This window comes from Camelina sativa, chromosome 13 (genome assembly GCF_030686135.1).
Source record: "Camelina sativa cultivar CO46 ecotype springtype chromosome 13, ASM3068613v1".
NCBI lineage: Eukaryota > Viridiplantae > Streptophyta > Magnoliopsida > Brassicales > Brassicaceae > Camelina > Camelina sativa.
In genome coordinates, this window is record NC_141892.1 from 11,030,737 (window position 1) to 11,158,045 (window position 127,309).

A 127,309-nucleotide genomic window follows, 5' to 3' on the forward strand; every position below is an offset into this window, starting at 1 on the left:
AAGCACACATCTGGGAGAAATCACTGCCCAAGGAATCCATCACCACTTGGGAAGCGTGCAAGAAGGCATTCCTGGCCAAATTCTTCTCCAACTCCAGAACTGCAATGCTGCGAAATGACATTTCCAGCTTTGTTCAGAAGAACAATGAAACGTTCAATGAAGCTTGGTAACGTTTCAAGGGATACACTACCAGATGTCCTCATCACGGTTTCAGCAATGCTTCATTGCTGAGTACACTTTACAGAGGAGTGGTTCTCAAGATACGGATGTTGCTGGACACCGCAAGCAATGGTAACTTCCTCAACAAGGATGTTGATGAAGGTTGGGACCTAGTGGTGAACTTGGCTCAATCTGATGGCCATTACAATGAGGAATATGATCGCTCTGTGCGATCTACGGGAGAGGAAGATGCCAAGTACAAGAGGGACATGAAAGCTCTCAATGACAAGCTCGACAAGCTCCTCAACCAGCATCAGTATGTTCATGCAATATCAGAGGAAGAGCAGTTTTTACAACAAGATGGGGAGACTGTACAGATAGAGGATGTTCACTACATCAACAATCAGGTAGGTTACAAAAAAGGGTACAACAACTACAAGCCCAATCCGAATCTGTCTTATCGGAACCCAAATGTTGCCAATCCTCAGGACCAAACTTACCCATCTGCGGTTCAAGGGAACCAGGTACAACAAAAGACTTTCGTCTAGTACAATCAAGGCTATGTACCTAAGCAGCAGTACTCTGGCACCTACAACCAACCACCTGGATTCCAACAACCTCAAGGTCCGCAAAACCAATCACAAGAAGCTGAGTTACGCAGCCTACTTCAGCAAATGATTCAGAATCAGGCTTCAGCATCTATGGACATCGCAAAACAGTTCGAAGAGATGAGCAACAAGATCGACTCAAGATACAATGATTTGAACGCAAAGTACGAATCGCTCAATACTAAGGTTAGATACCTAGAAAGCCACCACAACAACCAACCGGCTCTAAAGATCAACCAACTCCCAGGAAAAGCAGTTCAAAACCCTAAGGATTACGCCACTGCCCAAGCCATCTTCGTTGATGATGACTATTAGGATTACCTCACTGAGGACAGTGATGTTCAATATGGGGAGGATAGGGATCACTCAATGATAAATGAGGCCAAGTACTACATATCCGAGTATGAACCCGAGCCTTCACTCGAGGAGACTGATCGAGTTGATGATCGAGCACTGGTTGGGGGATCACAAATCGAAGAACCACCCGAAGCAGAACCCGATGACCTACCCGATGAGGGTGATCGGATGATTCGTCGAGTAGATGTTGAAACGAGAGGTCAGCCTCAACCACCTGTAGCAGCAGAAGGGGAACTAAAGGATAGGTTCAATGCTGCACTTGACATCCAACTGGAGGCGCTTGCAGAGCGTATGGCCAAGCGTAGAACTCCACCTCCTAAGCTTCTGCCACCACACGAACTTTGGGAGGCAGCTCGGCTGGAGAATGAGGTTAGGGAGGCTGTCAAGGAGATTGGGTTTGAAATTCTTAGGAGTGGAGTGTCCTTAGATCCTGAGCTGCGAATCAAGGAAAAATTAGAGGATCCTGGCTCCTTTACTTTGCCATGCTCGATAGGACTCCGAATTTTCAAGAATTGCTTGTGCGACCTTGGAGCTTCAGTTAGCATTATGCCACTGTCAGTTGCCAACAAGATGGGATTCACCAGTTTTAAACCAAGTAGTCTGTATTTGGTTCTAGCTGATAGAATAGTCAGACATCCTATTGGGATCCTAGAAGACTTGCCACTCAGGATTGGAAGGGTGGAAGTTCCTACTGATTTCATGATCCTTGATATGGACAAGGAACCAGACGATCCACTAGTTCTAGGAAGCCCATTCTTGGCAACAGTAGGCGCTGTGATTGAGGTGAAGCAAGGAAAGATTAGAATTGAGCATGGTGAGCACTTCAAGATGGAGTTTGATATGAAGAAGGGGATTAAGAGGCCAACCATTGATGGTCAAGCTTTTTCCACTAAGACAAAGCAGAGAAAAGTCAAACATCTTGAGGAAGTCAACACCGCATTTGCCTTGGAACCTGGACAAAACCTGGAGAATCAGTTCAACCAGCCTGCTACAGTGGAGAGGACTCCAGAACCTCTCCCTGAAAGACCCATGCTTAAGGAGCGTGAAGAGTCAAGCTTAGTGACTTGAAACAAGCTCACTTAGGAGAAAGTCCCAAATGTATCTTTTAATTCTAGTTTATTTGTTTTATTTATTTTTCTCTTTTTGCAAATTTAAAACAAAAAAAAAATGGAAAAGTTATAAAGAGAAATTGAGGAACCCGAGGGTCAACCCGACACCGTACTCGACGCGCATGATCGTGTCCCTGCTCGGATGGCGAGTGGAGTCCGAATTCCACAAGCAAGCCCACTCTCGGCGAAGCCCAACCACCAACCCTAGCTTATTTAAGGGTTACGAAACCCTTCTCTCTCATTATCACCGATAAGTCTTCTCTCAACCCTAAATCTTTAAGTTTCCATAGTTTCTACTCTCTCTCGATCTCAAGTCTCATTCGATTTCTTTGGGAACTAACCCTATTAACCTCGAGGCTTAGCTTTTTCTTCTCAAGGATTCAAACATGGAGTCAAACGCGAAAACCTACCAAAGGAAGGGGAGAAGATCAACCTCTGCCGCTGCTACAACCAGAGTTGATACCGCTGAACCTCGAGAGTCCCAAGGGAGAGGAAACGTTCCACATTCCCAACTGCAGGCTGGACGTTTTGCTTTCCCAACCCGATGCTCAACCCAATCCGTCACCCGATCCGGTGCTCGAGCAACCGATCGAGTAGACCACTGAGTTCGCTCACCGAGTCTAATGGGGAGTGCTGTTCGCCAATCTCCTCGGCGTAGGGACCTGTCTACGTCCGAAAGAACCCTTACCGACCCCAAGGAGGTCGATTCTGATGCTGGTGGAGAAGAGCAAGGGGAGATCCAAACCTCTCGTTCAAGGAGTAGAGCTGCAGTTGCAAGAGGGAAGAGACCGGCTTCAGAGAAGGCTGAGAAAGTAGCTGAGAGAGCAGCTGAGGAAGAGGATCAACAAGAAGAGGAGGAGAACCGAGAGAGAGAAGAGGAGCAGAGAGAGAGAACACGCCAAGCCTCGCGGAGGCTGAAGCAAAAGGAGGTGGAGACTCCGGCAAGACTCTTCAAAGTCTTCCGGAAGATGAGCTTCGTTGGTACCCGATACCCTCATCGTGAGACCATGAAGCAGTTGGGGATCACTAGATATGTTGAGTTCTTGTTTGACATGTGCCACCTGGGCCAAATGATGCGATCCCACCTTGAAGCCTATGAGGAGGAGACGGTCCACTTTCTCTCCACTTTGAAGCTGCACTACTTTGAGGACCACCCGACCCTGCTACCCGATGGGGGTATCGGGTTCATCACCTTCTCCGTGAGAAACAAGGAGTACCGGCTCACTTTCAAGGAGATGGAGAAACTGTATGGTTTCAACGCTTGTAATGGAGAAGGAATGGAGGTTAGCAAGGAGGAAATAAGGTCCCTATGGCTTACAATAGGAGACAAGCTCCCCTACAAGTCCACAAGCTCCAAATCCGCTCAAATAAGGAGCCCTGTCTTGAGGTATTTTCGCAAGTCCCTCACATGCACTCTTTTTTCTAGAAAGGAGACTGGGAATGTGAATGACCACGAGCTCCAGCTGCTGGATGTTGCATTGTGTGGAGTTTTGGACAATGCTAGGGATGGTACACCGCTAGTTGGAGATGTTGCGGATACTAGCATGGTTTTTGTGCTGCTCGATCAGTTCCTCTACCTCAAGTCATGGGCCGTTAAGAGATAAGAAGGAGGCGGAGAGATATTCATTGGAGGATTGGTCACACCGATCTTGGTGGCATGCGATGTGCCCTTGAAAGGAGTGGTACACAATCCGAGATGGTTGGACGTAGACTACCTTGTGCTGGCGAGAATTTTGGCCTATGAGAGGCCTAACGACATGACGCTCTTCAAATTCGTCCACCAAACCGCCGGAGCCGCCCAAATGATCCTACCCAATGTAATATGCACCAAGGTTTGGCTAGGAGACAACATCGACTTTGCACCGCCTTTGGAGGAGTTGTACAACCCGGAGGAGGAGTCCGAAGCTGAGAAGAGAGAGGAAATTGGTCAAAGACAGGGAGATAGCTCGGAATATTTCGATTTTGAGGAGCATGTGTGCTCTCAAAAGCAACCAGTTGGGGTGAGGGAATCTCACAAGAGAATCGGATGGCTGAAGAGGATGAACAAGTATTTCGTGAGAAAGGTGAAGGATCTCACCGGTTCGGTGAAGACTATGGGAGGTCAGATCAAGGAGCTGCAAGACAAGGCAAGCTGTGACTCAGCTCCTAACTCGGCATACGCACCAACTTGGATAGGGAGGAGCGGACAACTAGGAGGAACTCGAGGACTGCCACCTCCAGAGCCCTACCGAGCATCATCATACGAACCCCAAGCAGAGGGAGATGTCACCAGACAAGAACGCATCGCGGAAAAGCCATTTAGACGCCTATCCGGCGCCTAACCCGATGGGATACACGATGCACTACCCGATGCATCCATCGAGCACACAATCGGGTGATCACTCAGGATTTTTCCCTCCGCCTTACCAGATGCCATACACGATGCCTTATACGATGCACCCTGCGAGTGGCTATACGGGTGATCATTCTCTACCTCTTCCGCCATACCCATCATACTATTTGATGCCCTACGCGATGAGCTACGCGGTACCCCCCTTGATCAACCCCTCGGATGCTGGTTCGAGTAAGTCGTTCGTGCATATCACCGAGCTCTCTGACGAGCAAACACCGGCACCTGCTGAAGCCGGAGACGACCCTGGCTACACGTTGGCGAGTATGGAGGCTGCTGCAACCTCCTTCTTCACCAACCCATGAGGTGTCCAATTCATCCGATCTTTGTAAATAACATTGCATTTAGTTTCTTTCATTTTGTGTGATTTTTGGATTCTCTTTCCAACTTTTATTTACACAGAGACTGTGTAATTTAAGTTTGGGGGAGAGTCCTAGAATATTTTTAACATTATATTTTATTTTCTTAATTTTCTTATTTCAAATTTTTGTATGCTAGTTTTATTCATTTGAGTCTGCATCTATGTGCATCGAAAAACCCAAAAAAAAAAAAGTGTTCATGTAGTTGCATTTACGTATTAGGATTGAGTCTAGTTTGCTTCATATAGGATTGTTGCATATGCATCTTAGGGGACAATGATTAAAATTACCTTGTTTAAAATCAAACCTTAGGATTGAAGCTATAGCCTTTAATCACAGTTCATTGTTGCTAGATCAATCTTTGAAAACAAATGAAAAATCTTTGCTTAGAACCTTGTGTCTTTTGAATGCTTCCTCCACTTGTTTGAACTGTGGAACATCTCTATATTATTGGATTTAATTTGAACTTTAATTGTCTTGTTTATGGAACTTGAATACTTGCTCATGGTAACTCTAAATTCGGGTTAGCACTCCATTTTACCAATCTTTTTCGTTTAACCCGATTTATTTGTCATACCCATGAACCCAAACCTTTCTTTCAAACCTTGTTGTGATGTTGAGTGAGCCATTTTTCATTGTGTTATAGGTTGTGAAACCTTTTGAGTATTGAGAACAACGAAGAACTGCCTCTTGATTTAGCTAAGTTAGAATTTTAACTAGCTAATAGATTCGGTTTTGAAAGATAGGTGGTTAGTATGTTTATTTGGGGTTGGGTTGAGGAATATATATATAAAAAAAAGAGAAGTCCCTAAGGTTAGAATCAATTAGCTCTAAGTCTCTAAGTAAAAAAAACAATACAATAAGAGAAAAAGTGTTTGCTATAGTCTCCTAGAAAGAAAGAAAAAAAAACATATATACATATTAGGAGTTTAGCAAAGGAAGAAAAGAAAAAAAAAAGGGAGAGAGAGAAGAGAGCTAGAAGTTTAAAATTTAAACGTTAGGGAGTAAAAAAAAAAGAAGAGTTAAAATCAAGGATGTGGGTAGTATAATTCTAGGGGTTTGATAAAAAAAAAAAAGAGAAAGAAAGTGAATGAGAAAATGGTAGACTATCTAAGATTGAATGTGAAAGAGATGTTCTTTACTTTTAGATGGAGGTTGAACTAGATCGATGCATGGTAATAAGCATAGAAAAATATTTGTAAGTATGTTGATTGATCTTAGCACCATTAAACTATCTTCAATGACTATAGCTTGAATCCTTCGCTTAGCATATAAAGGTTATGAGTCCCCATTTCAAACCGCACCCTCCTACTTCCTTGCTAGAGGACTAGCAAGATTTAAGTTTGGGGTCTGATAACTCTCTAATTTACATGTTTTTAGCATCTTTTTTTGTCCATATTTTGCATTGTTCATACCCTTAACTTAGCATTTTTAGGTCATTAACTGTAGGAATTCACTTTTAGGCCATTTAGGGTGTGGCATTTTTGCATTTGCATATTTTGGATGAAAACAGGTGCTTAAGAGCCTCCAATGGGAAAAAACAAGGACAAACCCGAGCATGTACCCGAAGGAGCCATCGAGCTGGAAGAAAAAGTCCGAACCCCAACATGATCGAGGAGGATCCAAGAGCATAAAGAACAACCCGAGGATCTACCCGAGGACGAACTCGACCACATCCTCGTGTACCACATTGTGTAGACCCTCTGGCATGACTGGGAAGCTAGGTAAAAGGGGTTTCCATTTATAAACCCCTCCTCCTCTTCCTCGCAAAGGAGCACGCCGCAGACCCTCAAACCAGAGAGCGAGAGCTTCTGTGAGAGAACTGAGAGACTCAAACACTTTTCCCTTTTATTTTGGATTTTATTTCATAACTTTTAATCATTTTCTTTACATTTATTTCATGTACTCTTATCCTTCTACTTTATCGTTTAATATAATGCAATTTTCCTTCATATTTGTTGTTTTGTTTCTTGCTATGATTTCTGAGTAGTGAAGTAAAGTTTCTAGGGATGGGATAGATGATTTTGTGTTCTTAATCGGTTAGTATGTCTTAGTTGATTGAATATGTTTAATACATTTCCTTCTAGATTGGTGTTCTTAATGCTGTCAACAGACCGAGAGGGTGAGATTAGATCTAAGGTGTTTTACCACCGAGAGGTGTAGATGAGATGCTTGAATCAACCAATGCTAGAGGTTTACTCACTTAGCTTAAGAGATTAGATGAGTAAGGGGTTTACTGACAATAATGAATCGGATCTTAATGTCTGCTTGGTCATGTTTCTCCAACGACAGTTGGGTAGGGGAGTGATCAAGGTTGATTGTTTCTATCACGAGAGTGTTTTAACAAAATTTTAGAGATTCATTGTCTAGGAAATATTTGCTTGAGGCATGTAAGGCATTTGTACTGGTTAGGAGCACTTAGGATTCGATTACCCCATCCTTAGAAGCTTTCGTATTTTAATTGCTTGCATTTTTATTCATCACTTGATCCCTTACCCGATCAGGTACACGATACCCTGCATCGAGTAACCCCTCGAGTTGTTCATATTTCATTTTCTTACTGGATCACCGCCACCCGATCATGTACTCGAATGCTTGCATCGAGTGCTTAGGTCGTGTGGTTCTTTGTTTATACTCTTTTCTTTTATTATTTTAAAATTGTTAGATAAAAATCATAATTGCTTGGCTTGACTTGCATTGTTCTGATTGCATCCTTCCTGCTAGCATAAACAACCATTTGGATTGATAACCCTTTATGCTACAACTGCATAGGGAATTGATACCCTGGGTGAAAAACCTACTATCAAGCTTCCAAGGAACAAGATATCCACATAGGAAAACCATGGAGAATCTGGGTATTGCTGAAGATGTTGAGTTTCTCTTTGAGAAATGCAATCTAAGCAAATTCATGGGATTGTGCATGGAGGGGGTAAAGAGAAGAGAGCTGTGAATTTCTAGCCACTATCAAGCTGCATCTCTTCACAAGTATGGACCAAGACATGGGAGCTGGTTACATTGATTTCACCATCAAAGGCAAGAAGTATGAGCTGTCACTCAATCAGCTAGCTACACTCTATGGATTTGAAGTTGGAAGTGAAGAGAACATGGTTATACCAAAGGAAGAACTCTTTGCTGTTTGGGAAACAATTGGAGATAACAAGCTCTACTCTTCCTCCAAGACCAAGAGTTCAAAGATAAGGAGTCCAGTCCTAAGGTACTTACACAAGTCCTTAGCAAACACTTTCTTTGCTAGGAAGGAAACTGGAAACTTGAATGAGGGAGAGCTTAAGAGGATTGATGTAGCACTCTACGGCATCATCACACAAGCAATTTATGGGACCATATCCTTGGGAGTAGTGTGGAAACAGATTTGGCTAGCGTCCTCATTGACCAATTTATCTATTATAAAAGTTGGATGAGCAAGCTACACAAGAGGAACTCAACTCGAGTTCTAACCATTGGAGGCATAATCACTCCAATCCTAGTAGCAGACAATGTCCCAATTCATGGAGAGAAGGCCAAACCAAGATGGATAGACACCTAATATCTCACTTCCACCCTCATTCTAGCCAAAGAGTTGCACCATGGGAAGCACATTTTCAACTTTGAGCATCCTACAGTGGGGAAGACTCAGCTTGTTCTACCCAATCAACCACTCACCACCATAAGGGAAGGGCTAAACATTGACTTTTGGCCAACTGCTAAGTTTTTGATTGATGGTACAGCCCAAGTAAGAGAAGATCAAGCTAGAGATGTGGAGATGGCTGATGGGGAAGAACAGTTTTATTTTGAAGATTATGAACCAAGTCCAAGAGATAGTAGAGGAGTTAGGGATACAAGCAAAAGGGTGACACTTTTACAGAAGTGGAACAAGTGGCATGACAAGACTGTGGATAAATTGAAGAAAAAGATGGGGAAGATGGCTAAGTCCATCAAGGGTTTAAAGAAGGAAATTTTTGAGCTAAAAAGTGGAGATTCATCACCAGCACCATATAGCCCTTTGAGGAGGATTAGCTCAACTAAAGCATTGTCTAGAGCTGAAAACCCGGTGATACCAGCTAGAGCCTCGCTGCATGAGCCGATTCAGAGGGAGAGAAGTCCAGTTCGCACAGAACAGCAGTTTCTGAGGCATTCGACCAGTGCACTCGAGCACCCACTCGACCGAGCACCTCCAATGTACTCGACCGAGTACCTGTCCAGACCTCCTTATGGCTTTCCAGCTCCTACAGGTTATCCACCCTATCCCTATGGTCAAACTTACCCACCCTTTCCACCACAGTACTTCATGGACCCAGCCCTTTTGCAACAATACTATGGGCAGCAAGGTCAGCCATTCTACCCACAACAGGCCACTCGACCAGCCAGCTCGACCGACCACTCGACAGAGCACTCGATCGAGTCCCAACCGATGGCCATAGTCGAGTACCCTGCTTCACCATCTCCAAGCCAGAATCAAGACCCCAACTACACCTATGACAACATGAGTGATGCTGTAGACAACTTCTTCCACAACCCATGAGGTACCACAATCACCATTTCGTTATAAATATTATTGCATTTCTTGTTTTGTTTTATTTAAAGACTTAAATCCCCCTTCAAATTTCTCTTACACAGTGGACTGTGTAATTTAAGTTTGGGGGAAGGGTTTGAGATAGCATTTGACATTTTTTTCTATTTTCTTAGTACTTGCATTTCATTTATGGCATAGAAAAAACAAAAAAAAATGAATTTTTTTTTACAAAAATCTTAAAAAGACAGTGTTCATGTAGTTTGCATTGCATATTAGGATCTTGTTAAGCATGTTTCATATAGGATTGTTTCATATTTGCATTAGGGATCTATGATGAGTTTAACCTTGTTAACTTGTTTAAATTCACTAAACTAGGATCAATGCCCAAGTTAATAGTACTTTGATGCTAGTTGAGTGGTTAGAAACATAAGATTGAACCAAGTCTAGAATTCTTAAATTGTATTCTGTCTAAACTGAAGCATGTTGTGATTTGAAATCATTTCCTATTTATAAGAACCTAATATTGACTTTTAAATATCAGTTTGTGCATTGCTTAAACTCATGGATACTATATACATATTTGGATCATCTTTCCCATTTTTACCACTCTGGTTGATCCAAGTAGCTGATTTCATCATTGAATCAGTTTTTCCCCACCCATAACCAACCTTTCTTTCAAGCCATGTTATATCTTGTGTGTGTGAGGCCTATTTTGGGATTGAGCTTGGTAGAAAGTGTTAGGTTTGAACTGACAAGAATAAAACCTTTTGTCATTCTAGTTTGCATTTTTCAAACTAGATAGGACTAGGTGGTTTAAATTCTGGGTTTGGGACTTGGTTTGTTCAAAAAAGAAAGAATAGAGGGAAAAAATAAAGAAAAGGGTAAAGTCTTTAGGAGAGAAGTGTTTTAAAGAAAATTCAAGCTCTAAGTGAAAGAATGGGAATAGTAAAAGTTTCAAATAAGGTTCTAGTGAAAATCTTTATGACTTGGGAAACAAGTAAGAGTAAGAACCTTAGCAAATAAGAGAGAAAACCCCATTCCACAAGTAAGAACCTTAGCAAGTAAGAGTAAGAACCTTAGCATATATTTTACCTTGTTTTACTTTAGTTTATTTACACATTTTGCATGATTTACTAGCTTGTTTGGTAATCATTGAGTAGTTTTAGGAATGTTTATGCATTAAGATAGATTTGCATTGCATTGCATTGTTTCTTGCATAAACAGGTGATTTAGGACTCAATGGAGCATAGAGAAGTGCTAAAGGAGAGTGGAGCATTCAAAAGAAGCAGACAAAGGAGCTAGAGCAGAAGAGAACCAAGGTCTGGAAGTCCACTCGACCAGACACTTGACCGTGTGAGGAGAGGGACTCGGCCGACTGAAAGAAAAAGGAGAAGACCTGACTCGACCATGCACTCGACCGAGCACATGGTCGAGTTGACCGAGCCGTCTCTCTATTTTGTCTTGTAGCCATTTTAGAGCTTCCCTTTCTTCCTATATAAACTATTGTACTATATGGCCGTTGACAAGCCACTTTAGGGGAGAAAAATATCAGAAAAACCTAGTTTTTACCCTTTTGGGAATATTAGCTTTTTGTTTACATCATCTACCTTTATGTACTTTCCTTAGATTTTCTTACCTTGTTTCTTCTGTAACTTTTTGGGTATTGAGAATCTGATTTTACTTCGTTGTTCAATATTGTAGATCTCTGTCTTATATTTCTAATCATGCAAGTTTCATTGATTTTTGGGTTTATGATTTTGTTCATCATGTTTAGTGATTCTGAGTATTGTGTTAGGATCTTAGGGATGGATTAGGCTGGATGAGAGTTATGGTAGCTTAGACTGATCAAGCTTGATTGTTTAAATATCTCTTCTAGATTAGGTATGCTATATGTTGTTCTTCTATCTGAGAGGGTAAGAACAGATCCTAAGCTTCTTATCATCATACCAACGTTTAAGTTGTTAGATAAAGCTAATGCTAGAGATTACTGTGCCTATCCCAAGAGATTGGTTGTATAGGGTGGTTTTTGACAAATGATGATCTGGATCTTTAATGACTGCTTTTATATGTAATAGCTAGTGAGAACTAGATCTAGGAGTATCTAAGCTTGATTGTTATTTTCATGAGAATGGATTAACAAGTATTAGAGAATCATTGTTTAGAGATAGCTCTTTGTTGATTGAGGTTTGTTGATCAGTTTAGGAAATTATAACTCAAGTCCAGCCCATGAATCCATCCCTAGGACCTTCTGTGTTTATTGATTTTTCTATTTGATCAATGTTATTCGCTTTCTGTTTGATTTACTTTCATCCTGCTTTGTTTAGATTATTTAATTTGGTTATGTTCTTTGTAGCATTCCACTCGACCTGTCACTCGATCGAGCATATGATCGAGTGCCTGCTCGAGCTCCTTTCCAGAGTTCTTGTTTATGTTATGCATCTTTTTAGTTTCATTCCTGTTTAATCCTGTTGCATTACTGTCTTGCATTAGTATAATTCTAGCCCTTGTTAGGATCATTTCTGTTTTATTTACACTGTTCACCTTGCATTTAGTCTTTGATCTTAGTAGTTTCACATTGTACATTTCATCATTATCACTAGGTTGTTAGAACAAAACATCTTTTATATTTGGCTTAACTTAGATAAGTGTTCACATCCTGATTGCTTGCATCTTACTCATTATGGATTGACATCTCTTATATTGCAACTGCATAAGAGTAATTGAAACCTCTTGCATTCCACCTGATCATTCATCTTCATCTTAGCTTATGTCTGTTGTTTGATTGCATATTCATAGGTTAAGAACCACAAAAAGATATCTTTCAACGACTGACTTAGAGCATAACTCAACCAAGCGTTACAGCTGACTTAATGAAATCTGGCTGAGTTATTATATAATTCAGCCGTCCTTACGGCTGAGTTTTCACCCGATGGTTGAGTTGTCAAAATTTTGGCTGAGTTACACTATGACACGGCTGAATTAACTTTTTCCATCTGGCAGAGTTATGAACAACAGTTGACTTATGAGATATCGTTACGGCTGAGTTATGGTTAAGCACTATAACTCAGGCGTCATAAGCTGACTTATAAGACAAATCGGCCATTTTACGACTGACTTAATAGCAAAAGATTAATTACTAAAATATCATTTAGTTACGGCTGACTTATTAAACGATACAGCTGAGTTACAAATTTTCAGTTGAGTTATGACATTAAGCGGTTGAATTTGATGGCTGATTTAATTAGGCTGATTTACATGTTCGCTTGATGGCTGACTTGCCACTTCGGACGCATCATCCATGTCAGTATTCCATGTCATCTTCTTCTCCGGAAATATGAAACTTTGTTCCTTCGACTCTTGTTCTTCAACTGGTTAAAAAGTGTTCTTCACCTTGTTCTTCCCCTTTTTTTCTCCTCCTTCTTAAATTTTTAATTACACTCATTCTTATTAATTTTCTCATGAATCTTCATTTTATTTCATGGATCGAGTTCCGGTAATTGTTGTTTCTGGTAATTGGGTAAAAAACACAAATATGTATTTAAGCAACACCCATGTTCGCGATGTAAACATGTTGCGCACAATGTGAAAACTTGTCGAATGTATTTTTGTTGTAATACATTTGTTTTATTTTTTTTAATAACTCATTCGTCAAGTAATATAACTCAGCTGTCATATTAATCAACGAGACCTTTCGTTTTCCGCTTTCAGATTATTTCTGTTGATAACTTAGCCACAAAGAATTATAACTCAGCCGTCATATAAATCGACGAGACCTTTCGTTTTTCCATAAGTACTATAACTCAGTCGTCACATACCGGAAGTCGAAACCGAGGGCGCCTTAGACAGAAACGAACAAGACAGTGATGATAAAGAGAGAGAGAGAGAGAGGATATCGAGCGAGGATGGCGAGAGATGACGGCGAGAGAGTATAGAAAGACATAGTATCGCTGGCGGAATTCGGGTTTGACGCCGAGCGAGAGAGAGAGTTTTTTTTCCGGGTTGTGAACAGGAAAATCCTTTCAGTTTCTCTCTCTTTTGATATAAAGAAGAAACTGTCAATTCTAGAAAGAAAAAAAAAACTGTCTAGTGACGTGGATTATGGAAGATGATGTTTATTGTAATTTGATGATATGTATTTTTTTTCCTATATTTCTAATCAAATTCGAAAAAATAAATCCAAGGGGTAAATTGTAATTACACCCAGGACACTAAAAATCTGAGAAATTTTTAGAAAATGTATACATATCAGGAATAAACCAACTGTTGGATAACATCTGAGTAATTCTTTATATTCTAAAAACTAGTTTCAGAAAAGCTCTCATTAGTACACTGCCTAAGGTAGGTAAAGAATTTTGAATCTTGTATCTTGTACACAACTCTCTGGGTTCAACTAATGTTGCTTCGACTTAAAACAAATTGACTATGCCAGCTTTGGTTTTTCCCTATTTCCGTATTGAATCGCAACACAGTCAACAAGTCCTCTGCTTCGTCCTCTGATGGAAGCTCTATGTTGGTCTGCAGAAGCGGCTGAGCCATGGGCGGAGCTAGGGTAGAAGCATGTGGGTCAATTGACCCTGGTGAAATTTTAAATTTAGTTGAATTTTTAGGAAAAAAATCAAATTGACCCTGATAAAATAGCAGAATTGACCCCTATAAAAAAATTAATAACACAATTGACCTCTTAAATTATATTTTGACCCTGATGAATTGAATTCCTAGCTCCGCCACTGGGCTGAGCTGAAGGATTGTTCCATCTGAATTGCTTCCTATGATGCGAACAACTTTGCCGCTACAATCTGTATGTATTACACTCTCCAAACCAGTTTCCCTTTCGATATTCCATAAGTATTGCTGTCCTGACCGCTTCTTCCCATGAGTAAGGCCTGAGAGGTTGTTCCCTGGTCGGAGGTCTGGGAAGGCGAAGCCTATGTCTTTGGGATCTTATGTTATGAATTCTGCTTTGATTTCTGATACTTTGTGCGGTTTTTCGATAAACCTCAAAAATACTAGCCGTTGGTCTGGCCACAAGTCCAGTAATCCCCATATGCCATAGCCACTCCTGAACAACTCCTAATTACTTGAGATGACGCCTAGAAGACCATGTTTCACAGGGACCAGTAAGTCCCTGTGATTAACATGACGACAGACTCTTTTTAAGCAAAGTATAAATTAACAATGATAGGCAGAAATGATCATCTCATCTATAACCAATTAAAGAAAATTTGCAAGAAACAATGTAGTGTTCACTTTTCAGCTGTTGTTTTTTTTTCAGCATAAGCTAACTTAATTCTTCTTGCAAGTTCAAACTTCAAAGACATGGCGAGATATCTGACAGAAGTTACTTTCAAGACTAAGTGAACACCAAGTTCGAATATCCATTATACTTCCAATGGAAGTGCAAAAAACTTGTTTTGATTTAGTTTTTTATTGAGGTAAGTGAACACCAAATTAGATATCTGGGCACGTTTCTTTCTTTCTCCTTCCCCTTTTTGTTTTGATTTATTATTCAGAAGTAAAATTAACACAAAAACAAACCTGACCAAAAACGGTTTTGGAAAGAAACATTATTTATTAAAATCAACAAACACACCTTCAAAGTAGAGAACATTACATGATCCCAAAGCATGGACCTTATTTTACACAAACAAAACCAAAGTTGAAATGCTTACTCAAGTGACATATTATCCAAAAAGATAAACATTTTGAGAAAAAATAAAACTTGAGAGTAAGTATTTTATTGGTGATAATAGATAGACACGACGTGGAATTCGATCTGATGAACCCAATAAACAGTCTTGTAACCTTCCTCCTTAATTTCCTCCAGCTCCAAAGTAAACTCCAATGGCATCAATTGCCTGACCTGAGCGTCCGTGGAACCCAAGAAGATTTTTTCCATATTTACCCTCAAAGATGAATTCTTTTCCAACTGGCTTTCCATTGGAATCCGTCTCCCCGAATGTTGGGGAAGTTCTTCCATAAGAAGTTTTGAAGATTAGCGATTTGATCAACACCGTGTTATAGCGGATAACATGATCATAGCTTCCACCAACAGATGTGATACATTCATTCGGATAATCCACATCAAACTGAATTTCATTTGACATTAGAAACAAAAAATTTATAAATATTTAAACAGTGGATAAGAACCGACTAAAAAACAAAGTCACTATATTTTTATTACCTCTTTCAGTTCCCCGCGAATCGTCCCATGCTCAAAGGTTTCAAATTCTCCATCCTTTTCGTATTCGATTTTGATATAAGACACACAGTCAATATCTTTTCCAACAGTTATTTTCTTCACACCATCGAAAACACCATCATCGAAGACAACTCCCCCGTTTCCTCCCACTGCTTCAATCTTTTGGGGTGCGGGAATTGACCAAAAGTATGCACCAATGGCATCAATAGCCTGACCAGAGCGTCCATGGAATCCAATAAGTTTTCCTCCATTTGTCCCCTCTAACAGGAATTCTGTCCCACTTGGACTTGCACCGAATATTGGAGAAGTTCTTCCAAAAGAAGTTTTGAAGAACAACGATTTGATCAAAATTGTCTTATAGCGATTAACATAATCGTAGCTTCCACCAACAGATATGATGTTTTCATTTGGATAATCCACATCAAACTAGATTTCATTTTCCATCAAAAACAAAAACATTGCAACTTTTAAAAGAGATGGTAAAAAACATAATGAAAAATATAATAACAAATTCACATTATTTATATTACCTCTTCTAGTTCTCCGCGAATCGTCCCATGTTCACGGGTTTCAAATTCTCCGTCTTTTTCATATTCGATCTTGATATAAGACACACAGTCAATGTCTTTTCCCACAGTTATTTTCTTGACACCGTGGAAAACACCATCGTCAAATGCATCTCCATTGATACCACCCACTTCTTCAATCTTTTCTGATGCAGGTGCAGGAATTGACCAAAAGTATGCACCAACGGCATCAATAGCCTGACCAGAGCGTCCATGGAATCCAAGAAGCTTTCCTCCATTTGTCCCTTCTAACATAAATTCTGTCCCACTTGGACTTGCACCGAATATTGGAGAAGTTCTTCCAAAGGAAGTTTTGAAGAACAACGATTGGATCAGAATTGTCTTATAGCGATTAACATAATCGTAACTTCCACCAACAGCTATGATGTTTTCATTTGGATAGTCCACATCAAACTAGATTTCATTTTCCATCAAAAACAAAAACATTGCAATTTTTAAAAGAGATGGTAAAAAACATAATGAAAAATATAATAACAAATTCACATTATTTATATTACCTCTTCTAGTTCTCCGCGAATCGTCCCATGTTCACGGGTTTCAAATTCTCCGTCTTTTTCGTATTCGATCTTGATATAAGACACACAGTCAATATCTTTTCCCACAGTTATTTTCTTGACACCGTGGAAAACACCATCGTCAAATGCATCTCCATTGATACCACCCACTTCTTCAATCTTTTCTGATGCAGGTGCAGGGATTGACCAAAAGTATGCACCAATGGCATCAATAGCCTGACCAGAGCGTCCATGGAATCCAAGAAGCTTTCCTCCATTTGTCCCTTCTAACATAAATTCTGTCCCACTTGGACTTGCACCGAATATTGGAGAAGTTCTTCCAAAGGAAGTTTTGAAGAACAACGATTGGATCAGAATTGTCTCATAGCGATTAACATAATCGTAGCTTCCACCAACAGCTATGATGTTTTCATTTGGATAGTCCACATCAAACTAGATTTCATTTTCCATCAAAAACAAAAACATTGCAACTTTTAAAAGAGATGGTAAAAAACACAATGAAAAATATAATAACAAATTCACATTATTTATATTACCTCTTCTAGTTCTCCGCGAATCGTCCCATGTTCACAGGTTTCAAATTCCCCGTCTTTTTCGTATTCGATCTTGATATAAGACACACAGTCAATGTCTTTTCCCACAGTTATTTTCTTGACACCGTGGAAAACACCATCGTCAAATGCATCTCCATTGTTACCACCCACTACAACTGTCTTTTCGGGTTCAGGAACTAGCGAAAAGTATGCACCAATCGCATCAATAGCCTGACCAGAGCGTCCGTAGAATCCAATAAGTTTTCCTCCATTTTTACCCTTGAGCATGAATTCTTCCCCATATGAGTAACCGAACATTGGAGAAGTTCTTCCAAAAGAAGTTTTGAAGATTAGCGATGTGATCAGCACTGTGTTATAGCGGCTAACATAATCGTAGCTTCCACCAACGGATGTGATAGATTCTTTCGGGTAATCAACAGCAAACTGGATTTCATTTCCATTAGAAACAAACAATTTATAAAATTTGAAAAGGTAGATATATAAGAACTGACCAAATTAAAACAATGTTAGGATGTTTATATAGATTACCTCGTTCAACTCCCCGTGAATCGTCCCATGTTCAATAGTTACAAATTCTCCATCCTTTTCGTATTCGATCTTGATATAAGACACACAGTCAATATCATTTCCAACAGTTATTTTCTTCACACCATCGAAGACACCATCATCGAATGCAACTCCATTGTTACCACCAACGGGTCCAATCTTCTCAGACATTGTTTCGATCTCTTATCTTCAATGAAAAACCTGAACAACCTGAACAATTCAGATTCCTATTTTAGTAACACACTAAGATAGAAGGAACAACGTAATGGTTACTTGGTATATAAAGCAAACATTGGAAGAAGAAGTAACCCAAACTCTATTTTTTATGCAGCATTAATGAAGAACATAAGTTGACATCTCCACTTCTACTATGAGAATATTATTGTATTCTATATCTTTCAAGGAGTACACTGAATTTATTTTCTCACGTACTTAAGTTACGTACATGAACATATTGGCATTGGTGATAACGTATAACTACAATAAGTTGAAACAACAATGGATGCATGGCAAAACGAAGTGAAATACGAAAGCAAGGATGAAGTCATATCGGACTATCATAACGTGTGAATAGAAAATGTTGACAAAAAATGTGAATAAAGAGAGAGAGAGAGAGAGAGAGAGAGAGAGAGAGAGAGAGAGAGAGAGAGAGAGAGAGAGAGATGGAGAGATGGAGAGAGAGAGAGAGACCTCACGCTTGTGCTATTAGATTGGAGAAGAGATGTGAGATGTGGAGTAATGCTACTCCCTATTTATTGACACTCCTTTTTACATTTTACTATTTACATTTTCACATTTTTAACCATCTTGCTAAGTTAAGATTTGTATGTGGGGGATGTGAAGACGTGGAAGAACGTTGTTATAATGAATTTCACGTGTGGAATATTATTAGAAAAAGAAAAAAGAAAAAAACGACAGACAATTGTATGAAGATTTGTAAGTGAGAAGATGTGAAGTCGAAAAAAGTTGTTGACTAAATTTTAGCTTATTTTAAATGGAATTTTTTTAATATTAAAAATTTGTAATATTATATTAGTTTTAAACTATCTCGACATACAATTTTGACATTTTATATTTAATCTGTTGTCAGAAGATCATAGTTCATTCTTCATACAATTCATTATATTTAAGTCATATTATCTTATAACTTTTTAAAATATATTTATTAAAATTATCCAAATTTAACTATTTTTGTTGTTGGTTATGATAAATATTTCTCTTATTAAAAAAAGTATCAAACTAAACTATTTTAAAATAGTTTTTATTATATAGATGTATGATGAATGATTTGTTTTATAAAAATATAATTATACAAAGATATGACATTAAATATAATGGTTAATGGCAAATTGACATGGTTAGTTAGATATCAAATCGTATATGTTTATTTTGATTGAATATTCATTTTTAAAAATCAATAATGCATTTTCTTTTTTGAAGTAATTAAATTGAATAAATTAGTTATTGACATTTTTACTCTTAATAAATAATATTAGCTTATTCTTTGAAATCTATATTTATAATGACATTTTGATGTAATTATTTACACATTTTGAGTAAATAAGGTATTGATTTTATTTGTTTATACTTATTAACATTAAGTATATTCTCAGTTTTATATATATTAAATGTAAATTTTAAATGGCATTGTATATTATAACATCCGTGGTATACTAGTAAGTAGTAAGTGCTTAGAAATGTATTTATGTTTGATTTGACTTATTTATTTATTTATTTAACAATTAAGTGACAAAATAATAAGATGTGAATTTTCCAATGAGTATTCGATTGTTTTAACAAAAGACTTGACATTTTTTTAATTTAATTTGGAGTAATATAAGATTAAATCATGTAACTTTTGTCTAACAAATTTAAAGTTTAATTTTTAGTTCAACATGGTATATTAACCAAATACAAACCTTAGTTGTTTTACATGTTATAATTTTTAATTAGTTTTACATGTTATAATTTTTCATATAATAATGTATTTAAGAGATTATAAATATATATGCTGATGTATATGTTGTCTAGGAAACAATGTTAAAATCCGGTAATCTATTTAAGAGTACCCCTAATGATGCTTTATATTTTAATCTAAACTTAATTGGTAATTTGATGTAATATTTAACAAAAGCATGTCATGTTACAAAATGTAACTTCCGAATTAATATAATAGGTATAAACAGCACAGTAAAAAGTTATATATTTGTGCAATAGATAAAAAATTAACAATATTTCGTGATTTTAAATCGTTTAAAATAATGTAACTAATTAGCTGTATTCAGTATACACTCACTAGCTAATCCTCAATATATTAATATAGACGTGTTGTGCTAGAGAGATCCAAACATCTTTTAACAATTCACCTCATTTGGTAATATGATTTACAAAAACATGTTATTATATATTTAATTCAATTATAAGATTTTTTTTTGTTAACGTGTAGTTTTAAAAACATTTTATAATAATTTTAAAGTGTAATTTTTTTTTTCAAACCAAATATTAATTAAAACAGAACTCCAACATTGGTACCCCAAACCAAAAGAAAAGTGTTTACAAAAGAAATTTATAAGATTAATAATCTGAACAACCAAGTGAGACAATTCCTCTTTAGATTCGAATAGCATGAAATCTTAAACAAGGTCAAGAGTGGAAAAAAAGCCTGGAACAGGTGTAAATCCTCTAGAAGGTTAGAAAACGCCGGCCAATCTTTAGAGACTTGGACCATCGCGACTAGATTTGCACAATCCGTCTCAAAACTCTTACAAACAACTCCTCCAGAAAGGATATTATCCATAGCTGATAACAATGCTTCTAACTCTGAATGGAGGGGGAAAGGACTTCGTCTAAGATATTTTGCTCCCAACAGTATAAGTCTGATCATCATCGTTACAACGCCATGATCCTAAGCCTGAACTGAAGTCTGATACTAACCAAAGAATCTGAGGAATCTGAAGTACCCAACTAAACCTCTGGATGTGATTGCGTCTACTCCCATAATAATTTTTCCATTTAAAGCCTGATTAATAATTCGTTTGGCTCTAACTGCGTGCCTTGAAAACCTTTTTTATTCATATCTTTCTATAGCGACTATAAGATCTAGGATAACTGTTGATGATTATCTTGTTATCCTGATTAAGGTAACCCCCTCCAAAAGATAAAATCCAAATTCGAATACACAGACTCAGAGGAAAAACCCCCTTGTAAAACCATAACAAGAGACAACTACCAAATTTAACGCGAAAGTTGACACTCAAAGAAGCCACGGTTGATTGTCTCAACTGCGGAAACACTTCTTTTACACCAGGTTTCACACTGAAAACCTCGGTGAGCTTGTAACATCCGTGAACTGGAATCCCGAAATTGGCTGTGCATCGATCGATGCAGGTGTTGCATTGGTCGATGCAAGGCCGGTTTGGTCGCAAAGCGAGTAAGTTAAACATTGTGTTTTGGGTTAGGTGTAAAAGCGAACCAAAACTCTGCGTTTTGGGGGTGGGTATCGAACAACACCAAGGGTGGTGTCGGTCGACAACAATGTTTTCTGGTTCGACCAGATTGATTTAATGATCGATTTGGTTTGGTTTGGTTTAAGGAAACCATTGAACCGAGTATTAAAGGAAACAAATTGACCTAAGCCGTGTTTTTGGTTGTTTATGCCGCTTGAGAGAGGGAGAAAGAGGAGAAAATAGTTCTTAAGGTTTTGGTGAGTTTCGAAGGCGGTTTTGGTGAGATCTTGTTGTGGGAGTAAAGATCCAGGGCTAGGAACGAGTTAGAAGCTTGCAAGGAAGGTAGGATTTGTTGTGGTTGGTCAGAAACTTCCTGCAAAAAGGTGAGTGCATGACCATGGCTGATCTAAGCCTGTGATTCCTTGTTCTTGCTTGTTTGTTGTTGTTTTTGTGTGTTTTTCTTGCTGGGATGGATTGCTACAGGTTCCTACGGACGTATAAGGCTTGGGTTTCGAGTATTGGATGATTTGGTGGAATTTGGGAGCGAGATTCAACTCTCGGCTTCGTGCGGATCGCGGTTACAGAGGTAGTGTTGATCGACACCAGTGAAGCGACATCGATCGACACTGTGGGGTAGTTTCGGTCGAAACCAAGAGCCAGTGTCGGTCGACACTTGGCTGGTGTCAGTCGACACCTCCCTTCCAGCGAGATGATGTTTGTTTTCCTGGTTTGTATGCTTTGTTGGTTGATTGATTGGAACATTGGTATAACAGTAGATGGGAGGATTGCCTCAGTGAGTGTTTATCAAATACTCATGCATCTCAATTTGTGTTTGTGGTACAGATAAAGGCAAAGTGTGATCATAGAATCAAGACAATGAAGAGGAGGATGTTCTAGGGACTCGATTGGTTGTTGTCTAGCATTGCTAGATTATTAGAGTTAGGTCATTAGAACGTTGTTAGGTTGCTGGTTCTATGTTTTCTGTTGTTTGGTTATTGGAATTGTTATACTTTGATTATTGGTTATTTAATTATTGGATAATGATTGGTTTATTGTTATGGTTTATGTTATCTGCGGTTGTGTATTGTGGTTAGATGGCTAGTGGGTAAGGGACTAGTTGTAGAGTATTTATTATTATTATTATTATTATTATTATTATTATTATTATTATTATTATTATTATTATTATTATTATTATTATTATTATTATTATTATTATTATTATTATTATGATTATTATGATTATGATTATTATTATTATTATTATTATTATTATTATTATTATTGTTATTATTATCATTATTATTATTATTATTATTTATTTAAAAAAAACGGGTTTGGTCTCGTATTTAAAGAGAAGTTCATGGTTTTAGCCGAGTTTAGCCGTTTTTAGAGAGAAAAGAAAGAGTGAAGGTGTTCTTGAGGTGTTGGTGAGTGAATGACCATGGCTTATCGTAGTCGGAGCTTGCAACGAGTGTAGATCTGTCGTTTTATAGTCAGAATCTTCTTTGGAAAAGGTGAGTGCATATAACCATGGCTTATCTAAGCTTGAGATTTCTTTGATTTTGCTTGTTTATGTGTTATGTGGTTGATCCCTTGGCTTGTTAGAACGTTATTGGGTCTCTTTAGGCTTTGAGAGGGTTCTTTGTGGCATTGGATTGTCTTTTGGTGTTTTAAGGACGGAGATCCGGCGAGGAGTTTCGGGAAGATGATGCTCCGCATGTTTGTCGAACGATGCACTTTGTTCATCGGTCGATGCAATGCAAAGACGGTGCGATTTGACCTAGGAGCATTGGTCGATGCATTGTTGGTGTCAGTTGATGTTGGTAATCTTATGTTGGTCGATGCAGGCTTGCGGCGGTCGATGCAACCCCAGTTGGTGTCGGTTGATGCATAGGTTGGTGTCGATCGATGTAGTTGTCCTGGTTTGTTGATTGTTGTTTGATGGTTATAGATATATCAATTGCTTGTGTGTATAGCCCAATAGATGGGAGGATTGCCTCACTAAGTGTTTATAAAATACTCACGCATCTCATATGTGTTATGGTGCACGTAAAGGCAAAGTGTGATCGTGGAATCAAGACGATGTAGAGGAGGACATTCTAGTCACTCGTTGATGTGTTGTCTGGCTTTTATTATGTTGCTAGAGTTGAGTCATAGAATGTTGCTAGGATGCTGATTGTTGGTTTATGATTATGCTGGTTTAAGTTATTGAATTGTTGGTTTATTATTTTTTGGTTATTGGTTTAATGGTATATGTTGGTTATTTCCGCTGTTTGGTTTGACTGTGGTTAGGCGGATAGTGTGTATAGGAACAATAGTTGAATTAGTATTATTAAATTAAACAAAAAAATTGGTAGGGTCGTTTCAGAATGGTATCAGAGCCCTTACGGTTCTAGGTTCCGGTTGACTAGGCTTCTATAGTTGATTTTTAGGGTTGCATGCCTTTGATTAAATATGTGAATTAGTCGATTGTGTGTGGCATGGAGTCCATCATCATCGAGTTTAAAGTGTGATTCCACGGTGAGTTACATTTTGTGTATGGTTGGATTTGCTTGTTTTGCTCTCTTAATGGTAGTGCAAATGGCTAGAGAGGCTGTTGTTGCTGGTCGTGGTTGTAGACGCGGACGTGGTCGTAGACGTGGACGTGGTCATAGACGCGGACGTGGTCATAGACGCGGACGTGGTCGTAGACGCGGACATGGTCGTAGATGCGGACGTCGTAATGGTAGGAGCAGAGGCCCAACGGTTAGTGATATAGTTGACCAGACTGTGACAGCTGAGTGCGTCGGCGAGTCGCAGTGTTTCCAGGAGTGGTCCATGATTGTGGCTGGATGGGGTACCGATATGGATGTATGCGCTGAAAGCGTCGGTGTGGGCGATGATAGGGTTCTGGGTGCGGGAGTCCCAGCAGGTTGAGCCCCTTTGAGAGGTGTTGATCATGCGGACTTGTTGGCGCGGGTGCTGGAGAGGTTGCCAGCAGTGGTACCAGCCAGTCTTTGGTGGTGTTGGTTGTGGTGGCGGATGTGCAGCAGTCAGTGGCTGCGGGTGCAGAAACTCATTCCCTGTATGTGACCATGGTGAGGGAGATGGGTAACATCGGAACATAACGGTTTTTACGGGTTGTTTTGACCCTACAAATGCAGATGTGTGGAGGGTGAGAGTAGAACGTGACTTCCAGTCTCTCAGATATCCTGAGGAGTTTTGGGTGGACATAGGGGTCCACAACCTGATTGGTGATGCTTACTTGTGGTGGAGATCAGTGTCTGCCAAGAGTGTTCAGAGAGAGATGACTTGGGTTGACTTTGTGGAGGAGTTCACTAGACCGGTTGGAGGTGCAGTTCTTACAGTTATCCCAGGGCACTTGGTCGGTGCAGGAGTCGGACGTAGAGTTCAGTCGACTTCTGATGTATGGGGGTTGGGCGATGGAGTTTGAGGAGGCTTAGATCAGGAGGTTTATGAGGGCCCTTTGTGAGGATTTGAGGGTCCACTGTAGAGTGCGGAGTTATGTTACGCGTTCAGAGCTAGTTGAAACTGCGACAGAGATTGAAGAGGACATCATGGCACATTCAGTGACGGTTAGTCTAGCGGTTCAGCCTACGAAGGCTCAACATCGTGGAGGTTCTGGCACGGGCGGCAAACCTGGAGAGGGAACCAAGATGAAGTGCGAGGCTACACAGAGGCCGAGTGGTGTAGGGTGCTACGGGGACGGTAGCATGGAGCACATGATACCTAGCTTTCCCCAGAGGACTGCCACTCTGGCAACTCAAACAGCAGTTCGTGTTTGCAATCACTGTAGGGAGCCTGGGCATATCAAGCCCAAGTGTCCCAAGCTAAAGCAGATGGCGGCAGTAGTGGTGCAGTTTGGAGTGTAGCAGGTGGCACGGATTGAGCAGGCACCGCGAGTTTCATGGAGAATGGTGGAACCATTGCCGAGGCGGTCACATGTATAATTTCTGGTAACCAGACTTTGTGAATTTCAGTAGGTTCAGATTTTATGTTTTGCCTGTGATAAAGTATTAGGTTCCCAACACATGAGGTTTGTATAGGAACCTTGTTGGTGGGCGGGTTTAGGTCCCACGTTATGTTTTATTCTGGAGCTACCTAGAGCTTTATTACTCCAGAGTGTACAGAGAGCGCTAACATTAGAGGAGGGGAGTTGATATTCAGATCGCAGGGGAGTTGTGACCAGCGGATTTGCTTATCAGTTCGGTAGAGTTGTATTATGTTATCCTGGGGATGGATTGGTTACATCGTCATATGGTTCATCTTGATTGTCATGAGTGTCGTGCTAAGGCGAATTATGGCTTAGGGCGGGTAAGTTAAATGTGGCTTTTATTATTAGAAATATCAAAATAAAAAAATATATTGTTTTAAAGACAACAACGATGAAAGAAAAAAAATTCTAAACCACAATTTTTCTATCATTTTTTCCTAAAAAAATCATTCACTAAACTCACATAATCAAGCTCTCGAACCAATTTTCTATCTATAGATATGTTAGCTAAAGAAAGTGAAGCAAAAAACTTTATAAGACGAGTAGCCAACACAGACACAATGAATAATGATGAGCAAAATAGGTTATCAATTGTTCACGATTCTTAAACCCTACAAGTAGTTTCCTTTATTCTTAATTATCTTCCATTAGTATTATTGTTATTAGATTTAGAGTATAAAACATGTGTAGAAATTTCTTTATATATTAGATTTATTAATATTAGGGAAAATGCCCTTTCCTCTTGCCTGTAAGCACGACACTGATTTGTCATCGGGGTAGAGTAGAGTTTGAGCATACAGGAGGGAAGTTGGTATTTGAGGGAGTGAGACCGACTTCGAGGAGTCTTGTGATCTCGGCCATGTAGGCTCGGAAGATGATCGACAAGGGACGTGAGGCTTACCTGGTTACGATATCGATGTTGGAGTTAGTGGGGCAGTCTATGGATAGCGGTATTCAGGTTGTTGAGGATTTTGATGATGTGCTCCAGTCGTGGCAGGATTACCACCTTCTCAGTCAGACCCTTTCACGTTTGAGCTGGTACCGGGGACGACATCCGTTGACCTAAGAGCATCGGTCGATGTCATGTGGAGGCGTCGATCGATGCAATTAGGGATTTCATGCATTATCGAGCAAGTATCGTTTGATGTAGTGTTGGTGTTGGTCGATGCAGGTAATCTTGTGTCGGTCGATGCAGGTAATCTTGTGTCGGTCGATGCAACCCAGCTGGTGTCGGTCGATGTATGAGTTGGTGTCGGTCGATGTAGTTGTCATGGTATGTTGTTTGTTTGTTGATTGATGTTTGATGGTTAGAGATATCTCAATTGCTTGTGTGTATAGCCCAATAGATAGGAGGTTTGCCTCAATGAGTGTTTATAAATTACTCATACATCTCATATGTGTTGTAGTGTAGGTATAGGCGAAATGTAATCGTGGAATCAAGGCGATGAAGAGGAAAATGTTCTAGTGGCTCGTTGATGTGTTATCTGCCTTCTGTTAGGTTGCTAGAGTTGATTTATAGAATGTTGTTAGGATGTTGATTGTTGGTTTATAATTCTGCTGGTTTGAGTTATTGAGTTATTGGTTATTGGTTTAATGGTATATGTTGATTATTTTCGCTGTTTCGTTTAATTGTGGTTAGGCGGCTAGTGAGTATGGGACTACTAGTTATATTAGTTATTATTTTTTTTTAAAATGGGTCGGATCGTTTCAAAGCTAAACGATTTGTTATAGGAAAAATACCAGATGCAGTTTGCCATAAGAAATGCTTAATTTTATGTGCAACGCAAAGTTTCCATGTATTAACTCTTAAAGCTGTACAAGTTGTGACACATTCTACTTCGTTAACGTGTAATTTTATTAGTAAAAATATTTATTAATCAAATAATATACCAAAATTTTTTCCAAACACTTTAAAAAAAAGGAACAAATAAATCAGCAAATAAAAAATAAAAATTGTTTTCATTAATAATTAAAGTAAAAAGTAATCAATAGTAGTAATATAAATTCATTAAAAATATAATTCTTTTTCGCAGCAGAATGTATACATATTAAATCATTTTTATTAACTGGTGTATAATTTATATAAAAATCTAAATTTTGGAATTTTGAATATGTGTAGTATGCATTCACATAATTTTTTAAAAAGTAGAAGTACTAATAAGTTCAATATTATTTAAAATGCTATTTCTTTGTTACATTCAAATATTTTTTTTTAGATTTGAAAATACATAATTCACGTTACATTTTTAACATATTAATTTAATGTGAATATCAAACTGCATATTACATAAATATTAAAACAAGTGTGACTATTTTTAAACATTGTTTCGATTCAGTGGTCATGGCGCTGCGGTAAACATTGCAACCTGCATCTAATATTTTTAAACATTGTTTGATTCAGTAGTCAAAAACGTAGATGCAGCCACTGCCTTTGCTGTAGTTGAGCCGTCTGCGTCAATCAAACGAATAAACCTATTTGTATCAATCAAACGAATAAACCTATTTTACAATTGTGCCACTGTAATGGGAACTTAAATATTGTATTGGTAATTTTTCCGTAAAAAAAAAAACGACCCTATATATGTAAATGACAATGTAACGTATGTCAACAATTAAAAATTACGAACTCAAATTAAAAACATGAAAACATTTATAGTTATGTTTACTCCCTAGTGAATGATTAAATATTATACACTTGAGGTGAGCTGTTTCATGATGATCGAGACTTGCGCGAAGACCTTGTATGCGCCATGAGGAAGCATTGAATTGTTCAGATTATGGGGTTTTATAAAATTCATAAAATCTGTTTAATTTGCACGTCGTATGATAAATAAAGACTCACCTGTTTTAAATAATAAAGTAGTCTTTTAATAACACCGAGAATATATTTTAGAATAAAATAATCACTTCTTATGACAACATTTGTGTACTCTTTTAATATCATACTAGATTATGACCCGCAGTACACCGTGGGATAATTTTATTATTTATTAATATATTATTTTAATATTAATTTTGTTAATATACTTTTTTTTTAATTTTAGTGATTTAATATATAAACCGTGGTATACCACACAATAATTTTTCTTTACTACAATCTTAATTAAATCAGTTTAATTCGACATATTTTATATTGGTGTTGTTAAAACATTAAAATGAGAATTTAACCCGTATTGAAATATCATATTACTGATAGTTTATTTTTTAGTATTATTAATTCAATCCTGTAATTTCATATACCCCGTCATGTAATATAACTCGTTTGTGTAATTTTGAAAATTTAATATGTTTAAATATTTATAATTTTAAACTTTTTATTAAGTTTAGATATATTAATTAGAAATTATAAACTTCTTAAATTTTATAATTTACTATATATGTATGTTGAACACACACTTTTTATATTAATTGAGTAATATATGTTTGTTTAAAAAAATTCAAATCACAATATATGCATGAAAAATACACCTTTTATTAACTTTATGTATTATATGATAATTCACTACATTTAAATTTTAAAATCAAAAAGAGATGATAGGAGAATAATTTTTTTTTAATTTAGAATACATCTTCTAAATATCTATATTAATTATAGAACATTATAGATATGAATATTTAAAATATTTTAATTGTGTTTGGTTATAAGAACAGTAGAAAAAAGTTAACTAAACTGTTTGGATATGAATATAAGCATTAAATAGCATTCAATATAAAAACTTTCCGAAAAATATTTTTGAGCAAAAACTGTTGCAAAAATACTAGTATAGATATTTTTTAAAAAACAAATTTGTAGTCTTAATATTTTTCAATCATAAAATTATGTACTAAATATGATACTTTTAGCACTTTTTGTACTGCTACTTTTTTTTTTTGGTATTATTTGATAATTAGGCTCTGAAGCTTTTTGTTCATCTCCTCTTTTCAACCAATCAGAATTTTATATACATTATTTTATTTAAAAATAAATCAAATTAAATTAAAAAGCAAAACAAATTAAATAAACAAATTTTGTATACTTTTAACTATGGAAATTTAAATATTGGCTTTATTTAAATTTTACAATTAGAACAAAATTATCTATCGATTTGGGTTTATAAAGAAGGTGATTAGAGTTTATATTTTCCAATTAAAAAGAAATTATATTTCAGTTTGGGTTTACAAATTAAGTGGTTAGGATTTAGATTTTTCAATTAAAAATAAATTAGATGTTTGTTTGGGTTTACAAATAAGATGGTTGGGATTTCGATTTTACAATTAAAAATGAAATTATATGTCGGTTTGAGTTATGAATGAGACGATTAGAGTTTAGATTTTTTTAATTAGAATGAAATGATATGTCGGTTTAGGTTTACAAATGATATGGCTATAGTTTAAATTTTCTAATTAGAATAAAATTATATATCATTTTGGGATTATAAAAAAGTGATTTAAGTTTTAATTTTATAATAATATATTGTTCTGATTATTATGTCAAAAAAACGCATAGAATTATATATCAGATACATATATATTTTACCAAATTCGCTTAACAAGACCACGATAGAAAATGTTAGATAAAGTATATGAATATATATTTATTCCTAAGAATTTATTTTGGTATTTTAAAATTTTAAATCTACTAAAAAAAAATATGAGATAATATGTATTAAAAATAAATCTTTTACAATGATATGAAATTATTATTATTTTTAATCATTTAGTTGGGAAGACTTTTGAATGCAACACACTAAAATATGAAAATCTTGACATGACTCATCACCATTATCCATTTCGTGTATTGATAGGCACGTCGCATGTAATGAAAACAAAAGATAATCATTTCTTGATTACTTCCAAGTTTCATATTAAATATAGTTTGAACCAATATGCAACATCTTCGCACCATTGCGCACCGAAAGCTTGCAATGCTTACATTATGATTTCTAGCTGAACTTTGCACGACTTTTTTGACCAACTCGTTTTAAATTATGAAAGTGTTTTACTAACTCTGCAGCGACCTTCTTCGATATCTTAACAACAAATAATTGAAAAAAAAAAAGAAAAAAACTAAAAAAAAATAAAAAATATCTTTTTTTATATATCATTTATTAGGTTAGTACCCGCGGTAATGTTTTAATATGTTTTTTTATAATTTTTGTTTTGTATTTTTAAAAATCATAATTCATAGAGTAATTATGGTAAAACATGTTTTTATAGTTTTGTTTCTCTAGAAAAAACCGCATTATGCCGCATAATATAGATTTCAAATCTCAAGAGTCTTATACACCAATGTTCTATCTTCTTTTAAATCCAAATCTGTAAAACTTCTTAACTCTTTTAGCCTAATCATCAAATACTTCAATTTTATCTTAAACACAGTATTTTCCACGGTTGACTTACTCGAACTACTACCACTATATTCCTGATTCGATCCCGCCACGATCCCACCAGCACCAGGTTTCATAATAACAACGGTTCAGAGTTTTATGATGGCTACAAGAATCATATCTCGTCTAATGAGTCTGAACACACACTTTGTTGGTGGACTATGAGGCTAAATTGGATCGTCGTTGACTCGTTGGATTTGTTGGGAGTTTCCTCTGATCTGAATCTTCCTTTGAGTTTTAGAGCTAAGGAAAGACTAGAAATTTCTATACAAAAAAAAAGTATAATATTAAGGTTCAATTTGGCAGCCAAATCTGAAAAATAGCATCAAGTATAGGAGACTCATAGTATTCGCTTGCTTCAATAATGGTTTGAAACTATTGTTTTTTTCTTTGGATGATCTCCTATTAGGATTTCGATGGCCTATTTCTTTCCTCTAGTGTTGAGTGTGCGTTGCTCGTCACCTTCCTCGGTTTTCATACATACTTTAATTTGGATTCTTTTATTGTTCTTCTTGGACACCATTGTAATTGGGTTGGGTCCGTAACAAAAAGCAGAAGAAATGATGTGGAATGGAGAAAGATTATTAGTGGACAAAAATATTAAAATGTTTTAATCCTTATAATTTGATTGGCTAACTGTTTTAACTAAAATAATTTCTTGACTACATTTCCTTTTTCTTTTACATTATTTTAATTTTTAATTTTTTAATAGATTGTGCCACTATTACTTTTTTTTTGGCTCACAAATCCATTTTTGTAGGACTATGGTTTAAAGCTTGATTCTTTCCGCTCATCAGAACTAGTCGATTCAGTACAGTTCAACATGTGGAAGTATCCTTTTCTTTTTCATTCTTATTATATGTTCATAATTATTTTTATAATCTTTTAAAGATTTTTCAAAACAAATAGTATCTTATTATATTATTAAATTGTGTCCAAAATTATATTGATCCAATTTAGAACCGAGAAATATATTAATTTACATTAATTTACTAAATATTAATTTATATTTTATATAGTTTATACTCTATGTAATTGGCAATACTGATATAATCATGAAAACAAAATATTTGTAGGGTATAATATGTATATGTCAACAATTAAAAATTGCAAACTCAAGTTAAAAAAATAAATATACTTATGTTTACTCTCGTGTTTGAGGCTCCTGCACGTTTTTTATACACTTGAGGTTAGCTGTTATATGATTTCTAGCTGAACTTTGCACGATTTTTTTGACTGGTTAAATAAAAGATCAACCCGTTTTAATTATTAAAGTCTTTTACTAACTCTCCGCAGCGACCTCCTTCGATTTGAAAAAATAATTATTTATTTTGTATCATTTATGATTTTCAAAAATTAAGACCGAAACTTATATTGGTTGGAGGCCCTATTTTAGAAATTGCTAGGCATTAGTTGAGCGGTCGGGGTGGGCCTAGCGCCTAGCGAGAAAATCAAAGATTAAACGGAGATTAATCGGAGACTAGTTTTTAGGTTATTTTATAAAATTAATAGTAAATTAAAAATATATAGTACAAAATATATGTATATTTATGTTTATGTGAAAAGAAAAATATCAAATAAAATATAAAGCTATAGTATTGTCTTTAAAATTACGGTAAAAATATAAAAACGTAATCTTAGGAAAAAAAATTATGATTTTAATTAAAAGTTTGTACATTAGTTATTGTAAAACATCATAAACTCTTAATTTAAATGTCTAAATAACAAAAATATATATATTTGATTTATATTTGGCTCCAAAAATAATCGGTATATACAAAATTATGCGGGAATTAATAGTATTAACATTAGGTTTTTTCTTATTTTATTACTATTTTTTTTTTCATAAAACATTCATTACTTTAGTTATTTTTTAAGGTTTAATACCCCGGATAAAATTTATTGCTAGATCGGCCACTCAGTTTGCTGTCTTTACTTGATTAAATATTCCACACGTGAAAATCATTATAACGTCCTACGAGACATTATATTCTCACTGCACCGTCTTTATTTGTCTTGTTCGGGACGATAGTTTCTGCGAGTGGGTTCACGGTAGAGATATTGCTGCATGGTCGGGCTTACCGGAGACGGCTGTTCTGGCTAGTCGGTTTGATCTTTGGTGGTGACCACTGCACACATCTATCTTTTAGCCGACAACTATATATTGGCTCATTAGTGAAGAGTGGAGATTCTTTAAAAGAGCAAACAAAAAAATCATATATAAAAAAAAAGAACAAAACTAACAAACAAAAAATAATTACGATGTCGTGTTGTCTATCTAGTTAGCTACGTTAACAGTTTAACCAACGACATTTGTAGATTTCTTGGTTTTTGCCATATTTTAAAAGTTTATGTAGTAGATTCAAATTAAAAGTTACTTGATGTAGTTATAAGCGCCTTTAAATCTTTTGTACGAATGAATAGATAAAATAACTTAGTTCTGGTCGGGGAATTAGCCATTTTCCCTGCTACCTACCCTTAGATTGGAGAAGAGCTATGGCCTATGGGGTGTGGCGTAATGCTACTACCAATTTACTGACACTTCTTTTTTTTTTTTTTTTACTACATATGGGAAAACGAAATCCGAAAACTATGATATCAAGCTAAATAAAGCTCGAATTTTAACTTTGATCTATATATCCACCAAAAAAAGTTCTACATATATTTCTTCCTGAAACAAAAATTTTATATTTAAATCTCCTAAAATCTGGTTACATTGGTTAACCCAAATTAAACCAAATAATGTAACCAAGATTTAGGGAGATTTAAATATAGAACTTTTGTTTTTGGGGAAAAATATGTGTAGAACTTTTCGTTGGTATATATATAGATGGGGTTAAAGTTTAAGGATATATCTATCTTGATACGATAGTTTTTGGGAGGAAATATCTCATCTCCCAATTGCACCAAGCCCGATCCAGGAACACACAAGAGTCTCATAAAGCCACAAGAACCACGAAATCACCCAAACAAACAAAGGAATCAACCACACAAACACATAAACATAAAAATCATAGAATCTCAAGCTTAAATAAGATATAGTTATGCACTCATTTTTCCAACAGAAGATTCCGACCTTAAACTCACATAAACAGCCTCCCAAAAAGTTTCTACCATGTTCCTAGCCTCATATCTCCACTAACAAAGAAAGAGCTCTCAAGAACAGCTAGAAATCTCCAAAACCTTATGGGAGACTTTTCTCTCTTTCTAAACTCTTTGAAATCAATAAATGAGCGGCCACAAAACCCTCAACCTCGACTTCCAGCATAAATACATCGGTTTAGGGTTTCCAAACCTAACTAATTCAATTCGATGATTTAAAAGTAAACCGGTCAAACTGAAAAATAATAGTGTCGACGGACACCCTTCTTGGTGTCAATCGACACTCATCCCAGAACTCAAAAAATTGGTTCACGGATGTTACATTTTACTATATACACTTTGTACATTTTACTATTTATTTTACTTTTTACTATATATTGTACATTTTTAACCTACTTGCTAAGTTACTCACCAACGCCTATCGACCATAACTTATAATATTTGTATGTGGCGATGTGAAGACGTCGAAGGAAGTTGTTATATCAACAAATTTCACATGTGGAATATTATCAGGAAAAAAAAAAAAAAAAGCAAAACCGAAATTAAGATGGACTATATGTACAATGGTTTAATGGCAGGACTTCAAATCTTGTACGTACCTTTTGTTTTGTTATTTTTTCTGAAAATGTTTTGCTGTCAAATTGATTGTAATACCGATCCCTTCCAATGTGAAATTCATTGTAATATCCCTTCGAGACTCACCGTTATAAATTAGTTAAACATAATTGATCAGTTTATAAGACACACGAGAAATTCATTGTAACACTAACATCCCTTCGAGACACACTTTATTCACTACAGTCTCCAACTAAATTTATCTATTGTAAAATTGTGCTAAAATCTCTAGTATTTGAAAATAATATTAATATCAAAACAAGTTTGATGTTTAGGAAATTTGTTTAATTTAAATTAAGGAATTCATGACTAACTTTAGAACTGGTTTTAAATCATTTGCTTGTAATCTTTCCTAGATTCCATAATGTTCCATAATGTTCTTTTTTTTTTTTTTTTTTTTTTTTGCTTTAGGATAGTTTACATGTCCCAAACCTTAGCTTAAAGCCACCGAGGCGAGAGTCTTGTTTTACTGATGTTAAAATTGCACTCTGTACCTCTAGGCAAGATAATATCCAGCTTCAACTTTTCACTTTGTTGCACCGTTAAGGTTAGGCTTTGAAATGATTGAGGTTTTTGGAGTATTTTCGGCTTTATAGTTTGTTGCAACAATGTAATTTGTGGTTCATGATTTTTTAAAAATATAAGTTTCTGTAAGACACTGGGAATCTAGTGTTTTCCCTGATCAAAATTGATAGATTACAATTTTTCTTTTTATTGCAAAGAAAAATTTAATTTATCTAACATAAAACCGAAAAAAATAAAGAGATTATTGGCATTTTAGTACATTTTCTAAACTTAATTAGAAATGTAGTACATGAACTATTCATAATTAGAGAAATAGTCATTATCCCACTTGTGAGATAGAATGTTTGTGAGATAAAATTGTGAGAGAGAAAGAGAAATGAGATGGTGTGTGTGCAGGAGAGAGAAATAGGGAAAATATATATATATATATATATATATATATATATATATATATATATATATATATATATATATATATATATTGTCATCACCCCACATCATATCTATTTATTCAAATATTTTGGTAATATGATTTTTCAAAAAAAAAAATTAGATATATAAAAATTTATATTTTTCTTTATAATTTGATATATATTTTGTTTGATGATTTTATATGATAATGTTAAATATTTTTTACAAATTTTGTATCCGTACACATTATTAAGTGTACGGATGTCTGTACACCTTATTAAATATACAGATATCTGCACACCTTATTAAATGTAGAGATGTCTCTACACATTACTAAGTGTACACATTATATCTATACACTTAATAATGTATAGAGATTTCTGTACACTTTATAAGCTGTGCACATTTCTGTACTTTTTAATAAGGTGTACAGACATCCGTACATTTAATAATGTGTACAGACATTCGTACACTTAATAAAGTGTACGGATACAAAAAATGTATATAATATGTTTAAAAATTATTAAACAAAATGCATATCAAATTATAAAGATTTTGTATTTGAAATTTTTTCTAAAAAAAGTTATAAACTATTTAAATAATTATCATAATATTACAATCTCACAAATGGGTCCTAGATAACTCTCATATCTCACACACAAACACTCTCTCACCTAATTTGCCAGTTATAAATAGTGTTTGTACTAAAACACTAATTAAGTTTCCAAAATGTACTATAATGCCAATATACCCAAAAATAAATTACAAACTACCATTCAAGTTTTTTATGAAACTAAAGTCTACACCAAATATCAAAAAAAGAAAAAGAAAAAAAAATCATTTTTAAAAGTACAAACATTCATGGTTTTATGTATACTTGTATCTGTTTGTGGTTAAAGATCGTCAACTAGACTATCAGATTAATCACTTTGAACTCGAGTTTTTTTCTTTCTCTTTGGCCTTTGAAAGGCAAACGCTCCCACCTCTCTCTTAAAAAAAAAGAAACCCTACCACCAGAGTAGATCTGAGGAGGTTACGCTGAACTCTCCATTTACAGTTCCGGCGACGAGGTTGTTCTTCTCCCTCCCCCCTTATATATAAATTCCTTTGGTCCTCATGTTCAGTGGTCGAGATTAATTCAAGGGATATCCAAGAGTGAGCATGTTCTGCTTTGCTGTCAGCGGTGGCGGGGTTCTCCTTCTGTCAATGTAGTTGTGGTTCCAATCTGACGAAAGAGGAGCTTCGTAGACGAGATCTGGTTTGAAGATGTCAGAGAGTATCATCAGAGTTTCTCACGGCTCGCTTGTCAATCTGGATTTCGTGGCTACGGCGGAAGTCGGCAAAGGAGAGGTGGGGAAGCGATGTTCGTCTTGGTGGTTAACGGTAGGTTTTTAAGATCTTAGAAGGTTGTTGCTGGTTTTGGTTGCAGAGGGTTTGAGTGAGCCATCTACCGCTGTAACTGCCGTGATTTTGTGTTCATCGGACCAGTTTTCTCAGTTCATGCTCAGGAGAGATCGGAGAAGCTAAGATCTTGGAGAGAAGGGATAGATCTGAGCTTGTCAGATTGCTAGGTCGGGATCTGACAATGCGAGCCGGCTGTCGGAGAGTCGGGCATTCTGGGAGGTCTGTAGTGGGTTGGTGGCTCATCGGAAAAGGACCATGGACGGAAACCGGATTCTTCCGTCTTTTGTTTCTGATCCCTTCATGTCGCTGCAAAGTCGTGGACCTTGAATCCGCCAGAATTAATGCTCTGGACTCTCTACTTCCGGTCAAATAATTTTTTAGATAAAACGTCTGAACTGTTTCAGTAGGATCCAAGCTTTTCTCTTTTTTCCGGCAACTTTTCCGATTAACCTGTTTTGTAACTGGATCAAAATTGTATTTCTCAGCCCAGCCCATTTGTCAGTTAGCTACATACATCATCTCAATTTATATTAGCTAGCTAGTTTTAGAAGGGGTTGATTAAAATTAGAGATTATTGGCATTTTAGTACATTTTCTAAACTTAATTAGAAATGTAGTACATGTACTATTCATAATTAGAAAAATAGTCATGGTCCCACTTGTAAGATAGAATGTTTGTGAGATAAAATTGTGAGAGAGAGAGAAATGAGATGGTGTGTGGGGAAAATATATATAGATATATATATTTTTATATATATATACCCTTAAAATTACCAACCTCTCCAAAACCTAGAAATGTACTGATGTCTGATGTAATAAATAACTAATAAATTATAAAAATTCTATAATTTTAACGGGATGGAGAAACAAAAAAGCCAAAACTAAAACAAAATTGGTTGGACCATATGTAAGTTTGCTGTCTTTTTACTTGATTAAATATTCCACACGTAAAAATCATTATAACATCTTACGAGACATCCTTGATTTCTTGTTCGGAAATCGGAATGTTGATTTCTACGAGTGGGTTGACGGGTTAAGCTGAGGTTTGGTTTGCCTTTTTCTATGGTAGAGATATTTCTGCATAGTCGGGAATGCTGCCAATCTTCAGCTAGCTTATTGGAGACGGCTGTCTTGGCTAGTCGGTTTGATCTTTGGTGGTGATCACTACACAAATCTTTCTTGCAGCCGCCAACTATATATTGCCGTCCAAATCAACGATTTCCCTATCCTGCTGCGAAGTCCGTGCCTAATCTGCTTCCTTTTCTCATTAGTGAGGAGTGAAGACTCTTTAAAAGACAAACAAACAAATTATCAAAAAAAAAAAAAGAACAAAAATAAATCAACAAACAAACAAAAAACTCAGACATGTAAATGGGTTGCCTTGCCATGCATCGTTCATGCATTGCCATTCCCATTTAGCAAAATTCACTTTAAGAAGAAAGTTAACCTCATGCGATTCCACTAAGAGTTTTGAAAATCTCAATAAGTTTGTAATTTCTAGATATGGTTTTAAGGGGTAAACAAAAATTAGAAATCAATTAGCAAACTATGTATGGTAAGCGTTTTTGTACGATCAGATGACAAAATTAATAAAATAAAGATAGTGGTTGTGTTGTGTTCTATATATATATTTTTAAAGAATTTATCTATGTTTTAAAATTAACAAGTACTACTAATAGACAGAGATGAATGTGTAAAACGTAATACATAACTATTATAAAGTTTCAATGGTTTTACGGTATGGAGAAAGGCAGAAAACCAAAACCGAAGGTTGGACCATATTTTTTTAGTTTTTTTAGTTAAATTATAACATCTAAACCTAAATGACTCTTTTTATAAACCCAAATTAATATACAATTTTCTTTAATTGTAAAATCTAAACCCACACTACTATTTTATAAACCCAAACCGACATACAATTTTGTTTAATTGTAAAATCTAAACCCTAACCACTCTTTTGTAAACTCAAACCGACATATAATTTCGTTTAATTGTAAAATCTAAACTCTAAACTCTAACCATTCTTTTATAAGTCCAAACCGACATATAATTTAATTTAATTGTAAAAACTAAACCCTAACCACTTTTTTTGTAAATTCAAACCGACATATGATTTAGTTTAATTGTAAAATCTAAACTCTAATGATTATTTTATAAACCTAAACCAACAAAATTTCCTTAATAAAAACTATACAAAATTGGTTTCCTTAACTTGTTTTGTCTTTTATTTTAATTTTGATTTATTTTATAAATATGACATGACAGTTTGTTGTATTTTGATTGGTTAATTGATTGGTTCACACGATAATTTTTCAATTCATTGTAACATCCCTTCGAGACACTATTAATTTTTAGTTCTAACCGTCCTTATTGGTCGATCAAGTTTATAAGACAGCTAACCATATACTGTATGTATGTTAATTATTCATTTAAACGTTAAAGGATGTGTTAACGATTAGTATTTTCTTTTTTCAAGTGACGGTGTTAAGGATTACAACATGTGTTATCTCAAGTATAATCTGTTTTAACTCATAAAAATGTAACTTTTAATCTTGGTTTTACTAGTCAAAAACATTTCAAGATTGCATTAAAGGTTTGAGGCTAAACAGTGAGCCACAAAAAAAAAAACACAACTCCTTCAAAGCTTAGAAAATAGAGTTGAGGTGGGAGCAGATTGGAGCTCAGAGAGCTCGAGAAGGCCCAGTGAGAGACCATGGATATATACATCCCAGCTTGCCAGAAGCCCGTGTCAAGGTCAAGATGCATGTTATAATTGCTCAATGGGAAACGATGTTTTTTTTTCCTACACCAAGAAATGTACCCACATGTATAATTCATCTACTTATTATATAATCAATAACATATCAGCCACATATTCTAAAACTAGTTTCAAAAAACCCTTCATTAGTAACACTGCATAAGAAAGGTAAAGAATTTTGAATCTTGTATCCTACACACAACTCTCTGGGTTCAACTAATGTTACTTCGACTTAAAACAAATCGACTGTGCCAGCTTCGGTTTTTCCCTATTTCCATAGTCGATAGCAACACAGTCAACAAGTCCTCTGCTTCGTCCTCCGATGGAAGCTCTACGTTGGTCTGTAGAAGCGGCTGAGCTGAAGGATTGTTCCATCGTTTTCTTGTCGGGCTGCTCTTCTTTTGCTGGTCCTGTCTCCAGTTCCATACACCATCTGAATTGCTTCCTATGACGCGGACAACTCCACCGCTGCAATCTGTATGTATTACACTCTCCAAACCGATTTCCCTTTCGATATTCCATACCAAATCAATTGGAACTCCGAGAAATCCCGGTTTTCTGAAACCTACTAAGCTTGGGCTGCTTATAACCAATACCAGTCTCCCTGTGATTACAACGAACGCTCCTTCTTGCTTCAGGGCCTTGCACTTCACCAATTTCTCTCCTTTGAACTTCAGGGAATCTCCAACCTCCATAAGTACTGCTGTCCCGACCGCTTCTTCCCATGAATAAGGCCTGAGAGGTTGTTCCCTGCTCAAAGGCCTGGGAAGGCGAAGCCTATGTCTTTGGGATCTTATGTTATGAATTCTGCTTCGGTTTCTGATACTTTGTGCGGTTTTTCCAGTTACCTCAAGGATACTAGCCGTTGGTCTGGCCACAAGTCCAGTAATCCCCATAGCCACTCCTGAACCATATAGTCACCCAGTTAACACATGCATAAAATTACAAAGCCAGAAACAAATGACAGCGTGTACACTAACATCGAATGTTTGGAATATTTATAAATGCTTGAGCAATGGTTCTCGCCTAATTACCTGAGATGACGCCTGGAAGACCATGTTTCTCAGCTCCTCGTATTGGTGATTGAAGGAGACCAGTAAGTCCCTGTGATTAACATGGCGACGGACTACTTTTAAGAAAAGTATAAATCAACAATGATGGCAGAAATTTTCATCTCATCTATAACCAATTAAAGAAAATTTGCAAGAAACAATGCAGTGTTCACTTTTCAGCTGTTGTTTTTTTTTGAGCACAAGCAAACTTAATTCTTCTTACAAGTTCAAACTTCAAAGACATGGCGAGATATCTGACAGAAGTTACTTTCAAGACTAAGTGAACACCAAATTAGAATATAAATCGTACTTCCAATGAAAGTGCAAACAATATACCTCAAACACTTCACCTATAACTCCTTTGCTACGCGACCCTTCACCCAATTGCTGCTTCTCCATCCTTGCAACATCATGGTCATTGAATGTAAATGCAACAATACCCTGCAACAAATTGGAAATTCTGTGAATATTTTCTTGAAGGTAGCATCTGCACCATAGAGTTTTAAGCAAAGAGAGGCATCGTACCTTGTGTGCAGCTTTACTAAATTGAGTGGCAGCATCACTTAAAGCATAAACAGTGCTACTCAAGAGACTTGTGGTTCCGTGAGCCATTCCTTGAATAATTCCTGCGGGGCTCTGTTCAAGTAATCCAGTTTTACATATATGTATAAAGTAACTAAACCAGACACATTACAGGAAAAACATTAAGCAACAAGAAATTATTTTATTCATAACCTTTGAGATACTCCTGCCGGGAGCTGACAGGAAATCTGTAATTCCAAATGCAACATTCCTCGCAAATCCCATGGGATTTCCAATAACACCAGCAGAGCCGAACACCTGTGTGTTATAATCAAGGGAAACTGGTGTTAGATTGCAGAAATACGTCCAGCGGGTATATAGGTATCTATTAGAGTAGGATGATGCTCTTGTGAATAGTATGACTGCTACGGGAAATGAAAACAATAAGTGAAAAAAATATTTTCTTAGTTCTTACCTTGTAAATCTCATGAAGAATTTGCCGGGTATAGTGCCCAACAAGGATCTCCTGAAATGATTCCCAACTAGTAATCTGATGAGCAATTGTCAATTGCTTGAGATGTATTCGAGCACCCTCAACATCGGCAAGAGCCATAAGACCTCTCTGAGATCAAATCATAATGATTTAGTTAGTTATAATATATGCAACATCCTTCAATTTAGGATTAATACGGCGCTCTAAGATGCAATAATGAATCAATAATATATTATAATCCTTACAACCGGGTCCAAGGAGAGAAGAAATTACAAAGTAAAAATGAGAAGTAAGATCATAACTCTCTTCATTTCTCAAGAAAAGATGAAGACGAAAAATAGTACTCGAGTATCAATAACCAAAGCAAAACCAGAAAACGATTTGCTTTGGAGTCTCTAATCACTCCCAAATTCATAAAAGCTCCTAACTAAAGCATTGGTCAAAGTCATAATCTGTTCTCCTGTCAGGTAATCTTAGTGTTGAAACAAAGAAAATATGGGAAAAATATGCTAAAACCTTGCGTCACAAATCATTTACGCCTTGAATTTAAACTAATATAAAATTATGCAATATATCTAAGGAATGTTGCAAGGAAAGTGAAGGTACATACATGGATAAGGGACTCTCCTGAAGTAAGAATGCCATTCCTAAGCATCCAGGGAGCACTGCAGAAGCTGTCAATATTGTGACACACAAAGGACCCATGTGAATCTACATGTAGATAGGTTACAAAAAGTATACTTATCCTGAAAAGAAAAGTTCTAGCTCACCTTAACGTAAACTGAATAGGGGCCAAGTCGAATGTTTCAACATAAATTTTTCTGTGTCTTCTAGCCAACAAGTGAATATGCTGCCAAGGAGCTCCTACTGGAACCACTATAGGTAGAGCTACAACGCTTCTCTGGATTTTGTTAAATACAGGGATGTTTCTTGCATGTGGAGTATCTTCCAAACTTATATCCTTCAAACCAGTGTCATAAATCAGAGGACGTAGTGTGGGATCTGAGAGCGGCAAGAGTCTAGCCTGAGAATTAGGAAGCACTGCTTTTACGAACTCCAACAAGGATAATAGTGTTTGTAGCTCGAGCTCAAGTTCAAATTCACAAATCCTGCAGTTGTTTAAAGAATACTGAGAGTTGGGAACAGAATGTATATAACTATAATACAATGCTGTGTAAAATACTAAGGAGAATGTTGACCATTCATTATACCTGATGTTTATGTATTCAAAAGAAACTAATGAAACATCTTTCTTCCGCCACTTTGATAGGCCAACGTAGACAGCATCACGGGTGTTACCCCTATCCTGCTGGAGAATTTCACTTAAAAGTATTGCTTTGTTATTCTTAATGGCCCAATCAGGAGGAATGCCTCTGTGGTCATGATTGAATGACAATATGACAGGATACGAAGAATTGCGAAGTGGGTTGTCTATCTGTAATGAAGAGATCTGAAAGGAAAGCTTCTGCTGATCTACACTCTGACTTAAATCTAACACAACATTTGACGCACTAGCATAAACCAATTCCTGTGAGGAAGATTAAAGCGTTATAAAAATATTGGGATGTAATATAGACATACCTAATATTTTCAGATGGTTACCTGTGGATGAGAATTAACCAAAGATATACCAATGCTTGGCAGGACAAGCAAGAACTTTTCTGTGTAACGGATGATATTTTCAGTCTGAAGCTTTTGCTTTCCCTTCTCATGGAATCTGGAGTCAAACGTTTCCTTTATATCTTTCATGGTGTGAAAACCTGAATCTACAACACTGAAAACCTGGAAAGGGGAAAGAAAAAAATGAACAAGTCACATCCGCAACATAGAGAAAAGTAGTTGTGTACTCAGAAAGTTAGCTAAGTTAAAGAAATTGGTATCGGAGAAATTATACCTTTGTAGCTCCTTCAGCACAGATTGATAGCAACAGTGTCCTTTCAGGTTTCTGAAACAGGTCAATTAAAACAATTAAGAAGATAGGAATACCTGAGACTCACTGATACAGTGGCTACACACAACTGATATAAGGACAAATCTCTTCCTCCAAGCGCACTTAGCATTTATTATATTGAACTCATAAGAAAGTATAAAAAGAAGGGAGAAGTGAATGAAATTGGTTGGTCTTATCAATGATATGCTTTATTTCATGTGATTAGCTCACAGCTGTTTTATTTTATTTTGTTAGTCATTAGTTCAGTATAGTGTAACTTTCAGTCTCACCACTCGTTCATTGCCTGAGCCAAATTTACAAGGTCTAGCAACAGAAGATATTTACTTAGCCAGGACAATGACACTGACTTGAATTTTTTCATATGTACAAATAGAAAAAGCATACATTCATATCATCCAGAGCTGCATGCAACTAGATATTATAAAGATCAATCCACTCCACCTCATCATTCCCAGAAAGTCTATGCTGATCGAGTCCAGACTTAATTTGCAAAGGAAATTTTGGGGATACTCTACCTTAGGCTAAAAAAGATGACGATCTGACTCACTCAAATTTCATGCGAATATCTTTCCCAATTTAGTCTAATGTGAAATTGGCTAGTATATCTTCTGTTCATAAGTAATGCTCATAAAAGCATGCTGGTGAAAAATTCCAAGGTAATGTATAGTATAGATGCGTCTAGCATGTAGGAACCACTCAACAAAAGCCATAATAACCAAAAATAAATACATAACAAAGTTGTTTGTGATATATACCTCAGAGGTGGAGCGCAAGTGCACTGCAATTGGTTGTTTTGTTATCTCAAATGCATAAGAGCCTATAACACGATCTCCAGGCACCTACATTCCTCAATAAGAAATAAAACCGTAAGAAAGGGAAAAGAAGAGCACAGCAGCAAAGAGAAACGCCAACAGAGATACAATGCGATGGTTTGTTTTAAGCAGAAAATCACCATACCTCAATGGTCAAACGATGTGGATAACAGGGTTCATCCCAAGCATATGGGCAGGATGTGTAAGGATGAACAATGGTATCAAAAGTTTCACATTTTTGTTGATAAACCCTCAGTCTCTATCATCCACAGAAAAAAAAAAAACCCCATATTCAGTTCCTTGTAGGAGAGTAACTAGGGGTTTTAGAAAGTAAGTTCTTCAAGGGATAACTCTGGCATTTAGCCATGGTACCCCTTCCCTGAATATCTTTCTTTTTTCCTTGGGTCCCAAAATTATATGCTACAGTAAAGACACAGCAAGCATAACTCACACAATGGGTGATGCCAAAGAAAATTAAGTACAATTTACTCTGATAGATATTCATATTACTCAATTTAATGGTCTGAATGCTTTGAAGTGTTCAGAAAATGCTACTAGATTGTAGAGTTGAACGACCTACAAACTGACTGGAAGTATAACTAAAAAGTCTTTAGCTGGATTTACAGAACCATCAATTATAACAATACTGACCTCATTCGAGAAATTATCAATCCTGTAAGGCATATAGCCCATGTCGTCATCTGATAATAGAATAAAGTTTGTCCCGACATTTCCATGAACACTCCCTACAATCTTTTCATCTCCGCTTGACATATTGGCATTCTGAACTTCCACCCGCACCATGTTAAATGCTTTATTAACATAGTTCCAAATCTTCAGTTGAGTATCACCTAACTGATCTGGCAAGAAGCTGCCTGACCATTGCCATCCAGGCTCATTTAAACGGATTGAAACTAGCAACTCCCTGTTTATATGGAATAGTAAGTGGCATACTTTTATAAGTTTTTTAAATGCAACTTTCTCAATAAGTAAGATAAATATAGCGACAGCGTCGGTTTCCAAATAGAAAGTGAATTATTCAATGGGATCAATCACAGGAACAAGGGGAACCAGTTTCATTTTCAGACAACTTAACGGGGAAGTTGGCCCAAAAAAAAACAGAGAACTTTGGGAAACCAACAAAATTCAAGCGTAATCAGCTACTTAATACAAAAAATGGGTTGTATAGGATCATAAAAAGAAAACCACTTCTTAATACAAAGAATGTGTTGTATACGACGTATATAGTAATGAACGAACCTCGTAGTATCTGTCCATTGAAGCTGAGAGTGCTGCCCAACAGCAAGATGGGAAACTAAATTAGTTCCCTTCTGCTTGTAACACAGGTTATGGCTGCATGAATTACAGATGATATATCTGCAACATAGGAATTTGTTAAGTGGATACAAAGGGATAATGGTTTAGGAGAATATAGAGCATTTAGTGAAACTATATATCACCTAGGTTGGAAAGTAATTGCTTGCGTTCTCCCTGCTAATGCACCACCAAGAATGGAACATGTAACAGATAATAAAGATGATTCACCAGGCGATAGTTGTGGGACAACTAAATTTGTTGAACCACTGGGTGGAACAAGAGGAAATGGAGCAGACCACAGAGGGTATAGGCTACTTGAATTATCTGACCCTGGTAGGTCCCTTTTGACTCGGATCATGGTGTCACTGGCCCTAGAAACAGGGCAAGGTGAATAAATGCATGCCTTTACTTTACCAGATTCATTACCTTGGAAGCACACCTCTCTTAAACTTTTTGAAGAAAGACTCCTCTTGCGAATAATTGCTGAGTCTTTTGGATGCGCTGCAAAGGGGACTTGCCAAGTTGATTGAGTAGCATGCTTATCAAACAATCTCTCAGTACCGGAAGCAGTAATGCTGCACTCCGATGAGGAAGGACTGGAAGGGGTATCCGCCATTGGAACTTTATCTAGCAAATTTTTCTCCGAGGTCAAAATGCCAAGACCAACTTTTCGAGTTTGAACAAAATGCTGCTCAATCAGGTTGTAGCAGGATGGAATTGTGCTGTAAGTCCCTTTAGGTTCCTTGGTGCAGTCCGAAACAATCAGAGGAGTTCCAGTGCAGTTATACAATAGAAATGGGACAAAGATGAATACTTCTCGAGCCCCACAAGTTACATCCATCGTTTTCTCACACGATACATGAACAGAACCTATAAGATAATCAATATTAAAATTGTCTCAATAAGAATAGCTAATTTTAAACATAAAAAAATTAACCTTACCACCACCGAGGTGTGAATCAAAGGAAATAGTTTCTATCTGAGAGAATTTCCCTCCACTGAACTTGGCCACGGTACTAAAACTTTCTGAGCGTGGAAACTTTAACGATGATGATCTATAGCCATCTAGTTTGAACTCAAGGACCAGATCATGTGAAGGATCAATATGCTGGAATGGCGTCTCCCCCTAAAACAATACATTTTTATGCCATATAAATAACAACATATTATAATATGATTCAACTCTATCTTCCACAAGGAAATTGTACGGAAATATCTCTCAGACCTCATAAAGGGATGCAGTCTGAGCGATGCCACCACTTTCGATAGAAAGTGATATTGGTTCTGGAAGACAATTGCTCACAACAAATGGAGTGCTTAAAGTCACTTGATGAATGAATCCCTCTCTTGATTGGTCAAGATCGTGCAACTGCTGACCAAAATTTCCATCTGGCGAATCATTAAGATAAAATGATGCCGGCAAGCTAGTGCTCTGAACAGATATGCAACAACGAAATGGTTCATGGCTAGGGTGACATGGATAACAAGCAAAAGATCGGCGAAATCCTATCCTGCTATCTTGAGAAAGAACTTTGGAGATGCTATGAGCTTCACTCCATAAATAAGAATCTCCGAGGGGACGCCACCGTAGCCGGCCAGACTTAGCCAAGTGTAGAGGCAGTGGAAATTCTTGACCAGGAAAAATAGGATCTAGGATCTGAAGTAGAACGACATAAGAATAAAAAAAAATGGTGTTAAGAGCGACCAGGTAAGGAAACTAGAAAAGAAAAGAAAAATCTTAGTTTCCTTAAGTAGCACAGAAACATGTGTCTGGTACGGATAGAACAAACTGGCATATTAGAATTCAATAACCTTTGGGGAGATGCCAAACGGAATATCAAAGCGAAGTTCCAGTGGCATGGATGTGGAGTTCAAAATTATAACCTGAAAAGGAAAAGGTATATGCAGACTCAACAGTTATAAGAATTAACACATGAACACATATATATTGTAATGACATGATACATACAGTTGAGTATACTCGTATTAACTTGCTCTGCTGCTGCAATGAAACCTCGTACACAACAGGAACAACAAAGCTGCTTCCAGAACCAGATTTACTTCCTTTCTCAACATTATCACTGGAGTTTGATGTTTTGGAAAAATCAACCTCAAAATAGGAAAGGCCAATTCGATCCATTGAATGAGGAGGAGAAGCAAAAGATGTTCCATCAAGTTGAATCTTCATATAATGTTGTGTGGCATCACCAGATTCGCTGCTGAAACAACCAAATTGACTTCGGCGTCTATCAGGAACAAGTAGTGTGTCATTATTATCAACATAGATGGGAACAGAGGAACCAGGTTGCACAAAGTCCTGAGCCACTGGAGCTGACATATTTAGTATATTTGAATCATGTCCTTGGAAAACTTGGTACCCCAAAGGAAGAGAAGTTAAATTTTGAAGTACATATGGGGAATATCGTTCTGTCTTGGCACTTTTGGTGCAGTAAACTGACAATCCCTTATCGTCAGGAATGGCATCTGTTTCCATCAATTCCAAAGTGTTCGACATCTCAATTATCCTGAAAATACACTTCAACAGGGAAAGGACAAAATGAACATATATGGAACTGAGGGTTTACAGATAATGAGTTTACAAAGCATTTTCGGATGATGATTGATAAGGAGTGAGCCAAACCAAGCCCACAAAGACGCTTGGGTAGAACTCAAAACAAAAGCTAGTTTTAGGGTTTTGGTGCCCTGAAGATTTTTAAAGTACTGATATAGTTCCCTCCCATCCAATGTGGGATTATTTGAATACCCAGAGTCTTATCAATAATACAACTACACAGAAAGTTGGAAGCTACTCATCCTATCTAAAAACTAGCAAGAAATAATCCATAAGCTGAGTGAAACTAACCAGTCCCTGCCAATATTAATAATAACGAAAAAATTATATCTCATCGTACCTCAAAGAGAGATTCTGTTAAGTTCACATTGAGCTGATTTGATGATGCAACAATTACTTCAGTGAGACCAGCATTGTTCAGCAAAGAATTAGCCTCAAATTTTCGGGATAATTTGAGATCAAAATTCCAGGGCTCAATAAAAGGCTCCCACAAGACCTACAACATATATCCACAGGTGGTTATAAGCATACTACCAAAACAAAGAAAAAATGACAGCAGGATTATGTTTCTGCCTCGTACCTTGTGCATATTATTATAATTCACTTCAAGATCGCATGATACCAAACTCTCCATATTCTTTTCGGTCAGATTAGCTTGCAGGAGAAAGTTTCTCATAAGAACTTCAAGAAGCAGACCGCTACATCCCCACTGCATGAGATTAAAGGGACAAGAGAAGTCATCAGCAAAGTAGCTCAAAAATTTCAAGCTGACCTGTGGCATATACAGTGCAAAAGCTAATGATAGGTAACGAGCTCACAGACAATTATGAACCAAAACATGTTCTAGACAACAGAACGCAGACCAATATTTAAACCACCCAAAACCCACTCATCAAACTAAGCTTGTCACTGAAGAAAAATTAAACTCGCCATCTCAAGCACTAACTACAAAGAAGTGCCATTAGATTTATAGGTAGACATGACTGATCACGGCACAACAAAAGTGGCAGCACAATAACAGTAATACACACATACACAGCAAAAATAAATACCTGTGAGGTCACTTCTGTGTGAAATAACATCGACAGAGATTATATCAGTATATAAAGCACAAGCATACCTTTCCATCTGAAATAAGAAGAGACACATCTCTTATCTGGACTTTTATACTCATGTTTCCTTGCGAATTTCGTGAAGATGGTGTCCCAGGTGAATCAAACGTAATTCCATGCCAGAAAGATAATACTTGATGAGATGCATGCATCTCCACATTGTCAGACAGTATCCCTACATCAATGTTCATGATCTTGTTCTGATCCATCTGAATATTTGTTTCTACAAGTAGTTGTGACGCCCCAAACAGCGAGCAAGACCGTACAGTATTAACACCAGATATTGCAAGAATCCCACTGAGCTTTTCAACCTTGTTGCTGACTTTGATGTCTCTCCCACGAATAGAGAGTTCGCCGCTCCTACTACATGCTGTAAGCGTAACATATTTACAGTATCTCCCTTTAAAATAATTTGCGTGCTCTTCCTCAGATGTCTCATGAATATCAGTTGCCATGAACCCTGGAAATTCTGTGTCGCTTGTGCAAAGAGGAAAATGGATTGTGACACCAATAATCTCTGATCTTGCGGTAAATGCCATAACATCACTAGAGTTCTCTGAAACCCCATTTTGAAGAACATTCAAAGCCCGATCAGTATTGTCACAAATATTCCTAACCACTTCAATAGGTTCATCAATATCCAAGTCTGAACCTTTTGACAAAATAGGGTCTTGACTACTGTCTTCCAGTTTCTGGGAATAAGATTTCAGAAGTTCAGTAACTTCAATCCAATCAAAAGAGTGTAACCAGATGTCCAGGGATGGAAGAGAAAAACAGAGACTATATTCATTTTCAGCCTGTTCCGTAAATCTAACTTTCAGTGCAGAAGGATCCCCATATGCATTGATGCATCTAGCTAACATGACTGAGCTCAGCAATGAATAAAGCCCAATTTCGAAAAATTGAACATCCAAGCTCATAGGGAAATTATTTTTAAGTTCTCCAGAGCAAATAAATTTCATATCAGCTTGGAGCACTGGTTCGGATAGCAGTGTTCCAGGATCTATCCTTAATCGATGCAGTTTTGTCGTCAAAAGATTGACAAAAAATCTGAATTGTATTAAGCTTGTGGAAGGTTCAAGGGGTGCAACTAAAAGATCTTGCTTTAGACGCATCTTCGTATGAAGGAACTGAGGAACATCAGACACGAAAAGTTTTGATTCCTCAGCAACTAAAGAAAGCTGATCAACCACAACAAGAAATGCCTTGAACCCATCCAAAGCATCTGAATCTGCAAAGAAAATAGAAAAAAGATAACACATATAAGCATCACTTAAAATAAATAATCACTATACAAAAAGATGAGCGCTGAGGAGCAAAAGTTAACACGAAGGGTAACACCACCTACCATCCACAACAATTTCACAAACTTCAACTCTTGACATAACACATGCCAAATCACTTAACGGATTAAGATCACAAGGTAATCTAATCCAAGCATCAACAATAATGCTAGCAGCTAGCGTGATACTTCTGCACACGGCCTCCTTCTTGAATGTTGATATGCCATTTTCAGAAAGCAGCAATGATAGTGATAAGCCCCGCCCAAATATGTTTAAACAGTCGGCTCGCCCTTCTACTTGATTAAGCGGAATAACACATTCCTGTGGTATGTGCTGCACCACATTGCTCAAAGAACACTCTAAAATAAAGCTAATATATAACTGCCCAATTTCAGCTTTCAGTTGCTGGTGGTCATCATTCTCCACAGGAAGAATCAAACAGGAGTCCAGTATCTCAATTTTATAGGTAATGGCCAACTCAGAATGAACCTTGGTTAACTCAGTAGCTTGTGGCAACGACTGCAGGCCAGACTTTGAAGTCCAATCAGGAAGAGAGAAGTAACCAATTATAATGGCCAGATATTCCGGTAGTAAAATGCAGCATGTGTGTTGAATACCTATGCTCACTTCAAGTTCAGAAATAGAAGGCTCCAAATCCCTCTTCCTGACGCGTAGGTTCAAGACGGGTGAGACATTTGTTAACGAATGTTTCCAAAGAAATCCGCCAGAATAGTTGGTGAACAAAGATGACTCCAGCATCAAGTCTTCAGCAGAGGCAACCAAATCGAAATGATCATCTGAAATGGTAAGCAAGTATCTGGATACCGGTAGTATAATAGTTCCAAAAACACTTGAAGTATCATGAAAATGCACATTGGCGTCGAAGACATGCACATCAACTGTAAAGTGATTGGTCTGACCAAGACCCCTGGAGGACGTAAGCTCATCCAGAGGACAATCATGTATTGGTTGAAAAGTACAGCTGTTACATTCGCAGTTCAAACCTATTTCAGCCCCATCATTTCTATTCCTTACAATAAATAACTTCCTCCAGTCAGAAGTCGAATAACAAAGAGAACTTTCTAGACTACCAAGAGAACCCGAATTCTTAATGGTTACAAATGGATATGTGTCCAGAGGAATGCAGCCACGTGATCTACTTTCAATAAAGTTTGATAACCCAAACCTTTGAAAATCAAACTGAGGGCCTTCTGTTGGAGCACTGGTATCTGTAGCAAGGCTAGGTGGATTTGTATCAGCAGACGAGATCTTATAGGAGGCTATCTTATCCACAAAATTTGTCAGCAAACCAAATATGTATGGGTAGCAATGGAGTTCAGCGCCCCTCCAATAGATTGTATACTTCTGAAAAACAAAATTTTTACTTTGAGAAACCTTGCAATTTAAGCTGATAGCAGCCTCAGGAGTTGTTCCGTTGTCAATAATGTTGGTTTGATCGCTACTATGAGCATCCATCCCATGTCTATGGGAAGCATACGATTTGAGTAGATTCCCTGATGAACATATAATATGACTGTCAGCTGCATCTTTAGAGGAGCAAGCTGTCATTTCCAATTTTTTCGCACAGACTGACCACTCTTCAAATTTGGTACGTGAATACCTGAAAAATGACGGTTGTACAAGGGAACTTGTCAGGAACCCCCCGTGCTACAATATTTAACAATTAAGAACCAAGAGAAAAACAAATAATTAGATGGGCGTGGTTTTGAAAATGGCATCAGGAGATAAGTTATAGGCAGTGATGGTACAACCAAATATGTATTATAAGAAGCATGTGAACATATCAACTGCTTGGTAAAACAAGCAGACATCAACGTGGTAGATAGAAATATACAACAACAAAAACGCTGCATTCATGCTTGTTTAATAGTTGAAGGTTAACTTTCCACTGATACTGTCAAAGAGAACACAAAATGAGCTCTTTTTACCGTAGTAACAATTACCTACCAGAGATCCAGCTGCTGTATAGAAAGAACAAGCACTGTGCTGTTTTCTCCTTCATTTTCAAGATTGACGTGCAACCTGAAAAGTGCCAAGTTGGTTTTTGTGAAGAAGCGAAAGATGGGGGGAGGTGGGGCATTTCGAGCTCCATGATCCTGAATATCAAGATATTCAATCACAGACATGACTCCTTTAAATATCGACGGAGAGAAATGGACATTGAACATAGGCAGAGTAGCTTCAACCTGAAAAGATATGGAATAGCAAACAATCAATTACAATATGTGGTCAATGCCTATATAAAAGTACAAGCATTGGTACCATTGAACAAGGGAGTTATTCATATATTCAGCTAAACTAGACACAGCTATTTCGGAACCTGAGATTAAATTCTAATACCTCCAACTGCTTCAAAATTGACTCCTCCGGAATTATACAAGACGCAAACTTGATAAGTAAAGATGATTTCTCCACAAGAGGAAGTTCTTGGAAAGGATGAATCTTCATGAGCTTCATCTGCACAAGATGCACATGTAAGAACATATATGATCGCTTAAACAACTTCAATCCAAAACAAAAAACTTATAAACATATCTTACCTCAATGTCGGTGATATTGATATCAATATGGTCATAGAGATCGTTGACTTGGAAAGCATCTAAGGCTGCAATGGAACTTTGTAAAGCATCCATCACATCAGACTGCAATTTTGGACTTGGGCTAAGAGAATATGTGCTACTAGATGTGATAGAAAGAGATTCCAACACCAAAACCTGTACAAGGGAATGCATAGGAAGATAAAATAAATACCGCGAAAGATAAATATAACAGAATAAGAAAACACAGACAACCAAATATTTATATAAGCAAAATACCAGATTATAGCTTTCTGATTCACCCAATCGTCCAGGGAAACTTAAAGTAAGATCTTTTATGTCCAGGTCCCACTTAACTTTATTTCGGCTAGATAAGAGGTATCTACGAATCAAACCAAGACACACATAAGTATCACATTTAATTAGGATATAAATCTATGCAGAACACTATGATAGAGGAAACACTTACTCAGCTTTCGCCGCCAATCGCGTTTCACTTTCAAGGCCATTGAGTGATGATAAAACCTGAGCCACAAAAGCGAATTGGTACATGTTTTCCCGTGTGAGGTGAAAGAAAAAAAAATCTTGAACCTTCTTTCAGGAAATATCTCTTGAAACCATTTCTATGAAAATGCCACAAAATCAAATATGTGATCATTGTACAGGCAAATAAACAATGATTGCAGTGCTTTAGAGGAATCTAGTTCCCAGCAATGGATAGCAGAATCTGATAGACAAGTATGAGACACCAACAAGTATAGGCAAAAAATTGAACATTTTCAGATTCAGGTATTCTACTCGAGAGCTACCAGAATCTAATAATGTTAGCAGTGTACTGAAATAAGAGCTCACCCTTTCGTGTTGGAGTTTGAAGTATCTTGAACCCGAGAAAAAATTACTGACAGCTAGAAAGAAGTCTACATCATAAACAGCTTTAAGTGGTTGAAGGGTGACCTACAGAAACAAGATGCAAAAATCTATAACAAAGTCAATCCTAATAGTCAGCTACGAACAAAAGACCAAGACTCCTGAGAGGAGCAAACGTTGAGTTTGTCCAAAAAATGCTAATACAAGGTGCAGTTAGTTCACCTTTAATGACAATGCAACATCATGATCCTTGAACAACTCCAACCGTGCTCCACATGAAGGTTTCATTTCTAGTGTATCACTCTGAGAACAGACCTGCATGAAACAATTAAATTATTTTTTTCCTGAAACAAATGGAGGCGCACACAAGTTGATTTTTATAAAAGAGACTATGGAGCATAAGCTACACCTAGATGGTTCATATCAACTAATTAAACAAGAGTAGTCTGATAATGTTCATGATTTCAGATATATTAACAATATGGCAAAGGTGTAACAGCATATTGGGACACAAACCCCTTTCATGGTTAGAATTTCTTTCCCATTGTGAGGATAGACCAGCCTTCCAGAAATAACAGATACAATCATGGCTGTAGAATCTTTCCAAGACTTGCATTCAACAATCGCCCCCAAGATATCCAACTCTGTAATAACTTGAGAAGAACTCCTGTGGAATAATTAAGGTAATAAGGAATGAAAAGACAAACTAGTTAGGGCAGAGGCCATGGTGAAGTAACTGAAATTTTTTTTACTTACCCACTTATATGTTGCAACGTAGCAGAAATTTTGCGTGCGTCGAGTCGAACGGAGCATGTACAGATCTTACCAGTTGCACTTGTATTTTTAGAAGACAAAGAAAGAGGGTGAAACTTTGTTGCCTTGTGTATATCCTGCAGTTAATGAACAGTTATTAGAATGTTTTGACGAATTTTGACCTTGCACTGCCATTAAATGGTACTTAAACTACCTTGACAACTTCATCAGAAACAACACCAGAAAACTGACTAGAATCCTCTGTGCCTCCGGCACCAAGCATTCCCCGTGACAACCAGTTCAACCATCCACGCGACTTATTTGATATAGGATCATCACTCTGTTCCTTTTCAGAGGCACTCTGTTCCTTTTCGGAGGCAGTGGCAGCAGTTGCTCCCATGTTCACTATCAATTCTGAACAAGCTTCCTGTATAATAAGATCGAAGGTAAAAGGACAGATAAAAAAATTACCATTGCTAGGACATCAACTTATGATAGATATCTAAACAGCACTTGGTATCAGCCAAAATTAAAAATGCTACATCAGCAACCTAATTTACCATACCTGCATCTCACCTTCCGCTGCAGACCTATAACTTAAGATATCATCAATATCAGACTTCTTCTCCACTTCTTCCAAACCCAAAAGGATAGACTCATCGATTGACTGTATCCAGAGGCATAAAGCACAGCCATATTAGTAGAGGAGCAACTTGACAAGAAAAAATTCTGGTTTGAAAATGCTACAGAAGAAACAGGCATATTACAGCAACTCATCTTCAAGTTACGAAGGTTATGCGTTAGTTGGAAAAATATGTCCAGCGTAAAGCATCTTAGCAACATATGATGCAGACGAAGGCAAGGCAACGAGAAGTTAAGGGAAAAGAACAAATGTATTTCTTTCAATCAGCAATTTCAGAACTACTACATTGTTACGATGATAAGCTCGGATAGAGTATTTTATTGATGTTAGAAGAAAATAAAATGTTTCTTCAATTTCTTTTCTTTGAAATGTATGATGAGGCTTATGATGTGAAATGTGCTGCTAAAAATCACCTTACCACTACCCTTTTATATACATGTTGCGATAATTAGAGGACAAAACACATCGAAATGAAAAACCACCTCCCTAATTATGTAAAATCACCTAACAGATAATGAGGCTTTCTATGTCACATTGAATCCAACAGGCTGTGTTAGGCAATTTCATGAAGTTAAACAAATAGGAGGACAAAGCAACATAATGAACAAACCCTGACACTTCTAATCAGATAAGGAGGAAAACAAAATCCTTGCCTGCTCTCTGCGAAGAAAATCTAGCTTTATCTTGTAAAAGTTAATATACCTCCTGCGCATTCTCCTGTATTTTTCCCAAAACAAAAAAAAAGTAAGCAGACCGGTTGAATATATTCCGGAATTTTTGTCTACTTATGCCATGAAACAGCAAGTTATTTGCGTGGAAATAAAGTAAGCAGAAATTTTAAGAGAACAAATAGTGTAATAGCTATGTAATTCAGCATCATCTAAATAAATTAAAGAAATGATGTGGAAAACGTAAACTTACATTCGCTGTTCAACAAATCTCCATGAAGTTTTCCACAGTTTCTTCCGAACATCAGATAAAACTGATTTTTGGACGTAGTGCCACCAAAGTTTCTGCCATCCTGGTGGTTTTCTCAATAAGGAAGTGGAGCAAGGACGATACCGCCCATACCTAAACCATTTCATATATTCTTAAAATCATTAGTTCTTCGAAACGTTCTGTAGTGACAACTAATGGAGCTAAATCTCAGGAGAGAAAAAAAAAGATTGAATGGAGGAAAAATTATGGCTACCCTAATGAAAGGCTTACCTCTCACGCAATTGGCTAGTTTGCAAGTAATCTAACAGAATAAGAATCTGCTTCAACTGAAATTCATTCAGAGTCATGACCTGAAACGCTCAAGTGGAAGTTAGACTGAGTCATGAAATAGTAAATAAATATTAGCTCTGAACCCAGTTTAGCATTTCTGAGGACTAACCACATCAGTCAACTCACAGCTGATGGAATACTGAGGTAGATCGTCATAAAGCTCTCCAGATCGATTGACCTATGCAAAGAAGTGTATCAGGAAAAATGGAGAATGCCAATTTAAATACAGCACAAAAAAATGCACCCAAACAATAGCTGATGTATACAACAATGTTCTTTCCGTATATATAGTGTATCAATGATCATCTAGCTGTAAAAATCTTTTACCAAATACAATGTCTATATGGAGCTGATGGTGACAAATAAACGAATTCGCAAAAATGCAATGCAAAATTATTTCTTGTAACATTGATTGATAAAAATGTCACCAAAATTCCATCGGAGATGTGGGTAAATCAAGAAAGAGACTTGGTATATGAGATATACCATACCACTTTGAGCATCTCATTTTTAACACTACCCTAAAGCTAAAGCAAGTATGCAGTGCTTTGAAGCAGCAACAAAGATTAGATGATAACGAAAGATGTTAAAAGACAGCAAACCAATGACACTTTTTTAGATTCATTACCAATAACGTTGCGCAAACACAGACTGGCTTCAGTAAATAACCAAATCTATTACTTTGCAATCTCGACTGGCACCAGTTGTCAAAAACTCTTTTTTCATCAACACTTGGAAAGTCCATGTTTCCCTCATACATGTCGCAATATATTTCCAAACCTTCAATCTCCACAAGTTTATTCACTTGCCCCCCTCTCACCCTACCAACAGATGGCCTGGTATTCAACACAGACATCATATCAAGATATTTCAGGGTGCACATATATTCACCACAGGTCTTGTCTTAGCAACAATAGTTTAGCTTATGAAAGAAATAGGTATTAAGGAAATTTAGCAGAAAGAAGAGACGAAGTTGGGAGAAAGTTAGAGTGGGGTATACTCTTTGCTGTCTCACAATATAATTTAAAACACATGACCTTACCATAGAGTGAAGCATAGCTACAAGGAATCAAATACGAAAGTAGAATACATGTTTCAAGTGACATAGAAGAAACAAGGCAACTGGAAAGAATTTAAAGTGGGTATGCTTTCTGCTGTCTAATAATGTAATTCAAAGCACAGCTAGGAATCAAACACAGCGTAGAATAGATTTTTAAAATGCCAGAAAAGGTGCATAAAGAGATTACCCAACTGAGTTTTGGTTAGTAACTGTCAAGCTTGAAAATCGCAATCCTAATACAACTTGAACCTGCGACAGCAGTTTAGTAGTAAAACATATGAAAGTGGGAAAGTAGACAACACCAAATGATCATTCATATTATACTCTAGCAAATCGCAAGAAAGACAGATAGTAATTTAGTATCACCATGCTCAAATACTTGAATTAATCTAGATTCATATCCTTCATGATAAATGCTATGCTCTCACGAATAAACAAATAATATAGTAAGATTAACGATGTATATAAGTTCCCACAATTGCAATGGGAGAATAATAAAATACAAGCCTATATTCTAGAAAACTAATTAAAAAGAACAAGCAGGAAACTTACTGGTTCAGGTTGTGCATCGGAGTATAAGATGTGAAAATTTCTGATGGACACTTGAATGCTATCAAGAATCTACGCCAATAAAGACGGAAAGTTAACATAGTAGAAGAAAACAAGGACAAAATTGATAACCTGAATACAGGACATCCTCAAAAATTAAAATTCAGAACAAACATAACATGAAAAAAAAAATATATTAGATGCTAAAACTAAATGTAAGAAAAGGAGGCCTGCGGAACATAATTTCACCTTGGCAGCAATGTACGACATATAAGGATTCCCTGCTGGACTGTCTGGGAAAAAACAAAAATTGAAGGGTTGAACAAATGTTGTATAGGAACAATCTTAAAGATAAACTATGTAGGACATGAAGTATATTCGCTCACCGAAGACGCGCCTGGACAACTTTGCCAGTTCTGCAGCAGCAAGCTTAGCTTTCTTACCAGCAAACTCTCTTTTCTCAACCACATCTGAGCTCCACTGCAATTACATACATATATATATATATATATATATGGGTTTAGAGGCAAAGACTTGTCCTGTATATAAAAAAAAAGGGCTGCTAGAATAAGGAAATCACCTCCTGATCATTACGTTGTGATGCACAGACAAAGACATCTTCAAGCATAATAATGATAGGTTCCCTACCAAGCTTCTTCCATGGAATTTTAATGCTCAATTTCCCAACACGACCTAATTAAACAATAAAATATTTGATCCGAAGAAAACGAAATTTGTAACTTCAATCAACTAACTAACTATATAATCACCTTGCTTGAGAGCAATTGGAAGCTGCAGATACTCAAACGCCTCAAGAATCAGTTCCACGTTCTCCAATAGAACTTCCTCTGCAGTTAAAAACCACGAAAATTGTAACCAATACAGTGAGATTGTGGTTGTTCGTTGATATGGAAACTTAGAAAAAGGATGGAACGAGTGAAGAAGTATACCATTCCATAGTGTGATCTTGAGCTGGTCTTTCTGAATGTCTTTGATGTAGCGACCTAAGTAACCTAACAAAAGCTTTTGCACAAGTCCTTCAAACATCTTTCTCTATTTCATTATCTAACGATTCGAAACCCCGATATCGAATTTTATTGTTCTCCGCCGGGAGAAGAAGAAGAAGAAGAGAAAAGAGACGGTGGTCGGAGAAGAGTAAAGGAGTCGATGAAATCGTAGGGTTTTTCGTCGAGAGAGAGAGAGAGAGAGACTTGTCTTCTCCAAATCCCAAACAAACGAGTTTTTTTTATTTCGGTTTCGTCCTTCTCGTACCGAACCGGACCAGACCAAATGTTTATACATTTCGATTACGCTAACCGGCTAATATCTGATTTGGTTTATTTTCAACTTTTTTGTCAAGTTATTGCCTTATTGGATTGAAGAGATATGAAGTGTTTTTTTTTCTTTTTCTTTTTTTTTTGACATGCAGGAGATATGAAGAAATTTAAAATCTTTAGGCTGTAAATGATAACATAAAATTGTGGAATAAATAACAAGTTACATCATTTAAGTTTGTGGAATTGTTGTGGAATTTTTGATGATTTACCATAGTGGTTCTATTAAATTCTTTAAAATGTTATTGAATTCTTTAAAATCGATTACTAAAGTTCTTTAAAATGATTTAAGTTTTCAATTTTTTTTGTCAAGATTGGCTCCAATGATGAGAACATCAAGGAAGCTGCACAAGTGGTAGCAAAAGCCATATTCAACGAAGTGTTTTTTTTTTTTCCATTATTTTTTGGCATGATAAACATGTAGAAACTAGGAAGCACAAAATGTTTCGTGGGAGAAAGTTAACGTCTTACAATTTTTGATCCAATGTACATCAAATGAAGCACAAATAGTAGAAAGAGAAAGTTAAGACGTTATTTTAAGGTTGGTGGCGAAGAAAGAATCAGTATGCATTGATCAACCATCACTTTGACATAAGGTTTTACGTTGTTCTATCTATGACTATGCTCATCCAAATCCAAATATATTCAGTTGCTAGTTGCTACCCGAAACTTCACACACCTCTTCTCTTAGCACTCTCACAGCTTCTGTGACTCCATCCTGAAATTATTATTTTTGGATACCCTAAAACTATCAGTTGCCAAAATTACTCAAACTACAAAAAAGAAGACTTCCCGAAATGATTCATTGATTTTGAGCTATAAATCAGTTGGAGAATTACCTCAAGAGATAATAGTTCCGCGATTTCCATGGCACGAGCCCTAGTTTTTGCTGACAGTGCATCGTATATGGCTTCTGCTACCACTTGTGCAGCTTCCTTGATGTTCTCATCATTTGTTTCCTCCAGAAGCAGGTGGTTTCTTTTTAATGGCTGAGGAGCAACCCCAAGCCAAGACATTTTTTCTGCCCAATAGAACTGATCCAGCATAAATGGGCATATGATCTGTAGAAACACATATACAGACAATTATGTGGTCACTTTTTGGCATTACAACTTCAGACTGATTCAAAGAAACACCAATACTAGTCTGTCAACTTATGCGAGACAAAATATAGCTTTAAGAACATTAATCATGTTTTGTAACCAAGCAGTGCACAAGACTTTGGTTTATGGTCAAGTACTAGTAACGAGTACAGCAGCGTAACCATAGAGAAGTGATTGAACGATCATCACATGTTCTTCTGACCAATACAGAATTCATCAACTGTACATCTAAGTTTCCAACTGATCCTTGTAGATAAATAATTAGCTTTACCATTAATATCAAAGATTTTTAAAGTCACATTCAAACACGTTCAAAGATTATGTAAGATTGTGAAGCAAAAACAAACCTGCGGGAGACCAGCCTGTAATGCTGCAGCAACAGAACCACTGATTTCCACAGTCCACATAATCATATAAAAAGACAACAAAAATAAATCAGTTAACGTCTATTTATGTGTCCATATTCACCAGGAAAGGGCATCCAGCTGACATTCTCACCTGCCACCATGATGAATAGCAGCAGCGCATCTTCGAAACAGCCAATTGTATGGCACCATACTAATTCAGGAAGACAAAGAAATAAGTAGGTTATAGGGCCACAGGGTAAATTAGGTTTTGCTATGTCCAGTTAAATATTTGGAAAATTGGTTGGCTCACCCAGAGAAGCAGAAAAGTTTTCCGTCGAAAATAGAGATTCCCGCATGTAAAGATTGTTTCTCACTTGTATCTGATCCATTAGCAATGGTCCAAATTGCTGCATCTAAAGGTCCATAACCCGCTGTGAAAATGATAAATCTGTAACCAGTTATCTGGATAACAGATTGAAGAACTCGAAGAAAGGCTAGGGGATCCCTTACAAAACCCATGCTGCAAAAGCAAAGACAACAATTACTGCCCTACACTAATTTAACATGGGTTAAATATCTGACAGAATGAGTCTCAGTTTTCATCTGACACAAAAAAAGTATCGAAAACACAAAAGCATTGAACTCAGAAACGATCAGAGGGATCAAATTTAATTTAGACCTTCCAATAGAGCTTAGCCCTACAAAGATAGGTAGAGCTGGCTCAAAAGACGATATAAAAGTATACAACTCAGTGTGGTTTGAGCATTTATGAGAATCGTCTGTTTCCAGGCGCCCTGCAGAAGGATTGTCTCCACACTTATTGCATGAAAATTGCCATTCATTGGGCAGAAACCAAAAACCACAGACTCGAACGCTCAACGGCCAGTAATCTGTCATAGGATGAAATGATTTGTAGTGAATCCAAAGGAAAAAGCTTTGCCAAATCAACGACGATTGCTCTGAGATTTTATAATGTGTTCTCAGCGCAGAAATACAACTACATGTTTAAGCAGAGTCATCTTTAACTATGGTCACTCAACTCAATTCTTTCAAGGTCAATTTTTAACCTTTTTCTCAAGATATCATGAGCGGTAGGACTATAGCTGCCAACGTACCCAAGAGAAAGAACAATGAAACTACAGAAGCACGCTTTTCTGATATTATAAAGAAGATGCTAGCAATATGCACAGAAATTTTCGTTAAAAGCAGCAAACATCCTACATACCAGGCCATTCAACGATTTCTTTGCTGAAACCATACCTGTCACAAAGAAAATAAGTAACAGGTCACCGACAGGCTTAAGCAATCTCATCTGGTTAAACTTTAATATCAGTAATATTACAACTAAATTACTAATAGTCTCGAAGTTCTAAATATTTAGTTAATAATCAGCCAGTGTTGGATATATAAGATAAGAAAGTACATTAATTAGGCCAAGTAAGCAGAAAATACTTGGTATATGAAGATAAAACCGTGATGGCAAGATAGATTGCACAGTGATCAGATGTTACCACCAAGAGAATTCACAACTCACAAGACCAAGGGAGATGGCGGCCGGTAATGCCAAATTGGAAGGTCTGTTACTGGATCCTGCACCGATGAGGAAATCGGGTGACAGTTCACGATATCAATTTACAAATCCAATGTATCCATCTAGGTATCTATGTCTAAAAAATACCTACTGCAAAAGGATAACAACTTAGGTTGAGTTCCTCGTATCGCCATGATCCCCATTCTTCAGTAAAAAGAGGCCACATCCAATGAGTTACATCACTCCAGCTAACCTGGGAAAGCATCTAAATTAGAAAAGTACAGGAGAAAATAACATCAACAACATGTTTCGTACCACAATCATATTGGATTACCTTGCCAATGGGGGCTTCTTTCAAGTACTTGTACAAATCTGGGAGTTCCTTTCTAAACTGTCTTTCAAAGCCTGTTGGTGGACTGTACAAAAGAAGAATTGCAAGCGATCATCTTCCATTTCCAGGATGTCAAATTCTACTTTAAATCTACAAAGTTACCTATACGGAACAACATAAGGAGCAGCCACCACACAACGAATCTGAAAAAGTTCTGCTAGGCTCCATCCTTCCTAAATGTACAATTAGAAGAACCACAGTTAGTCTTTCCTATCACATGATTGTAACCATCCCTCAGAATAAAGCAGACACCATCAATCCAGGTAAAAAGGAGAGTATTAAGCAGATGTACCAATGCAAAGAAATTGATGACAACGAAATCACCCTCCATACAAGGACCCTTTCCAAAAATGCTTCGGAATGCAGAGAGACACTCTTGTCTGTGTTCCCTTTTTATCCTTTCTTTCTCCTCCAAAAAGATTGTCCTCAGCGAGTCTGATTAAAACCAAAAATTGATGAACGGTCAAAGTCAAGTAAGAAGAAAACCAGAACTGAAGACGAAGTTAACATCATGAGTAATTGACCTGTGGCGTTTTGAGTACCCAGAGAGTCACTAGACAGAGCAGGAGGAGAAGTGATAGGAAAGAATGAAACTTTCGCTTTGATAAGGTGGGAGCTTAAGTTCTGCAACAAGTCCAACCTCTTTAAACTTTGATTCGAGAACGTAGTTTCTGCAAATTCGAGAACTTTCAGAGAAGAAACAACCAACCTCATGAGCCGAATGTGACATCAAAACCACAGAGTAATGTTGCTGATTACGAGCGAAAGCTGCGGCAATGGCCTGCAAAAAAAAAAAAAAACACACACACACACACACCTTTTTGGTTTCGTTTCCTAAGAGAACCCCAAAATCCGAATCGAGATTCTGAGAGTAGAGACAGAGAGAGATTACAGCGAGAGGGTAGACATCGCCTTTGGTACCGAAAGCTATGAAGAGAGCGATGGCTTTCCTACTCTTTGCTTCCTCCTCCATGGTACTCTTGCTTCGATGAACTGTTCACCGCAGCCTAAATACACATCATCCAGTGAAGTGCGTTTGAAACCTTCAATCGCGTTTTAGAGACATTCAGTAAACGCATTTCAAATACGGGCACAAGAGTCAAATTCAATCTACTCGAACCGGTAATTTTAGAGTTCAGATGAAATTTTTTAAGTTTGACTATTTTGATCTGCAAAAAGTTTCGTTTTTTTTGTAAATGTGAATACTTGAAACACTAGTATCAAGTTGAGTAGATAAAGTCTGCATCTTTAAGATCGATGTCCTTGGTTCTAATCACTCAATTGCTTTAATCATATGGTAAACGAGTCTCACTGCTATACAAAACAGATAAAACATCAATTTTGTTTAATACAACCAGAGAAGTGAATCGATCTTCTCAGCTGTTGAACGTACAGTACAGATCCCTCTTGAAACTGTACATGTGTTCTCGAGAAGGCATTAGTTTGGCATGTGAAGAACACAACGCAGACACTTTCCTTCTCTCATAAGATCAAAAGCTTTGTTGATATCATCAAATGCCAGGTTATGTGTTACCAATTCATCGATCATAATCTCCTGCGCCACAAAAAAACGAGTGAGCACTTAAACAAACTGTTCAATAGACTAAAAGTGATTTTGCTAATGATATATATTACCTTGTTCATGTACTTTTCAACGAGTGAAGGAATATCAGATTTAGGCTTCCAACCACCAAAAAGAGTGCCTTTTAAAGATTTCCCAGCAAGGAAGAGTCCGTAATGAGCTGAAACTTCAGGCTTCACTTTCGGTACACCTAGAGTAACGGTCATGCCCCATCCCTGAGATATCCACATTGAAAATATTTTGTAAGGTATTTGTATACAATATAGTGAGCCAAATTGAAACAAGGTGAGAGCAAAATAGAAAACAAAACATTACATCCGAGCATGATTGTAAAGCAGTTGTAGCTATTCTCGTATCACCAACACATTCAAATGAGACATCCGCACCTCCTCCTGTCATTCTTTTGATTACCTGAATTCCCAACACATTGGTTCAAATTTTTACACCAACATGGGAACAAAGTTTTCTCTAAATCAATTACCTGAGATATAGGTTCAGAGTGGTCATTTGAATTAATGAAATCCGTGACGCCAAATGTCTTTGCTGTAACAAATAAGAAACATTCAAAACTAGTCCAGAAAAATGGTAAGGTCTAATATATCTTAAAGCTATGATATACCTTGTCCAGCCTTAGCTGGATTTATATCAACCCCAATTATTTGAGCTGCTCCTCTGAGTTTGGCACCCTGAGCAACCTACTCATAAGAGAGATTAATCCCACATCAAACTCCATTAAAGCAGAAGCATCAACATTTCTGTATTTATACTTACTGAAAGACCGACGGTTCCAAGACCAAATATCACAACACTTGAACCTTTTTGTACATCAGCAACATTCCATGCTGCACCAAGACCTGAAATTACCCCCTAGATTCTCAGTTATGATTGCAAATAACTGTTTGAATTTCATAGTTTTTAATAACTTTTTTTGTCTACCTGCAGCTACTCCACAGCTAAGCAGACAAATTTTGTCAAGAGGTGCCACAGGATCGACTTTGACAGCACAACCAGAGTGAACCACAGTGTACTCGCTGAAACTTGAAACCGCACAGTAATGGTAAACAGGCTTTCCTTTGATGGAGAAGCGTGACTTCTGATCACTATGCATCAAACCTTTCCTCTCCATTCCAAGAACCTGACACATGTTACTTTTCCCAGAGAGGCAATGCCGACATGAACCACATTCACCAGTGAATACAGCGAGCACGTGATCTCCTTTCTCAAACTCAGTTACGCCTTCCCCTATGCTCTCCACTATACTGCAGACAACATCCATGGACACAATGCTAGTAATCAAACTGGTAAACTATTCTCTAACACTCGACCAATGCCTATACCAAGACCCTAGACAAATTCAAAATGCCCCAAACGCATTCTCCTCACCCTCCTTTAAACCTTCACCTCTCAACTAACTGATGCTAGGTCTGTTCCTGAGCTGGCAAAGCTAGTTATACTTGTTCAATGCTAATTGCTAAACACCGGAACAATGTTGCTAAATCACACTAAGAACGACAACAGAACACTCAATACCACATCAAATTCTACATATTCGATACTAAAGTTAGTTTTCTTAACTTGTTCCTATGCTTGCATAATCTGAAAAAAAAATGTGGTTATCAAAAGAAGTAACTTACCCTGCAGCTTCATGGCCAAATATTCGTGGCAAAAGAGCCTGTTCCAATGGACTCCATCAGAGACTCGTACAAGCCAAATTCAACACAAGGTTTGTTGTAAAAAGAGAGAAACTGTAAACCTGAGATTCCCAAGCAGAGAGATCACTACGACAGAGAGATGTACAAACAACTTTAATTCTGATCTCAAGAGGTTGAGGTGGACTCACTTCAACTTCCTCCATAACCAATGGCTCACCAGCACGCCATGCCACCGCCGCTACAAGAATTACTCAATCAAAAAATCAAATCTTTCATAAACGAGGACCGAAAACAAAAGCCCTATTTTGTTTACCTTTACAGGTTATGACTCGAGGTTGTTCCAAGGAGGAAGAAGAAGAAGAAGACGACATTGTTATCCCAAATTTGATTGCTTCAAGCACAAAATGAACTAAACAACCCTGAAGAAGTAGAAGAGCAAGAAACAGAGCTTCTTCATTCACCTAACACCGAACTCACCAACCACCATTGAGCTTAAGTGATCCAACGACATTTAAAAATGATGACTTTACAGCTTTAGAGGTCCCACGTTTTAGATGCAATGCAAGTGATTCCCGCTACCAACCCTTTTCTTCGTCAACTAATCCGAAATTTCATATTTTTTAATCTTGCAATGGTCCGATTCATATGGTTCCAAATTCGAAACACAGTGTCGAATGGAGTAATGTTCGAGTCTCAGAATCAGATTTACTGGTCTTGTGGTTTCTTCTGCGCTCGACATTTCTAGTAGAGTTTGTCACGCCGTTGTACAAGAAAATTAAAAAAGAAAACAAATCTTATTTGGGTTTGTTAAAGAAGAGATAGGTAGAAGAATACTATTGGGCTTATAGTGGGTTCGATAAAAATCACAAAAGCCATATTATGAAATACACATATGAATGTTCTCACCATGTAAAAAAAATTATGCTCTCATATCTAAAGTTCATTAGTTTACAAAGTAAGAAAAATATATAAAACAATGTGTGCTATACATAATTTTTGGAAAATAAGTTATATGTAACATACACATATATTCAAGTCATGTAGTAAGAAATTATATAAAAAGTGAATTTGACGATAGTTTTTCTAATCTTATTATATAAAGTTGGGTTTTGAAAGTTAGTCATTAACAAGATTTTGAAATGTGTCAAGTTATCAATCTGAGATTTTGACATGTGTAAATATTTAATAGGAAGAATTTGATTACAACAAAAAGAAAATATTTTGTTTTAAAAAAATATTAATAAAGTAAAAAGATAATTATAAAAATTTCAGAATTTAGAAAAAAAACAAAGTTTTTTAAAATAATTATAAGGAGATTATATATATATATATATTTCATAAAATTCGAAATTATAATATTATTTACTTATTTTTAATTTTAAGTGATTAATTAAAAAAATAGAAAAAAATATTAAGGAAAATATACTTTTAATTATTAATTCTAAATTTTGTATTCACTTCTATATAATCAAAGATCACCTCATATTTAAATAATTTATTCAAAAACATTGCTTTCAACTCTGTTTAATTGGGAATATATTTTAATGGAAAGGTAAAGTTTTCTTATTTTCTTAAACCAAAATTTTCTACTACTTTCTCCTTTTTCGGTTGGGAATAGTTTAGATTAATATGTTGACCAAAAAAAAAATTAATATATGAGTCTTATTTTTCTAATACTGTATTTCAAATTTTATTGTAGTATTTTTAGATGTTTTAATTTATATTTTAATCTTTGAATGATTTGGGTTTCATATATTACCATATTTATAATTTTCTATTGTTTCTTTAATTATGTCAAATTAATTTTCTTTCAATTTCTCAACTTTGATTGGTTGGTCATAAACCCTTTTTTTTTTTTTTTTGCAAACATAATTGTTACCATTATTCATTCAATCCCAAAGGGAGATAACGAATAGAAGCTCATCAACCTAATGAATTGATAAAATAAGCTAATCAAACACAAGCGTACGATAAACATAGATAGATAGATTGGAAAAAATAAATCGTTGTTGATAGATCCATAAGAGCTCAAAGACTCTGACACCTTGGTTTGCGGAAATGTTAAAAAGAATTGATTTAGCCACATATGTCACCAAAATGCACTTATTTTTTAAGTCAAGGGTCCTGAGAGAACTTCATGATGGGTGACCTTTCTGAAAGTGATTGTCGAAACTGTGCGAGGGAGGACAAAACACAAGAAAATATGATTTGTTGATTTTAAAGTCGGTAATCAAGTTTTTAAAGACTCCCAGACATAACAAACCGGCCATCAAATATGGGTTGGTCCACAAGCCGAGAATAGATGTAGAGCCCACTTGGGAAGGTGGGCCCATGGACTGAGAGTAGGCATGGGCTCACTAAACAATGTGGTGGTTGAAGCGTTACAGAGACAGAGGCTACATCATGGTGTGTCAAAGACACTTCCACTAATACATTGAGAAATTTAGCATTATTTACTATCAAAAGATTTTGTGACGATTGAAAAAGGTTTTGACGTTTATTGGTCGTCGGAGCAAGCTATTTTAAGATAGCAAACAGACGTGAACATTTTCTCTCCACACAGGATGAGGGCAGAGCCGAGGTTCTCTCTATGGTGGAGAAGGTTGGACACAAGGTTATCTACCCAACAGAGGAAGGTGGAGGAGGTTGGACGCAAGATTATCTCTCCAAGGGAGGAAGGCGGAGCCAAGGTTCTCTCCATGATGGAGGAAGTTGGACGCAATGTTCTCTCCATAAGGGATGAGGGCGGAGCCGAGGTTTTTTCCATCGCGGTCATACATTATTGTGATGATACATCATTGATTAGTATATCATGTTATCTATAAACACATTAAGCCAACTATTTTACTTTCACTTTGGCATAGTTACTATCACGAATACATTGGGAAATTTAACATTAGTTACTATCAAAAAAAAAAATTTGTGACGTTAGAAAATTGTTTTTACTTTCATTGGTTGTCGGAACAAGCCATTTTGAGATAGCAAAAAGACGTGAACATATTTTCTCCACATAGGAGGAGGGCAGAGCCGAGGTTCTCTCTATGGTAGAGAAGGTTGGACACAAAGTTATCTCCGCAAGGGAAGAAGGTGGAGGAGATTGGACGCAAGGTTATCTCTCCAAGGGAGAAAGGCGGAGCCAAACTTCTCTCTATGATGGAGGAGGTTGGACGCAAGGTTCTCTCCATAAGGGATGAAAGCGGAGCCGATGTTTTCTCCATGGTGGTCATACATTATTATGATGATGCATCATTGATTAATATATTTTTTATTCAAAATGTTTTTTGAGCCAACTATTTTAGTAATTAAAAAACTATGCAGAAGTGAAAGTAATATATTTGGCTTAATGTGTTTATATAGACAATATCTAGATAGTGATAAAAAATATTTTTGTAACATACAAGAGTATATTTAGGTGTAAAAAATATACTTTTAATATTAACATACATAAAATATTTGTAAATGGATACAAATCAGTATATTATAACAAAAATAAAATTTATATATAACATACAACAAATTTTAATAAATTTAGTTTCATTTATAAAACTTTAAATCCGCACATCGACCAGATCCTCATCTAGTTAATTATACTTGATAACAGATTATTTAAATCTTTTACTTAAATAAAAAAGCTTACAATATTTTTTATCTTTTAAAAATCTCAAATACCTTAGACGATCTTTAATGGTTATCTTAATTTTCTTTTTCTTTATAATGAAATAACACTAAATCAAGTATGAATTTTCTAAGTGGTCGTGCTAATCTTTTCCTTCACAGAAAACATTGAAAGTATATTTTCTTCATCACTTCTTATTATTATTTTTTAAGATTCTTTATTTTTTAGTGCTCCACATCTTGAGGACAAATAGTAAAAATGAACAAGAAAATTATCTTTTAGCTTTACATTATTTTGAAGAAAAAAGAGTGATGAATAGTATTCTTCGAATATGGTACAATATTACTTATTAAGTTTATTTTTCTTAAATAATGGAATAGGATTTATCTCATTTTCTTATGTTTTCCCTTAAAATAAAGGACCACTAGAGATGGTTTTAGTTGTTCGATCTTCCAAACCACAGATTTTATTATCTCCTAGGCTCTTATTCCTAGCTACTTAAACAAAATTTGTACTTGTATCATTAATCATGACTCATGGCCATTTTTTAGAGTCATTATTGGCCCATCGCATTGCTAGTACATCGAACAATAATGATATGAATTATTGTTTTTTTTTTTTACTAAATAATGGAAAAAAAAATTAAAATCTCATTTTATTTATGTTGTCCCCTGAAAATAAAGGACTAGGCATTAGAGATGGTTTTAATTGTTAGATCTTCTAAACCACAAGATTTGTTATCTCTCCTAGCTAGGCTTCTAGAGGCTTGAACAAATTGTTGCATGATTAATTTTCATGACTCATGGCCATGATTTGAGTCATTGGCCCATCGCATTGCTAGTACATCGGACGATAATGATATGATAGAAGGCATCTCACGTTTTATTACGCAGAGAATGGACACCGATCAATCAATTGAAATAGAGAGACATGCACTCTTTATCGTACCATGTTATGAATATATTACACCTAACACTATCGTATACGTGTTTGTTTTTGTTCGCGTCTAGGTTCAACGTATCTGACCACCATAATATGATACTAATAAAGTAATAAGTAATACCACCAAAACAATTTAACTAATCCCCTATATATCAAAAGATAAACATTCTTGACAAAAAACTGATGTGTCGTTGCCACAGAGCTCCGTACCTAATTTATTGTTGACCTTTAGTATTCCATAAAATTACATTAAACTGTCACTGCCATATATATATTTTGTCAACTGTCACTGCTGTTCAATTTATTTATATACACAATATTTGTCTCCTATAAATTCTAAAATTGGCAAATATTATTCAAAAATTGAGAAATATTATCCCCTACATATTTTCAAAATTAAATTAATTTCACTATGTATTGTAATAATAATATAACTATATTATGAGATGTAAAAATATATCTATTTAATATCATATCTTCAGAAATATAAATAATGTTACCTTTCTAATAATTTTATAAAGCTCTAATGGTGAAAGAATCGAAGATCATTTGAAACTTGCTCAATGTTTATTCTTTTACTAAAAATAATAACTATATTTGCCCAAAAAACATATAATCGTTAATTAAAATAACATGAATATATACTTTAATTTGGATAACTATGTAGTGAAACATTATATATAAATATGTAGTTATAGAGTTTTTCCAGAAATCTTAAAATTTAGAAAATCCAGTCCAATAAAAATGAAAACAAGTAATAATATTATATCAATAGCTGAGATATATAGGGATCTAATGACCAATTAAAATTTATAAAATCCAGTGATATAATACCATAACTAAGACCAATTATATAAGGGATCTAATGACCAATTCTATCTCATTTTATTATTTTCCCTTCTCTTACTATATTATTTACATTAAATTGTGATTAGTATAACTAAAGAATATTTCATTCAATAATTAAAGGAAATCTATACTATTAATTGGGGAATACACTTAAGGGTTAAAAAAAATCATATCTAAATATCCATGTTGCCAAACTGACCCGATTTACATATTAAGAAGAAAAACAAGACTAAACAACAGATTTATTATATTTTAGGAAATCGTTCAAATTAGTTCCATAGTAATCATGTTATGAGAATTTTGTGTGGGTATATTCATGTATGACAAAATACGGGACGAAAATTTTGGGAACAAGAATTCAAGTAAAACATATGCGGACATACTATTTAATCATATGAATTACAAGGAATGGGGTTTTCTCGGGTCAAAAAAAATAAATGTTGCAATCATACATATTAGACAGGTTTGATCGCTTGACAATTATATTTTTTTTAAAATTATGCAAAAATAACTTTGCACGTACGTGCGGGTCCGAACCTAGTACTAGTAATTTGCAAAATGATCTTATATCTTTTAGTTTATTTTTTTTGGTAAAAGTCTTATATATTTTAGTTGGTTTGTAAATCAGTATTTTGTTTTCCTAAAAATCAGGAATGGTCAAATATTAGACAACATAAAGATTTTAACTAGTATTAATAAATCATTAAACTAAACAAATAATAGTATAATACTAATCAAGGTTACATATGATTTTGATTGAATATTTTGAATCAATTAAATTACCCTCTTAACTTAAAGCTATATATATATAGATATATATATATATATATATATATATGAAATGGTGTAAAACGGATAAATATGTCGCTTAGGAGTTAGATATAGATGAAGAACTATCAACCAGTAATTTACAAATGATAACTATACTGTACATCGTCCAATATAAAATTTGCAATGGTCCATGGCTCTTATTTTTCACTCTTTCGCTTTTGATCCTGATTTGAATAATTATTCATATGGTAGCACATAAATTTTTTCACTTACTAGGTATATAAAGTAGACTTTGATTTATGTAGAAGGAATGCTTACTCTGATTTTATATATAGACCTCAATTTTTTTATAGAAATCCACTGAAAAATCATATATCATAATCTTTATCAAAATAGCATAATCATAAAATGTTATGTTAATTATGTATGTACATATATATATATATTCTATTTTCACTTACTGAAAATACATATTTCTACTTAATATTTTATCATATACATTTTTTTGGGGGGAAAAAACTGTATATGACATTTTAATATTTTATCATATACATATAACATAATTTTGTGAACAATTTACTGATTTTATGACATCTTATATTTGGTGTCGCTACATGCATGTTGTGTTTTTATGTATAGGTGTAAAATTATTCTTACATAAACATATTTTCGTTTTTGTTGGTAAATTTTTATGTATTGCTTATAATTGTTTTCTTAAAGAAAAAAGATATTTATTTAATATATATTTTTATTAGTAATTAATAATTTAAATATATAGTATAGTAATGCTAAAAATAAACAAAACATTTGGAAATGAAAAATTCCCTTTATAATTGACATTGAAACTTTATTTACAAATCATATAAATTAAACAAATTACCATTCAAGTTTTCTATAAACTGATTACTACTTCTTCTTTTTTCATTAACTGATTACTACTTTAGAAACGAGAAACCAAAGCCAAGAATGCAAATATGTTTCTCTTTTTCAACCTCAAAAATGGAGAAAAGAAGAAAAGTTCCGAAAAACAAATGCATATATGTTTCATGATCATACGATGGGCAACAAGTAGACAAATGTACGTGTGATGCGAATGCCTGATGGTCCCATTCTTTTTATTATCAAACGAGATATTTCACTTTACACCACTCGTTTTTGGAACACGTTGTGACTCAGTTACTGTGTCAATTTATTTTGTTTTAGTAGGGTTCATGAGTTGAAATTGACACTATGAGCAATGAGGAGATAAGTACACGTATGGCTTTGAGTGATGCAAATGCTTGCTGGCCCCATTATGTTTAGGGTCAATTGAAGAATTGGACAGTTTACGAATCATGACCGACGAGATACATTTCACTTAAACCACCAAGCTTTTATGCTTCTGAATTTTAAGTCATAGTTTTCAGTTTACATTATTGTGAAGTTGTTTCACGTTACGAGAAAACTGTTTGTGCGATGACTTTTGTTTGCGGAAATAATTAGCAAACATAACAATGAAAAGCTGATTTTTTTTTTTTGGTAGAAACAATGAAAAACTGAATTAAGTAGTAGTTTATATACTTTTAAGTGAGTTTACCTTTTACTTAATTAGTTAATTGTCGTTAAATCGATGATTTTTCCTTGTAGCATGGTATCTTTTATGTGAACTTTAGAAAATTAAATATAGAGTAGAGTTATATTTTTTTTGTTAGGTCATCATGTGGTAAATTAGGCATTTACGTATTAAAAAAAAATAGTATGTGTCCAAAAGTATAATATGTTCTACAAAATAATTATGTATGATCCGAAAATTAAATAATAATCAAAGTTGGGTTTAATTACAATAATTTACAACATTGATATTTTCTCAATTTCATATTGTTTTGGTACGTTTTGTAATTGCCACAATCACTTTAATTTCTAAACATTATTTACATTTTTATCAGATTAATTATTTATCGTTTGCTGATAACCAAATGCTTTACATTTTTATCAGATTAAATAATTCTCGTGTGGTGATAACCAAATGTTCCAAATGTTTCTACAATAATAAAGTATCTCAGCAATGACACATAGCAAACCTACATATATGTTGATATTTTAAGTCCAGGGGTTTATTTATTTTTTACTTTTACTAAACTTATTAACTAAGCTAAGTTAGTTTCTGATTCATATTTATATTTTCATTTAATTTTGTTAAATTTAAAATGTGAAATCACAGCTTTAGATACTACTCTAAGTTGCATATATGTAAAAAAAAAACAGGTTTTTTGGGTTAAATAAAATTAACATTAATTAAAAAAAAAGGTGAAATCATTTCATAATCGTACTTATAAAGAACTAGTACTATGTATTGAGTTGTGATAGGATAGGATGGAGACATTTTATTTTAGCAGCGGCAAACGGCTACAAACATAAACGAAAAGACAGAGATACGAAGTAGGTGCATGGGGACAAATACTGAAAGACATGTACATAGATGCTTAAGAAGGCACGTAGTAGAGTGGGTTAGGGAGCTTGAAAGTCCTCCCAGGGGTATCCTCAACCAAATCAGCCCATTGGTCTCCAATATTGCCAACAATGTTGTATCCTTTCTTCACAAGGCTATTCCTCACCTTTGACTTGTACACCACTTGCCTCAACTTCGAATTGTTTGGCCTGCGTTTCGAAATATACTCCTCGATTAATTAAGTCATATATGATACTTATAGTTACTGTATATAATTAAAGCTAATATATTGATTCTTACTTGAATATGAGATGCTTCCAGTTGCTCACGCCAGCAGCCTTGAGATTCGCGAGAGTGACGTTTGACCACAACTTCCATCGGTCACTGAGGATGATGGGTTCAATCCCGAGTTCTATGATGTTTTGGTAAAGATGTAAGGTCTCTGGGAGTCCGGGAGTTGATGCTCCCGTGCCTAACCACGTCCAGTAATCCCCTCCATTTACCTTCTCAGTCCTAAGAATCCAAAAAAAAAAAAAAAAATTGTACTTTAACATCAAAAAAATGGGAAAAAAGCCTAAAAATACCTCATTTATTTTTTATTTGAAAGTTTAATATATTATCTTTTTAAATTGGAGGAAAAATACCTCATCTAATTTTCATTGGTTTAAAAATACTTAGTCTTTAAATTTTTAGTAAATTCCAACCCGTGACTTAACCGTCGTTAACGGACGTTACAGATCATTTAACGGGTGTTACAGTCAAACCACACAAACTTTTATAGATATATACAACACGGTAAAGTTAATTAGATGATTTATTGTCCTAGTGTAGTGGTTACGAGTGAGTTGGGTACATCTAGACACTAGTGTTCGGGTTCGAGAGACATCAAACCGCTGAGGTTTTTTTTTCTTTTAATATCTTTTTTCTCTTTCTCCTTCAGAAAAATATGTTGGATCTGTGAAAAAAATTGTTTGGATTTTGTGGAATAGTCTTCTTCTTCTTTGTCTATCAATACTGGCCAACAACAACTCTCTGATCTCTTTTGAGATATTCCGTAATCAGATCTGACGAATCCGAACAGATTTTCAATTTTTTTATCTGGAATCTGAAGTATCAGACGAACTCTCCCCAATCATCATCCTTACCATTGTTTGTAGTGAATACATCGGCGGTTGGCTAAGGGAGAAGAAGAAATTGATGTCGTTAGATCGGGAAAACCATTGTAATAGATGGATTTGAAAACTTCAGTTTTAGTCGGCCACCAACAATGTCGTTAGGGTTGCGATTAGTAAAGAAGATGACTTAATAATTACGATTTTACCATTCTGTAAAAAAATATTTTTAAAAAATCAAAAGATGTAGGAGAGTGGCTTCGAACATTGTTCTAAAGTATTTGCAAAACACATTACACGACCATACCATACCAATATATTCGTAACAAATAGTATCCAAAATATATATATATATATATACACATGTGGTTAGACTTTAACGCCCGTTGAATGAATGATCGGTAACGTTTGTTGACGACGGTTAAGTCACGGGTTAGAATCTATCAAAAATTTAAAGACTAAGTATTTATAAACCAATGAAAATTAGATGAGGTATTTTCCTTCTAATTTAAAAAAACAAGGTATTAAACTTCCAAATAAAAAATAAATGGAGTATTTTTAGGCTTTTTTCCTGAAAAAAGATAGATATGAAAACCAAAAAAAAAAACATTTAGGTCATTCAAATTATTTAGAGTTGTGAAATTAATTAAATACAATAAAACCTAAATGTGTGTTTCCATATATTGACATCTAAAGTCTAAACATTTTTTAAGAATATGAAGAGAATATTGTTAATGCAATGGAGGTAGTACGTAGAACTCTTCTTAATCATTATTATAATGTGTATACCCGTATCCATGTTGGGCGTAGTAGGGGATACTAGAGAGGAGGGTGTCGTCTAGGTCAAAGATCCAAACATTGACGGTGTCGTTCTTTAGGGCAAGTCCTTTGGCGTAGAAGTAAGCCTCTTTGCAAACAGTTTTGGAGTCGTATTGGTACTGTTTGGAAGTAATCAAGTAGTCTTTAACGTACTCTTTGCAATTTTTGGGCACCGTGTCGAAGTTTATGATGTTAGAGGTCTCAACACCAAGATGCCAGCTTCTGCAGTTGTGGTAGTTGATGGAAAGCTGCTCTTTTTCTAAGATCTCGGCTTCGTTCGCAAAGATGGTTTCCGATTTGAGGAGCTCGATGATCCCTGGAAAGGATGCCGAAGACCGGACCTGGGAGACCGTAACGGCCAAGAGAAAGAGAAGTGAAAGCGAGAGAATCTTCATGTCTTCTTTTGTATGGTTTAGTGTTTGGTTTGTGATGTTTTTGTGTGATACAAAGGGTGGTATTTATAATGAGGTAGGGGTAGTTTACGGTATGGTTACTTATGACGAAGGATGGGGAATCAGGAGATAAGTAGTGTACGTGTACAGTTTTGACTGGTGCAACAAATGCTACAGGCTACTTCATGTTTTTTTATCGACGAGGTTTTTCGCCCACACCACTCGTTTTTTTAGAGCACGTTTTGTAAGTGTGCTAAATTAGAATTTGACGCTTTGTTGTTGTTGTTGTTCTTGCTTTTTAATAATTAGGCTTTAATTGATGATTGTAAAGTAATTGAATTAGAGTGTCGGTTTACACTTTATAAAATACGAGTATTGTTATTGTGAATTGTTCCACATTACTAGAAAAATATAGGTGATGATGGCTTGCGTAGAACTTGTGTTTGTGGGAATAATTTATAGAGTAAGTGGCAAAAGCAATAATGAAAAAAACATGATATTCTAGCAAAGAGTATTAGGGTGACCTACATTGAGTGAATGATTTTACTTTTCATTATACTGTTACTATGGACATACCAATTTTTCCGTATAACTAACGTTAGTTTATTTCGTACGTAATGTTAATTTGTATTTTATAATGAGAAAGTGTAACACATGTGACATGTTAATTAGTTTGTAACGTCTTAAAGCGAAAAAGTAATTAGTTGGTACATCAATAATAATCCAATATAGCAATTCAGGTAATCAATTTAGCTCGACCATTTATTCAGGTAATCAGGTAATCAGTTTAGCAATTCATGTACTGATATTTGTAATGCTAATACTCTTTTAATTTGGGTATAAAAATATTTTGATTTAAAACCTATGATCACCATTATGAGTACTCTAGAATCAAAATTAAATTTATACATTTTTCCACAACAAAATCCCGATGGCAAATAAAATACTAACTCACCTTTCCCCTTCATCGTAAAGAAGCTTTAGTGGAGTTTCAAACATCGTACTAAATCCTTTGCAAATTATCCACCAATTATAGTATTATTTATACATAATGAAGAAAGTTCAATACCTTTGTTGTCAACTAAGCTTTATATATACTGTAGGCAAGAAACAACTTTGCAACAAAACCAATAGATACTGTCACCTTCCCTTTTTTTTTTTTTTTTACTTCATACCATGATGATCTGCAATGAGGGAAGCGAGATGGATATAAGCTGAATTATCAGAGATAGAACAAGTTGATAAGATGAAAAAGAATAAGAGGTCCGAAAATGCAAGTTAACTAAATAATAAATAAAATCGTAATAGTAAATAATTTAGTAATAATTGTAAAATAGCTACTATCACTATTTATCGATACAAATTTGAATAGTAACAATTTACATCGGGCCCGACATCAGGAACAATATCTTTGTCATAGAGCTTTTCCACAAAATTAGTTGTATCTTGATGATAGCTACGGTTTCAATGCTGATTCTACCTTCTTCATACAATGCAATTATTCTCTCTAAATACATTTCATCTCGTGATGAAACGTTTAGGTTAGTTTAATATTTTTTTTTAATATATCAAATATATGAAACCAAAGTAGTACAACGATAATAAGTTGTGTTTTTGTTTCTAAACTATGATTCATCAATATCTTTCGATATAGATAGAATCTGAGTCAATCCACTTATTTTGTTCAAGCGATATATATATTCATGGGTTTTTGAGTAATATTCATGTTTCTTATATACTAGTTAAGTTAAGTCACTTCTCATCTTCACCATGTAGGATCTATTTGCACGAGTTCCTTAGAGGTTATGATTATTTCAACATTAATCTCTATATAATTCATACGTTTTTTTTTTTTTGAAATAATGATTTTTCAGCTATTATCTCGACGAAACTGAATATTTTGTCGACCATCAATTAGCAACTACATTTTTATTAGTAGAATGATGGTTTATGATTTACGGTTTAGGAAACTACATTCTAATCAAATTAGCATGTATTTATAACATGATACTATGTTAAGTTTTATGGATTTCAAAAATTAATTGATAATAAACAGATTAGTGCACATGTCCCTTATACAGTATACCAGTCAACTCTTTTTTTTCCACACAAATTTATAACAAAGAACATAGAATAACAGATTGGCCAAAACAGAAGGTTGCAATTTATATAAACTAGTGAATTTGCTGTTATGTTTTCACTTTGATTATAATAAAGTATTTGGGCCCAAGTTAATAAGTTATTGATTCAGGTCAGCGCAGCCCAGGTCCAAAGATTAATTTAACATAGTTTTATTGTTTTTGAAAAGGATTATTCAATCCGGATAAATCGAAACCATACAATTTAACTCAACTGAGCTAATATCAATAATTTAATATAGTTTCAATGTAATATTTTTTTCTAAAACCAAACCAAAGAAAAAAGTTTATTCATAAAATTAAAATTTTAAAATCTAAATAAGTCCGCTCGTAATTTTCATGCCCATTACACTTTATATAATAGGAAGTTCTTTTCTTATTGAGTTTTTATAATATTAAAGTTTTATTTTAGAAGTTGCACTAGCAAGTAGCACTGTAGCAACCACGGGGATACATAGATAAACAAAAAAAACATACACGGTTGATGCATGATCTTTATTAGATCTTGTAGTAGAGTGGATTAGGGAGCTTAAAAGTCCTTCTCCCAGGGCTGTCCTTAGCCAAATCAGCCCATTGGTCTCCAATATTTCCAATGATAGTGTGGCCATTCCTTTCCAAGTTCTTCCTCTCCTTTGACTTGAAGTTCGCTATCTTCTTGCTCGAGCCTGTTGGCCTACGTTTCCCCGCATATACATATATCGATGTAATCTTATGTTATATATATTTAAGTACTGTATATATGGTTAAAGTTACTTTAAACTATTCTTACTTGAAAACGACATGCCTCCAGTAGGGGAAGCCAGCAGCTTTGAGATTCTTTAGAGTGACTTCCTCCAAATCTTGGAATCGTTCAGTGAGTAAGACGGGGCTAATCCCTAGTTCAAGGATGTTTTGGTAAAGATGCAAGGTCTCTGGGAGGACGGGAGCTTCTCCGGCCTCCAACCACTTCCTGAACGTCTCCGGTTCATGCTTCTCTGTTCTAAGAAACCAAACGAACAAAACGTATTGCTCTACTATATGTTGACATCTAAGAATTAATAGAATATATGGACATGATGAGTACAACTACAAGAAATTTAACTAAAATAGTCTATGGTGGTGGTAGGACTAATACTAGTAATATGTATGTACCCGTATCCATGTTTGGCGTAAAAGGGAACATTAGAGAGGAGGGTCTCGTCTAAGTCAAAGATCCAAACATTGTAGGTGTCATTCTTTAGCCCGCCGTGTGTTGATAAACAAATTCCACAGCAACACCAGGGAGGAACTCAGATTATCTTGTAGAATATTGATTATGTGTGAGACTAAAATAGTTGATTATGTCTTAGACTATGCTGATACAACGAACATACATGTATCCATATGTCACTCAGAGTAGAAAATACGTACTTTTTGTATATATGTCATGTGTCGACCGACTATACTAAAAATTTATAAAACTACAAAAAAAATCATGTGTTTTTGCTATGATATAAGAGCCATACCATATAGATAATATAAGGTGAAGATAAAACAATCGGTGGTGATGTATACACTTGTGAAGACGATTTTCTTCACGTGTTTATTTTCAGACCAAAATGATCCATTCAAAAAGTTTTCATGAAAACTGTTTCACAAAACAAAGGTCAAAGGTGGTGTCATTCGTTTTGAATAGGATAAATACAACAAACGTTAATTACACGTTCATCTCGGACTCTGACAAATAATTTTAAAAAAAACAAAACCTAACAATAAAGAAAGCAAAAAAAACTGGATCGACTGATGATTAGATTTTGAGCCACAACAAACTTTCCACGTTGCAAAGTGTGGCTAAGTGGCTTAGTTCATAGATTAGGATTTGGCTGCATGTTTCAGAAATCACATGGATTAATAAGAAATTAAGCCCAGATTTAGCCCACTAATAAGCTTAAAGGCGTTAAAATTAAATTTCAGACTATAAGAATGATATCTACTTTGGAGTTTGGACCCACGATTTTACCCTCATTTTTTCCTCTATAAATAAGAAGCCCTGATGTTTACTAGGTATAGAACCGCCGTCTCAGTCGTAAACAGCGAGATCGCCACTTAGGGTTTCTTTTTGTTCAATATTAACTTGCCTGAAATCGTGTGCTGAGATCAATCTCATAGTCTTGTTTCCTTCAAGTTAGTTTTGCTTATTTTTTTTTAACTGATTACGTACGGGATCGGAGTAGTGATTCAGGCAGCCTCCTTGTCAAGTTTAAAACAATGACATGTAAGAGGTGTTTAATTACTCCTACATTGAACTCTTGCTTATGCTCTTCAGATTTCCTGAGATTTGCTTATGGTCTAGTAGTCTTAAGCACATTCTTTCTTTAGATTTGTTAGAAATCATCAAATCTTCAATCTTGCTGCTGCAATAACCGAGTGTTATGTTGTTTTAATATGTATTTTATGGAATTATGGTACTGACTTCATGTTAAGGTTGATTTAGAAAGGGATAATTCAATTGATAAATCCATGCTAACCAACCAATATTGAGGAATATTGAAATTTCACAATAATTTTAATTGATAATTTCGATTTACAACTTTATACGTAAACATGATAAGAATCATTATTAGCTTCCCGGTTTAATCGGCTTATTTGATTTGGTTTTTATTCATTTTTTGGTTTTGAAAATATTTCTGAATTCAACCAATTAAAATTTGTTCGGTTCAATTTGGAACTCGATTTTTTATTTGGTTATAGAGTTTTAATTTTGTTCCAAAAATATATATATATTTCGAAAAGAAGTGAGACACATATATATGTTTTTGTCTGAGTAAAATACCCGATGGATGCACAGATCGTCCATGCATGCACAGTTTTTTTTTTTTTTTTTTGAATGCATGCACAGTTTTGCAAAACTTAATATTCGATTATAATTCTCCTTTTCTATTATAACTTGTTTTTTTGGTTCGATCTGCATAAAGCCAGTTTCTTGCGTTCTCAACGGTATCACTCAATGTACACATGAGTTGTTTTATGCAAGACACATCACACATGCTAATATCTACACTAGCTACTATATATGTACCACAACACAACAAATTTTTACCGAACTGTTTAGTTTTAGGACTTATCTAGTCCCATAATTCCTCATGCTAGACTTGCAGAAAACTTCTTTCTGGAGAAATCGTCACCTCTTGCTAGCTAATTAATACTAAATGAGTAGAACAGCGAACAATGTATAGATAACAGACGATCTTCAAAAGAAGATGAAGATTGTGACACAGATCTAGATTGTTGGGAGACCATGTGAAACGTATATACTGTATTGTCTGTATAATTAACACAGGACAAATGTTCATTGATACTATGTTAGGTTGGATAGTTGAATTAGTGAACTCATGGCGGAGTCATTTAAATGCTAGGGCTGGGCAAAATAACCGATAACCAAATAACCGACCGAAACCGAACCGAAAAAAACCAAACCGAATCGAACCGAAATTCTTCAAATACCCGAATGGTTAGTAAAAATCTATATCCAAACTAACCGAAACCGAACAGAACCGAACCGACAATTAAATGGTTAACCGAAATATCCGAAAACCTAGAAGATATCAAATATTATATACTTAATATTATGCAAACTATAAAATAAACTTAAAATATAAATTATTTCTAGATTCAAAACAATTAAATATTTTAAATAATCAATATATGTAAATGTTATTATTTTGAATTTACAAAGTTAAATACTATTTTGTAAAATTGAATCAATATTTTTCCCTTTTTTGTATTTTTGTTATTATATATTTGGTTAATTTTGGTTATATTCGGTTAGTTTTGGTTATATTTGGTTTATTTGGTTAATGTTAATATAATTTATGTTAGTTATGGTTATTTATTTAAATAACCAAACCGAAACCGAACCGAAAGAAACCGAACCGAACCGAACCGAAATTTTAAAAATATCCAAATGGTTATTATATTACTATATCCAAAATAACCGAAACCGAATACAACCGAACCGAAACCGAATGGTTAACCGAATGCCCAGACCTATTAAATGCATAAGTTTTCGTAAACTTATCATAAAGCATTAAAAAGTTGTTTTTATTTATCAACATTTTGTTTCTTTTAGTTGCATAAACGTGAAAAAATTATGAATTCTCAAAACAGTAAAAGAAAAATTAATGAAATCACGTTATAAATTAATACTTGCAGACGTGAAAGAGTGGTAAATGACTTTTTAATGAGTTGCGTATTTATCAATTAACACTAAAAAACCTAAGCGAATATTGAGTTGCGTAAGTACTCAATTATTAAATATACAGCTACTTATACACACACATACACACGATTAAAGTGACTCGAAAGAAAAATGCATGCATATTGCATGTCGCCTTCCAAAGTTAATGTTGATTTCTATAATAACACACATTGCTTCATCACACACGATTTATTCTTTTTCTGTAACTAATTATAGCTTTCTAAACGAAGAAAAAGAGGTTTAGCTTACTTATTAGTGCGCCCTCCCTATTAATACCTTACTAATTACTTTTGTTAGGTTCTTATATGTACTCGATAGGAATCTTTTAATGGTTGTTATCTAGTGTACTAATTTTATATATTATATAAATTACCTCTAGTGATTTTATTTTTTACTAAACGTACGGGCTAACCGCCTAAGCATTAAACTCCGATTTATTGATCTAAAAAATCTATTAGTCAACCAAGTTTATTATTGTTCCCTAGCTAGTATCGACTGTGCTTGTTGGCAGAGGTGGAGAATGGAGATGCAGATTTTTCCATGTATTTGATTGCATATGACCCTTTAGAAGAGATTTAATATGTATACTTAATGTAACGTCGTTCATAGAGGATACATTTTTCACATTAACCTTATTGCTCATGGCAAGAGGGTTGCTGGACTTTGAGGTGTTGACAAACGGTGGTCGAATCAATGGATGAAGAATATAAGATGGATATGATACCATATGACCATGTAAAAGGTTGAAATGTTGAAAGGTTTATTGTATTGCTTAAGATACGAAAACGTACACATAAATTTAAAATTTTTATATGATAATGGAAATAAACTAGGAAGTATTCCATAGTAGGACTGACGTTTCTTCAGAGAATTATAATATAATAATAAAATTATATTTTGCTCAGGTCATCCTTCCACTACTTCACTATTACTAGGATCCCACATGCCTTAAATATCTACTTCATTCTTCTAAATCTTTAGTTTCAAAAATTTCTTTTGTAAACTCTTACCCTCCAATTGGGGTAACCAATCTTGGGGTAAGCAATTTTGGGGTTATCTTTAGATTAAATGTTTAGTTGACAAAAAAAAAAATTATAATTGTATATATTTTAATATTTATTTTGTTTTAGACCGTGTTTAAATTCAATATTGCAGTTATTTGGTAAATCTATATACAGTAAACCTCTATAAATTAATAATTTTGGGACTTCTAAATTTTATTAATTTTAAAGAGCTTTTAATTTATCGATAAATTAACAAAATATTAAATAATAAATTTTTTGTCTATTCATATTTTCAAAAAATATATATTTTAAATATAAGTTTTTGTTCCAATTCATATGTTTTTTAAGAATTTTCTTTAATTATTTATAGTATTTATGCTTTTACAAAATTTACAGAATTTTTTTTATAGTTCTTTACATGTGTTGAGATAAGTTTTATCAAGAATAAAGAGTAAACAAACAACACCACTAAAATTATGTTATTTATATTTTATTATTTTATCGAATTATGTTATTTTTACACTGTCTGAACTCGAAACCAGAAAATTTTTATTAATTTATAGTGATTATTAATTTATCGAATATTAGTTTAGTATTAATTTATAGAAGTTTTACTGTACATATTTTGAATTTGACATGCTTGGATGTCTGATCCACATTCAAGTATGTATTTGCTTTTGTATAAATAACCTCCTAAGAACAAATGTATAAAACAAGAAATACGTATTAAGTAGTATAGAAATGCCAAGAATGGATAGAAGATATAGTATATCTTATTACATTAAACGGTTATTACTTAGTAGTGTAAATTTGATTTTTAATCCATATTAATAGAGTTTAATTTTGGATATAGCCAAACAATTGTATGTCTATACTTATGCACCTATTAGTTCATATTTATGTAGAACTATACATGAACAATCATATAACGATCTCATTCTACAAATCTTAACAAAAAATTCCAAATACAATAACTAAAAATAGATAATAAGATGTAATTGGAATAATGATAAGTTAACAATTTTTAAAAATTAATTACTATTTTTGGTCTATAATTAATGTGAGAGAGAGAGTTAGTTTTTTTCAGAAAAATGTATTAATTTTAAATCTTAACTTATATTTTTACTCTTAAAGATTTTGAGAGGCATTTTGATGTCAATACTTACATAAACAAATATAAAAACTTATGAGTATTTCTCCTTTAATAGTATAGATGTAAACAAGGAATATATCTCATAACAAATCTACATGTCTATCATTTTTTTTTGTCAACAAATCTACATCTATGTACACAACATTTAAATTAATACATTTTGATTACATATGTATATGAAATGATATTAATTATAATAATTAAGCTTCTATTTAAATTTTATGGGGAAATATGTATATATTAATTGATATGGGACAATTTAATTGATTATATTTAGAATTTATACTGAAAATCAATTTAATTTTTTCATCTAACTTTTTCATATATATAAATGAAGACAAAAGAAATCGTTAATATCGAAGAGGTTGGAAAGAAAAAGAAAAGAAAAAAGAGCTAGGAAGAGAGATAGAGGCGCAAATGGAGTGGAAGAAATGGTACTTGGATGCTATTCTTGTGCCCTTAGCTCTTGTGATGATGCTTTGTTACCACATCTACTTGTGCTTCATGGTTCGAACCCATCCCTTCTCCACCCTCCTCGGCATTAACTCTCGCGGCCACCGGATCTGGATTTGTTCTATGATCAAGGTTTATATACATCTCCATTTTCTTCTTACCCAAAATATAAAATCATGGTATAATTTAGTCATTGTCAACGTATTGATAAGAGCTTTGGTATGATGATTAATTAGTATAGATGGTATAAAAATTAGTCTTGGTTCTGGTCTGAAATCCTCTCGTAGATATATCTACAAATGAAGTTAGAAAAATATTTATAATTGGAGAAATAAATAAGGATTTTATTATTGTTTATTTTTTAACATTTCAGGAGAACCAAAAGATGAACATATTGACCGTACAAACACTGCGTAACATAATAATGGGAGCTACACTGATGGCCACGACATGCGTGCTCCTCTGCGCCGGTCTAGCCGCGGTGTTAAGCAGCACCTACAGCATCAAGAAGCCACTAAACGACGCCGTTTTTCTTGGAGCTCATGGAGATTTTGTCATATCTATCAAATACCTAACAATTCTCACCATTTTCATCTTCTCCTTCTTCTTCCACTCCCTCTCCATCCGTTTCTTAAACCAAGTCGCCATTCTCGTTAACATCCCTAATTTAGACCCTAATCTTTCCGGTTGCTTATTCCTCACGTCTGAGCACGTCAGCGAGATGTTCGAGAAGGGTATCTTTCTCAACACGGTAGGGAACAGGTTGTTCTACGCCGGGTTTTCACTGATGCTGTGGATCTTTGGTCCCATCCTCGTGTTCTTGAGCGTTTTGGGGATGGTTCTTGTTCTTTATAACCTCGATTTCGTGTCGGCCAACGATAAGAAAGAGAAACAACGTGTAGTTGATTGCCGTCGCGCCTCTGATCTTCTAAATGATGGTGATGACTGATGATGACGCTATATAATTTTTCTTTTGTTTAAGGATGATGCATGAAGTATTTAAAGACGGTGATGATGTCATATCGTCCGGATTGTTAAATAAATGCACGTGGAAGAGTTTCTCTATAACCTCTAGCTTTCAGTCTCTCATTAGTCGTTACCAAATAGACGTCATGAGTTCTACTGGTTGGAATAATATTATATATTCCGTTTTGTAAACAGAAAGAAGATTCTAAACAAAATTACTACACTAAATATTATAATATTGAAAATAATTGATTTTTTTTTCTTTAAAGAACATTCATTTGGTCCCTTAAAACTAGAACTAAAGATACTTGTGTTGTTTATTTGTTATTTCGTCAGTTTCATAGGTCACGAGAAATCTTGTTATTGTCTTGAGTTTCAAATGATATTTTTGGTCCTACAATTATATTTATGCACCTATGACCACAAAAGAGACAAATATGTATAACACAGCTCTATGATTTGGAATAAGTAAATTTCAGAAAACTTAAATCACTCCTACAAATACTACTACTCTAGTGGCTAAACATAGAACAACGTCTTCTTTTTTCCTTCTTTTTATATATATTTTTTCTTTCCTTTTCTTTTCTTTAATTGGCTTTAAGTTATAAAACAACGAAACATCATATGGAGATTACAGTACTAAAAGGTTTTAGAAAGAGAGAAATTATAACGAGAGGTAATAGGAGCTTTATGCCTTTATATACATACTCGAATGAGAGAAATTATTATAATTGGAAGAACACCAATATAATTATCGATTTAAAGGTGGAGAAGTAGAGAAATGAATATAGCCAAACCATATCGGAAGGAAGGTGAGACCGAAGTGAGAAGATGAAGCTGTTGCCGCTCTCGATGGAGAAGGACATGCGTAAGGCTTGCAAGCCTTCTGTGAATTAGTTGAAGTATCCCTTTGACTATAAGGTCGAGAGGGTGTTCCATATGGAGCCTAAAGTTCCTGGCTTTCCAAAGTTCATAAATTGTGGTATGTAGGATAAGCTTGCAGATTACACTCAACTTCGGAAAAGTGGATGCATATTATTTACCCGTGAGAGAACAACGTCTTAAACTTAACTACGTTCATAAATTTTATTTATTTTCTTACTAATGTCCCAAGAATTAGAGTGGTACAAATGCCATAATATCTAGGAACTGATACAATATTTTTCTAAAAAAGATCTTGAAAAAAATACTATAATACTTTATATACATGAAGAGCTACTTGATAGAACTGAAGTGAAAAATATTCATATTACTAAAACCTTTCACTAGAATAACAATATATCTACTAAATATAGTGATCATAAATAAGTAGTGATGTTGTTCTATCATGGGTTTAGGCGTTTAGCCTATACTTTCGTGGCCTTTTTTTTTTTTTTTTGGATTTGAATGAGTCAAAGCATAATCAATTGTGAATTGTATAATGGGTTCGAATCAAATGAGAACTTAAGGTCCCCAATCTCCAGTGGTTGTTTAAAAACATCACTACTTAGTTATTATTCCTCATGCAAAGGGTTAACCTGTAGTGTAGTCGGTAGATCGTAAACTTTGTAGTCCACTAAGTTCGAATGTTCTAATTGATGAAAATATATAATACAGAAAAAGCTTTTCTAAAATGCTTTTGGATTCTTAATTCGAATCTAAATAACTTTTGATTTTATAAAGACACATCATTTCCTAGTTTGTTTCTTTTGCTGTGAAATATTATAACTTTTTAAAGGAAGTAGTGCAGATCAAAAGAAAGAAAAGTTGGTTTTACGCAGAAAAGCTAAAATAACATTAGAGAGAAAAAGAAAAGAAAAAAAAGCATTTCTGGTACTGGATAAAAGAAACGTCTTTAGATCTGCTTTCCAAAAGCATATGACGACGATAAAAGTAAGAGAAAACAAAGAAGGGAGAAGCATATTGTGTTCTTAGTGTGACCAGAAATATTATTAATTTTAACTTTTTACATTTCGATTTCTTCATATTATTAACCATTTTTTCCTAAATATTTTAGGATCCTTTTGATGAATATAATCTCTTTATATGCCTTTAAAATCATAAAAACACAAGGTTTGATATATTGAAAGAGTCTCTGACTAACCTTAGATATATAGTCACCTCTAGCTGGTTAAAGGTTATCATTATCATATAATTGGTAGCATAATCTTCTATAAAAATAAAACTATTTGACATATATAAAGCGAGGTTAAGGGAGAAAAATACAGAGCCTAAGATCTCTCTCTCTCTCTCTCTGTGGCTTTGCTTTTCAGTTCTCTTTGTTATTTGTTGTCATTAAAGAAAAAAAGTTGAAAATGAAGACGTTGCATTGACAAAGCAAATTCAATTTTGCTTAGCCATTAAGAAGCTTTTTACAACTTTAGTAAAGAAGAGACGGTTATATAAAGAAGATGTCTGTCATAACTTACTCTCCCCCCCTCCCGTCTTTTCCCACCAATTCTCTTCTTCTTGTGTGTTCGCATACCAAAAAAAAAAAAATGAATGGTCACACAGCCAAAGACATGGGTATGAAGAGAAGTGCTTCTGAGTTGGCTCTACAAGAGTATCTCACTAAGGTCTTGTCTTCTTCTGCTTTATCCAGACAAGAATCTATTCTTGACACAAGCCCTCTAGACCCTTCTTTCGATCTCATCAATCGGGTTAGTCTTTGGTTTCTTCCTTCTGTTGCATCTCCTGTTCGTATGGTTGTTGCTTGTGTCTAGATCAAGATCCAGAGATTGTAGTAAGATTTCTTGGTTCTTTGGTTGCAGGATTACACCAGTGAGTTAAGAGATAGTCTTTTGTGGTCAGAGGGCTTGATTCCGACGGGATGTTTTCGCGATGCACAGTCCTCAATCTCCGGTATGTGCATGTCTCTTTGATTTGACTCCATGTAACAACAAGGTGTTGTTGTAGTTAGTATTAATATTCACTTGTATTGCTCTTATCTGGACAGAGAATCTGTCAGCTGATAGTCCAGTGTCAGCCAATAAACCTGAGGCAAGAGGAGGAGCTCGGAGAACCACGAGTGCATCTTCTCATGATCACTCTGATGAAGAAGATGCAGAGACAGAAGCTGGTCAATCTGAAATGACAAATGATCCTAATGATTTAAAACGTATTAGAAGGTGTGTTGGATACTGTGAAAATTTGTAAAACACTGAGAGATAGGAAAAGACACATAGAAGGTGATCACTCTTCTTTTTTTTTTTTGTGATGTGAACTCAGGATGTATTCAAACAGGGAATCAGCAAGGCGGTCGAGGAGAAGGAAGCAAGAGTACTTGGTAGATCTTGAATCTCAGGTAAGGTTAACACAAATAGCTGGTTTGATGATTTGATTCAGGAGTAATGTTTTGATAGTGACCGTTGTGTTTTCGTCAAGGTTGACTCTTTGAAAGGAGAGAACTCGACACTGTACAAACAGCTCATAGACGCAACACAACAATTTCGTAGCGCTGGAACAAATAACAGAGTTCTCAAATCAGATGTTGAAACTCTGAGAGTCAAGGTATCATCGATCACTTGCTCTCTCAATTTGTGAAAAGTAAAAATTGGATTGTGCTAATTTAAGTAACTTACAGGTGAAACTAGCAGAAGATTTGGTAGCTAGAGGTTCCCTCACTAGCAGCTTGAATCAACTTCTACAAACTCATCTAAGTCCACCACCACACTCCATCAACAGCCTGCACTACACAGGACATACCTCACCTGCCATGACAGTCCACAGTGACCAATCTTTGTTCCCTGGAATGACACTTTCTGGACAGACCTCAAGCCCTGGACTTGGTAATGTATCCAGTGAAGCTGTTAGCTGTGTCTCAGACATCTGGCCATGACTCTCTTTCTTCACAACATGTAATGATCACTCAGCTAATTTCCTGTATGTGTTTCACTATAGAACGAGAAACATAATGAAAGCCGACGTGTTCGTTAAATGATCTCTAGTTTCGTTAACTAAACTCACAGTTCCAGGAACCTTAACTTCGAAGAATGGAAAATAAAAACAAAAACTATTTCAAGTTTGTGTCTAACATATACTTTATTGCTCGAAATACTGCAAATGGTATAGGCGATACATTACATTCTCACAAGGGAATTGCTCGAATTAGTTCCTTGAGTATACAGAAACAAAAAAAACTGATCATTACACTTTACTTTCCAGCAATGTCTATTTAGCTATTTAAGGAGACCGCTATGTATGTTGAAACGTAAGCAAGCAAAACTTATGTAGAAATCCAACCTTAGTTGATTAGAGGCGTAGCCATCTCTGAATCTGGACCGATAGCACTTGAAAGGGAGAAGTCCTTAGGCAAGGGAATATTTAACTCTGAGCAAACCAGCTGCATAATATTAGCCGTAACACCTCCCATAGACATCTTGTTTAGTGTAACTGCAATGGAAAATCTGTTTTTGATGTCACAGAAGCCTGTTGATCCTCCCATCCCCGAATGTCCAAATCCAGCCAGAGACCCATCTTGTGAAATGACACGCTTAAAACCAAGCCCAAACTTCCCATCAGGTACCACTAAGTTACTGTAATCTCCAGCACCCATGAAAGCATCAAGGATCATCGGGTTGCTAAACATATTGTGAATATCATCTTGATGATCATCTCTACTGATCTCAGTTTCACCTGCAGAACTGCTGGTATCAACTAGTCTAGCTAAACTTTCTGTATTTGACTCTCTGCTGCTACTAGCACTAATAAACTGCTTCTCATCATAAAGCCTCTTCTCTTGATGATCTTTTGGTTTAAGCTTTTCTGTAGCTGCTATCTCCTTACCCTTTCTCTTTTTTGTTGTGTCTTTCAACGATGTGAATTTCGGAACATGGGTGTGGCTACCTAGTGGTGGCTGGGATAAAGAGGAATGTGGAGGTGGCACTAGGCCTCCATCTGCTAGGGTTGCATAGTACCGTGCAAGTGCTCGAGCAGATAAATGTCCATTAGCCGCAGGAATTATGGCTCTGCGCACATTCAATGTGTTAAATAAGACTGGCAAGCTGGTTGCCAGTTGTAAGATCTTGTCAGGCTGAAATGTGGAAGGAAGCTCAGGCTGACTGGCAAGGGACGAAAGCTTGCTCAATTCATCGGTGTCCAACGTCAAAGTGGCAAGCCTAGATTCAACACCTATAATAAGATCAAGATGTTAGATAATTCCAAGTAAAGCTCGTAACGTAACTCAATATCTGTTACTATTTTACCTGGGGGGATTCCAATGTACAGTTCTCCATCAATCTTTAAGGGTTTAATAATGGCCTCTTCCAGGATCTCCTGGAATTTCTTTCCAGAAGCATACTGTTCAAGATTGGTGAAAGCAAGATTGAAATCAACATGGTAGAGGTAAGAGATACAAACTGAGAATTGTATCAGTTCTAATGCTTAAACAATGAATGATCTGATCATTTTACCTCGAGGATTCCACCACATAGCCATCCAAACGTGAGATAGTGATAAAACTGCTGAGTGCCAGGCTCTGTTTCAGGTGATGAATTAGCAATACGTTTCAAACATTCATCCCAGTCGCAAATAAGCAGAGGATTTTCTCCTACGGGGTCAAAGGCACTGTGCATCCCAGATGTATGGTTAAGCACATGATGGACCTGAAACATAAAACCGAGGTATTAAAATGAAAAGCAATATCTCACAACAGATTGCAAAATGGGTTATGTGACAGTGTAGCTCCGTATACCTTAATGGTATCTTTTCCATTTGATCCGAATCCTGGCCATATATTTGCCACAGTCTGGTCGAGCTGGAGTTTTCTGTATCATTAAAATACTAAACATTACGAAAGTATGACTAAGCATGAGTTCTGCAAACGAGATCATGGAATTTACAATGAGACCAATATGTACGACTTGAAGCCGATTCGGAATGTTAGGGTGTGTGAAATAAATACATGAAAAAGTTTGAAAGCTTATAATGTTGTTACTCACCTTTTGTCGACAAGCCAATGTATCATTCCGGCAGTGACACCCTTTGTCACAGAGAAAACAGGAAATAAACTATCGGGTTGAACTGGACGTGGGTCATATCTTCCAAGCACTCCAGCAGCAGTGTCAATAATGACTTTCCCATCTTTATATGCACATACCTAAACAATCATGGGTGAATTAAACCAAAGGTAAAATAAAAAGGAAGCCTCTTACACACCGACAGTAATAGAGCGTAGCTCACCTGAATTCCAAGAATTTTCTGGATACTCCCAAGTTCAGTGAGCAGCCTCCTCAGTTTGACCTCTACACCAGAATGGATTGGCGAGTCATGTATCCAGTGAGCATCTACAGTTGGTCCTCGACTGATACTCCTGCAAAGTCACATTATCATCGTACGAGATATCTTCCAAGAAAATGATGAAATGAACTGCAAAATGCCAAGGGGGCTTACCCCAACAGAACAGATTCGGCGAATGGTCTCATGATGTCCAGATAAACGATCCGAACATTCATAGTGGATGAAAGTCCTAAATAGCCGACAAAATAAATAAGTAAATAAATAGCAAAGGAATATAATTAATCCAACCCTTTGATGCAATGAGGTAAAATAGTATGATTCACACATCATACCTCTGAGTAAATTAATGACCCTTGCAAAAATAACAATATCACCAGGAAATGCATCTATCTGCATCAAATGTTTTCATTTAGATATTGATGGTCACTAAAGCATATACTTGACAGAAATTAATGCTTACCGGATTGAAGCGTTTAACTTCTTTCTGGCTGAGCTGCATCTTCTCCTGTATAACTTTCATATTTTGCGTTCTTTGATCGTTCAGGGTTTTTAGCGTTTTCTATTAAGAGAGGAATCTGTAAGAGCGGATTCGCTAAAGTTACCCCAATAGAGAAAGCAAGGTTATGGAAGAAAGAAGTAAATTTACTTACCAGAGCTTCGTTTGAAGGAGTTGAAGATCGGAAGAAGAGACCTGCCACGCTCATTGCCTGATCTGGCAGATCTAACCGCAGCTTAAGTCCCATTTCTGAAAAGGCAGACAAAAGCGCCACTTGATCTCCCTGTGACAAAAAATATTCACATGACCAGAGTGCAGTTGGCTCAGTGTTTTTTTTCTTTTACTTTATTTTGCAGTTTGTTCAACTGTTTAAATGTTAAAACATTTAAATTCTGTTAACGAACAAACTCATCACTCTAACACCCTACAAAATGATCAAACTAATGGGTTGGGTAAGACAAACAGGTAGAAAAGAGAGATATATTGCATAATCTTTCACAAACCTCTGCTGATGCTAGAAACATTTTGGCTAAGGCTTGTTTCAAGGAGTGTGAGATTTTCTTTGTAAGCCCAAAATCAAGTAATATAGGACGGTGTGGTGGTTCTTTACTAACAAGAAAATTTCCTGCAAAACATAGTATAGATATTATTCTATCAGACGAAGACCTGTCTAAGCAAACTTGGTGTTACAAGACAGAAACCAATTGGCGAAGTCCAAAAAAAAAATCATGAGGACCATACCTGGATGAGGGTCGCCATTGAAAAATCCATCAACATATATCTGATGGGCATATGCACGAGTGATCTCTTCAACGATCTTTTGTTTATCTACACCAAAAGCATCTAGAGATTCCACATCGTTCAAACGAATTCCATCCATATACTCAAGAATGAGTACACTCTCAGAAGACTGTCATTTAGAGCAACAGAGGAGGTGTAAGGCATAAGTAGCAGGAATTCGGAAAAGGATTGAACGGCTTTCAGCATCTAAATTCATTCAATCTAGTGCTCAGTTTAAGTGTACACTGAATACCTGGGACAATCTGTGTTACACATTAGCTACATTGATCCACTACTTATCCTAGCGCATTTTCTAAGAAATAAAAAAATATAGACAACATGCAGCATCAGAGATACCATGATACAGAATTACCATCCGTAAAATGACTGGTCCATCGATATACATAATTCTTTTAGTATTTGGATGTCTTTTGTGTTTTCACTAAGGGTATTGATGCTTCCATCCTAGACATGAAATTTTGTATGTATGTATGCTTTAGAGTAGGACAGATATGAACCTGAATTATATCCGGAATTAAGACATCAACCCGATTGTCACTTCTAACTTCATCATTTGTCTTCTTGCATCCGAGATTCCTGGATACGGCTCGAGTATTTTCTACATATTGAGAAACAAAACGAAAATGGGGAAAAACTCAGTTCAGAGTTACGTGAAAGCATTAAAAAATGCTGAATCTATGAAAGGAATTTAAAGACACAGAATATTTGCCTATTTTTACCATGTTATATCGATCATAGCCATGTTTGAGAGTTAAAAATGAACATCTGATTAGAATGGTAAGACATGCATAATTTAAACTTGATATTTTCCAACCACATCCTAAGAACTTGATCATGGATGGCAATCACAAGCTTTGATGCAAGTATAATTTTCTCATAGGATGAAAATTAAGACTACTCATTATTTATGCAAGTGAAGCATACCGGCTTCAATATTGAAGTCTAGTTCTCTTGGAGCTTCCTTGCACCATTCATCTATCATGGGGTTAAAATCGTACTGTGGTTCTGCCCACGCAATCCAGTCAACAATAGACTTCGCATTCTTCAAGTCCTGTTAAGAAATGAAATGAGAAAAGAAGTTAAAAAGGAGTGTCAACAGTCGTATAATATCTATAGCTCCCATTGTTCATCTCAAAAGCTTCGAAACGAAGACAATACCTCCAAAATAATAGCTCTAATGCCATCATGCTGAACTTTAACAACCACATCCTGGCCATTAGCTAGAGTTGCACGATGAACCTGTGCTATCTACAAAACAGAGAGCTCACTATAAAACAAAGCATACGAGTTTCTAGCCATTTAGTAGCTTAGAAGCACTTTGCTTCTATTAACAGATCTCAGAATTTTACCGAAGCAGTTGCCAAAGGCTCGTCAGCAAAATCGGTGAACAGAACATTCATGGAATGCCCTAGTTCTCTTTCAATAGTTCGACAAACCTGAGAGAAGAAGGTACATATAGAGCTTAGTATTATAAAGAACGAGCACTCACATAATAGAGAACTTCAAAATCATACTACATTGACATAATATCACAAATAAAAACTTAAGCTTTTCTCTGTATATCCTCTAGTGCTAACATAAAAGTAGAAAGACAACCTCCTGCAACGGACGAGGAGGTAGGGAGTCCTGCAACTGCCTGAGAAGAGATATATAAGCCTGAGGTAAAACATCAGCACGAGTAGATAGATACTGCCCCATTTTCACCCAAAGTCCTTCCAATTCCACAATCAAATTCAAAACCCGCTTAGCATTACGATCATGAGCTTTTTCCCACAAAGCAGGAACTTTAGACTTCTTAATCCACTTCTCCTTTTGCTGAACACCCTTCACTCACATATACAAATACAAAAAAAAAAAAAAAAAAACAGTACTTTAACTATAAAAAAAGCACTACAACAACACAAAACAGAACAAGAGGAGAAAGAAACAGATTCAAAAGCTTTACCTTGTAATCGAGGTAAATGAGTATAGCTACTGAGAAGACTTTCACACGTCTCCTATAAATGTTTCCCCAACCCATTGATGCAAACTTGTGAAAGAGTCTCTTAAAACTTGCTGAGAGTCTGATAAAAAACGAAACGATGCAATCCAACACTAGTGACCACCACCGTTTATTCTACAACAAAATCAGATCATAAAAGAGAGATTTTTTCAGTTACCCAAGTCATCGAATCAATAGAAAACAGAGAACCCAGATCGTAAAAGGAGAAATTGGAAGATAAGAGAACAAAACAAGAAAAACAGAGAACCCAGATCGTAAAAATGAGATTTTTATATACCTGGAATGAGCCAGAATTGATTCCACGAAATCGCGAACTCCGCATCAATATAAATATAAATAAATTCGTGAATTAGAAAATTCTACGTTCTGAATAATCAATAAAGAAAAAGAAAAAGCTCAAAGCTTTTTTTTTGTTGTTGTTGTGTTAGGTGAGGTGAGAGAGCTCAACGTAAGATATTGAAAGAAGAAGAAGACAAAGAAAGATCTACACGAAGAAGAAAAAACGCGTCATGCGTTTTGTGTAATGAAACGAAAACAAAAACAAAAACAAAAACAAAACCCCCGCGAAGAAATGAATCTATACCGTAGATTCTTGTGAGACCCACGCATCTCTCTTTTGTCTGATTCTTTTGGGCTTTTACGCCCAGAAGCCCAAGTTCTTATGATCCTAAATGGGCCACGTCACCTAGTATATGTGCCTCTATCACGGTAGATGCGTTTTGTAACCAACCCACCCCACCTACATTTATAATAAACCCACACATGCCACATGATTTATGATTTTCGAGAATTTTAATTTTTCAGAAAAACTAACATAACAAAACATTAATTAAATTAACATTTATAATATCATGCAAGGTGAAACACTGATTAGAAAATGATTAGTTTCATGATAACTACTTAAGATAATTCATTTACAATTCGCATATAATGTCTACGTTGTTGCATGGAAACTCTTTCTTTTAGTTTGGTTTCATGTTTCCGGAACAATTCACAAACAATTATATGCTACATATTTCATATAAAAGGTAGCTAACAATTTAGAATGTTATAGAAGCATATTAAACTAAACGAAAACTCTTGTCCAAATATGGTTTCATCAAATCCACTCTTTCTTATTCTTCTTCTTCTTCTCCTCATTGTATTAACTCATTGCTCTAGCCTTGATGATGATCTCTCGAACGATCAACCAAACGGCTTCTTTTTACCTTTCGAATCAAATCTTTACGTTGAGATCACCATCGGAACCCCAACGCGAACTTTCAACCTCAAACTAGACTCTTCTACACATCTCACATGTCTCGATAATGATGATGACCACCAGTGCTCACTCTCAGACAAATCTTCCAACACTTTCTCTACAATCTCTTGCAACAGCTCTTCTCTTTGTCCTCATGTCTCAACCAATTCAACTGACCATTACAACGCAACAACAACGAAAACAACGTCTCTCTCTCTTCTCTGCACGCCTTCAGATTTTTGCCGTTACGAAGCCTCTCCCTCTAGCTCCGGCTACCTTGTTTCCGACACACTTCAGTTGACATCCTCGATCACTGACCAAGAAAACTCTCTCTCCATAGTTAGAGGATTTGTCTTTGGCTGCGGGACTAGTAACCGTGCTTCGCCGGAGGAAGACGGAGGTGGCGTCGACGGGAGAGTGAGTCTAACTACTCATCGTTTCTCACTCCTCTCTCAGCTTCGACTCACAAGATTTTCACACTGTCTATGGCCTTCCACCTCGGGGTCGCGTAACTACATCCGTCTTGGATCAGTGGCTGCGTACGGCGGCGATATGATATTGGTTCCGATGTTAAACACGACGGGGACGGAAGCTTACTCGTATCATGTTTCTCTCTTCGGGATCAGTCTTGGCCAACAGAGGTATATAAATATATCTTTTACTGATATTTTGATTATACTTTTGGATTAGTCCATTTTAGACCTAGTTAACATGGTTACGTAAAATGAAACAATCTGATATAATATACGATTCCACAGGCTCAACCTCTTGAGAGAACTAAATACTTAAACAGCAAGTTAATTAATCACAGTGAATGTAATTGTATTTCCCCATTCACATGAATTACATTATATTTACCAATCACACATCTTTAAGCAATTGCTATATATATATATTGATGAACAAAACTTATATTCTTATGCGATTTCTTAGTTAAATAAGTTTTTCATAAGAAAAAAAAATTATTCAGTCATTAAACTCATTTTATTGATTAACTGGTGTTGCTATTTAAAGATCCTAATGGAGACTTATATGGTTTTGCTTATCATGAAAGAACCATCAACAGTATGAGATCTTCTTTCATTAGAGCAAAACCATATTAGTCGTCTTATAGAAAATTTATCTGATGTACCTAGCCATTATATTTGGGTCTCGATTGTTTGTTTGCTTAAAAAATTGGTGTCTATTTTTTTTTTTTTTTTAAAGATACAACGTACAACGTTTAACAAGTTAAACAGCAGTTTTAATTATTCGCAAATTGTAAAAGGAATAATAATATTTTATATCTAAGAAATTTATATTTTATCATCTTCACATAAAAATGCAAATGAGGGAGCAGCGTTTGAAACAAACATGTTTTTTTTTCTTTGTTTAAATGTTAATCCATTATATATGTTTCTCACAAACTTTGTTTTTCATCAGAATAAGCAATGAGAGTAGTGGAATAGCAATAGATATCGGGACGTACTATACAAGTCTAGACCCATTACTCTACGAGGAGGTGAAGGAAGAGCTAATGACGCAGATTGGACCAACGACCGTGTACAAAGTGAACGAACTAATGTGTTTCACAACCGAGGTTGGCTTCGACATAGATTCATTACCCAAACTCACTCTCCATTTCCAAGGTTTCGATTACACAATCTCAAACAAAGGACTTTATCTCCGAGACAGCCCATCTTCTCTCTGCACGGCTTTGGTCAGATCGTCCATGGAAAATGAGGAAAGGGTTAATGTGCTTGGAGCGTCGGCTCTTGTTGATCATGCAGTTGGGTATGACACTTCACAGAGGATGCTTGCCTTTCAACAAAGGGATTGTTTGGCCGATTTCGTAGATGGTACGTAGGTGATGAGTACTTTTAATTATTAGTCTTTGATAATCTAAAATCTAAATATTTGTAGACATAATCATTACAAAAGCAATGTTTGTGACTGTTTTAATAAACACAACTTCCGACGCAGAGGATTGCACATGACTTATAAATTAGGACAAAATGCTCAGTAGGAAATTTTCATGTATTTCTAAAGTTGACACTTGTGAAAAAAAATTACCAAAACAGACAACGGAGTCATGTGTAATTACTATTTAGGGATCTCGAGTCGAAAGTAAAATGGACTGTTTTAAAAATATGGCCCGTTAGCTACTATAGTTTAGTAAAACTAATTGTGTTTATAAGAAATAATCAACTAATTATCATATTAATGAATATGTTTTTCTTTTTGACATTAGAAAGAAAAGCTTATCGATTAGTAGTAGATAACATTTCTAGAAGATATGTTGCGGAGATGCCATAAAGATGACTAATGCTACTAAATCAATAAATGATAAATCAAAACAACAAATCATATCCCTAACAAATGATGAAAAAGTTGATTCAAAAACATTATCTTAGCTTTGAGGCTTAGATACTTACATGTACCGACCAACATATATGGCAAGGACATAGGGGCGGTGCAGTTGTTGGCGGCCGCCACACCTTTTTTACTTCCGATCCATTTCTGTTATTTTTTTAGCTATATCTATATCTATTTATATAAAACAACTTAGCGTCCATCCATCTATTGCAGTGAATCTGTGATTAGTAGTAGTTCTCAAAAGAAGAAAAAATGTTCTAAAATGTAGAAGTCGTTTAATGCCTAGTTAAGACCATACTAACACCACCCTACAACAATACTGGTTTTATTAATTGTTACCTAGACAAGTATATATTTAGGTAGTCGAATCTTCTTAAATTAATTTAAAATCGATTTTGAGATCTATAACTAAACATCATGGACTAGTTAACCAAATCGAATCCACTACAACTAAAAACACCAGTTTATGCTATATTCTTAGGCCTTCTTTCAAATATATATATTATTAGAGAACAATTTTTTTGAACTCTCTGAACGTGATCGGTTGTGTACGAGTTAAGAAGTAGGACTCTAAAGTACTCGTATATTGGTGGTTATATGATTGACGGTAAATATAATTGACCATCCCATTTACATATTGCAAATTTCAAACAAACATGAATACATAAATTTACTGTTTGTATAAATCTGTCAAATAAAAGTATATCTCTCATCTCTGTAATGTTTCTTTTATTAATATTCTCCTTTTGGTTTTTCTTGATTCTTATTTAGCATCGAGGCCAATCACCACTAATGCAATAATTCCTTTGACTTCAATATATTTGTAAACAAGTAAAACATATATTTGGTTCAAAGTAGTGGACCAAAGCGCGCACCACCTAATTATATATTCCGCTCCCTTTCCATGCGGTTCCTTTCGGAAACATTAAACATCAATTATATCGAATATTTGTTTATGTGTCGATACTAATTTGTTTACAACTTTGTAAACAAATTTCACATATGAGATGATTAAATAAACTTGTTCGAATTCTTTTATTACCAATAAATTTGATCCACGTAATGTAAAGATTTTTAGAAGTGTACAAGATTTTATGAGTGGGTAGTGGAAAGGCCGTGCAGTGAGAAAGGCCGAGTCTTTTGACATTATAACATAATTTACCTTTATGTTGAGCACTACAGCCACTTGCTATAGGAATCTCCAGCTGATGGTCGAATATTTATATCACCAAATATGTAAATGTATATAATATTGGAACGGAGTATAGAACTTAATTATATGTCTCTCTTATAAATACTTCCTCTCCTCCACTCCCTAAACCACCACAAAACCACACACTCATATTGATGTACTTGAAAATTTTGATGGACATGTGAGCCCAACGGAGTAGAATTACATGACGTGGAGTAGAGTATAATGCAGCCAAGGATGACTTGCCGGAACATTGTTAATCATGCATATATGGTGATAAACATATTTCTGGCAAGTTGTCCTTCGGCTACATTTTGCTCTCTTCTTCTCATGCAAACTCTCCTTGGGATATTCTACATTTTCTTTCTTTCAAATCAACGATGTCAAACGTATTAACAAGATGTTGGTATTGATCAGAACTCCATCAACGGTATGAGACTATATACAATCATGTATACTTATTTTTCGATGAAATGGTCCAACACATGTTCGAAGCGAGCTTAAGAAGAGCTAAGGTACATATACATATTTATATATATATGCATGCATACATATACATCATGATGAAGTATATTATACTGATATTAAAACTACTAGAGTGAATCCAATCTGAAAAAACAGATTTGATCTTTATATTTTTAAAAATTGTAACGCGTTTTATCGAATTAAAATCTGTGGGCAAAAGGGTTGGTGGATCTAGTTTGCATAAATCGTTTCACATGTTTGAAATTTTCTTCTAAAGTAGTCAGAATAGGATTGTCCTGAAGGTTTTGGGGACCAAAAACAAAACCCTTAGGCTTGCAATAGGATATATGATTCTAACCTCTGAAGGAACGAGCCGGCTAGTATTGACGGTCCTAACATAAACGTAATTTCCCAAGGGTTACAACACACGTACCAGAGCGGATGAAACATACAAAAAAGATTTTGGCATGCTCCACCTATAAACCACTCGCAGGTTGTTTTCTTGGTGATCAGCTCAGATGTAATCTTACGTAAGAATCAAGGAAAATATATAAAAGCGATGAAAAAAAGAGAAAAGAAGAAGGAAAAGAAGCCGAAATTTGTGGAATATGTTGAAATGTGCGTTGTCGGTTTTGGGAATCTAAGGTACTGTGAGCCGACAAAAGTAGAGATGTAATAAAGATTTTTGGTCAGGCAATCATAAATCCAAATCTTTGTGCATTTTAACAATGACACTCATCATCACTTTCCTCTTTTAATATGTATCAGCTTTGTAGTTACGTGCGTTATCATCATGTTCCTATATCGTATTCGTATCCTCTCTCTTATACGATCTGCGGGGCATATAAATAAAACCGGATAGGACAAGAACAAAACGTCACCGTCTCATGGGAAAGCAAAGCCACTCAGTTTTGATTGTTTTATATGAATGGTATCACAAGGCGCATCTATTCATTCACACTAAATTTAGTTTGCAAGCTAATTAAGGTTTAAGTTAAGATTGCCGTAGGGACTTTTGGCTTCACAAGGTTATTTATCTTAGGTTCATACATATTGGATCCGTTGAACCAATATCAGAAAGAAAAAGGTTAAATATTTCTAACCTTGAAACTTCTAAAACTAATTAATATGTTAATATCTTAACCTGAAAAATTAACTCTAGAAATTTCCTAAGATATAACTGTGGCATGCATCTACTTACTGAGACATAAGTAAAACTCTTTATAAGTTTAATAAAAGTAGAGAAGAGGAAAAATGCATCTCACATAGTCATGCTATACGCCTATACGTACTACTAATGTACTTTCGTCTCTACTAATGTCTACTAATAAGTTCATTCACACTGACTCATCCATGTAGTCGTACGTAAGCTACCACACTCTTTATTCATTTCAGTCGACAATTATTTCCTCTTTTTTAATTTGCGTGTAAATTGAGTTTTCCAAAAATGATACGCCCCAATTTTGACATTTTAATTTGTATGATTATATACATCTTTACGCGTCGATCGATATGGATTTACGTTTACGTATTTTTCTTAGTGGGGACGAATGAATGACACTCGAGATTCAAGTTGATAATGATCGAGACTAGGCATGTACAAAGAGAGATGCAATTGGCACTAAAAAAATTATCTTAATACTGATGTATTTGTCGGAAATATCATGGTCTCCATTAAGTAGGAATATATATAGTATCATATAATATTCATGAAAATAGAAGTGGTCCGGTCGATATAAATCCAAAGATTTGATTTAGGAAAGTGGGAAATTGAGGAAAGATATGAGAACGAGAAGGTGGCGGTCTTACCCAAAATGGATAAGGCCATTAAAAGGATTCGAGCCTATGAAGAATATATACATATGAATGTGTAAGTCTCTCTGTATAATGGATATTAACAATTTTTTAATATTAAGAAAAGTTGTGAGCCATTGATTCCCCCAGCTCGCGCTACCTTTTGTTTTTGCAAGTTGACTAGTTGACATACACACTGACACATAAGTAAATCTGTTAATATACAACTAAATTATGTTAGGTCGGTCATATATGTATAATGTACATATATATATATATATATATATATATATGCATGCACTCATCATATGATGTCTATTCTCACATAACCTTTTTTAGCCATAGATAAATAGATGCTCTTGCTTTGATTTCAACTTGTCAGGTTTATGAGTTAATTTTCAGATTTTGTGAGTTGTGAATTTCAAATGTCGACCTTAACGGGCAATTTTGAGAGGAACAATTTTGACATTATAAGGAAGATTGGATGTATATTATAATTATTACACGATTTCCAATTTATCTTCTTTTGAGAAAAAAAAAAACATAAAAGTGAAATGAACGAGGGCATAATTGATGAAACTAAAGCCCGTCTCAAAATTACTAATGGGCTACTACGGCCCATTAAAAGCAAGAACCCTAATTTTCGTCAAACGTGCCCAGAACCAAGGAGAGAGCTTACCTTAGCATCTTCTGATTCCCATTTTTCGCAATCTGGATCAGGTATGCAAATTCTGATGATTCAATCTCCATTGGTCGTGAATTTCATGTCCTCAGGGCTTATGTTGTGATATCTCTAAGACCATGATCTATGTTTCAGCTTCAATATCATGAAGCCATTTTGCGTAATGAATCGTCTCTGTTCAGGCATGTTTAGAGTATAGCGGAAATGTATCTTCTTTAATTCCACTGGAGAAGAGCTTTATTCAAAGTGCTGTAACTGGCTTTGTTGTTCCACTGCTTATCTGATTAACCCATGGCTGTAAGTTTGCAGCTTTTTTCCTCTTCACACAGCTCTGTTTTGTTTTGGTTGGTTGGGTTATACGAAAGTTTTGATTTTTATGCTTCAGCTCACTTCGTTTTGTGTTTTAAATTTGGAATGCAGCTTTTCATTTCTTGTGGGGAAGTTTCATCTTCTCAGGTCACTGTACTTCGCTTACTCAACCAAAGCCTTGATTTTGTTAGTGACAATGTTGCTAGGATCTTTGCTCCTATTTTCACCAACCTGAGGTTAGTCTAGTTTGATTCATCTTTTGTTCTTTTATTGTTTTCCTGACTAATCTGTTTGCTGAGTCTCTTCTTTATGGATTTTGCAGGGACTTTGAAATGCGTCTTTCTTGTATTGAACATCCTCAATCCACTCCTGTCAATCATCCTCACTCGTGCACTGAGAATTGGTTTTCTGATAAAAAGGATTATGACCAAAAGGGTGACCCGGAAGCTGTTTTTAATGTATTGGATTCGATTTTGAAAAGCAGTTTGGATCGTCTGACTTCTTTGAGGTTTGTATTTTCACAACTAACTTATGGTTTGTTTTGTATCTCTAGCAGATTAATAAAAGCCTACACTTTGCTTATCTTGTAGGGAGAGTGTATGTCGGACGAAGAGCTTTGATTATGATGATTCTTTGTCTATCCACTCGTCTATAATGAGGGATCTCTGTTTACAAGGGAAGTTGGATGCTGCTCTCTGGCTACGGAAAAAAATGATGCAGAGTGGATTTATTCCAGGTTTGATCACGCACAATCATCTTATAAACGGGTTGTGTAAGTTAGGTTGTATCGACAAGGCAGATGGGCTTGTTAGAGAGATGAGGGAGATAGGTCCTTCTCCCAACTGTGTTTCGTATAACACCTTAATGAAGGGTCTTTGCAGTGTTAACAATGTAGATAAAGCTCTGTATCTCTTCAGTACTATGAGTAAATATGGTATTAAGCCAAATAGAGTGACTTGCAACATAATCGTGCATGCACTTTGCCAGAAAGGTGTTATAGGAAACAACAACACAAAACTCCTTGAAGAGATCTTAGATAGTAGCCAGGCGAACGCACCCTTAGATTTAGTCACCTGTACCATTCTGATGGATAGTTATTTTAAGAGTGGACATGTGGTTCAAGCCCTTGAGATTTGGAAGGAGATGTCACAGAAAAATGTATCTGCTAATTCAGTTGTGTACAATGTCATTATTCGTGGGTTATGTTCGAGTGGAAACATGGTAGCTGCTTATGGGTTCATGTGTGACATGGTAAAGAGGGGAGTAAACCCTGATCTTTTCACTTACAACACTCTCATAAGCGCCTTGTGCAAAGAGGGAAAGTTTGATGAGGCGTGTGATCTGCATGGTACCATGCAAAATGTCGGTGTTGCTCCTGATCAGATCTCATACAAAGTTATCATTCAAGGTCTATGTATACAAGGAGATGTGGACAGGGCCAACGAGTTCCTTCTAAGCATGCTAAAAAGTTCTTTGCTTCCAGAGGTTCTGCTATGGAATGTTGTTATTGATGGTTATGGAAGATGTGGGGATACTAGCAGTGCTTTATCTGTCCTAAATCTAATGCTTTCTTACGGTGTTAAACCAAATATTTACACCAACAATGCGTTGATTCATGGGTATGTGAAAGGCAAAAGGTTCTTTGACGCATGGCGGTTCAAGAATCAAATGCGATCTACCGAAATCCACCCAGATACTACCACCTATAATCTGCTAGTAGGTGCTGCTTGTACATGGGGTCGCTTGGGGTTGGCGTTTCAGTTGTGTGATGAAATGCTGAAATGGGGATGTCAACCTGATATCATTACTTATACTGAGCTGGTTAGAGGGCTCTGTTGGAAGGGTAGATTGAAGGAGGCCGAAAGCCTTTTGTCGAGAATGCAAGTAACTGCTGGTATTACAATGGATCATGTTCCTTTTTTGATACTAGTAAAGAAATATACCAGATTGCAGCGACCAGAGGAGGCGCATTTAGTTTACAAAAAGTGGTTAGTGACGAGAAACGGAGGAGTTTCATGTCCAAGCATCCTAAAGCACATGCATACAGAAGAACAGTAATGCGTTGGTTCAATCGATAAAGAGAGCAAGTTTATCCTTCCTGAAAGGCCCTTGATTAATAGTTTGATGGACATCTGAGTTAAGTTCAGTTTCTTTTGAAAACATAGAAGATCTGACATGAGGAACAACAGAACCCGGTTCCAGATTAAACCAACACATTACATGAGGAACAACAGAATCTTGGTGGAGTCACAAGAAGTCGCTTTGTTACATGCGAGGAATCCTCAAATGGTATCCCTCTGTTCCTTGTTTTGGGGAACATTTAAAATGTTTTCTTCGCATCTCTCACAAACTATAGTTACGCTCAGGTTTTGATGGATGATTTGGGAGTTCGGCACTCACAGGGCTGTTTCTTCAATAACTCCCAATGTACTTTATTGTCTGAAACATCCTTTCATTACAATTTACTTGAAAAATGTGAATACGTCCCTTGCAAGCATGATTTTTGGGTCGAGTACAAGTGTTGTATTATGCTTATTGCAATACAACTTTATTATACTGGTATAGTTGACACTCAGTTGACGCGTCATGTGAAAGTTTATCATGTACAAGATACTACTAACATAAATCTCCATCCTTTTGTCTTCATTGAACCATAACTTCTTAATATCTATATAAACACTATCCTAAAATTTTCAAATTAAGAAAGAGGCTTTTGTTACAACAATAAAATTACTGGGGAATGGTTGGAAAGAAAAGAACTAACCCAGCTTTACTAGTCAAACATGTATTATTTGTGGAGGTTAACGTAAATATCAAAAATACATATAGTATAATAAAGAGTTTTTTAACGAATGAGCCCCATTCTCAAACCAAAGTTGTGGGTTCTACCACATTCACTTCGTCCTTTTGCGATTTACTACATTATAAATTTGAAAAGACCCATATAATATAATTTTGAAGTTGTGTCGGTTTTCCCAAAAAAAATAAATAATTTGAATTTAGAATATGGAAACCGTGTATGTCCTATCTTTTCAACTTCTCGTCTGATTAATGGTTTTAATTAGTTTTTTTTTTCTTTTTTTTTACTACTCGACCTCTTCGTCTCTCCCACTTAATACCCAACCCGAGAGATAGTCATACAAGTTTACTGCTAATTTCGTCGGAGCTTCTCACAGTCGCCGGTGTTTCTATGTTTAACCATAATTGCGCACGGTGGAACTTGTATGTTTAACCATCTATTCTGCAATTATCACATAATTGCAGATTCGTTTATTGCTGATTCTGTTTTTATCCTATCATATTGAACTGCAACTTGAACGGTGCCCCCCCTGCGGAAATGGAAACTAAAGGTGACGTCGGTCAGCACACCGTAGATCCTTCAGCAGTGGGCATGACCCCCAATTTAACTTTATTCAGAAGAAAGTACTATTGGAGATGTTGTCGATTCTGCTGACCCAGTTTTGTCGTAAGTTGTAACGGAACTTTATAAAACTTTATTATCTATTGCTTCTTGTAGACCATCTTATTAAAGTCGATATCGTTTTGTCTACACAGAGGTACCCCCGCAGTTGAGAACAACGCAGATCCTCCAGCTGTGGTCCCTTCCCCCAACTTTGTCCTTATTCCCGAAAGTACATTTGTGGAAGCTCTCGAATATGCTGACCCAATTGTGGAGGATCTCGAATCTTCTTCTCAAATTATGGGGTAAGTGATAAATGGACATATATTCTCTTATTTTGTCTGTGGACAACCATGTTTTTATTTTTGGATGATTTTGTCTACACAGAGATCTTGGAGATTCTCATCAGCCTACCTCAGACCATGTTGAAACCAACGATGGACATCTTCCTGTGGGGTAAGTGATAAATGGACATATATTCTCTCATTTTATCCGTGGACAAAATTGTTTTTAATTGTGGGTGATTTTGTCTACACAGAGATCTTGGATATTCTCATAAGCCTACTTCAGATCGTGTTGAAACCAACGATGGACATCCGAACGTTCATAACCAGAAGATGATACCACTGCTATTATTGCATTGTTTATTGGGATGCCGCTTTGGTTTCCCGCTTACACAACAACATCCTCATTCTCGTCCTCCTCTACGTTCGTCCTCACCATGTTAGGATCCCAATCCTGAGGATACTCCATGTTAATTCTTTCAGTCCACTCATCGTAATTATACTCCAGACTGTTGTCCCCTTCCATAAAATTGTCCACAACTGGTTCTAAAGTGGACAATGGTTCTACAGTAGACAATGGATCAACAACATTACCACAAGTGGGTACTATGTCTACGTTAATCAGATTGTCCCCCATTTCTCTCAGCTCGGTCACCGGTACATCACAAAGGCTTCCCCATTGCCCACTTCCTCAGCATGGTCAACAACCAATAAATTGTTGACCACAAGGTCAACCACCATTATATTGTCCCCCGATTCTACTTCAGTAACCACATTGACTTCATACAGACCATCTCTAACATTGTTGTCCATTTCCCCATTGTCCACCAAAAGAGCTTTTGTGGACAACACCTGAATATCATTGTCTACTTTAGAAAACTTATCCAAATTTCCAGAGTTGTCCACAACTTTTGTCATCTTAGCCTTATGACTTGCTTCTATCTGCTCCACAAACGCCACCAAAACTTCATCATCAAGCCCATCGTCTTCTTCTTCCACATCCATACCAACGCACTCGTTTCCAATTTCGTCACTCTTTTCTATAACAGCTGCCGACCCATTAAAATTCACATAGAGATATAGTCCACCATAATTGGCCATCAACCCCTTGAACTGATTCCAATCAATTTCTGAGTTTAACGCAACCGGAGGCATTTTTCCTTGACTCATAACCCCCGCATCCCCTCTAAAGCAAAAGCTCAGGTTTATGGTGGTCTCCAATACTCGGACCCTGAACACTTGGCTGATTATCTCTTTCAACTCTACCAATGACGTCCCGCTGTTATACCCTACACACCTAGACAATTCTCCCACGCGAGGAACAAATTTCCAAATCCCGCTGGGTGCACAAGTCCACTCACCAACTAAAACACATACACTCTCTTCCATATCTTAAAAATTTCACGCCTAGTTATTTGAGATAAATTTTCAAAAAATAAATCTTTTATACTACAATAAGATGGACAATAAATGCAACAAACTGAATACCAGCTCAAAAAAAAAAAAAAAAAAAAATCACACAATAAATACTAACCTACCTGCGAATTCGTCCACCATAAAAACCTCAATATCTTCATCTTCTACGCTTAAACGGTGAGAGACAATTCCTTATCTTTAATTTAGGGATAATTCTCTTTATTTTATGCTTCATTTTCTTCATGCTTCCTTTTACCCAGCAGCTCCCCCTTTTTCCACATTAAATGCCAATTCAACTTGTCGATATTATTAATGTCCCTGAGTCCACCGAACATGAAGTATATTTCGCAGCAAGAGATGTACCACATGGTAGAAGCGTCATTTGATATCTCTCCTTTTGGTACATTGAAAAAGGTTTCTGAAATGTGGTATAATTGAAAACTTCTATATCCAATGTGGTACATTGGACTAAATTCCCTATAATAAAATCATACAATGTTCTTTAGTTTAGTCTTCTAATTTTTTTTTTATCCACATCAATTTCTCTAATGTTTTAGAAAAACTTGGAAGATGAGATCAAATCAAAAGAGGAGGATCATACATATTTTTATTTTACCTGTAAAAAATTAAAGAAAATTTATCAAAGATGTTAGATATTTTTAAAATCAAATCAGAGAGAAAAAAGCACACATAGAAAAACTAAAAAAAAGAAAGTAGAAAAACAAAGCATATATAATGCGGACAGTAGTAACAAAAACAAAATTTCACCTTATAAATATAAGATTTTTAAAAGAAAATTTTTCATTATTCTACTTACCCTCCAAAAAAAAGAAAGAATATATATGTTACACTTTAAAAGAAAATTGTTATAAACTTAAAATTTTGGGAGAAATAACATTGATTTGATGAAATATTAATTTTATCTTACTTTTTACGAATCTATTTTTCTGAAATTAAGTCCTTAAAACAAAAGAAAAATCTATGAAAATGAAAAGATTTTTTGGAAAATAAAAGATTTAATTTCCTTATCTTTAAAAAACTCATATGATGAATATTTTGAAGACCAAAATATGGTGATGTATTCTATATCTCACATCAGCATAGAGAGATTCTCCAATTCAGCTTTTCAAATATCTCGGTCCAACAATCAATAACATAAAAAAATAAGAAAAATCAGTTATTTAGAAGGGAAAAAAACTAAACACAAAAAATAAAACAAAATATGAGAAATTTTGATATATATAAAAAAAGATGATGTTCATGAAAGAAAATTACTCAAAAGTTTATTATCACCATGATGTTCATGACCAAGATGATAGTCTTTTTCGTTTAGGGTGAAAAAATCTGTAGCATAATTAAAAAAAATAACAGGTAGGATTAGCAAAAATTAGATCTAAAATTCTTTATTTATAATGCATATAAAACCAAATTTGGCCATGAAAAAAAAAACAAAAAAAAACATACCTTATGATCCTATTTTATTGTCATGATTACAATTGAGCTGCATAAAAAACAATACAAAATATATAATAGTGATGCAGATTGTGAAGAAATCTATTATTTTTTAGCATAGAAGAATTGAAAAAAAAAAACACTACTGACAAAGTAGTACGAATGAGTTTATTTGGTAGATTGACGTTTGGATAGGTTATTTATAGTGTTAGGTACAATATCAAATCAAATAAATATTGGTGAGCAAGTAAAGAGATATTTTAAATATAATGATTATTACGAAAAAATTCATAAGATTTACAATTTATTTAGATATATATATATATATATTTGATAAAATTATTTTATTTTTTCCAAAAAAAGGATCTTTTAACCGTTATCCTTCTTTGTCGACGAACCTGAGAGGTTCCTCCACTTAAATTTTCTTGCAAATTCTCAAAGAGATCTGTGAGCTCTCTACTCTACGAGCGCCGATTTCTTGCCTTATACATTGTTCATCATGAATTCTTCTTTTTTATTATGCTCTCCTTTTCCCTTCATTTTCTCAACCTGTTTTCTTAACCAAATCAAATCTCTCTCAGAAACAACAATAAAAAATGGGAATGAGCTCTAGATGTCCACAGGTGATTTTACTGTAGTAGCTCACCACAAATCAATTAGAGTCAAAACAATAATCAAATCATATATATTTTGAGCATGTTCCAATCATTAAACAACTATAATTTCATTGAGCATGTTCCAATCATTAAACAACTATAACTTCATTGGGCACAGGAGATGACATAAAGTTTTTTATTTTATTTTTAAACTAAAATTTGCTCCACAATATACTTAATAAATATGTCTAGTTAAAATATTAATTACAACATAAAACGAAGTTTGTCAACAAAAATTGAAAAAATTAAACATGGTTCACTGTATAAGATTTAATTTGTCCAACAACACTTAAAATTTCATTCACAATATAAACTAAAGATAATAAGAAATCTTTTAATAGTAGTCATTTTATTAATATTTGTTTAAATGAATATATTTTACTCTACAAAATAAAATAAAAAGAAATAACTTAAGTATTGGGAAATGTAGAGAATAAAAATCGATTATTTTCTTATAATTGGTGATTTAAGCAATGATTTTTTTTTATTTTTTTTTCAATTTTAATGGGTACTATTTTGTACTGATAAGAAATACGTTACCGAACTGAAATGCCTGATAACAGAACCAAACATTTATTTCGGATAACTTCAGTAGGATTTTTGTAGATAAACCTTGTTTTTGTCACTGAGAGATTTTTGTTTCTTCTATAGAGAATCAGTTAAATATAAACAATGATAATGTATATACTTATGAAGTACGCATTCACAAATCTATCTTCATATATGATACGAAAATTTTCAATAATCAAACAATTCATAGATTAAACTCATTATATATGTATCTCCTACACTTTGGGTTCTGATTTTATAATCACACCATTTGTATCACAACTACCACCTAGAGAAGAAGAAGAAGACCTCTGATACGTCGCATTTGATCTTCTAACAGAGGCCAGGGGCTGATCCGTTAACATCATCAAGCCGCTTCATCATCCAGTCGATGATATCACGACCGACATCCTCACGCTTAGGTTCAAAGAGAAGGTCGTGTAAGAAACCATGATAGAGTTTGATCTCTTTGAAAACTGATGGTGCCTAATTATACAAATCTTGTGAAGCTAGTGGATCAGTGACTTTGTCCGCTGTACCATGGAGAACAAAGAAAGGTATTGTAATATACTTGAAATTTCGGGTCAAGTAAGCTGTTATGCGAAGAATCTCATGGCCTGTTCGGACTCTTATTGGACCCGTGTAGACTAACGGATCGGAGTACTTGGCTAAGAGAGCTTCAGGGTCTCTTGCCTCTCTTGTTTGCTCCTTTGAATTGGAACCTTGGGGCGACCAATGAGAAGATTGGAGCTATTGCCTACAAAGAAACATATGATCTAACGATCACCCACAAAATTCTCCAGCCGAGTATGACAAAGCATCTAACTTGAATACAGCAAAGGAGACTGACTTACCCCGACAATGGGATGAGCGGGTATGACACGAAGTGCAGGTGATGTTAGGATAATGCCAGCTAACTTATCTTCAATAGAGGCAGATGAAGCTGCCTATATGAACAAAAGGTAAACCCATAAGTCAGGACATTTGTAAACAATAAAATCTTGAAGGGAGCTTCAAATGTACCAGATAATGTACCTTCAAAACCACAACACCAGTAGAGTGACCAAAGAGGAAACACTGAACCCACAGGTTCTCAGACCTAATGTTTTCCGAAAAAAAGCTTTCTGTATATTTCAAATTAAGACACCAAATCCCAAACCAACAACTTCAAATATATAACAAACATTCCTCTAGTTTCATCACAAAAAAAAAACAAAACAATTGATATTTGTAAAATCGTGAATTTACAGTGTCGGCAACAACTCCAACAATTTTCAAAGTTGACTTTCTATGTTTCATTTTTTTAAAAAGATTAGAGAAATCAATTTTCAAAGTTGACTTTCTCAGAATATTTTTAAAATTTTGTGATAATTTCATATATATTTTTTAAGATTAGTTGACCGTAGTGTATTTATAATAGTTAAAGATGTTTTTGTTCTTATTTATGGCTATTTAGTAATAAATAATATAAACAGATTTTAAACGTTTACTTTTTCCATGTGGCTCCATCAGAGCCTTTTTATCTAGGCATTGGTCCACTTAGATTTTATTCTTAAAGATAAACACTTTAATGTTATGTCAACAAGTTATTTACTTAAAAAGTTAAGTGACCAATAAAGAGATAGAATTCACAATAGGCAAATTTAACCACAGAGTCCCCTATGAAGATACCAGAATTTAGTCACTGATCTCGTATTAGCCCATCGAGGATCTGAGAATCCTTTGATCTAAAAATCTGAACCTGCAGCATAAAGCAAACCCTTGTCCAGTGCTTCCTTTTGAGATAATGTAAAACCTTCACTAAATTATCCTTTGATGTGAAATTATGAATCTGCAGCATCAAACAACCCTTATCCAGTGGTTCCTTTAAATTGTAAAACCTTCAATGTATTCTGCATATGTGGATGGCGAGGTGTTGATGACTAATGGCATAAACTGTTCACAGCAAATGACAGATCAGGTCTAATGATAGTGGTCTTTACACTAAACTCCTATAATATCTGCATCCATCAAGAAGTTCTCCACTATCTGCTGACAATTTTACAGCAGACTCCATAGGAACTGTATCTTAACCTGATTCACCCGGGATTTGAAGCTGATCCTTGTGCTGACAGATAGTGGTCGTAACACCCTAAACCCAGTGTCGGCCGACACCATCTGAACCTGATGACACGCAGGATTAGCTAGTTAAAACCTAATGTGCACTCAACCACGATCTAGTTGTATCGTCGTAACACTTCAGGATCGAATCCACAGAGACCAAATAATGCACTATGAAATTATGAAGATTAAATATAGTTAAGACAAAAGAGGAAGTTTTGTGAAACAAGCAATCTAAATAAAAAAGGAAATCAAATAAGCTGTTTTAAATCAAAAAGGAAATATTGGATGGTTAGATGGGGATGCGTTAAACACCGTTCTAGAACTCAAATCACGGTTGTAAAGCTAACCTACTTCCGCAGAGTTAACTATCTATGCAATGTATTCACTAAACCCTAAACCGTCGTTTGGACCTAGCAAACCAAGCAAGCAATAACAAGTTCAAGTTTGATAAGTTCACAAGGTGCCACAACTTCAACTTCCGTTGGCTAAGGTCCATCTTGCTCACCTATGTTCTTTTCTAGCAACTCAACAACACTTTCGGTGCCCCGATGAATTTAACCTATGATCATAAACTACGTAGCTAATCTAGTTTAGGTTTTAAGAACAACAATAGATGAAAAACAAAATAGATCAACCCCAAATCTAGATCACCATCATTAGAGAATCATAAACCTCTTTGAAACCTGAAACCCAATAGAGAAACTACTCAAACATGGAGAAACAGAAACAACAAATCAAAGATGAAGAAAGCATAATTGAATTGCAAAAGAATAGAAAATAGGGTTTAGAAATCTTCTCCAAAGTGTTAAAGGATTAGAGATCTTCTCCCAAAGTTACAAGTGCTCAAAAGCTGCGTAAAATAAAAGTTGTCTTTCTAGAGGTCGTGCCTCATGCTTAAATAGTAAAATAAAACCCTAAAAGTCTGCTTAAAACGAAAACGGAAAAGTTGCTTCGGGTACGGGATCGGTCGATCCAAAATGTGGATCAGCCGATCCAGGATGCTTTTTCTGTGTTTGCTCCATCTGCTTGCTAGTCCGATCAGTCTTCACCAAAATGGCTCCAGATGCTTGTTTTCATCCCCAAAACACTCAGTTTCCTTCAAAATCAACCTAGAACATGTACAAACTCATAAAAGACTAAAAAGATTCTAAAAGCACACTTTGACTCAATAAAAACTCAAAACAAACCTAAAAACTATGGTTAAAACCTATAAAATACAGACACATCAATGCCCATTAGCTACTGTAACCGCTTTCATTTATATGTATAGTAGTAGACATTTTTTATGAAGTGGCAAAAGCGTTGGTGGTTATGGTTGTGGGTGTAGAGAATTTTATATGAATATTTATATTCCATGTTAGTGGGTTCGAAATCTTTTCTCACAAATTAGACAATTAAACAAAAAGTTTCATCATTGAGGATAAGTCTAAAGCCACCACAAAATCTTGAGCTGGACCAACATACCATATACTACTATTGAAACGACCGACCTGTTTTTTTTTTGAATAAATAATAATTAATAATAGTAAATGCTCTAGACTAATGGTCCTATATCCACTAGCCACTAAACCACAATCAAACCAAACAGCGGAAATTTAACAACCAATACCAATATTCAATGATAACCAATAATAATATAACAGATATTAGAATATAACAATTATCCAATAAACCAAACAACATAGAACAAAGAACCAATAACCTACCAATGTTCTATTGACCCAACTCTAGCAACCTAACCATGCCAGACAACAATCAATCGAGTCCCTAGAATATCCTCCTCTTCATTGCCTTGATTCCACGATCACACTTTGCCTTTACCTGCACCACAAACATAAATTGAGATGCATGACTATTTCATAAACACTCAGGGAGGCAATCCTCCCATCTACTAGGCTATACACACAAGCAATAAGATCTCTACATGCCACAAACAACAATCAATAAAACAAACCAGACATTATAAAAATTATTGCATCATTCGTAGCAACTAAAGAAGGGTGTCGACTGACACTGGCAATCTGGTGTCGACCAACAATGGCAATCTGGTGTCGACCACCACCATGCTCGATATCACCGAACCCCTAGTTTTTGTCCACCGACACCTCCTCATGGTGTCGATCGACACTCCCCAAAGTTATTGAATCGTCCTCGCGTTGGTGTCGACCGACACCCCAACTGGTGTCGACCGACACCGATGATGAGCATCGATTTCCTTCGATCATAAACTCCGAAACTTGCCTCCAAACTTCTCCAATCCCCTCCATGCATCCTCAGAAGCAAAACCCAGCCATAACAGCCACGAAAAACCATAGAGAGCTCAAAGGAAACAGTCACATAAGCAACACATCATAGAAAAAACTAGAGATCTTAGCTTAGATAAGCCATGGTCATGCACTCACCTCTTTGCAGGAAATTCCTGACCAACCACGACGAATCCAGCCTTCCGAGCAAGCTTCTAACACGTCTCTAGCACTGGATCTTCACTCCCACATAAAGATCTCACCAAAAACGCTTTCAAATCTCACAAACTCTCACCAAAACCTTAAGAAACTGTTTCTCTCATTTTCTCTCTGTTTCAAGCGCCGACAAACAAGAAAAACACGACCTCGGTCGTTCTCCCACTTAAATATCACCGTCCTTAGTTTTTCTTAAACCAAACCGACCAAAATCGACAATTAAATCAAACTGGCCGAACCAGAAAATGTTGGTGTCGATCAACACCCATCCCCAAAATACACATTTTGGTTCATGGATGTTACAACTATTGATGAGTTTGTGGGCTTACTCAAAGCATGGGTCCACTTGTTTTTTTTAGTATCATTTAGGTCTGGGCAAAATATCCGGATCCAAAAATCCAATATGAACCCGATCTGATAAACCCGACTGAAACCCTTATCCAAAATTTTAAAATACTCGAGCGGGTTCTCAATATCTAAATCCAAAAACCTGATCCAAACCCGAATCCGAATGGCTACCCCAATATACCCACAATAATGATATATAGTAGTAATATATTAGTAATATTTATAATATTAATAATGTAAGTATCTACAATATTCAGATTTTTGGATATTTTATATAATTTTAGGTATTTAAAATAACTTTTAGTAAATTTGGGTAAAAGATACTTTAAATTTTTAGATAGATTGAATATTTTTGAATAATTTAGACAAATTTGGATGCTACAGTTTCGAGTTTGAGAACTTCGGGTAATCCGAAGCCGAACCCAAAATACCCGATCCGAAACCGACCTGAACCAAAGTCAAGAATTATTCGAACGGGTCCTATATCTCTAAGCCCAAAAATCCAAAATACACGATCTGAACCGGAACGGGTACCCGAACGCCCATATGACTATCATTAGCTAATAGACTGAACAGAAGAAAACGAACCAAGAAACGAGAACCACAAAGGAGTTATTGCCCCCAAGAAAGGTGAGTGTTAACTTTCCAAGAGTCTAATAAGACTTGGTGGGCAAGGAAAAAATTCTTCTTTATTTTTTTACTAGAGGGTTTAGATTTTATACAACTAAATTAAGGTGGGTAGGGTTTAAATTTTACAATTAGAACGAAACTATATCTAAGTTTGGGTTTACAACCGAAGTAGTTAGGGTTTAGATTTTACAATTACAATGAATTATATTTCGGTTTGGGTTTACAAATAAGGTGAAATTAGAACGAAATTATATTTCAGTTTAATTTATAAAATAACTGTTTGGGGTTTTATTTACAATGATGTATACAAATTTTGTTTTCTTATTTTATAAAGAGGTTTACCCCGAATATTGTCCTTATTTATCATCTTTTTGGTTAAGACGTTCATAGAGAGCAACATGGATATGGAGGGGAGAATGGAAACAAGGCATATAATGGTGCTCAAGCTAGACGAAAAGGGGAGAATGGAAACGAGGCATACACCAAAGACACTGGAGATCTTTGTATTTTCCTCTCCAAGTCTGAACCATTTTGTCTCTGCTTAGTAAGATACTAAGCTCTCTGCTTCAGTGTATTTGGTTTCATTTTTCTTTGAAGGACAGTGGAAATTGAAACACTCTGAATTCTCATCATGTACTCTACTTCCGGTTCAAATGGAAAATAAACTTTACTATGGTGTTCTGTTTTGTATTGAGTCCATATGAATCCTTGTTCTGTTTTGTGTTTGAGATTAAGATGTTAGCTTCCAGTTCCAGATGATACATCAAGTAAGCATAGTGAAAAAGTTTAAACACTTATTGGCTGGTGCAATCCTCCCTCTAGTGGGTTGTGCTTTGCTATGTTTTGTTTTCACATCTTATTGGCTATCATAATGCAAATCTACAACTGCCCTATTTTCACATATGACATAACCCGTCCATTCGTAAAACTTGTTCATCGATTAGCAGCAAAGTTAAAAACAAACATGTTGCCATTGCCAGCTTTCAGTCAAACAAATGTTGACAAGCCTTTGAACATAAGGGCACATACTCTTTAACTTCTTGAAAACGTCTCTGCGAACAAGTTTAACTTCTTGAAAACATCTGATGGGTTTCCCGCAAGTCCACCAAGTTTAACTACCACCACGCCACTAGGGTTAGCATACAGTTGCTGCAGTCACATACATAGAAACTGTAACATATAGCTTTACCAATGACAGATCATCAATAGAAAATCAGTTTTCAATGAAGAGAGAAAAATGGTGTGTTTGATTTAGTTATTAAAGGATATAGAATTTTGTTGTTTTTTCGTTTCTTGGTAAAAACAAAAAAAAAACAAAAAAAATTGAACACACATCATAAACAAAACACTCTCTCACTCAAAGCAGTGCATAAGGATGGATATAATTTGCTTTTTTTTTCTTCTTGTACACTCTCTCTGATTTCCTCAAGCACTCTTGTTTTCCCGAGGCTTGAGAACACCAAAAATGATCACTGCAACCATAATACGGAGAATGATAATAGCAATACACATTTATTTCCTTGAGTTCTTCTGTAAGCTCTTTGCTCTTTGAAGAGCCGTGATTCCTGATTGCACGTGGTCTACTGCAATTGACACCTATATTTCCCAAACAGTATACATTCATCCCCAAACAGTACGCAAAAAATAATACAGTATATGTAACTTCTTGTCCTAGACATATCTTGGATGCATTATCCCAATTTGACAATTTCTAAAAGTGATCATAGTTGGTCTTTTATACAGTTCTGGCTAACAAATGCAGTGCCTCTGTGAGCGGTGTAGCAGTCAAATGTTCTTGTGGTTGTATTTTGTGTTTTTAGTATCTCAATCTGCGAGGCTATATGATCTTAACATGCGTAGATGAATGTATGTAGATTGAGCTCACATTTCATATGTAGAAAGTGGATTGGTTCTAACCCCAAAAGTAATTAATTAAAAAGATTCTTTCATGTGGATTGAGAACAAGAAAAGTTTATTTGTTAACTAATTTGACGGAATTTTTTTTCCAGCCTCAACAAGTGGAACAGAACGAAGATTAACATGTGTAGCAGAGCTAGGTCAGGTAGGCACAGGCCAAAGAGACATAAATCTTGAACCAAATCATTGATGAGAAGGCGAGATGCATACAGATGGTGGTGAAGGGGGATCACTGCCAAGCAATTTATGAGGTACTTCTTTGGTACCTTCGTTAGGGAATAGTTGACCTCAAAAATAATGTATTATGCTTATTGCATTACAACTTTATATTGGTATAGTTGACAACAAGATACTATCATAAATCTCCAACCTGTTGGTCCTCAATGCACCATAACTTTCTGTAAACACTATCCCAAAATCTTCAAATTAAGAAAGAAGCTTTTGTTACAACAATAAAATTACTACAAAAAGAGACTGAAATCAAGAAACATATGCAATGCGTCTAAATATTGCTCTGAAAGTCTGCCCTCCATTTCTGGCAACTTTCTGTCCTTCCTCGGTAGCACTGCACAGAAGCTCGACGACAGGATCCGAATCAATCTCCTCTTGTGTAAGAGACTCAAACATGGGATGTTTCTCAAGGCAAGCCTTCATCCACTCTCCAAGCTCTTCCACATCAGTGATTGTGTAAATAATCCCACCAGCTCTAAGAACATAAGCATACTCATCAAGCAAATGAGTGCTAATCACTCTCCTCCTGTGATTCTTCTCCTTGAAATGTGGATCAGGGAAGAGGAAAAACATCTTCGAAAGCTGTCCTTTTTCAAAGTAATTCGGAATGTACTTCATCGAGTTTGTCCTAACAACCGAGATGTTCTCATACTGTCCCTCCTCCGAGCTTGTTCTCCTCAAGGCTAAGATCCTTTCCTTAACGTATTCAGTCACTTTGTCTCTCAACTCCATACCGATCATTAGCGTATCAGGGAAGAGCGTCGCGAGTGAAATTAGAAGGCCACCAAACCCGCATCCAATATCAGCAAACTCAACCTTCTTGGAGATTTTGTTGTCAGCTTCGACGAATTTAGGGAAGTGAAGTGAAAAGTCCTCATGAGCTGGAGAAACCGGAATCGGGAAGTGAGAATCGCTAAGTGGGTTACTATGAGCTCTTGCTCTGTAGAACCGTTTCCTAGGTAGCCCTGTAGATTTGCTGAAGGTTGGTTTCGTCTCACTGTCCATTATCACTTAAACACACACAAAAGATAATAACACAACAGTGAGTGACATAACCAAAAACATAGTCTTATTGCTAGTTTTTGTTCATTCGAGATCTGAACTAGCTTAAACATGGCAAAGAAACGAACTTTGAATCAACTGAGACCGAATCTGCAAAACCCAGTAACATGCCTAAACCCTAAACCCTAATTTTCTAAAGTCTCTGTTCTATGAGAAGTTCTCAGTTCGAGAGCAAGCATGCTTAAGAGAAACCAGAGCATGGATTCATAGATACGTAAATACACTACGAGCACAATAAGGAGACTTAGTCATAAGAGGAGTACCTGATTCAATCTGGACTCGGAAATCAAAATTTCGAGCTCTTTGTTCTTCGCTACTAAAACCTTCCGAGAGAAGCAGAGAGAAGAAGAAGAAGATCTTACCTTACCTAAGAACTAGGGTTCCTATATTCTCAATGGACCCAAACCCATAACTTACTCTTAATGGGCTTTGCGACAGCCCATTATAATCTTTTGATAAACTACATAATGATTTAGAAATTTACTAATTTAGAATATGAAATCTTTTTTTTTTACTGTAGTCAATTTAGATTGGACAAGAATCACATAATGAAGATACAAATTCGTGTAAAGAATAGTTGTTTCTCTAAGGCCCATTGTGTCTAGAACGTCTTCCACTATGACTACCTCTGAAGCCACCACCAGACTTTGACCCTCCACCCATTGGACCATTACCATGCTTTAATGGCACAGCTGTGTCCATATACATCAGTCTCCCTGGCCAATGTCTCTTCTCTTTCGGAAGCCGGCGCAGTTGCTGCAGCCAAAAGGCAACGTATTCTCCTTCTGGATCATAATTTTGTGCCTGAATAAACCAAACAAACACATTGTCAACCTCTTCACCATCACAGTTTCTAATAGCTGCTGTTAAAAAAGTAACTCACTTGCTTGGGAATGCTGAAGTAGCGGTCTTCTCTTGGATCATTTCCAACTCCTTCAGTGAGCAAAAACCAAAGTTTCCATTTTAATCTATTTTTCAATGTTAAAGTAGAAACCATCAGATTCTAGCATGAGTGGTACCTGCTCCATAGGTCCAGTTACCGTAGTTAGAACACGGATCATAGTCCAATAGACATGTCTCAAACCATTCTGCACCCATGCGCCAATCCAATCCCATGTCCCGGACAAGAAACGAACAAACAATCTGTCGGCCTCGATTTGACATGAAACCTGTAGCAGATAACTCCTTCATGTTTGCATCTATAAGAGGATACCTAATGCCATTTCATCAGACAGGCACTAATGGTTAATGCTTTTGGAGCATTTTTGATTGATGCTTTCGAAAAAAATAGTTCATGATATGAGATATTTACCCGGTCTTGCCATCTCTCCAAGACTCAAATAGTCTCTTATCTTGACTCCATTTACCTTGTACATTTCTCGGGCCACCTACGAAGATAATTTGCTACTTAAAAGTTCACTGTAACCACATGGCATTGAGATTTGATTCGAAAGCATCATTACCTAGTTGGAAGAGGGAGTTCCCACACTTAATTGAAAGAAACCTAAAGTAATCCCTCCATATTAATTCAAACAGTACCCTGGAAACATATACCAAATCACTTGGGAAGTTTAAAACCAAGGACTAAGAGTCAAGGAGAATGCAACAGAGATTCCAAATTCAGAAAATAAAGACATACCAGTATGTTGAATTATTTGCTACTCTTTCCTTTTCATATCTTTGAACCTGAAAATTTTCAGCTGTCACATAAGTGAAAAAATGCTCTATGTTTTTGGGACACTGAATAAAGGGTTAAAAGATATGTGACCTCTTCGTATATAAAACGAGGAGAGATACATCCAAAGGCAAGCCATGGGGAAAATTTTGTCGAATAATCAGGTCCTAACATTCCGTTCCTCGTGTCTTTGTATACTTTCAATAGATCCTGCATTAAAAAAAAGACAACATTATATACATACACAAGACACGTAATAGTAAGCGCAGGGAGAGCTCAATGTCCTCTTGCCTTCTTCCAAAAGTACTCAAATACTCTGCCTACTCCTGCACTTTCACCACCCACAAATCTCATTCCTCTGGTTACCTGTATCAATATGCATACAAAGACTTAACTAATGAAAGAATGTTTTTATCTTATGTCTCATCTCAATGAGCTTCTCAGAGGAACACACCTCTTGTGACTCAATTCCAAGTTGCTCAAGAGTTGGAACATCTCCCCAGTTATCAACAGAAGGTGTTGGCTCTAGAGAAAGTGGAACGCGGGTGGACCTTCTGATACTACAATTGCCTTCTACCGACTGCAAGTGAGTTTTCAACCAGAAACAAACATTGATATCAAACAAAAAAACAAATATCCATTTTCTTTATTTATGTTTTGATATGCATTCTAAATAGTAAAATTAAGTTTCTTTGCTGTAACACAAAAGCTACCAGTATATGCTCTATATGTGTTATATAAGTCATCAACCGCCCAGCCAGACAACGATTGATCTCAATTACTAAATGCCTCTTCATTCACAATTGATACCTCAAAATGTGAGAATTTGTGTGCAATTCATTCTACTGTATCGCAAAGTATGGTACTAAGTATCCTAAACCATTCAGAATGTTCCAATACTCACTTCTATTGTATCAAAGATACATATCAACAGAAACAAGAACCATACCTTACGAAACTGAGTGTAGACATCAGGCAAATCAAAAACATCAAAAGGAAGATCATCTTTGTGATACATAGTACTTCCCCAAATAAGCTCAAGCTTAGCACCATTCCCAACCCTTTTCAAACCTTGATTCACAAGTCTTTCAACATCTACCTCCTCACTACACGTTTCTTTATGAGCAAACACCTGGGAAAAAAAACATAATCAAAAACAAAATCACATTTTCATGTTCCCTCACAAAAACTCCGAAAAGTTTCATCAATACAAGTAACAAAAACACTTAACTGTATGAGCTCCAAAGTCTTTAGCAAGAGAAGGAACAATATCTTCAGGTTTACCACTCCGAATAAGAAGACTCAACCCTCTTTTCATAAGATTCTTTCTCAAATCAACCAAACAGTCCATAAGAAAACCACCTCTTAAAGCTGAAGACATTGCCACAAACAACACAAAGATTGACTGATCAAGATCACACAAGAAAGATTGATTTTGAGATTTGGAAACATTACCTCCGGTTTTAGGGAAATTGAAGAAATGAGTAGTGTGAAAGAGACGAGGATCAAGACAGTAAACAGGCAAAAGGGTCTCAGAGGAAGACCAAGCTTTGTACAATGCATCATTATCAAGAACTCTAAGATCGTTTCTAAACCAAAGAATTGAGACTCCTTTTCCGTTTCTCTTCATCGAAGAAGAAGGCAATGCGTATCTCTCAAACGTCTTTATAGCCACAGAGTCAATCTCTTCCTCGTTGAGAGCTGGAACACGGTGGATATGATCGCTCATTCTTGCGACGGAGCAGAGGAACACAGAAGAAGATGAAGAAATGGGATGAATGTTGTGGTGAAAGGTGAATCTGCGAAGTGGGTTTGAGAGATGAGATGAGAACGAGAGCGAGGAAGCCGCCATTTACGGATGATGCTTTGTTAACGTCACCTAGTTTTTGGTGTTCGTGTTTTGATGAGTTAAGAACGTGACACGTGGCGTTGGGTTTGGAAGTTGTGACGTGGCTGATGTTTAGCCTTTTGTCTGGATCTGATTTGTTTTTTTCCTTATCCTTATATTAAACTAGGACTCATACTCTCGGCGATGTTTCTCGGCAATGTTGGGGAGGAAATATTTTAGAAAAAAATTAATAAAATTTGAAATTTAAAATTATACATTATAAAATCATTTAAATGTAATGTAATAGTTTAAATAAATAAACATTAAATATAAATCGATACTAAAAACACAAACATCAAAATAAAAACTTATAACAAAAAATATTATGTTGAATAGACTCAAATTTACAAAAAACATTGTTTCAAATATAATAAATATATAAGATATTTTATGAAAAATTATGATAAAGAGCTATATTTAAAAAATCATTATGATAAAGTGATCATAACTGAGAATATTGAACTAATAGTTGTAATGAGTTAATATAATTTTCTATTAAATTATTATAATTAAAAATATATTTAATAGTGAGTGAAACTGTATCAACGAAAAATTAAAATTATAATACACAACTTTTAAAAACAAAATAAAATAAATGAAAATAGTTTTTAACGAAAGTTACGATAAATAGACGCAAATGTAAATTTTATATTAAGTTTTATTAAATTTCTATATTGCTATAATCATTTCTAAAATTTGATTTAGATTATAGAATAACGTTGAATATTAGATATTAATATCCAAAATATTTAGATTCAATATAAAACAGAAAATTTGTTTCAACGAACAATGATTTGTTAGTTATTGATAAAGAGACAAATATATAAAAAGTTCAAAAGACATGACTATTTAAATAGACACGCCTATTATAACGAAAAATTGTGATAAAAAATATGAATAAAATATAGTGAAAAGACTCAACTCTATAATGAATAGATACAACTGTTTGAGTTTTTTAAAAAATAAATGAAAACAATTTTTTTACAAAAAAATACTACGAAAAATTGCAACTGTTGTTCGCATTTATTCAGATTGTTCTTATTACTTTTAAATATTAAAATTTTTTATAAAAAAAGTTACGATAAAAGACGCAAATGTAAAATTTCTATAACAATTTCTAAAATTTTAGTTAGATTATAGACTAACGTTGAATATTAGATATTAATATTCAGTTATTTAGATTCAACATCAAACGGAAAATTTGTTTCAATGAACTTGTTAGTTATTAATGAAGCGACAAATATAAAGAACCTCGAGGGACATGACTATTTTAAATAGACACACCTATTAGAACAAAAAGTTATGATGAAAAATATAAATAAAATATAATGAAAAGACACAACTCTACAATGAACATATACAACTGTTTCAATTTTTTTTTTTAAAAACAAATAAAAACAAAAAATTTACGAAAAGGTATTACGAAAAATCGCAATTGTTGTGTCTGCAATGGATTATATTTATACCTAATACACCAATATAAACTGCTTTTAAATATAAAACATCTTTATTACCATATTGATAAGTCAAATTCAAAAACTCACTATACAATCCATCTAATTCTTGGGAAAAAAAACTCAAGGTATTTTCATTAAATTTTTATATTTAAAATTAACTAAAAGTTGTAAATTAGATTTATCATTCCAAAAACCTTTTGTTAACTCACAATTGGAAGAATTTCTTTACTTTTAAAAGAATGAATGCTAGAGAATAATTTAGAAAGCTATAAAAACCGTTGAGATTGAAAGTTTATATTATTTTAAAGAGACATATTTATATAGATTTTAAAATATATGAATATTCGAATAAACACAACTCTATAATGAACAGTTGCAACTTTACAAAAAAACCGTTACAATGAAAAATCACAACTTTTTGTAAAACATTTTGGAAAATTATCCAAAAGGTACGATTGAAAAACAAAACTTTTGGATAAGGAGCACGGAGCACGGAGTCTGCGACGTAGTCCTTCCCCCCTACATTCGGAGGTATAGGCGTTGATTTGGGCGATGGAATCCCTTATGGCGGCAGGTGTTGATTCTCAAAGTTTCGAGACGGATTGTGCAGAATTAGAGGCGATGGTGCAATCTCCTGATGAATGGCCCGCCTTCTCTAACCTGTTGGATGAATTCTGCTTACTTCGATCCTCCTTTCTGGCCTTCATGCTTTCACGGATCCCGCGGTCGTCAAATGTCCGGGCCGACTGTCTTGCTCGTTCTTCGCGATCTTTATCTTTTGAAACTTCATTTGTAAACTCTTTCCCTCCGGTTTGGGCAACCAACCTTGGAATTATTTTCTAATTTAATGTTTGGTTGACAAAAAAAAAAAACACAACTTTTGGTGGCATTTATTCGGATTATTATTATATTTATCATTCCAAAAATCTTTTGTTAAATCAAGAATTACAGAAATTTCTTGACTTTTAAAAGAATGAATGCTAGAAAGTAATTTAGAAAATTTTATAAACCTTTTAGATTGAAAATTTAGTTGATTTTGTGTCATGGCAAAAAAAAATGAAAACAGTTCAAATAGACAAATATATACAGATTTCAAAAGATAC

General features: G+C 35.4%; 13 protein-coding genes, 2 non-coding genes and 1 pseudogene across 30 annotated transcripts; 5 read left to right on the top strand and 11 right to left on the bottom strand.

Moving 5' to 3' along the window:
- Positions 1–104: 104 nt before the first annotated feature.
- On the bottom strand, positions 105–211 carry LOC147929390 (small nucleolar RNA R71). Its single transcript, XR_015579049.1, has one exon. It is a non-coding gene; the product is annotated as a small nucleolar RNA R71 (small nucleolar RNA).
- A 14,829-nt stretch (positions 212–15,040) lies between these two features.
- On the bottom strand, positions 15,041–18,617 carry LOC104736496 (myrosinase-binding protein 2-like). The gene is made up of 7 exons (XM_010456495.3): positions 18,583–18,617; positions 17,875–18,102; positions 17,329–17,769; positions 16,775–17,224; positions 16,221–16,670; positions 15,673–16,116; positions 15,041–15,577 (listed from the first exon to the last, which is right to left on the bottom strand). Exons 2-7 carry the CDS (start codon positions 18,061–18,063, stop codon positions 15,302–15,304), a joined length of 2,250 nt encoding a protein of 749 aa, XP_010454797.2. The 5' UTR covers positions 18,064–18,102; positions 18,583–18,617; the 3' UTR covers positions 15,041–15,301.
- Positions 18,618–39,583: 20,966 nt separating this feature from the next.
- LOC104738154 (uncharacterized) lies at positions 39,584–59,552 on the bottom strand. Of its 4 annotated transcripts, XM_087481607.1 has the most exons (47): positions 59,279–59,552; positions 59,099–59,176; positions 58,909–59,021; positions 58,715–58,808; positions 58,578–58,621; positions 58,332–58,400; positions 57,967–58,028; positions 57,348–57,555; positions 56,829–56,897; positions 56,660–56,739; positions 56,372–56,521; positions 56,104–56,167; positions 55,373–55,474; positions 55,022–55,234; positions 54,811–54,944; positions 54,571–54,721; positions 54,277–54,369; positions 54,040–54,141; positions 53,657–53,712; positions 53,467–53,569; positions 53,191–53,364; positions 52,991–53,107; positions 52,598–52,836; positions 50,695–52,250; positions 49,355–50,577; positions 48,815–48,943; positions 48,575–48,730; positions 47,632–48,198; positions 47,475–47,546; positions 46,888–47,319; positions 46,605–46,788; positions 45,806–46,532; positions 45,606–45,722; positions 44,997–45,270; positions 44,491–44,604; positions 44,289–44,372; positions 43,477–43,527; positions 43,185–43,364; positions 42,794–43,110; positions 42,353–42,691; positions 42,193–42,256; positions 41,565–41,711; positions 41,303–41,407; positions 41,093–41,203; positions 40,904–41,008; positions 40,550–40,619; positions 39,584–40,419 (listed from the first exon to the last, which is right to left on the bottom strand). In XM_087481607.1, the coding sequence occupies exons 1-47, from the start codon at positions 59,373–59,375 to the stop codon at positions 39,728–39,730; spliced, it is 10,428 nt and encodes a 3,475-aa protein (XP_087337733.1). In that variant the 5' UTR covers positions 59,376–59,552; the 3' UTR covers positions 39,584–39,727. The 4 variants fall into 4 exon arrangements, with proteins under 4 accessions (XP_087337733.1, XP_087337735.1, XP_087337734.1 ...); XM_087481609.1 differs by lacking the exons at positions 58,715–58,808; positions 58,909–59,021; positions 59,099–59,176; positions 59,279–59,552 and having other exon boundaries at positions 55,384–55,474; XM_087481608.1 differs by lacking the exons at positions 58,332–58,400; positions 58,578–58,621; positions 58,715–58,808; ... (1 more) ...; positions 59,099–59,176; positions 59,279–59,552 and having other exon boundaries at positions 57,972–58,020.
- A 538-nt stretch (positions 59,553–60,090) lies between these two features.
- On the bottom strand, positions 60,091–64,201 carry LOC104736499 (sterol 3-beta-glucosyltransferase UGT80A2). 6 transcript variants are annotated; one of them, XM_010456499.3, is made up of 15 exons: positions 63,927–64,201; positions 63,744–63,815; positions 63,559–63,658; positions 63,327–63,469; positions 63,137–63,207; positions 62,978–63,059; positions 62,795–62,896; positions 62,647–62,702; positions 62,338–62,372; positions 61,792–62,002; positions 61,423–61,632; positions 61,264–61,323; positions 61,113–61,152; positions 60,502–60,723; positions 60,091–60,380 (listed from the first exon to the last, which is right to left on the bottom strand). In XM_010456499.3, the coding sequence occupies exons 1-15, from the start codon at positions 64,005–64,007 to the stop codon at positions 60,315–60,317; spliced, it is 1,551 nt and encodes a 516-aa protein (XP_010454801.2). In that variant the 5' UTR covers positions 64,008–64,201; the 3' UTR covers positions 60,091–60,314. The 6 variants fall into 6 exon arrangements, with proteins under 6 accessions (XP_010454801.2, XP_010454802.2, XP_087336189.1 ...); XM_010456500.3 differs by having other exon boundaries at positions 60,091–60,404; XM_087480063.1 differs by having other exon boundaries at positions 62,536–62,702; positions 62,791–62,896; positions 63,927–64,135.
- Positions 64,202–64,297: 96 nt separating this feature from the next.
- On the bottom strand, positions 64,298–67,077 carry LOC104736498 (alcohol dehydrogenase-like 6). Of its 2 annotated transcripts, none has more exons than XM_010456498.3 (10): positions 66,582–67,077; positions 66,370–66,506; positions 66,251–66,288; positions 65,553–65,875; positions 65,388–65,470; positions 65,236–65,311; positions 65,098–65,159; positions 64,932–65,027; positions 64,670–64,831; positions 64,298–64,589 (listed from the first exon to the last, which is right to left on the bottom strand). In XM_010456498.3, the coding sequence occupies exons 1-10, from the start codon at positions 66,637–66,639 to the stop codon at positions 64,473–64,475; spliced, it is 1,152 nt and encodes a 383-aa protein (XP_010454800.1). In that variant the 5' UTR covers positions 66,640–67,077; the 3' UTR covers positions 64,298–64,472. The 2 variants fall into 2 exon arrangements, with proteins under 2 accessions (XP_010454800.1, XP_087336191.1); XM_087480065.1 differs by having other exon boundaries at positions 66,251–66,369; positions 66,457–66,506; positions 66,582–66,774.
- Positions 67,078–74,834: 7,757 nt separating this feature from the next.
- On the bottom strand, positions 74,835–77,434 carry LOC104736500 (vegetative storage protein 2). The gene is made up of 3 exons (XM_010456501.3): positions 76,776–77,434; positions 75,175–75,387; positions 74,835–75,083 (listed from the first exon to the last, which is right to left on the bottom strand). The coding sequence occupies exons 1-3, from the start codon at positions 77,198–77,200 to the stop codon at positions 74,909–74,911; spliced, it is 813 nt and encodes a 270-aa protein (XP_010454803.1). The 5' UTR covers positions 77,201–77,434; the 3' UTR covers positions 74,835–74,908.
- Positions 77,435–79,719: 2,285 nt separating this feature from the next.
- On the bottom strand, positions 79,720–80,697 carry LOC104738155 (vegetative storage protein 1-like). Its single transcript, XM_087480595.1, has 4 exons — positions 80,688–80,697; positions 80,467–80,602; positions 80,105–80,314; positions 79,720–80,008 (listed from the first exon to the last, which is right to left on the bottom strand). The coding sequence occupies exons 1-4, from the start codon at positions 80,695–80,697 to the stop codon at positions 79,834–79,836; spliced, it is 531 nt and encodes a 176-aa protein (XP_087336721.1). The 3' UTR covers positions 79,720–79,833.
- An 836-nt stretch (positions 80,698–81,533) lies between these two features.
- On the top strand, positions 81,534–81,662 carry LOC147929391 (small nucleolar RNA snoR77). The gene has a single exon (XR_015579119.1). It is a non-coding gene; the product is annotated as a small nucleolar RNA snoR77 (small nucleolar RNA).
- A 4,400-nt stretch (positions 81,663–86,062) lies between these two features.
- Positions 86,063–87,395, top strand: LOC104736501 (uncharacterized). Its single transcript, XM_010456502.3, has 2 exons — positions 86,063–86,293; positions 86,535–87,395. The coding sequence occupies exons 1-2, from the start codon at positions 86,126–86,128 to the stop codon at positions 87,108–87,110; spliced, it is 744 nt and encodes a 247-aa protein (XP_010454804.2). The 5' UTR covers positions 86,063–86,125; the 3' UTR covers positions 87,111–87,395.
- Positions 87,396–88,957: 1,562 nt separating this feature from the next.
- LOC104736502 (basic leucine zipper 9) lies at positions 88,958–91,043 on the top strand. The gene is made up of 6 exons (XM_010456503.3): positions 88,958–89,766; positions 89,878–89,968; positions 90,063–90,234; positions 90,335–90,410; positions 90,491–90,616; positions 90,690–91,043. Exons 1-6 carry the CDS (start codon positions 89,518–89,520, stop codon positions 90,942–90,944), a joined length of 969 nt encoding a protein of 322 aa, XP_010454805.2. The 5' UTR covers positions 88,958–89,517; the 3' UTR covers positions 90,945–91,043.
- An 85-nt stretch (positions 91,044–91,128) lies between these two features.
- Positions 91,129–97,228, bottom strand: LOC104736503 (uncharacterized). 2 transcript variants are annotated; one of them, XM_087480067.1, is made up of 19 exons: positions 96,920–97,228; positions 96,586–96,756; positions 96,237–96,464; positions 95,990–96,076; positions 95,799–95,888; positions 95,565–95,691; positions 95,138–95,238; positions 94,581–94,749; positions 94,343–94,464; positions 93,994–94,122; positions 93,804–93,902; positions 93,676–93,733; positions 93,497–93,572; positions 93,287–93,416; positions 93,046–93,203; positions 92,799–92,871; positions 92,518–92,709; positions 92,311–92,404; positions 91,129–92,236 (listed from the first exon to the last, which is right to left on the bottom strand). In XM_087480067.1, exons 1-19 carry the CDS (start codon positions 96,962–96,964, stop codon positions 91,350–91,352), a joined length of 3,036 nt encoding a protein of 1,011 aa, XP_087336193.1. In that variant the 5' UTR covers positions 96,965–97,228; the 3' UTR covers positions 91,129–91,349. The 2 variants fall into 2 exon arrangements, with proteins under 2 accessions (XP_087336193.1, XP_087336194.1); XM_087480068.1 differs by having other exon boundaries at positions 93,804–93,918; positions 96,920–97,205.
- A 408-nt stretch (positions 97,229–97,636) lies between these two features.
- LOC104738157 (aspartic proteinase nepenthesin-1-like) lies at positions 97,637–99,841 on the top strand. Its single transcript, XM_087480073.1, has 2 exons — positions 97,637–98,523; positions 99,305–99,841. The coding sequence occupies exons 1-2, from the start codon at positions 97,733–97,735 to the stop codon at positions 99,726–99,728; spliced, it is 1,215 nt and encodes a 404-aa protein (XP_087336199.1). The 5' UTR covers positions 97,637–97,732; the 3' UTR covers positions 99,729–99,841.
- A 4,454-nt stretch (positions 99,842–104,295) lies between these two features.
- LOC104736505 (pentatricopeptide repeat-containing protein At5g24830) lies at positions 104,296–107,254 on the top strand. 4 transcript variants are annotated; one of them, XR_015577359.1, is made up of 6 exons: positions 104,296–104,408; positions 104,506–104,667; positions 104,791–104,915; positions 105,002–105,187; positions 105,270–106,968; positions 107,046–107,254. XR_015577359.1 is itself a non-coding variant. In XM_087480069.1 (5 exons), exons 2-5 carry the CDS (start codon positions 104,662–104,664, stop codon positions 106,735–106,737), a joined length of 1,785 nt encoding a protein of 594 aa, XP_087336195.1. In that variant the 5' UTR covers positions 104,296–104,408; positions 104,506–104,661; the 3' UTR covers positions 106,738–107,254. The 4 variants fall into 4 exon arrangements, 2 of the variants coding, with proteins under 2 accessions (XP_087336195.1, XP_087336196.1); XM_087480069.1 differs by having other exon boundaries at positions 105,270–107,254; XR_015577358.1 differs by having other exon boundaries at positions 104,355–104,667.
- Positions 107,255–112,589: 5,335 nt separating this feature from the next.
- LOC104738158 (caffeoylshikimate esterase-like) lies at positions 112,590–114,593 on the bottom strand (annotated as a pseudogene). Its single transcript, XR_015577667.1, has 4 exons — positions 114,481–114,593; positions 113,472–113,601; positions 113,291–113,383; positions 112,590–113,193 (listed from the first exon to the last, which is right to left on the bottom strand). The product of XR_015577667.1 is annotated as a caffeoylshikimate esterase-like (transcript).
- A 5,582-nt stretch (positions 114,594–120,175) lies between these two features.
- LOC104736506 (tRNA (guanine-N(7)-)-methyltransferase) lies at positions 120,176–121,588 on the bottom strand. The gene is made up of 2 exons (XM_010456510.3): positions 121,450–121,588; positions 120,176–121,134 (listed from the first exon to the last, which is right to left on the bottom strand). The coding sequence occupies exon 2, from the start codon at positions 121,127–121,129 to the stop codon at positions 120,374–120,376; it is 756 nt and encodes a 251-aa protein (XP_010454812.1). The 5' UTR covers positions 121,130–121,134; positions 121,450–121,588; the 3' UTR covers positions 120,176–120,373.
- Positions 121,589–121,654: 66 nt separating this feature from the next.
- Positions 121,655–124,835, bottom strand: LOC104736507 (cryptochrome DASH, chloroplastic/mitochondrial). Of its 2 annotated transcripts, none has more exons than XR_015578453.1 (12): positions 124,317–124,740; positions 124,093–124,232; positions 123,811–123,993; positions 123,316–123,441; positions 123,153–123,227; positions 122,955–123,071; positions 122,826–122,872; positions 122,650–122,726; positions 122,499–122,574; positions 122,206–122,355; positions 122,070–122,119; positions 121,655–121,990 (listed from the first exon to the last, which is right to left on the bottom strand). XR_015578453.1 is itself a non-coding variant. In XM_010456511.3 (12 exons), the coding sequence occupies exons 1-12, from the start codon at positions 124,711–124,713 to the stop codon at positions 121,772–121,774; spliced, it is 1,701 nt and encodes a 566-aa protein (XP_010454813.2). In that variant the 5' UTR covers positions 124,714–124,835; the 3' UTR covers positions 121,655–121,771. The 2 variants fall into 2 exon arrangements, 1 of the variants encoding a protein (XP_010454813.2); XM_010456511.3 differs by having other exon boundaries at positions 122,206–122,399; positions 124,317–124,835.
- Between the last annotated feature and the right edge of the window lie 2,474 nt (positions 124,836–127,309).

Coding starts and splice junctions, on each gene's coding strand:
- LOC104736501 (XM_010456502.3), top strand. CDS start 86,126: ATGGAGTGGAAGAAATGGTACTTGGATGCTATTCTTGTGCCCTTAGCT. Junction 86,294..86,534: donor GGATTTGTTCTATGATCAAG/GTTTATATACAT, acceptor TTAACATTTCAG/GAGAACCAAAAGATGAACAT.
- LOC104736498 (XM_010456498.3), bottom strand. CDS start 66,639: ATGTCGTCTTCTTCTTCTTCTTCCTCCTTGGAACAACCTCGAGTCATA. Junction 65,312..65,387: donor TTGGAACCGTCGGTCTTTCA/GTAAGTATAAAT, acceptor TCTTATGAGTAG/GTTGCTCAGGGTGCCAAACT. Junction 65,028..65,097: donor ACTCTGAACCTATATCTCAG/GTAATTGATTTA, acceptor TTGGGAATTCAG/GTAATCAAAAGAATGACAGG.
- LOC104736496 (XM_010456495.3), bottom strand. CDS start 18,063: ATGTCTGAGAAGATTGGACCCGTTGGTGGTAACAATGGAGTTGCATTC. Junction 17,225..17,328: donor TTCGCGGAGAACTAGAAGAG/GTAATATAAATA, acceptor AATGAAATCTAG/TTTGATGTGGACTATCCAAA. Junction 15,578..15,672: donor TTCGCGGGGAACTGAAAGAG/GTAATAAAAATA, acceptor AATGAAATTCAG/TTTGATGTGGATTATCCGAA.
- LOC104736502 (XM_010456503.3), top strand. CDS start 89,518: ATGTCTGTCATAACTTACTCTCCCCCCCTCCCGTCTTTTCCCACCAAT. Junction 89,767..89,877: donor CTTTCGATCTCATCAATCGG/GTTAGTCTTTGG, acceptor CTTTGGTTGCAG/GATTACACCAGTGAGTTAAG. Junction 89,969..90,062: donor TGCACAGTCCTCAATCTCCG/GTATGTGCATGT, acceptor TTATCTGGACAG/AGAATCTGTCAGCTGATAGT.
- LOC104736505 (XM_087480069.1), top strand. Junction 104,916..105,001: donor CCTATTTTCACCAACCTGAG/GTTAGTCTAGTT, acceptor TGGATTTTGCAG/GGACTTTGAAATGCGTCTTT. Junction 105,188..105,269: donor GATCGTCTGACTTCTTTGAG/GTTTGTATTTTC, acceptor CTTATCTTGTAG/GGAGAGTGTATGTCGGACGA.
- LOC104736503 (XM_087480067.1), bottom strand. CDS start 96,964: ATGCGGAGTTCGCGATTTCGTGGAATCAATTCTGGCTCATTCCAG. Junction 96,077..96,236: donor CTCCTCGTCCGTTGCAGGAG/GTTGTCTTTCTA, acceptor TTCTTCTCTCAG/GTTTGTCGAACTATTGAAAG. Junction 94,750..95,137: donor TAATTCCGGATATAATTCAG/GTTCATATCTGT, acceptor TCTAAATGACAG/TCTTCTGAGAGTGTACTCAT.
- LOC104736507 (XM_010456511.3), bottom strand. CDS start 124,713: ATGGCGGCTTCCTCGCTCTCGTTCTCATCTCATCTCTCAAACCCACTT. Junction 124,233..124,316: donor CAATTTCCCTAAAACCGGAG/GTAATGTTTCCA, acceptor CAATGTCTTCAG/CTTTAAGAGGTGGTTTTCTT. Junction 122,873..122,954: donor CTCGTTTTATATACGAAGAG/GTCACATATCTT, acceptor GAAAATTTTCAG/GTTCAAAGATATGAAAAGGA.
- LOC104738157 (XM_087480073.1), top strand. CDS start 97,733: ATGGTTTCATCAAATCCACTCTTTCTTATTCTTCTTCTTCTTCTCCTC. Junction 98,524..99,304: donor ATCAGTCTTGGCCAACAGAG/GTATATAAATAT, acceptor GTTTTTCATCAG/AATAAGCAATGAGAGTAGTG.
- LOC104736499 (XM_010456499.3), bottom strand. CDS start 64,007: ATGGAGGAGGAAGCAAAGAGTAGGAAAGCCATCGCTCTCTTCATAGCT. Junction 63,060..63,136: donor CCTTATGTTGTTCCGTATAG/GTAACTTTGTAG, acceptor TCTTTTGTACAG/TCCACCAACAGGCTTTGAAA. Junction 61,633..61,791: donor GGGCTAAGCTCTATTGGAAG/GTCTAAATTAAA, acceptor TTGCTTTTGCAG/CATGGGTTTTGTAAGGGATC.
- LOC104736500 (XM_010456501.3), bottom strand. CDS start 77,200: ATGAAGATTCTCTCGCTTTCACTTCTCTTTCTCTTGGCCGTTACGGTC. Junction 75,388..76,775: donor TACGCCCAACATGGATACGG/GTATACACATTA, acceptor TTGGATTCTTAG/GACTGAGAAGGTAAATGGAG. Junction 75,084..75,174: donor TGGAAGCATCTCATATTCAA/GTAAGAATCAAT, acceptor TTCGAAACGCAG/GCCAAACAATTCGAAGTTGA.
- LOC104738155 (XM_087480595.1), bottom strand. Junction 80,315..80,466: donor TACGCCAAACATGGATACGG/GTACATACATAT, acceptor TTGGTTTCTTAG/AACAGAGAAGCATGAACCGG. Junction 80,009..80,104: donor TGGAGGCATGTCGTTTTCAA/GTAAGAATAGTT, acceptor GGGGAAACGTAG/GCCAACAGGCTCGAGCAAGA.
- LOC104738154 (XM_087481607.1), bottom strand. CDS start 59,375: ATGTTTGAAGGACTTGTGCAAAAGCTTTTGTTAGGTTACTTAGGTCGC. Junction 57,556..57,966: donor ACTAACCAAAACTCAGTTGG/GTAATCTCTTTA, acceptor GTTGAATACCAG/GCCATCTGTTGGTAGGGTGA. Junction 44,373..44,490: donor CACATCGTTTGACCATTGAG/GTATGGTGATTT, acceptor TGAGGAATGTAG/GTGCCTGGAGATCGTGTTAT.
- LOC104736506 (XM_010456510.3), bottom strand. CDS start 121,129: ATGGACAGTGAGACGAAACCAACCTTCAGCAAATCTACAGGGCTACCT.